At 42.5% G+C, this 121896-nt stretch overlaps 3 protein-coding genes across 4 annotated transcripts; all 3 read right to left on the bottom strand.

Annotated features, from left to right (window-relative positions):
* Nucleotides 1–6103: 6103 nt before the first annotated feature.
* On the bottom strand, nt 6104–19631 carry LOC110508677 (cullin-1). The gene is made up of 22 exons (XM_021589387.2): nt 19192–19631; nt 16858–17210; nt 16434–16611; nt 16066–16233; nt 15920–15970; nt 15703–15793; nt 15446–15609; nt 15147–15309; nt 14453–14583; nt 14201–14308; nt 14001–14107; nt 13770–13818; nt 9708–9839; nt 9368–9485; nt 9086–9162; nt 8855–8986; nt 8514–8606; nt 8171–8218; nt 7968–8050; nt 7640–7745; nt 7351–7464; nt 6104–7092 (listed from the first exon to the last, which is right to left on the bottom strand). The coding sequence occupies exons 2-22, from the start codon at nt 16995–16997 to the stop codon at nt 7012–7014; spliced, it is 2334 nt and encodes a 777-aa protein (XP_021445062.1). The 5' UTR covers nt 16998–17210; nt 19192–19631; the 3' UTR covers nt 6104–7011.
* A 21016-nt stretch (nt 19632–40647) lies between these two features.
* LOC110508678 (contactin-associated protein-like 2) lies at nt 40648–109892 on the bottom strand. Its single transcript, XM_021589388.2, has 25 exons — nt 109452–109892; nt 96578–96688; nt 94158–94351; nt 92761–92908; nt 91365–91568; nt 90738–90922; nt 87731–87874; nt 86253–86511; nt 85823–85972; nt 82888–83050; nt 75997–76103; nt 75622–75741; nt 75127–75242; nt 74702–74786; nt 71813–71969; nt 71491–71618; nt 71224–71394; nt 52052–52270; nt 51520–51756; nt 51104–51334; nt 50567–50700; nt 49385–49478; nt 45265–45495; nt 43855–43929; nt 40648–43528 (listed from the first exon to the last, which is right to left on the bottom strand). Exons 1-25 carry the CDS (start codon nt 109531–109533, stop codon nt 43329–43331), a joined length of 3945 nt encoding a protein of 1314 aa, XP_021445063.1. The 5' UTR covers nt 109534–109892; the 3' UTR covers nt 40648–43328.
* Nucleotides 109893–118373: 8481 nt separating this feature from the next.
* sc61g (transport protein SEC61 subunit gamma) lies at nt 118374–121610 on the bottom strand. 2 transcript variants are annotated; one of them, XM_021588582.2, is made up of 4 exons: nt 121461–121539; nt 121022–121133; nt 119667–119769; nt 118374–118525 (listed from the first exon to the last, which is right to left on the bottom strand). In XM_021588582.2, the coding sequence occupies exons 1-4, from the start codon at nt 121479–121481 to the stop codon at nt 118516–118518; spliced, it is 246 nt and encodes an 81-aa protein (XP_021444257.2). In that variant the 5' UTR covers nt 121482–121539; the 3' UTR covers nt 118374–118515.
* Nucleotides 121611–121896: the final 286 nt, after the last annotated feature.

Here is a 121896-nt window from a genome sequence, read left to right on the forward strand (position 1 = left end):
ACGGAATCTCAAACAAAAATCCAGAAATTCCCATTGTATGATTTTTAAGTAATTAATTTGCATTTTATTGCATGACATACTTGTAAGTATTTGATTACCTACCAACCAGTAAGAATTCCGGCTCTCACAGACCTGTTAGTTTTTTTAAAGAATAACCCCTGTTCTCCACTCATTACCTGTATTAACTGCACCTGTTTGAACTCGTTACCTGTATAAAAGACACCTGTCCACACACTCAAACAAACAGACTCCAACCTCTCCACAATGGCCAAGACCAGAGAACTGTGGGCATCAGGGTTAAATTGTAGACCTGCACAAGGCTGGGATGGGCAACAGGACAATAGGCAAGCAGCTTGGTGAGAAGGCAACAACTGTTGGCGCAATTATTAGAAAATGGAAGTAGTTCAAGATGACGTTCACCCTCAAGATGACGTTCACCCAAGATTCACCCTCGGTCTGGGGCTCCATGCAAGATCTCACCTCGTGGGGCATCAATGATCATGAGGAAGGTGAGGGATCAGCCCAGAACTACACGGCAGGACCTGGTCAATGACTTGAAGAGAGCTGGGACCACAGTCTCAAAGAAAACCATTAGTAACACACTACGCTGCCATGGATTAAAATCCTGCAGCGCAGACAATGTCCCCCTGCTCAAGCCAGCGCATGTCCAGGCCCGTCTGAAGTTTGCCAATGACCATCTGGATGATCCAGAGGAGGAATGGGAGAAGGTCATGTGGTCTGATGAGACAAAAATAGAGCTTTTTGGTCTAAACTCCACTCGCCGTGTTTGGAGGAAGAAGAAGGATGAGTACAACCCCAAGAACACCATCCCAACCATGAAGCATGGAGGTGGAAACATCATTCTTTGGGGATGCTTTTCTGCAAAGGGGACAGGACGACTGCACCGTATTGAGGGGAGGATGGATGGGGCCATGTATCGCGAGATCTTGGCCAACAACCTCCTTCCCTCAGTAAGAGCATTGAAGATGGGTCGTGGCTGGGTCTTCCAGCATGACAACGACCCGAAACACACAGCCAGGGCAACTAAGGAGTGGCTCCGTAAGAAGCATCACAAGGTCCTGGAGTGGCCTAGCCAGTCTCCAGACCTGAACCCAATAGAAAATCTTTGGAGGGAGCTGAAAGTCCGTATTGCCCAGCGACAGCCCCGAAACCTGAAGGATCTGGAGAAGGTCTGTATGGAGGAGTGGGACAAAATCCCTGCTGCAGTGTGTGCAAACCTGGTCAAGAACTACAGGAAATGTACAATCTCTGTAATTGCAAACAAAGGTTTCTGTACCAAATATTAAGTTCTGCTTTTCTGATGTGTCAAATATTTATATCATGCAATAAAATGCAAATGAATTACTTAAAAATCATACAATGTGATTTTCAGGATTTTTGTTTTAGATTCCATCTCTCACAGTTGAAGTGTACCCATGATAAAAATGACAGACCTCTACATGCTTTGTAAGTAGGAAAACCTGAAAAATTAGCAGTGTATCAAATACTTGTTCTCCCCACTGTATTTTTTACCTCCTGTTTCAGGAATGTCACTGAGTGTTGCCCCTAAACAAACAAGATTTCTGGCTCTCACAGACCTGTAACGTCTTCTATAAGAGGCTCCCCTGTCCTCCACTCGTTACCTGTATTAATGGCACCTGTTTGAACTTGTTATCAGTATAAAAGACACCTGTCCACAACCTCAAACAGTCACACTCCAAACTCCACTATGGCCAAGACCAAAGAGCTGTCAAAGGACACCAGAAACAAAATTGTAGACCTGCACCAGGCTGGGAAGACTGAATCTGCAATAGGTAAGCAGCTTGGTTTGAAGAAATCAACTGTGGGAGCAATTATTAGGAAATGGAAGACATACAAGACCACTGATAATCTCCCTCGATCTGGGGCTCCACGCAAGATTTTACCCCGTGGGGTCAAAATGATCACAAGAATGGTTAGCAAAAATCCCAGAACCACATGGGGGGACCTAGTGAATGACCTGCAGAGAGCTGGGACCAAAGTAACAAAGCCTACCATCAGTAACACACTTCGCCGCCAGGGACTCAAATCCTGCAGTGCCAGACGTGTCCCCCTGCTTAAGCCAGTACATGTCCAGGCCCGTCTGAAGTTTGCTAGAGAGCATTTGGGTGATCCAGAAGAAGATTGGGAGAATGTCATGTGGTCAGATGAAACGAAAATATAACTTTTTGGTAAAAACTCAACTCGTCGTGTTTGGAGGACAAAGAATGCTGAGTTGCATCCAAAGAACACCATACCTACTGTGAAGCATGGGGGTGGAAACATCATACTTTGGGGCTGTTTTTCTGCAAAGGGACCAGGACGACTGATCCGTGTAAAGGAAAGAATGAATGGGGCCATGTATCGTGAGATTTTGAGTGAAAACATCCTTTCATCAGCAAGGGCATTGAAGATGAAACATGGCTGGGTCTTTCAGCATGACAATGATCCCAAACACACCGCCCGGGCAACGAAGGATTGGCTTCATAAGAAGCATTTCAAGGTCCTGGAGTGGCCTAGCCAGTCTCCAGATCTCAACCCCATAGAAAATCTTTGGAGGGAGTTTAAAGTCCGTGTTGCCCAGCAACAGCCCCAAAACATCACTGCTCTAGAGGAGATCTGCATGGAGGAATGGGCCAAAATACCAGCAACAGTGTGTGAAAACCTTGTGAAGACTTACAGAAAACGTTTGACCTCTGTCATTGCCAACAAAGGGTATATAACAAAGTATTGAGATAAACTTTTGTTATTGACCAAATACTTATTTCCCACCATAATTTGCAAATAAATTCATTGAAAATCCTACAATGTGATTTTCTGGATTTTTTTTCTCATTTTGTCTATCATAGTTGAAGTGTACCTATGTTGAAAATTACAGCCCTCTCTCATCTTTTTAAGTGGGAGAACTTGCACAATTGGTGGCTGACTAAATACTTTTTTGCCCCACTGTTTAAAGGACCTTCCACCCCCAACACAGCATTGAATGAGCTGTATTCCGCCATAAGCAAACAAGAAAATGCTCACCCAGAGGCTGCGCTCCTAGTTGCCGGGGACTTTAATGCAGGGAAACTTTAATCAATTTTACTACATTTCGATCAGCATGTTAAATGTGCAACCTGAGGAAAAAGAACTCTGGACCACCTATACTCCACACACAGAGACGCATACAAAGCTCTCCCTCGCCCTCCATTTGGCAAATCTGACCATAATTGTACCCTCCTGATTCCTGCTTACAAGCAAAAACTAAAGCAGGAAGCACCAGTGACTAGATCAATAAAAAAGTGGTCAGATGAAGCAGATGCTAACACTGTTTTGCTAGCACAGACTGGAATATGTTCCGGGATTCCTCCGATGGCATTGAGGAGAACACCACATCTGTCATTGGCTTCATCAATGAGTGCATTGATGACATCATCCTCACAGTGACTGTACGTACATACCCCAACCAGAAGCCATGGATTACAGGCAGCATCCGCACTGAGCTAAAGGCTAGAGCTGCCGCTTTCAAGGAGCACGACTCTAACCCGGAAGCTTATAAGGGATCCCAATATGCCCTCCGACGAACCATAAAACAGGAAAAGTGTCAATACAGGACTAAGATCGAATCGTACTACACCGGCTCTGACGCTCGTCGGATGTGGCAGGGCTTACAAATCATTACAGACTACAAAGGGAAGCACAGCCAAGAGCTGCCCAGTGACACGAGCCTACCAGACGAGCTAAATAACTTCTATGCTCGCTTCGAGGCAAATAACACTGTAACATGCATGAGAGCACAAGCTGTTCCGGAAGACTGTGATCACGCTCTACACAGCCGATGTGAGTAATACCTTTAAACAGGTCAACATTCACAAGGCCGCAGTACCAGACGGATTAACAGGATGTGTACTCCGAGCATGCGCTGACCAACTGGCAAGTGTCTTCACTGACATTTTCAACCTCTCCCTGTCTGAGTCTGTAATACCAACATGTTCCAAGCATAGCACTCACATCTGGAGCCATGAAGTGCTTTGAAAGGCTGGTCATGGCTCACATCAACACCATTATCCCAGAAACCCTAGACCCACTCCAATTTGCATACCGCCCCAACAGATCCACAGATGATGCAATCTCCATTGCACTCCACACGGCCTTTTCCCACCTGGACAAAAGGAACACCTATGTGAGAATGCTATTCATTGACTACAGCTCAGTGTTCAACACCATAGTGCCTTCAAAGCTCATAAATAAGCTAAGGTCCCTGGGAGTAAACACCTCCCTATGCAACTGGATCCTGGACTTCCTGACGGGCCGACCCCAGGTGGTAAGGGTAGGTAACAACACATCTGCCACGCTGATCCTCAACACAGGGGTTCCTCAGGGGTGCATGCTCCTGTACTCCCTTTTGACTCATGACTGCACGGCCAGGCACGACTCCAACACCATCATTAAATTTGTCGATGACACAACAGTGGTTGGCCTGATCACTGACAACGATGAGACAGCCTATAGGGAGGGGGTCAGAGACCTGGCCATGTGGTGCCAGGTCAACAACCTCTCCCCCAACGTGATCAAGACAAAGGAGATGATTGTGGACTACAGGAAAAAGAGGACAGAGCACACCCCCATTCTCATCGACGGGGCTGCAGTAGAGCAGGTTGAGAGCTTCAAGTTCTTTGGTGTCCACATCACCAACAAACTGACATGGTCCAAGCACACCAAGACTGTCGTGAAGAGGGCACGCCAAAACCTATTTCCCCTCAGGAGACTGAAAAGATGTTGGCATGGGTCATCAGATCCTCAAAAGGTTCTACAGCTGCAACATCGAGAGCATGGTTTTTATCACTGCCTAATATGGCAACCGCTCGGCCTCCGACAGCAAGTCAGTACAGACGGTAGTGCAAACGGCCCAGTACAACACTGGGGCCAAGCTTCCTGCCATCCAGGACCTCTATACCAGGCGGTGTTAGAGGAAGGCCCTAAAAATTGTCAGACTCCAGCCACCCTAGTCATAGACTGTTCTCTCTGCTACCGCACAGCAGCGGAGCGCCAAGTCTAGGTTCAAGAGGCTTCTAAACAGCTTGTACCCCCAAGCCATAAAACTCCTGAACTGAATCTAGTCAAATGGCTACCCAGACTATTGCAGTGCCCCCCCTCTCTCCCCCACTGCTACTCTCTGTTGTCATCTATGCATAGTCACTTTAATAACTCTACCTGCAAGTGCTTAGTACCTCAAATAACCGGTACCCCCGTTTGTATTAACCTTGCTGTCTGTCTCTCCGACGTTGCAAAATTGTTAAAATATTCAAATTCGATCTCCATCTGTCTCGTAGTAATGAACGTGTCGGGACGAGATAAACAGGAAGGCAGCCTTTCTCAACCAGTCGAAATCATGAATCAGCTGGTATCATTTTTATGGATATATACAAATGACAATTGAAAAATAAGTCAAATGAAACAAAGTGCAGCTAGTTGTGGAAAAAGTACCCAATTATCATACTTGAGTAAAAGTAAAAATACGTAATGGAAAATGACTCAAGTAAAAGTGAGTCACCCAGTAAAACCCTACTTGAGTAAGTCTAAAAATATTGCTAAAATTTACTTAAGTATCAAAAGCAAAAGTATAATTAATTTCAAATTCCTTATATTAAGCTAACCAGAGGGCACCATTTTCGTGTCTTTTTTCATTTACGGATAGCCAGGGGCATGCTCCAACAACCCTCAGATATAATTTACAAACGAAGCATGTGTTTAGTAAGTCCGTCAGATCAGAGGCAGTAGGGATGACCAGGGATGTTCTCTTGATAAGTGTGTGAATTAGACCATCTTCCTGTCCTGCTAAGTATTCAAAACATAATGAGTACTTTTGGGTGTCAGAGAAAATGTATGGAGTAAAAAGTCATTTTCATTAAGAATGGTAGTAAAGTAAAAGTATAATGTTGTCAAAAATATAAATAGTAAAGTACAGATACCCCCTAAAAAAAACAATTAAGTAATATTTAAGTACTTTACATCACTGCTAGTTTGCAGTGACATTGATGTACATTCTGATGAAAGCTGATCATGTAGCAACCTTCAGTTTTAATACCCACAAAATCCCAATTTATCCTGTTGACAAACTTTATTTGAGTTTAACAGTTTACAAATGACTAGTGATGAACAGCTAAGTATGTCATTTCGGGATTGTAATGTCAAGTAACCAGCACTGACTTAAAATATCCAGGTGACATTTTTCATTCCTGCACCCCCAATTACATGATGGCCCTGGCCCCCAAAGTGACAGCCTGAGCACAGAGCATAAATTCAGGGCACAGTATATATCCATTAATGTCTAACATATCATCCAAACTTTTACATCGGTTTTGAGGGAATAAAGACCATCAGAGGGCATACAGAAACCTTTAACTTTTATTTACCACATAAAAAAAAAAAAGTGAACCACACTATACAAATGGTTTTCTGGTAGCAGGTAACAATGCAGATTACACTTCTAAGGGCCTTTTTCAAACACACAGATCGCGCTCTGGAAGTGCAGCTAAAATTGCTCATCTTTTTTAAAACACGTTCTCCTGCCACGTAACGCAGCAGTGTCTCAATAGCTTCTCCCCTATTACGTCTTTTTGCTCCTTAAATGCAGATAGGCAGTAGCATGCAACCCTCGGTGTGAAGGGTTTTGATTGTTTATTTTGTAATGTTAAGATAAAGGGGTAAAGGTCTCTGTCCATATTTACATATCAAAATGTATCTGTCGAACCTGAGCAGTTCAGATGGGATCTTCAAACAAACACTGGGCGAGCAGCTATCCCATAATCTCCGAGTTTAAAGGGAAGTCCAGCTTTAGCAACCACCTTGATGATTCAGAAGACTTTTCTTTCTTCTTTATGGTTTTTATTTTTCTCCTTCTGTGCTCGCATTCCTGACAACATTGGCCAAATGTCAAAAAGAATGATGTTTATTAATCAAGAAACAACTTAAAAAAAGAAAGGAGGAAGGGTGGAGAACAATGAAAAGGTTTTAAGCCAAGTAGCTGTACGTGTCTTTCTCTCCATCGACACGCTCCAGGTACTCCTTCTCTATCAGGATGTCGATGCATTTCTGAAAGACACATACACACATGACCATTATTACTATTACTAACATGGCAGATGTTGCATACAGAAAGTGGTTTCCATAAACCTACAGGAAACAACCGTAATGTAAAAACACAGTATAGATTTGTTACATTTCTGAAAGACAAACAAGACCGTTCCTACCATGGCAAGTGATGCATTTACAGTATGTGGTTCCATGAAATCCTCTGGAGTCAGAAGGTAAATTGCCATCTAATGTTCCCTAATTTAATGCATAATTTACCTTGATGACGGGGACTCTTGGTTTAAACCTGGATGACAGCTGGTTCAGAACCTCTGCCAGGAGCTGCTGATGTTTCAGCACTTTACGCATCTTCATGATTCTCACGATGGCTGCCTACAGTAGGGTGGAGGAATACAACAGAACAGCCTTAAACAACAATATTCTAGACTAGAGTCATTTGTGGACAATGGATGATAAACAGCGATTTTTGTGAATGTTAATGAGTGCTTGAGAGTGTGTAAATTTCAGTGAACAGAAGAGCATGATGATGGACTGATGGACAGTGTACCTGTATTAGCAGTTTCCTGTCCTCCTCTATGTTCTTGTGAGTTGTTTCCTGCTCCTGCTTCTGCTCTGTCTTCATTGGCACGTTAATGTTCACCCGAAGTTTCTTGCTGTCAAGATTAAAATCAAAACCTGCTATCAGCAACAGTTCATGGAATCGATTACAGTACAGTAACATCATAGGGATTATGAATATCTTTTTTACACCATTTGTACAGTTGTGATCTACACTGATAAACAGGGCTGCATCCCAAATGGGATTCCCTACGTAGTGCACTATATAGGGAATAAGGTGACATTTGGAATCAGCCATGGTGTGTGTCATCACTCACTTTTTGTATCCCAGGAAGAGTTTTATTAAGGTGTCTGGTTTGAACTCCACTTCATCCACATTTGCATTCTCATCCTCCAGGACCTGGACAAAAGAACATGGCTTAGGTCAAAACTTTCAAAGAGACTCTACAGTGCTGAATGGTGATTCCCTATCAACTGGAGTTGTTTCTGTCTGTCTGCTAATAAGAGGCACGAAACTTACCAGCAATTTGGACTTCAACAAGATTTGCAAGACTTGCACCAAAATGTCCTGTTGGGGAAAAAAAAAAAACTTCATAAAAATGTATGAAGCAAATTAGTTGGCTGTTGCTTTCAGCTTATATCTTCACATCACAGCATAACATCTTCTTTTGAAAAACCATCCATCAAAGAGAATGGTCTGTCTGACAGTAACTTTTGAATTACATTTATTTTGAGTAACAGACATATAAAACAAATGTACAATGTGGACCCAGAGGATATCACTTGAAAGTATTCATTAAAATGCTTGTTTCCAAAGTGGTCCTCGATGGTATACTGGATCCTTTAGAGTTGTCAGTACTCACTATCTTGATCTGCGTGCTGTCAGTGAGCTGCTGCACTGTGTAGACATCCTCAGTGTTGTATTGTAGTAAGATGGCCATCTGGAAGGTAGAAGCCTGGGAGGACAGGAGGAGCAACAGGGAATATATCAAAACCATCTTACAGTACAGGATACAACAGCAACTCAGCTCCATGCATATGGTTGATTTGTGGAATTTTTGCTTGTTGACAGTGAGCACACAGCAGTACGCTCCAGTATGTTTGTTCAACAATGTTGGTTGATTAATTAATATTCCTAACTTGTGAGAGTCTGAAAGGACATTATTGCATTTTATTTGACCAGAGAGACAACAGCTGTACTCGCCTGGAGTGTGTATCTGTTCTTAAAGCAGTTGGTGACCAGCTCTCCTTTGGACAGGTGGTAGAGCCAGGTCAGCTTGCGCCCGCTGTGTCTGCTGGCGTAGAAGGCCGTGAACCTTTGGTAACTCCTCTCCAGCTGAATGAGGGCAGGAGAAGAAAAGAGAGAACGGTGAGTAAACAGGGATCAATGTCAGTTAATTGGGTCACTGTGGAGGAGATCGTTAGTGTGTCTTACCTCAGAGGGCAAAGCGAATGTACAGGACTGCTGGAAGGGCCAGGAACCAGAACTGAGGACCTGGATGCTGAAGTCCACTGGAATATAGACACACAAACAGATTAGCAATCTTCTTACCATAGTTCTTGGTTTCAAAGTGATTCTTTGTTTTACAGTTTGGTTAGGATAACACAGGGCTGTAGATTAATCTCAGTAGCCGAGTTTCCAATAAACTCCTTTCTGTCATAATGAATCCCAGAATCGGGAAACTCTCCCTTTGCTCATTAGTCACATTATACTCACAGTCCAAAGGCTCAGAGTTTGTGAGGTGCTTTTTGAATTGTTCATTTAGGTCTTTGCTGACGCCGATGTCCTGGAACATGCGCTGGAGTTTAGAGGTGTACTCGAAGCCGCATGCTTGCTGTTGGGAAAGAGGGCAGGACAAACCATTAAAACAGGGGTGATCCCAGGTAAAACACAGTCCAAACACTGAGCAACCAGAGAATATCTTACGGTTTGTAATTCAACAAACCAATCAAAATGCAATGGCAATATCACAATAAAAACTGCAAACTGATCAAATGTGTTTCAAGGCAATTAAAGGCATTGTCATGAGGTGAACAAGATTTTAGTTGTGTACTACCTTCAGTTTGGAGATCATACTGGCTTCAGCATCGTCACTGGCGCTGTTCTGATGGACTAACCGCTTAGCCAGCATCTTGGCGTAGAACTTCTGGAACACATCTTTGTCCTCTATGTACTTAAAGACCACCATCTAGGGAAGAGAACACATAACAGTTAGATATAGGGTTGTGAATAGAGATCACGTCACATACTGTAAACCAACTAAAATATAACATCAGGCTGAAGGAGGGGGAGGAGATTGGGTCTGCAATGGCGGGCAGGCAGTTGTGGAAGTCCCAGTTTTCCTCCTGTTGACTCCAGATAACCTGATGAAGTACCAGTAGCCGTGTAGGCATACCAATCCTTGCGTCCTAAATAGTAGGCCGTTTGAGTATGCGAAAACATTTAGTTTAATAGTATGCAACGTTTAAAAAATAAAGTATACTTTAAAAGCACTGATGTCATACTAATTTCGGCTTTTGACAACAGCTGATCAATTAGATATTGGGAGGTGCTTCCGAAATCAACAAATAGTGGGAAATAACGCAATCGCACATGACGCATTCTCAGCATGCGAAAATACCATGTGTTATAGTATGTGACTTTTCAAAAATCAAGTATAAAAATGCCAGGATGTTATACTTATTTCGTCTCTTCGTCATAGTGGAATTCGATGCACACTTTTCCAGTGCTTTAGTTTATTATGTTGCTGTCCAGCGGTTCCCGACTGTCCATGTTTTGTGCAATAGCATTTTGATTTGAACATCCGAAAGGTTTGTGCGTGTAATAGGCTATTCTATTTCATTTATATATGTTACAGCACTTTGGTTTCACTAATAAATATGCTGAAATGGAACCAAATTATCGTTTTTTGTCTTCAGTCCTTTTTACACTGAACAAACATTTAAATGCAACATGTATAGTGCTGGTTCCATGTTTTCATTAGCCGAAATAAAATATCCCAGAAATGTTTTAAATACACAAAAAGCTTACTTCTCTCAAATGTTGTGCACAAATTTGTTTACTTCCCTGTTAGTGATAATTTCTCCTTTTCCAAAATAATCCATCCACCTGACAGGTGTGGCATATCAACAAGCTGATTATTGATCACTACACAGGGGCACCTTATGTTGGGGACAATAAAAATACACTCAAATGTGCATTTTTGTCACACCACAATGCCACAGATGTCTCAAGTTTTGAGAGAGCGTACAATTGGCATGCTGACTGCAGGAATGTCCACCAAAGAAAGTTGCCAGAGAATTTAATGTTAATTTCTCTACCATAAGCCGCCTACAACATCATTTTAGAGAATTTGGCAGTACGTCCAACCAGCCTCACAACCACAGACCATGTGTATGGCGTCGTGTGGGTGAGCAGTTTGCTAATGTCAACATTTTGAACAGAGTGCCCCGTGGTGGTGGGGTTATGGTATGGGCAGGCATAAGCTACGGACAATGAACACAATTGCGTTTTATCGATTGGCAATTTGAAAGCACAAAAATACCGTGACGAGATCCTAAGGCTCCTTTGTGAGGCTCAGTATTTTTTAAGTATCTGTGAACAACAGATACATAACTGTATTCCCAGTAGAGGTCGACCGATTATGATTTTTCAATGCCGATACCGATTATTGGATGACCAAAAAAAGCTGATGCCGATTAAATCGGCCAATATTTTATATATATATATTTGTAATAATAACAATTACAACAATACTGAATGAACAATGAACACTTTTATTTTATCTTAATATAATACATCAATAAAATCAATTTAGTCTCAAATAAATAATGAAACATGTTCCATTTGTTTTAAATAATGCAAAAACAAAGTGGAGAAGAATGTAAAAGTGCAATATGTGCCATGTAAAAAAGCTCATGTTTAAGTTCCATGATCAGAACATGAGAACATATGGAAGCTGGTGGTTCCTTTTAACATGAGTCTTCATTATTCTCAGGTAAGACGTTTTAGGTTGTAGTTATTATAGGACTATTTCTCTCTATACCATTTGTATTTCATATACCTTTAACTATTGGATGTTCTAATAGGTACTTTAGTATTGCCAGCCTAATCTCAGGAGTTGATAGGCTTGAAGTCATAAACAGCGCAATGCTTGAAGCATTGCGAAGAGCTGCTGGCAAACGCAGTAAAGTGCTGTTTGAAAGAATGCTTACGAGCCTGCTGCTGCCTACCACCGCTCAGTCAGACTGCTCTATCAAATCATAGACTTAATTATAATATAACAACACACAGAAATACGAGCCGTAGGTCATTAATATGGTCAAATCCGGAAACTATCATTTCGAAAACAAAACGTTTATTCTTTCAGTGAAATACGGAACCGTTCCGTATTTTATCTAACGGGTGGCATCCATAAGTCTAAATATTGTTGTTACATTGCATAACCTTCAATGTTATGTCATAATTACGTAAAATTCTGGCAAATTAGTTTGCAACGAGCCAGGCGGCTCAAACTGTTGCATAGACCCTGACTCTGCGTGCAATGAACGCAAGAGAAGTGACACAATTTCCCTAGTTTAATATGGCCTGCTAACCTGAATTTATTTTAACTAAATATGCAGGTTTAAAAATATATACTTCAGTGTATTGATTTTAAGAAAGGCATTGATGTTAATGGTTAGGTACATTCGTGCAACGATTGTGCTTTTTTCACAAATGCGCTTTTGTTAAATCATCCCCCGTTTAGCGGAGTTGGCTGTCTATGTTAGGAAGAAATAGTCTTCACACAGTTCGCAACGAGCCAGGCGGCCCAAACTGCTGCATATACCCTGACTCTGTTGCACAGAACGCAAGAGAAGTGGCACAATTTCCCTAGTTAAAAGAAATTAATGTTAGCAGGCAATATTAAGTAAATATGCAGGTTTAAAAATATATACTTGTGTATTGATTTTAAGAAAGGCGTTGGTGTATATAGTTAGGTACACATTGGTGTGACGACAGTGCTTTTTTCGCGAATAAGCTTGTTAAATCACCCATTTGGCGAGGTAGGCTATGATTCATGATAAATTAACAGGCACCGCCTCGATTATATACAACGCAGGACAACCTAGATAAACTAGTAATATCATCAACCACGTGTAGTTAACTAGTGATTATGTTAAGATTGATTGTTTTTTATAAGATACGTTTAATGCTAGCTAGCACCTGACCTTGGCTCCTTGCTGCACTCACATAACAGGTAGTCAGCCTACCATGCAGTCTCCTCGTGGAGTGCAATGTAATCGGCCATGATCGGTGTCCAAAAATGCCCATTACTGATTGTTATGAAAACTTGAAATCGGCCCTAATTAAATCGGCCATTCCAATTAATTGGTCGACCTCTAATTAGCAGTCATGCAAAATCCGTAGATTAGGTCCCAATTTATTTAAATTGACTGATATGAACTGTAACAGTAAAATCTTTGGAATTGTTGCATGTTGCATTTATATTTTTGTTCAGTATAAATAGGATAGATGGACTATATGGGCTACAGTAAAGATTGAATGTGATAGTCTGCCTTTAACCAGCCTGAGTAGGCCTCTAACTTCATTCTTACTCTACTCAGCATTTAGAGAAATTAATCCAATTGGAATTTAGCTATTGTCAGGCTCGTTAATACGATGCAGGGCCACGGTCAGTATGTTTCTATGTTCTGGAACATTCGATTGAACGGAAACAAGATTCCGACCAGTTGACAAATCGGGAGGAGTTGGGTTGTGGAACGCTGTCAGCCTGGCTACTGCCCATTAAATACGTCACTCATTACTTCAAGCCACACCTCGCCAAACGTACCTCAAAGTCCGTTCAAGAACGTTTTGGGAAACGTGTCGTTCAGTACCAACCATTCTGCAATGTGGCAAACGTTTAAGCTAACCGAACGCACCTCAGGAGTCAGGAGCCGCTACCGTATGGCGGCCGTGGCATCCTGCATACTTTTTTACTGAACAGTATGTGCTGAATAGTATGCGACAATGAGTACATAATATGCAGTTTAAGTATGTAATACGCTAGTATGTGTATTCAGACATTGCCAGTGTGACAGCTGAATACTTGAGAAAAAGCAGTCCCCCAACTTACCACTTGGTTTAGTGTGTCTTCCAGCTCTGCCTCCTCTGGGTTCTTTGAGCTGTGCGAAATAAAGAATTTCATTTAAAATCAATGTCAATGTGAACCGTTTCAGAGCAAAAGTCAATAGCAATACTGGAGTGCAGGCTACTGCCCTCAGGCGTGCGTAGACTTGAATTACAAACTGTGGGTCTGGAGTTATGTATTGGGTGAATGCATCAGAGGAGAGACTGAGTGACACACCTCTTCTTCAACAGAGAGTCACAGTATCTAGCCAGCAGCTCTGGAGATTTGCTGGACGACTGCACCATCTTGGTCACAGCATTGTTGTTTATGAAGCGTCCACAGGCCTGGAAAAAACAGTTCAAACTTAACAGCAACAGTGTGCATGACACCATATGAAAACCTCTTACACCACAAAATATAGTAACATTTGACCATACCTTGTCCAGAGCAGCAACAAAACCAGCGTCGTTGTTGAACGCTGACATTACTAAGGCATTATACTTTTTGTGGACGTCTAAGATGGTCTGGACATACATTTTGGGATCCTGTGGTGAAGTAAATGAAAACAATAAAGTCAAGGATAACTCAAGTGATCTGGAGAGAGTGTCTCAGATGAATCCAATAAAGATGTGAACCTTTGGGTAAAAAGTATGCGTAAATGTCACTATTTTAGCCACTGTAGTTCTTACATTGAGAGCCGCTTCTCCACACTTCTCTATAGCAGCAAGGCCCTGGTTGTATATGTGCGTCTCCAGGAGTTTCTTCAGCTCTCCCAACCCATCAGTGATCCGGGACACCAAATTGTACATCCGCCCAAGGTCTGCACAGAGATATATATATATGAGAATAAATGGTGATAACCACAAACATACATTTACACAGCCAAAGCTCACATGGAAAGTACATATACAGTAAATGTACATATAGAAGTACATACATAGTGTACAAAGCATTGTTGACTGGATGTCCTTTGGTTGGTGGACCATTCTTGATACACACCAGAAACTGTTTGAAAAACCCAGCAACGTTGCAGTTCTTGACACACTCAAACTGGTGGGCCTGGCACCTACTACCATACCCCGTTCATAGACACTTAAATATTTTGTCTTGCTCATTCACTAACTGAATGGCAAACATACACAATCCATGTCTCAATTGTCAAGGCTTAAAAATCCTTCTTTAATGCGTTCTTTCCCCTTCATCTACACCGATTGAAGTGGATTTAACAAGAGACATCAGTAAGGGACCATAGCTTTCATCTGGTCAGTCTTTCATGGAATGAGCAGGTGTTCCTAATGTTTTGTACACTGTGTACAAATTTATGGAAAGTACACAAAGCAAAAAGGCACGTCTGGCAATTGCCATCTGGACTCTCCTCTGTACCTTCATTTTTGTCAGCGTCCAGAAGATTCTGGAACTCTGTGTGGAAAATCTCCAGGTGCTTCTCGATGAGCACCTGCTCACACTTGCGGGCCAACTCGTCCTGCGTGCTCTCATGGAGGTACACCTGCACCCTCCGCTGCTCCTCCAAAAGACGTGCCTCCGCCTGAGAGACAGAGAAGGAGAAAAAGAGAGCAGAGGGAGACGGATAGAGAAAAAAGGATTCGGTTAACATTTTTACACTAAATAAAGGCCACAGATACAGCTACTATTTCGCTCGATGCACAGGTTTGATAACCTACCTTCTTCATGTACTCAGTAACAGGGTTTTGTTGCAGGAACTCTGTGCTCTCTCGTGTGTAGAAGCGCTCGGTGTCCGCCAAGAACTGAGTCTCAAAGTACTCTTTGTAGACCGACAATGTGGGGCCTTTGGCAAAGGCATCATCCTCATTGAGGCCCAACTCAACTAAAAGACACACAACTCCACTGTCAGAGCCATGAAATCACAATAGTTTCATATTGGTTGACCAACACACAACTAAAATATGCCAGGACCTACCGTAGGATTGGACGACTCCACTGATAAGCCTGGTGTTGATGGTCTCTCCGTTTCGTTCCTTCTCGATGAGCTTCAATACAGCATTTGTGACCTTAGTTGCGGGGGGAAAGAAATGTAGGGTAAATGCCTTCAACAAAATGTACATTATCACAATCTACTCACTAATAAACTAAGACTGGGAATAACTTTTCCACAGCTGATCTGAGGGGATACTCACTTGTTTATTCAAAGGTCTGAAAAGGCATTCCCTCCATGTCACCAAAGCGAGCTGAAAGGAGAGGAGAGGATGGGGCGATGCATACGGTTGAGAATACCATCTAAGATGAGATGTGGGTTAAGAAAAATTATTGTCTATCGTCTTACGGAGTAGATTTCATAGATCCCTTTGCGCCCCTCATCACACTCGCGGCGGACCCAGTGCCGGTTGAGGTAGGCACAGATACCATTCAGCACTTTGCTGGAGAATCTGTAGTCTTCCCACTGCTGTGTGTAGAACTTTAATACACTCTCATCCATCAGGTCTTCTCCATCCTGCAGATGAAGGGAAAAGAGAGGAAAGAGAATAAGAAACTGATATTTAGTTAAAGATAAGCAAGCAAACGTGGTAGGATATTTCATATGCTTCCTTTAACCTCTTTTGAAAGGGCTTATGGAGAATTAACCAGTATTCAATTAATTCAGTCACTTCATTAACCTCAGTCCATTTAAAAAGGTACAGGAAAGAGCATTACCTTGAGCAGGTTGGTCAGGTAGTTCTTGAGGAATTCCTTGAGTCTCTTGTAGAGCTCCAGGCCCACAAACTGGGCCCCTCCTGGGGTGGGGGCCTTTTTGGAGGGTTTGGATGGAGGGGGCCCTGTCCCACGGGCCTGATTAGACTGGTGCACACTGGTACAGTAGTTATAAACATGTCTGGGTGGTGGGTTAAGGCAACAACATAAATGTAGAAACTGAAAATACTGACAAATGGATTTTCCCCAATTATGCTTCAAACTGATGCAAGCCTGTCCCAAAAAACATAAAATGCATTTTTTCCAGCTTTGCCATTTTGTTTGACTAACCATCCGTTAGCTATGCCCCTTAATAAACACACCGGGAAGTACATTAGGAAGTACATTAGTCAGAGAAGCCTTGCAGTGCATCTATGGGGAAGGATACGTGTAGAGTTCCATGTATCGTGCTTTGGCCATGCTCTGTCTGGTGTACACCTGCTGTATTCCTGCTCGCAGGTCATCCCAGATCTGGTCTAGGCCAATCTGTTTGAGCCCATGAGGGTTCTGGCTTCTGTTGGAGGACATTGTCTCTTTGCTTGTTGTTGCTCTCTTATCAGTTGCTGTGTCACGTTTTGTTTTATCGTGTGTAATGAACCTGTCAAGAGCTACTCCTCCATAAGGTGATGAAGAGAGAGGCCACAATCCAACACAAGACAAGGTGGGGTCTTCTCTTCAGAGTGGCAGACAATATTGGAAGACCCCCTTCAAGTAGCAATCAGGAGCACCCTGCCAAGAGACCTGCAAACACACACACAACAAAAAACATTGTAAGAAAGGAGCATACATTTGTATAAGTCACATAGTGCAGACTCTGAAGTGTAAGATAAAATGTTGGAAAAATCAATTAGCTCATCAATATATGCATTATTTTGAAACTGTTTCCATTATAGACTACACTACACAGCAAAATGATTGGAATAATTCCCCTGCCACACAAAGCTGCTCTATAGACAGGTGCTAATGAATGACATATTGTAAGAGATTAGCTTAGTCTGTGTTATATTGACTCCAGCCTCCCATTGATCAGGACCTAGCAGCTGGGCTTGAGGTCTGACCTTCACTGGTTCTGAATATTGTAACTTTAATACAGTGTCAGTAAGTGTGCCTGTCCACCGCAGTGCAGCGATGCCTGGGGGGAATATGGCTGACTGGATTGGGCTTTCCTTCAGCTTGAAACCTAAACCCAGCTGCCCTCGGCTTCTGTTTACCATGTGCATGGCGGGGCTGATTTCCGGCATGGAGAAGGACATCCTTCAAGTATAATTGAATAATACATTGAAGGTAGAGAAATTACAAAAAAAAATAACCATGATTTAAAAGGAGACAAGAGCACAGAATTATGATTTCAAGATGACGTAGGCCTAACCTGATCTTGTTTCATTACTGTGTTTATGTATGCAAATATGTTAATTTAGATTCTACTAAGTCTTAGAATACAACCATAGACATGTGTATATGATAATATCCTTGGTTATTAGAGACAAATGTATCTAATAAGAATATGACTTGTCTTGAATGCAGAAACACTGCATGCACTTTGCATGAATGACAAACATGAGATGGTAACATAAGTGGTGGGCTTAATCATTTAATAACCAACTGTTCAAGATAATGTGTTACTCCTTTAGTCAAGGCTCAATTATTCATAATTTTATCAGAGACAGGGTTGGCTCTCTGTAACCATGGCAACAGATGCAGATAACTCACTAGAAAGAGGTAGCCTAACCTCTCAAAGTGGTGTGGGTGCTATGGATGGAGGGAACTAGCATATGTGCAGTAAAGGTAGGTTGCTGCATAACAACGTTCTGAAACAGTGACACTAATCCAGTTCAACAAATAAAGAAATGAAACGTCGGACAGTTGGCAGCAAAGAGGAAGCTACGTGATCATAGGGATAATAACGTTATGTTTGGGCAAAATGATTGTCACTTAGCTGATAGCTAACAACAATATTTGAATGCCTGGCTTGCAATACGTCGTCACATATCTATTCTCTGTCTATTGTTAGCTAGCTCCATAGCTCACTGTCAGTTGCACAACTGTTAACATTGATAACTTGTAGGTAGCTAGCCAAAGGCAACATCGTTGTAGCTAACGTTAGCTACAGTAACTTTATCTGGCTATATAGTTACACCTACAGTCTTCCGGCACGATCTAGCTATCCAGGGAAACTTCTGCGTTTGTAACTAACTAGCTTTATCATGCCATGGCTAAACCTGTACGTTAATATTAACCTGGTCAGTGAAGCGTAAGCAACAATAGCAGTTAATAATGGTTTGGACTAGCTAACGCTAGCATTATTTGCTAGGTGTATGTAGCTAGCTAGTAAAAACCAAATAACTACTCGATAACAAGACAAACTACACATTTTGATTGACAACTGTTATTTAGCTAACAGAGGGCACTGGCTAGTACTAACATGATATATAGCTAACTAACGTTACTGCGAAAAATGAGGCCTGTTGTTCGGGCGCAATGCTAGCTAACGAAGTTAGCTGTCCGCAGAAGGCAGACGAGATAAGACAGCCAGTCGGTGTTCGCTGTATAAACACAACACAAAATAGTCTAGTGCGCGTTCAGTTTATAACCAGTTAGCTAACCTAGCTAGCTAAATAGGTACAATAATTTCAAAGTTCACTGGTGATATGTGTAGCTAACTATGCTTAGCTACTGTACTAGCTAGCTAACAAGCGAACGTAGCTAGCTGACGTTAGTTTACCATCGTCCAGTAGCAGTAGTGCTCGTTCTTGGCTCCAAATCAAATAAAACAGTGCAAATTAGGCACAAATATTACGTTTATAATCCGAGTAGAGTATTGGAAAATCCCCTTTCTAAAACAAATCCCCCTTCCCTCTAAATGATTTACTTTCACTGCCACAACAATAGCTGCGGCAGTGTATAGAAATAACACTTTATAAATCTGCGTTCACAGAAAGATGTCCCATGGAATTTGAGTGTGGAATTTAACGTTCCGTATACGGTCGGCGGATAATAAGGCCATTTTGTTCCATGTCACAGCCTGGTTTGTGAGATTGTAAAATTTCTAAGGAAAACTGATTGATGATGATGTATACCCCTACTACAACAGAAAACAATTTGTGTCGTCATATTCTAAAACATCCTGTAATTTTAATATGGTTTTATGGGTCCGGCTCTGGCATAGTTTGATGCTACAGGTACAAGTGTAACTATCAGCCAGATGGTTCCCCTTCCACTCACCACCAAATATTATGAGAGGAAGGCTGGCAGTGGGAGAAAAGTAAAATGCAGTAGGATCTGTAACATGGAGCTGGATCTGGATGTTACATCAAGTAGGGCATCCAGCTCAGAGTTAAAACTTCCTGCATAGCATCCAGATCAGTTACGTCCGGCTCAGAGTAACATTCAGCATCCAGCTCAGTTACATACAGCATCCAGCTGAAAGGTACATCCGGCTCAGACTTCAAATCAAATTTGATTTGTCACATTCTTTTATTATTATATTTTTTATTTAACTAGGCAAGTCAGTTTAGAAATATTTCTTATTTACAATGACGGCCTACCCCGGCCAAACCTTGCCCTAACCCGGACAACGCTGGGCCAATTGTGCGCTGTCCTATGGGACTCCCAAAAACAGCCATTTGTGATACAGCCCGGGATCAAACCAGGGTCTGTAGTGACATCTCTAGCACTACGATGCAGTGCCTTAGACCACTGCGCCACTCGGGAGCCCGAATACAACAGTTGTAGACCTTACCAGGAAATGCTTACATCCAACATCCGGCACAGAGTTATATCCAGCATCCGGTTCAGAGTTACATCCAGCTCAGAGTTACATCCAGTTCAGAGTTACATTCAGCATCCGGTTCAGAGTTACATCCAGCATCCGGCTCAGAGTTACATCCAGCTCAGTGTTACATCCGGTTCAGAGTTACATCCAGCATCCGGCTCAGAGTTACATCCAGCTCAGCGTTACATCCAGCTCAGAGTTACATCCAGCATCCGGCTCAGAGTTACATCCAGCATCCAGCTCAGAGTTACATCCAGAATCCGGCTCAGAGTTACATCCAGCATCCGGTTCAGAGTTACACCCAGCATCCGGTTCAGAGTTACATCCAGCATCCGGCTCAGTTACATCCAGCATCTGGTTCAGAGTTACATCCAGCTCAGCGTTACATCCAGCTCAGAGTTACATCCAGCATCCGGGTCAGAGTTACATCCAGCATCCGGTTCAGAGTTACATCCAGCATCCGGCTCAGTTACATCCAGCATCCGGTTCAGAGTTACATCCAGCATCCAGTTTAGCGTTACATCCAGCATCCGGTTCAGAGTTACATCCAGCATCCAGTTCAGAGTTACATTCAGCCCAGAGTTACGGCCAGCATCCAGTTTAGCGTTACATCCAGCATCCGGCTCAGAGTTACAGTTGAAGTTGGAAGTTTACATACACCTTAGCCAAATATGTTTTAACTCAGTTTTTCACAATTACTGACATTTAATCCTAGTATAAATTAATTCCCTGTTTTATGTCAGTTAGGATCACCACTTTATTTTAAGAATGTGAAATGTCAGAATAATCATAGAGAGAATAATTTATTTCAGCTTTAATTTCTTTCATCATATTCCCAATGTGTCAGAAGTTTACATACACTCAATTAGTATTTGGTAGCATTGCTTTTAAATTGTTTAACTTGGGTCAAATGTTTGGGGTAGCCTTCCACAAGCTTCCCACAATAAGTTGGGTGAATTTTGGCCCATTCCTCCTGAAAGAGCTGCTGCACGCGCTTTTTTTTAGTTCTACCGACAAATGTTCTATAGGATTGAGGTCAGGACTTTGTGATGGCCACTCCAATACCTTGCCTGTGTTGTCCTTAAGCCATTTTGTCCCAACTTTAGAAGCATGCTTGGGGTCAATGTCCTTTTGGATGACCCATTTGCGACCAAGCTTTAACTGATGTCTTGAGATGTTGCTTCAATATATCCACATCATTTTCCTTCCTCATGATTTTGTGAAGTGCACCAGTCCCTCCTGCAGCAAAGCAAACCCCCACAACATAATGCTGCCACCCACATGCTTCACGGTTGGGATGGTGTTCTTCGGCTTGCAAGCCTCCCCCATTTTTCCTCCAACCATAACGATGGTCATTATGGCCAAACAGTTCTATTTTTGTTTCATCAGACCAGAGGACGTTTCTCCAAAAAAGTACGATCTTTGTCCCCATGTGCAGTTGCAAACCATAGTCTGGCTTTTTTTATGGCGGTTTTGGAGCAGTGGCTTCTTCCTTGCTGAGCGGCCTTTCAGGTTATGTCCATATAGGACTCGTTTTACTGTGGATATAGATACTTTTGTACCTGTTTCCTCCAGCATCTTCACAAGGTCCTTTGCTGTTGTTCTGGGATAAATTTGCACTTTTCACACCAAAGTACCTTCATCTCTAGGAGACAGAACACATCTCCTTCCTGAATGGTATGACGGCTGCGTGATCCCATGGTGTTTACACTTGCGTACTATTCTTTGTACAAATGAATGTGGTACCTTCAGGTGTTTGGAAATTGCTCACAAGGGTGAACTAGACATGTGGAAATCTATCTATCTGAGTTTGAAGGTAGGCCTAGAAATACATCCACAGGTACACCTCCAAATGACTTAAATTATGTCAATTAGCCAATCAGAAGCTTCTAAAGCCATGACATCATTTTCTGGAATTTTCCAAGCTGTTTAAAGGCACAGTCAACTTAATGTATGTAAACTTCTGACCCACTGGAATTGTGATACAGTGAATGATAAGTGAAATAACCTATCTGTAAACAATTGTTGGAAAAATTACTTGTGGCATGCACAAAGTAGATGTCCTAACCGACTTGCCAAAACTATAGTTTGTTAACAAGAAATTTGTGGAGTGGTTGAAAAATTTGTTTTAATGACTTCAACCTAAGTGTATGTAAATTTCCGACTTGAGCTGTACATCCAGCTCAGCGTTACATCCAGAAAGTCTTGCATTTCCAATTTGAAAATAAGTCCTGCGATTTCAGGTTTCAAAATAAGAGTTCCTCAATTGGAAATGTGAAAATAAGTCCTGCAATTTCCTATTTAAAAATAAGAGTCCCTCGATTTGTCATGCCAAAATAAAAGTCTGGTCAATTTCCAATTTCAAAACAAGAGTCCCTTGCTTTGTCATTAACATAAGTAATGCAATTTTCAATGTGAAAATAATAATACCTTGATTTATCGTATCAAAAAAAAGTTATATAATTTTTTATTTTCAAAATAACAATAAGTTTCGTTCCAAAATAAGTCCTACATTTCCAATTTCAAAATAAGAGTCATGATTTGTTGTGTATGTTTTTTTATGTACGTTTTATTTCAATAGTAATATAAAGCCCTTGTGGAGAATGTCATAAAATTAATTGTCAAGGCACAGATATACAGTGCCGTGAAAAAGTATTTGCCCCATTTCTGATTTTCTGTATTTTTGCATATTTTTGATACTGAATGTTATCAGAACTTACACCAAACCCAAATATTAGATGAAGGGAACCAGAGTTTACAAAAAAATATATGCTTATTTGATTTATTTAATTAACAGTTATGCAACACCCTATTCCCCTGTGTGAAAAAGTATTTTCCCCCTTACACTCAATTGATTGTGCCACCTTTAACTGCAATGACTGTAACCAAATGCTTCCTGTATTTGTTGATCAGTCTCTCACATCGATGTGGAGGAATTTTGGCCTATTCTTACATGCAGATCTACTTTAACTTACTTTAACATTTGTGGGTTTTCAAGCATGAACTGCTTTTTCAAGTCCTGTCACAACATCTTTGACTAGACCATTCCAAAACTTCAAATTTGTAGCTTTTAAGACATTTTCATGTAGACTTGATTGTGTGTATTGGATTATTGTCTTGATGCATGATCCAGCTGTGCTTCAGCTTCAGCTCAGAGATGGAATGCCTGACATTCTCTTGTAGAATTCTCTGATACAGAGCAGAATTCAGGGTTCCTTCTATTAAGGCAACCCACCCAAGTCTTGAGGCAGCAAAGCATCCCCAAACCATCACACTACCACCACCATTCTTGATTGTTGGTATAAGGTTCTTACTGTGGAATGCAGTGTTTGGTTTTCGCCAGTCATAATGGGACCCATGCACTCATTATTGGAATTCGCTCTGGATAAGAGCGGCTGCTAAATTACTAAAATGTCAAATGTACTTTTGACTCATCTGCCCATAGGACATTCTTCCAGAGTCTTAATAACCATCCAGATGCTTTCAGGTGCTTTTTGGCAAACTAAAGTAAACTTTTTGGAACGAGATGGGTCCCATTATGTCTGCCGAAAACCAAACACTGTCCCAATTTTTTGTTAATAGAAGAATTAAGGAAAGTGAAGAACCAGCTTCTACCATAACTGCTCACATACCTGCCATGATGTTGTCCTGTGCGGTGAAGGCCACTATGAGTCCGTCAGGGGCCTGGTTGCCAGGCCTGTCAACTTCTTCCTCAACATCTGCTCCTGGCTCACCATCAGCCTCAGCAGGTCAGGACCTGTCGGGGTAGTCTGACATACTAAAGACTGGACTGCTGGGTGGCCAAGACACGAAGCTGGCCTGCAGGGGCTTCCCCGGGTCATCCTTCAGGCCTTTATGTAGTCTTTGGTGAACTGCTCATTGAGGATCATCTTATTCTGCAGCTGGGCATTCTCTTTAGCTGAGATCCTCTGGCCCAGTTTATTCAGCTTGCCCTCAGTCACTTTCACAATGCACTTGAGGGGCTGGTACAGGTGGAAGGGGGGCAGCAGGTCTGTATGAACCGTCTGCAGCGATGGTGTTATCCTGTAGGGGGCTCAGCCACTGCTTACACAGCCACACAGGACAACAACCAGTTAGCTACAAGGTTGTACCATCCAATATCACAGTAATCATTACCTGTAACGCTTTGATGTATTGTGCAGTTAACTGATGTCTAGTTGTCTTCTTGGATGGGGAATTATCAAAGTTAGACCTATATTTACTGTTGGACTGACCTTTTGTTGAGGACGGCGGGAGGTGTTGTGATGTTGGTGGGTATTCTGTCTGGCTCTTGGGGAGGCAGGAGCGAGAGAGAGATAGAGAGAGAGCCAGAGAGAGGGACAGAGAGAGCCAGAGAGACAGAGGACATGCTTGGGGAACACTTGCTTTTGCAATGTTAACATATGTTTCCCATGCCAATAAAGCCCTTGCATTGAATTCAATTTAATTGAGAGCCAGAAAATGAGAGAGACAGAGAGAGAGCCAGAAAGAGAGAGCCAGAAAGAGAGAGTCGGAGAGGGAGAGCCAGAGAGAGAGATGGCCAAAGAGAGAGAGAGACAGAGAGAGAGCCAGAGAGAGACAAAGAGGGATAGAGAGAGAGACATACAGACAGGAGAGAGAAACAGACAGACACAGAGTGGGCTGTGCATGATGTGACTCACCAGGGCCAGGTACCAGGATGTTCCGTTCTGAAAACTAGCCACTTTAGCCAGGAGGTCATCATTTAGCCCTCTCCTATCCCTACAGTATGTGTGTGTTAATAGACCAATTTCCAATCAACACATTTAATATCTGTTTCAGCTTAGATTGTTCCTGTTAACCATTCTAAATGTAATATTTTTCCTGTTGCAAATGTAGTCAATTTCTCAGATGAAGAAATCAGTGATATTTGATCCTAGGCATCAAATAAAAAGTTGTTTTAGACACCTATGTGTCTCCCTTAATTAACATACACACTGTATTGGACTTCCATTTTTCCTGGAAGCAAGAATTCTATTCAAGACCCATCAGAGAATAGAGTGTTTCATTAAGTGGAATTGACCCCATTTTAAAATAAACAATCCCAGAGCCCCTTTCCAGTAATCCTATCAGTTTAACCTGTTGCATTAGTTTAGTAAAATGCAAAACTGTTGTTTAACAAATGTAGAACCTTCAAAAAGTTGGTGCTGTCTTATCAGCTTGGCAGTCAATACTTATTTCATTCTGCTTGTATTACCGGACACTACTCCACGTAATGGAAACAGATTATAATTTTATAATACATTAGCTTCCTGCTCAAATTCACTGGAGTTACCTAACTATAAAACCAAGCATCAATAATCAAAAACTGTCAAAGAATGTTTCTCATACCTCTATTATGATGACCGTCATCAAGGCAAAGGGTGGCTACTTTGAAGAATCTCACATATCAAATATATTTTGATTTGTTTAACACTTTTCTGGTTACCACATGATTCCATATGTGTTATTTCATAGTGTTGATGTCTTTACTATTATTCTACAATGTAGAAAATAGTAAAAATAAATTAAAACCCTTGAATGAGTAGGTGTGTCCAAACTTTTGACTGGTACTGTACTCAGAAAATCCCAAGAGTGGTCAGTGCACGTCGCCTGACCCGTATGGTAAACGGAAGGAAGGAGAAAAGCCTATCAATATTATTGTTGTTTGAGGAGACTACGTGAAGTTTGGATATGTGAGGTATGCCGTGAGAACATCTGTGTCCAAACCATTACAGTGTTGGAATTGTGAAGGATATGGTCACGTGTCAAATGTTTGCAGAAGGGAGAAGTATAGTATTGAATCTGTCAATTGAAATTGTTGCAAGTGTGGGGATCATACTACGGACTTCCTTGAGTGCCCAGTTAGGGTGAAGGTCAAGGTGTCAAGGATCAGGGCTGGGCAGCAGATCTCCTATGTCAAAGGGGCAAGAGGCAACAGTGTTGAGGATATGGCAGTGGATGCATTGTAACCAGTTGCTAGTGTTTTAAGTCAATCGAGTGATCTGGATACACTCAATCTGAAGAAAGTGGATTTTTGGGCATTTATAGCCACAGTGATTTATTGTACAGCACAAGGGTCTAAGAAGCCCAAGAAGCTGGACATCATTATATCTGCAGCCGAGAAGTTTCTGGGTCTCCAAGAATTCACGGCAGAAGCACTGCAAGGACTGTTGTCGCTAGGAAATGTTTTCGCCCTCACAGAGCCTTTTTTTTTTTTTTTTACAGAAAAGCAGGTTGGTATTGTTAAGTAATGTTTAAAAATATATATTTATTTTTTTTACCCCCGTTTTTGCTCATCTCCCAGACAATCACTGGTATGGTTGATTAGCTGTCCTAAGTCAAATATTGAGAAAGGTGCATTTAAGTGGGACCATCCTACTACTCTTCAAACCATCCCATCCTACTACTATCCTCAAATCACCATATTTTCCTACTCTCATCACCAATGGGAACCTTCAACACGGCTGGCTAACCACTTCCAAGGAGCATCTTCCAGAGTGAACAACAGTAAGCCCTCCTCTCCCTTCCTATATAAAGCCTTGACGACAATATAACCTCTGGTTCCAAGTACGTGAGGTCTGCAGCCTCTGCGTTAAAAGGACTAACATGTCAACTACAGAAATAAGCCAACCTCAGTGTGAACTTTGGTTGCGAATGGTATGAACGTTGAACTCTTATTCACTACAAAAGTGATACCTCCTAGCCGTTGAGTTAGCAACAGCAGTTGCAAACGCGGGCTAGGAAAGAACAGACAGATTATCCCGTCTACCACCACTTTCATTTACCACCAACCTACCGAAGCGCAGCTCAGAGTAAATATTTATTGCATTTTCCTTTTCCAAATGGGCGGTAATTCAGAATGCATAAGATACTGTATTTACGATAGCACAGCTTCTCCCTTTTTCCCTCAGACTTCCCGCTCTTTCACTCAAACCCAGCCCCTTTTCTTTTGTGTAACCAGCTGTCATATCAGTTCACTCCGCTAGGGACGTTTTCCTTTATGACGTAATTTGTAATCAAGGTATGATTCATTCTTTGTATATGTAATTCTGTGTGATTAGTTAGGTATTTAGTAAATAAATAATTAAACCCAATTTTGCATTGCTGATTCAACTTGTTAGCCAGGGTTCGTGAAGATAACCAAGAATTTACAACTTTCAGATGAGACTGAATTAAGGTGACGATTAATATTGACTGCTATTGATGTAAAATATTACTAGGTCTTTAAGAGTTTATTCGGAAGATAACAGCTGTATAAATATTCTCTCGTGGTGCCTCGACTCTCTAGTTAATTACATTTACATGATTAGCTCAATCAGGTAATATTAATTACGGAGAAAGGATTTTATAGAATAGCATGTCATATCACTTAATCCGGCATAGCCAAAGACACGACACTAGTAAATAAATAATTAAACCAATTTGTGTAGTGCTGAATCATAAGTGAGGCTGGGGTTTTTGCAGATGCATGAGGTTACGACTATTCAGAATGATGATATGACGAGGTTATGATTTAATACGTTGACTGTTTTATGGATGTGACAAGTAAAGACCTTTAGAGTTTAATTCAAGAGATGATAACTCTTCAAACAACCGCTCTCGTGGTGCCCCAAATTCCTAATGAGTTCATTGTTACATGATTCATTTAAATCAGGTAACAATTAAACATAGTTAGTTGATTCGATAAATAACAATCATCAAATTAATTAAAGTAAAGTCACGATAAAAGGTATCAGTGCTCAATGAGTACATTGGCCATGCTATCAATCCAGAATAACTTCTGCCGAGTTCAAAACAACTGGAAACTCGGCACTGGGTAATCTCAACTGGGAACTCTGAAAACAATAAGCTCCGACAGGTAAAATACATTTTGAACGGTCATCTAACTCGGAATTCCAAGCCGGGAACTCAGGCCTCTTTCTAGAGCTCGGACCTGAAGATCACTGACGTCATGATTCAACCTGTTTTTCTTCCCCCCAGAGTTCCAAGTTGCCTTGAAAGCAAAATTTGCTCACAGGAAGGACGGCTGAGCCACCTTCCTGTTCAAGTGAGCACAGCACAACAATGGTGAGTCCAAAAATGTATTGTATGCTGCTGTATAAATTAGCTCATGTAATTAGCTCGGTAACCATGTTTGCTAGTGGCAGTCTCTTCCCATTAAAATATTTGTTTTTAACAAAAAGTTCAGTAATAGACCCATGTAATTCCAGGTGATATTGCAAGGGTTGTTTTGTTTGCGCATGCGCTGTCTGTGCGTCGGTATATTGTCTATAAAAGTGGATCCTCGTGATTGTATTTCCTTCCTTTTTAGACCATATTGGCCTAAAAAATACTTAAAATGGTAGGCTAACCATGTCTCTCTCGATCGGAGTCTGAATGTCTGTTGTTGTCCATTTTGAAAGTGCTGAACGAATAGGCCTACCACATCACAGCTCGTTTCCTTGCACTTACTTATACTTAGAGCTATGTGTTAATGATATAAGAACAAACATTATGAATTTACTGAACATAAATGTAATAATGTTTGTGTATGGTTCAAAAGTCAAAACTCATGTTGGCTTTTGTTATTATTGAAGGACAATGAGGTTCTTATCGACTTACACAAATCCACAAGGAGTCAGTAGAAACCACATTTGTTTAAGCAAGTCAGCCATATCTGCTATGGTTTTCAGTAAATGAGGCTGAATGAAATACTTCACTGCCAGATGAGGCTCCGCTGATAGCCAGCTGTAGCAGTGGTAAGGATTCACTCCATGGTGCTGAAGAAAAGCTTCACTGTCGGGACAGCTTTATGTAGGCCCTAACAGTTTGTGGGCACCGTTTGTCACTGTTATAGTGCAATGAATGTATTGTTTTGTCGTGGCTTTGCTGGCATGCATAAAACTAAAATTGGGAGTTTGCCCCACCAATATTTACATGCTAAAATAGCCACTGTTTAGAACAGTGCCAAAGTTGTCTTTCAACTGTAAAGGTTTAGCACAACAGAACCAGTTACAACTGAAGTATCTGTTCATCAATGAACTGGAGAAAAGGGTATTTGTTTTTAACACAGCAACCACATATCATCAGGTAGGCCAAAATGCACTTCATTATCCTTTTCTAGTTTATTATATTTTATTCCATGTTATTTTTGTTACAAAATAGATTTATGTTGACTGTGATTAGGGCATTGGAATATAAAAACATCTGCTAGGATAAATTAACAAACTAGGCATGCATATGTCACCACATGATCCTCAAACCAAATAGTGGGCAAACTTGTGTTTCTAAAAGTGAATTCCAAGGCATTGTAGAATGACTGTAGAGCCCAATAAGGCATTTATCGTTTCATTCTTATTTATTTCTAAGTCATCTTTTTTTAAATTATTTCATTTTATACAGCCTAAATGTGAAATGTATATATATGCATGTTGTTGAAGTGCTGTTGTTGTTGTAGTGTTGCTGAAGTGCTGTTGTTGTTGTAGTGTTGTTGAAATGCTGAGCGCTCCTACCAGCCTGTAGCGTGTCACAAATGATTCCCAATCTATTTCTTAAATGGCAGATCATAGCCTTGAAATAATAATAATATAGCCTAAATAATTCATTTTCGTTCCTTCTTAGGCTATGTTGGGGTTCATTCCTTGTTCCTTGTCAATCATTGGCGCATTGGTGAAATTAGCATTCAGACAATATCTTTAAGTCAATCACAATCACTCATTTATTAATGCAATTGCAGACAGAAGTTGACAACCGGAACATAGCACGCATGTTTCCGAGTAAGTTCTTCAAAATAGAAAAGGGTCCGAGTTTTTTTAATTATGCCTGCAGTCATATATCTTAGTGATGTCACTGCCTACGTCATGACCTTCTACTCATGAGACCAAACCCATGCCTACACAACTATACAAACAATAGTTTCAGTGTTATCTAAAGGCTCAGCAGTAAATGTCCACTCCCCAAGTTGATTTATAGTGGAATGTCTGACTAGTCTCTTATCTCTTACACTCCCCTGCAGAGTTCTGTCTCACATTCACACAGGGGTCTTATAACCTCTCCCCTTCTATTAATACAACATAAGCATAATCAATTATTATAATATATCAAACATTTGGTACAGCCCCTATCATGACCCCAAGGTGAACCCAACAGCTACCCGGCTTGCTCCTGACTGATTTCGAGTTAGTATGTTGTTAATAGCCTGTTGAAATATTGAATGTGAATTGATAATGACAGAATCACATATTACTTCCCAAGCAAAGTACATTTTTGGTCTCCTCGGCTATAGAAGGTTGTAACGCGGCCTCTAAATGTCATAGAGACGAATCAAAGATATTCCATATGCATGAGTCACATCTTTCCCCTGAATTTTACAGCTTGTTTCTAGAATAAAGCATTGGGGACTAAAACGTCATTATAGATAGCTTTATATAATCAGGTCCATTACATATTTTTCAAAATCTTAAGCTAACAAGGGTTAGGCTGTCAAACAGGTAGGCCTACCTCTTATTTCTTGAATAGGAAGAAATAGGCTCTAACACAAAGCCATCTTGTTGTTAGTAGCCTGAAGTAAAATTAAAATGAAGACTGTTTAAATGAATTAGGCCTTCTCGAATTAGCTTTTTAGCACCTATGTGCTGTCCTTCTCCAAGGCTACTGCTTCATAGTAATGCAAGTTATGTACTCGAATATGGATTATTGTGAAGTCAATTACTCTGATATATACAGTGCCATGCGAAAGTATTCGGCCCCCTTGAACTTTGCGACCTTTTGCCACATTTCAGGCTTCAAACATAAAGATATAAAACTGTATTTTTTTGTGAAGAATCAACAACAAGTGGGACACAATCATGAAGTGGAACGACATTTATTGGATATTTCAAAATTTTTAACAAATCAAAAACTGAAAAATTGGGCGTGCAAAATTATTCAGCCCCTTTACTTTCAGTGCAGCAAACTCTCTCCAGAAGTTCAGTGAGGATCTCTGAATGATCCAATGTTGACCTAAATGACTAATGATGATAAATACAATCCACCTGTGTGTAATCAAGACTCAGTATAAATGCACCTGTACTGTGAGTGTCTCAGAGGTCCGTTAAAAGCTCAGAGAGCATCATGAAGAACAAGGAACACACCAGGCAGGTCCGAGATACTGTTGTGAAGAAGTTTAAAGTCGTATTTGGATACAAAAATATTTCCCAAGCTTTAAACATCCCAAGGAGCACTGTGCAAGCGATAATATTGAAATGGAAGGAGTATCAGACCACTGCAAATCTACCAAGACCTGGCCGTCCCTCTAAACTTTCAGCTCATACAAGGAGAAGACTGATCAGAGATGCAGCCAAGAGGCCCATGATCACTCTGGATGAACTGCAGAGATCTACAGCTGAGGTGGGAGACTCTGTCCATAGGACAACAATCAGTCGTATATTGCACAAATCTGGCCTTTATGGAAGAGTGGCAAGAAGAAAGCCATTTCTTAAAGATATCCATAAAAAGTGTCGTTTAAAGTTTGCCACAAGCCACCTGGGAGACACACCAAACATGTGGAAGAAGGTGCTCGTGTCAGATGAAACCAAAATTGAACTTTTTGGCAACAATGCAAAACGTTATGTTTGGTGTAAAAGCAACACAGCTGAACACACCATCCCCACTGTCAAACATGGTGGTGGCAGCATCATGGTTTGGGCCTGCTTTTCTTCAGCAGGGACAGGGAAGATGGTTAAAATTGATGGGAAGATGGATGGAGCCAAATACAGGACCATTCTGGAAGAAAACCTGATGGAGTCTGCAAAAGACCTGAGACTGGGACGGAGATTTGTCTTCCAACAAGACAATGATCCAAAACATAAAGCAAAATCTACAATGGAATGGTTCAAAAATAAACATATCCAGGTGTTAGAATGGCCAATTCAAAGTCCAGACCTGAATCCAATCGAGAATCTGTGGAAAGAACTGAAAACTGCTGTTCACAAATGCTCTCCATCCAACCTCACTGAGCTCGAGCTGTTTTGCAAGGAGGAATGGGAAAAAATGTCAGTCTCTCGATGTGCAAAACTGATAGAGACATACCCCAAGCGACTTACAGCTGTAATCGCAGCAAAAGGTGGCGCTACAAAGTATTAACTTAAAGGGGCTGAATAATTTTGCACGCCCAATTTTTCAGTTTTTGATTTGTTAAAAAAGTTTGAAATATCCAATAAATGTCGTTCCACTTCATGATTGTGTCCCACTTGTTGTTGATTCTTCACAAAAAAATACAGTTTTATATCTTTATGTTTGAAGCCTGAAATGTGGCAAAAGGTCGCAAAGTTCAAGGGGGCCGAATACTTTCGCAAGGCACTGTATCTTCATTGTGGGCAACGAAACAGATTGTTCTACCTCCGGTCGTCATTCTCATCTTCGCACTATCCCGCTAAAACTTAACAGGACATCAGTAGGCCTAGTCAGCTTGCACATACAGTAAATTGAATTTGTTGGACAAATATAGTATTTTTTCTGAAGAAGCCTTTGACTCCCCCCCTGAAGTGCAACTGTACACAGCACAACTATTGGTTGGGCAGCACAAAAGGCTTTAGGCCTACATCAGCAAGAGCAGGGCAGGCCAGGGCCTAGGATTGGGGCAGCCTATCCATTGCCGCGTGTAATACAGTGTAGCCTAGTTTACACCATCCCAGCAGCGCAAAAACACGGGAAGGAAGTATATTTTCTTAGAACTATAACTTTGCCCTGTGCTTCTCCGAGCATGGTCTTCATATAGGCTATGGATCATTGGATTGAGACCACACTAGGCACACTTGATATTGCTCACCCAGCAGAGAATAAGGGATGAGGGGCAGCATCAGGTTCACAGAGATATAATAAGCAACTAATTCTCGAACACTGAGCAATATGACATTAAATCTATTACAGATTACATGACCCTCCTATGGACTAAATACAAAAATATTAAATATTAAAAGCAGTGTCTGGCAGGGGTCTACATAAGGATTTGGTGATAATGACATACAGGTGTGTGAACAGCTGATTAGAATTCAGGTGATTGGGATCTGGAGAGTGAGCTGCTGCGTTCAGGGGATCTACGTGTTTTAGGGTGTGAGTTGGAAGCAGACGTTACATTACCCCTCCCTCTACTAGCGGCTCTTGACGGCCAAGGAAGCAGAGCAGGGGACCTCCCCCGGGGGCGTGGAGCTGGGCGGTCAGGACGGTTACTGTGGAAAGCCAGGATCATGTCTGGGTCGAGGATGTCCTAGGCGGGGATCCAGGACCGTTCTTCGGGTCCGTACCCTTCCCAATCCATCAGGTAGTGGATGCAACCACCCAGGCGCTTGGAGTCAAGGAGGGCTCAGACGGAATAAGCCATTGCACCGCCAATGTCAAATGGAGGGGGTGCGCCGAGGTGAGCCACAGGAGGATGGAGAGTGTTGTACCTCATAGTCTTGAGAAGGGACACATGGAAGGATGAGGAGATCCAGTAATGGTGGGGCAACTGGAGATGGTAGGTGACAGGATTGATGTGGTGTGTTATTTTGAAGGGACCAATGAACTGGGACTGAACCTTTTGCAGGGGTCATGAAGCCGGATGTCCCAACTAGAGAGCCACACACATTGCCCAGGGTGGAAGAGTGGAGTAGATCAGCGACGCCGGTCAGCGAACCGTTTCTGGGAGAGGGAAGCTTGATGGAGGTGCCGATGTGTGGTCTCCCAAACCTGCGCGCTCCGTCGAAACCACTCATCGACGGCAGGTACAGTTCCGGGCTCTGTCTCCCATGGGAACACAGGGGTTGGTATCTGAGGACACACTGAAAAGGAGCAAAGGAGCACCAGGGAGTTCTGTGCGTATTCGGCCCAGGCTAGAGAGCGACTCCACTCGTGTGGTTGGTAGGTGCAGTGTTGGCGAAGGTACTTCCCTATTTCCTGATTCAGGCGTTCCGTCTGCCTGTTGGTTTAGGGATGGTATCCGTAGGATAGGCTGATGGAGACCTCCAGTCGGTCACAGAAGGCTTGCCACACCCTGGAGACGAACTGGGGTCCCCAATCTGAAACAATGTCTTCTGGGATCCCATACAGACGAAACACCTGTTGGAACATGCACTCGGCCATTTCCATGGCATTAGGTAGATGCGGAAGGGGGATGAGTCGGAACATCTTGGAGAACCGATCCACCACAACTAAAATGGTCATGAAGCCTGAAGGGTCCAGCAGATCCTTGAGTAAATCCATGGCGTTGTGGGACCATGGTCTGTGTGGTGTAGGGTGTAGGTAAAGGCTCAAGCTTACCGGTAGGTAGTTGGAAAGGGCTCTCTGCCCAAGCAAAGACAGGACAGGAAAGAACGTAATCTCGGACATCGGCTGTTAGGGATGACCACCAGAACTTTCGTGTCAGTAGCTCCATGGTCCGGGGGATTCCGGGACGGCTAGAACTAAGCGAGGTATGGCACCACTGCATTAGTTGGTTTCTGGCGGACAGTCTTGCCTGCAGGGGTTTCGGAGGTGCTGGTTTGTGGCGTAGGGCCTCTTGGAAGGCTTCTTGGATTTCCCGCTGTATGGGTCCCACGACACAAGACGGAGGCAGGGTGGCCTCGGGAGCTGTGTTATAGGAAGGGGCATCAAATAGACATGATAAGGAATCAGCCTTCACATTTTTCTTGCCGGGAAGATAGGTGACGGTGAAGTTGAATCTGGTGAAGAAGAGTGCCCAGCGTTCCTGTCTGGGGTTGAGCCTCTTAGCACTTATTAAGTACTCCAAATTGCGGTGGTCGAAAAGGACAAGGAATGGGTGATGAGCTCCTTCTAACCAGTGGCACCACTCTTCGACAGCCAGTTTAATGGCGAGGCGCTTTCAGTTCCCGACGTCATAGTTCCTCTCAGCAGGTGACAGTTTCTTGGAAAAGAAGCCACATGAGTGTAATTTGGAAGGTGTCCCGACACACTGAGAGAGAACTGCTCCCACACCGACCTCGGATGCATCCACCGCCAGAACAAAAGGAAGGGTAGGATCTGGCTGCCTAAGGATGGGTGCGGAGGTGAAGAGGCGCTTCAAGGTCACAAATGCAGTAAGGGCGGTGTCGGTCCATTGGAGGGTATGGGTTTTTTGACTGGTGAGAGCTGAGAGAGGAGCGGTTGTGCTGCTGCAGTTTCAGATGAACGGGCGGTAGTAGTTGGAGAATCCTAGGAAATGTTGTAGTTCCTTTACGGTGGTAGGTTTGGGCCAGTTAAGCACGGCCATGACATTGCCTTCATCCATGTTTTTTAAATGTTTGTATTTTTTTTGCCCAATTTCTTGGTATACTGTCTCATTGCTACAACTCCCGTATGGACTCGGGAGAGGCGAAGGTCGATAGCCATGCATCCTCCGAAACACAACCGAACCTAGCTACACTGCTTCTTAACACAGCACGCATCCAACCCAGAAGCACCAATGTGTCGGAGGAAACACTGTACACCTAGCAACCTGATCAGCGTGCACTGCGCCCAGCCCGCCACAGGAGTCGCTAGTGCGCGATGAGACAAGGATTTCCCTGCCGGCCAAACCCTCCCTAACCCAGACGAAGCTAGGCCAATTGTGCACCGCCCCATGGGCCTCCCGGTCGCGGCCGGCTGCGACAGAGCCTGGGCTCGAACCCAGAGTCTCTGGTGGCACAGCTAGCATGCAGTGCCTTAGACCACTGCGCCACCTGGGAGGCCCCGCCTTCATCCATGTTGACCCTTCCTGGTGTCAGCACGACCCCTGGGAAGGTTACCATAGTAACGTGAAAGGCGCTCTTCTCAGCCTTGACATAGAGGGTGGTCCTGTAGCTGTTGGAGGACCTGTTGCACATGCTGTACATGTTCTGCAAGGGAGTGAGAGTAGATCAAGATATCATCAATATACACAATGAGGAACTGGTTGATCATGTCCTGGAAAACTTCATTCGTGAAGGACTAGAAGACTGCGGGAGCATTGGTGAGACCGTAGGGCATAACCAGGTATTTGTAGTGACCCCTAGCGGTGATGAATGCCGTCTTCTACTCATCCCCACTTCAAATACGGACCGGGTTGTAAGCACTACGTAGGTCCAGTTTGGAGTAGATTGTATACTGTCCAACTTGTTCTAGTGCGGCCGGAATCAGAGGAGGAGGGAAGCGATTCTTGATGGTAAGGTCATTGAGGGGTCAGTAATCGGAGACTACCATCTTTTTTTTTCTTCAAAAAATGAAACTGGATCCAGCCAAAGACGTGGATGGACGGATGAATCCCATGTCGAGAGCCTCTTCTATATAGGTGTCCGTAGCCTCATTCTCTGGGATGGACAAGGGGTAGATCCGACCCTTAGGGGGCGATAGCCCAGGAAAGAGGTCGATCGGGCAGTCCTCCAGGCGATGAGGGGGCAGAATGGATGCCTTTTTCTTGCTGAAGACACTCAGGAACTAGGCATATACAGTTGGGATGTGGGTTGGAATGGCAGACTCTGATCCTTCTATAGAGGTGGCTCAACATGGTAGACTGAAGCAGTGCTTAAACAGATGGGAGACCATGACAGCAGTTCCCCTTGCCACCAGGAGATGGCAGGGTCATGAAGGCTTAGCCAGGGGTGACCAAAGATGATGGGTTCTTTAGGTGAAGATAACACCATTAACTGAATGACCACAGAGTGAAGGAGGCCAATCAGAAGGGTGATACTTTCGGGTCATGCTAGACACAAGACCAGTTCCGAGAGGTTGTCCACCCAGCGCATTCATTCTAAAGGGAGGATTAACAGGGATTAGCTTGACCCTTAACTGTTGTGCCAATTGATCGTCAATGAAATTTCCTGCAGCCCCCGAGTCCACTAGTCCCTCCACAAACTGAGTGAACTAATTAACAGAAAGAAGTGCTGGGATCCCAAACTGCCTTTTGGTAATGTTCAAAATATAGAGGTGCTTACCCGGGCGGAAGTGGAGGGGTTGTGGTTACACTCTCCACAATATAGGCACAGGTTTTCACGTAACCTCCGGTGTCTCTCGGCAGGCGTGAGGGGAGCGCGGCCGAGATGCATGGGTTCGGGGCTATTGGACCGTGGTGGATAAGAGAAGGGCGTGGAAGACTCGCAGGCCATGGGCGACTGTATACGTTTGCGGTCCACCAGTAGTTCGCCAATGGATATGGACATCCGGATGTATTGGTTTAGGTCCATTAAATCTCCTCTGCAGGCCAGTTTGGCCTGTAAGTCCCAATGAAGACCCCTCTAGTAGACTGTAAGGAGAGCTGGTTCACTCAATCCACAGCCGGCAGCCATGGTACGGACTCAAAGACATACTCAGTGGTGGAGCGACGGCTCGTCGCAGCTCACATAACAGTTCCCAGGTGTAATGACCTGAAACTGAATGGTCGAACACCTCCTTGAAGAGGGCGTGTAAACGTGATTCAGAGGACAGATCAGAATTTTGAGTGGCCCACAGGGCTGAGACCCAATCCAGAGCTTTGCCTGTGAGTAGGGAGATGACGAAGTCCACCCTGTCTTTGTCAGAGGTGAAGTCAGCGGGGTGATGGTCTATGTACAGGTTACACTGCATGATAAATACTTGACATTTCCCTGGGGAGCCGTCATATTTATTAGTCATGGATATGGGGGGAGATGAACGAGAGGAGGCTGTGGCACCTGATATGGGTGAAGCAGGAATGGACTGGCGAAGGAGGTCGCAGAGTTCATCGATTCGTTCCTCATGTCGGGTCAGAAGTAGCTGCAGCACCGCTGAATCCATCTGTCGTTTTTGGTGAATTATTCTGTAACGAACATGAGGGGAGACAGAGAACTGGTTTCAAGCGCAGGGCGCAGCAGGTGTTTATTGCAAAGGACCGCAAGAGGAGGCAGGTAGCTGGGTCCAGGGGCAGGCAGAAGGTCATACACAGAGGGTCCAAAAGGGCAACAGTACAGGCAGGGAAAAGGCTAGTAACGTAGTCCGGGAGATGAGGCAATAGGTAGATAACAGGAAATCTGATCTGATAGGCTAAAGTACAAGCAGGGAATAGGCAAAAGGCATCGTTAGTGAGAGCACACTTATCCAGTGTGCAAGTGGCCATCGAAGGTGAGCATTTACCCACTGAAGTCTGTTACGGTTTCTGGCAGTTTGTGCAGAAATTCTTCGCTTGAGCAAACCCATAATTTCATCAGCTGTCTGGGTGGCTGGTCTCAGATGATCCGCAGGTGAAGAAGCCGGATGTGGAGGTCCTGGGCTGCAAGTGGTCTGCGGGTGTGAGGCTGGTTGGATGTACTGCCAAATTATCTAAATGTCATTGGAGGCGGCGTATGGTAGAGAAATTAACATTAAATTATCTGGCAACAGCTCTCGTGGACATTCCTGCAGTCAGCATGTCAATTGCACGCTCCCTCAGAACTTGAGACATCTGTGGCATTGTGCTGTGTAACAAAACTGCACATTTTAGAGAAATAATCATATGGAAACATTCTGGGATCTTTTATTTCAGCTCATGAAACGTGTGACATTACATGTTGCGTTTATATATTTTTTCAGTGTATTTGCCTTCCTTGCTGTAACCCAAATCCTTGCAACACCATCAAAGTCGGCGCGCTGTTGACCTGACAACGTTGGCTGACGCAGATCGTACCTTCACTCAACTGAGTTCGGCCCTATCCGTGGTGCCAGCTGGGAAGTCTACCAAATACAATGCCACCAGAGTTTATATTCTACAAGCGCAGCTAACTGCTTTCTGAGGTCAAGTGTTAAATATATGAAAAATACAATTCCACGGCTTTAGAATATAACCAGTTACACAAAAAATCCCAGCATGCAATGCTCCACTGGCTAAAGTTTGCAATTAGTAAGCCCAGCCAAAGTCTAAATATACATTCCATTCCACATTTATTTGGGGTTGTATTCGTGTTATAATGCTCATATAATGCTCAATATATGATCATACCATTGTCACCAATCAACGCATAACACTCAAAATAAATCCAATTCAGATGCTGATCTGGTTGACAACACTAGCTAACTAAATTGGCTAGCTAACCAAACCCATTATTATGGTTATCTAGCATGCTAGCTAGCACAAAATTATTATTTCCAACAATAATAGCCGAGTTTATTTGGGGAGTTTCTCCCATTCTTCACTGCATATCCTCTCAAGCTCTGTCAGGTTGGATGGGGAGCATCACTGCACAGCTATTTTCAAGTCTCTCCAGAGATTTCAGATCGGGTTCAAGTCCGGGCTCTGGCTGGACCACTCAAGGACATTCAGAGACTTGTCCCGAAGCCACTCGTTTGTTGTCCTGTTGGAAGGTGAACTTTCGCCCCCAGTCTGGGGTCTTTGTCACTCTGAAGCAGGTTGTCATTAAGGATCTCCCTGTACTTTGCTCCGTTCATCTTTCCCTCGATCCTGACTAGTCTCCCAGTCCCTGCTGCTGAAAAATATTGCCACAGCATGATGCTACCACCCCCATGCTTCACCGTAGGGATGGTATTGGCCAGATGAGTGGTCCCTGGATTTCTCCAGATGTGACGCTTGGCATTCAGGACAAGAGTTTAATCTTGGTTTCATCAGACCAAAGAATCTTGTTTCTCATGGTCTGAGAGTCCTTTAGGTGCCTTTTGGCAAACTCCAAGCAGGCTTTCGAGTGCCTTTTACTGAGGAGTGTCTTCTGTCTGACCCCTCTACCATAAAAGCCTGATTGGTGGAGTGCTGCAGAGATGGATGTCCTTCTGGATGCTTCTTCCACCTCTACAGAGGAACTCTGGAGCTCTGTCAGTGACCATCGGGGTGTTGGTCACTTCCCTGACCAAGGCACTTCTCATCCGAATGCTCAGTTTGGCCAGGCGACCAGCTCTAGGAAGAGTCTTGGTGTTCCCAAACTTCTTCAATTTAAGAATGATGGAGGCCACTGTGTTATTGGGGACCTTCAATGCTGCAGAAATGTTTTGGTACCCTTCCCCAGATTTTTCCCTCAACACAATCCTGTCTCGGAGCTCTACAGACAATTCCTTTGACCTCATGGCTTTGCTCTGATATGTACTGTCAACAGTGGGACGTTATATAGACAGGTGTGTGCATTTCCAAATCATGTCCAATCTATTGAATTTACCACAGGTGGACTCCAATCAAGTTTTAGAAACACCTCAAGGATGATCAATGGCAACAGGATGCACCTGAGCTCAATTTCAAGTCTTATAGCAAAGGGTCTGAATACTTATGTAAATAAGGTATTTCTGTTTTTTATTTTTAATAGATTTACAAACATTTCTAAAAACCTGTTTTTGCTTTGTCATTATGGTGTATTGTGTGTAGATTGATGAGGAAAACATGTATTTAATCAATTTTAGGATAAAGCTGTAACACAACAAAATGTAGAAAAAGTGAAGGGGTCTGAATAATTTCTGAAAGCACTGTAGGTGTCGGGAGAGGGCGCATGTTCTGATAGGGAGGCATCTGATGAAAAACCAACAAAACTCTGTATGGCAAGGCTTGTTTAATGTTTTATATTAAGACAAAATCACATTACATATGCAATCTCAGGCCTGACATACAATACTGAACTAAAATAACACAAAATGAAGTTGTAAAATTTTTCATTTTGGGGAACATGATCTCAAGCCACTGTAAAAGACAATTTCAACAATGTATGTTTTTCACACAGAATATCAAAAAGAAAACTGCCATTTAATTATAATTGCAATGAAATAAATGTAATATATTATAAAAAATACTTTTGCACGTCATCCCTCAGATAAGAAATGTACAAAATATTTCCAAAGAATTAATGTAAAATAAATTGCACTGCAATGTGGTACTGTTTTTAGTTTTAATTGTCATGCTGCTAATGAAAAGAAAAACAATAATGGAATTTGAAATCCGATGCCAATCATTCATTTGACAAAAGTGGTAAACCAACAAAACAAAAAAAAATCTCCATAATATCAATATGCTATATTATGCTTTATTATATCCTATGCTATTATATTATATATTACATTGTGAACTGTGACGTGTTAGATATTCTAATGAAATGTAAGATCATGCTTTCTCATAAAGTGTTGCTCTACAGTAAATGGATGTCCTCTGATCATTTTGGTTTATAGAATATTAAAGTATATTGTGTTTCAGTTGCAACTTGACTATTAGCACACACAGTGATGAACAACCAATGTTTTGCTCCTCTTAATAACAATAAACCAAAATGTACCATTGTGAGATGTAGACAGGGATTTACATGTTGATTCAAAACAATAGCCTACATGACAAAATAGCAACACAAAAAATTTGAAGAAATGACCTAATAATAACAGCTTTGCTTATGTGTTCAGTGGTGCAATTTTAAGGGATTTCATCATCCAATTCAGATTGCTGTGGGCATGTGGGACACTGACATTATATGGAAGGATACATTCTGTTTGCAGATGCTGTTACAGCCTTCAACAGTAACAGCTAATCATTTTATGTTCATTTCAGAGGTTTTCACGACAGTCTCTCATGCTGTCTACATTCCCCTTAGCTCCCCTAATCCTCCAGTTCTTCTCTTCAGCACACACTGTGTTGTCTGTGTAATGCTACTCTGAATTAATCACAGCAATTCCCAAACCACATGATGTGAATATGAGAATCTTAACATGGGGAAAGGCTGACATAATCTTGTTGGCACTTGTAACATAAAAAACGTTTAATATTGTGGGTTATTCTGACTTACTGGGTGAAAATGGTTATCTTATGAATAAGGAAATAAAATGATTAGACATAAAACATACAACCCCACTGTACTCAAATAAACAAAACAAATAACACCTATAGAACACAGGAGGTTGGTGGCACCTTAATTGGGGAGGACAGGCTCCTGGTAATGGCTCGAGCAGAATAATTGGAATTGTATCAAATACATCAAACACATGGTGCCATGTGTTTGGTGACATTCCATTCACTCCGTTTTTGGCCATTATTATGAGCCGTCCTCCCCTCAGCAGCCTCCTGTGCTACAGAACTATACACATTGATACCAACAAAGGCATAGAAGTTCAGGCATTAGTTAAGCGTGTGTATAGTGTATCACTGCCCATGGAGCTGAAGTTAAGCCACGTTCTGTCCTTTTCCTTTTAGCATATAGCCACCATCATAAATACATCCTTATTGGCCATACAGTATTTATTTTGTTCAATATTCAGGGTACAGTCAGTGTGCCCAGAAGGAAATAGTCCAAAACTGAAAGCAGAGTGGCTGAGTCTTGAAGGCACATTGGATATTGTCATTACTATAAGTAATATGATGCTTGTTTGTACAATAAACCTTTTCATGACAATATCATAGCACTTCCCTCTCACAAGTCACAATGTTGCCAAATGTGAACCTGTCATATCATGCCAGAAACCAATTTTCCAAGAAGAGCCATCATCATATGTAGCAAGACCGGGGAAACAGATAAAGCATGCTGAATAATTTGGCCCCCCAAAAAAATTATCTGCAAGATAAAAGACACATTTGTGAGGAAATACCAGTGCTACTGTGTGGAATGGTGCAATGAAGGGATGCCATAGTTGTGTAGCATGCCATTGTATTCTACACATAATAAGGACTGCAGTGCAATCAAACCAATACATTACAATGCAATACAATCAAATGTCAGTGACCTAAACCTTAATGTGTTTTTCAATCTGTGCAGGGATATTCTTTTCTAGAGCATTTTGTCTCTAAGCAACTCACTTGGTACTCATTTGGCAGCAAAGGAACTAGAAGTGTACATTATGTGCTTGACCCATTAAATGCAGGCATAAACATCTCTACAATCAAAGCTAAAAACATTAAGACATCAACAGTAATGAAAAAAATAAATATAAAAAGTGATATTGTTTTTTAAATTTTTAATTCTCAGTCCAGGTGATGTTGTAGTTGTAATAATGGCTCTATGTGAATGACTGATATCATGTTGCCAAAACTCCTCCAACTCCTCACTCAATGTAAATACATTATAGACAAGCCAGCCAATGCACACATCTAGTCCATGGGGAAATCTTCCTATGCCCCATTTACACATTATTCATTCATCATCCTCATCATCATCATCATCAAAGAAAGCCTTGTCCTCACACAGCGAAGTGTGAAGAGCCATGGGCACACCACTGACCAGTAGCAAAATGTGAATGTCTGATTAAATGAACCATTCCTTCTTGCTCTCATCAATGGTTTCTGTGAAGGCTGGGTCATTGACAATGATGGCTGCATCGGCACAGTCCGCAGACTCCGCCCCTTTGGCCTCATTGGTGTGGTAGGAGCCCTTGTGACGGAACATATGGCGAATCAGGAACACCAGGGTGCAGAGGATGGTGAAGATGACCACAGCAATGATACCTACAAGTATAAAGGACATTATGAGGTACATGACAATGTGTCCTTTTGAAAAATCGATTCCTGGATTTGACCCTTTTCTATTTATTTTCCTTTTTTATATATTGAATACTGCATTGTTGAGGAAGAGCTTCCAATAAGCATTTCACTGTACTGTTTGCACCTGCTGTATCCTGTGCACGTGAGAAAAACACTTTGATAAGGGCTTGTAAGTAAGCATTTCACGGTATTCGGCGCATGTGACAAATAAAATGTAATTTCATTTAATTTGACCTTTAAAAACCTCAACAACCCTGTATAGTAGTGAGTTGATTACTGCCCCTATTCACCTCCGATAATTGCAGCGTTCCGATCAACTCCATCCCGGCTAACTCTTTCCTCGTTGAATGGGAATACAGCACCAGCTGAAAAAGGAAACAAAAACGGATCAACCACAAAATAACCAAACAATGCTAAAAAAAAATGTAAATGCTATGACACATTTTTTACAGAGACCGGATATGTCAATTGTAAACTGGCACACTTTGGCATCCGATTATAAAAAAAAAACAGGACAGGCGATAAATATAGCATGCAGTATATGCACAGTGTGAGTCATGGAGGGAAGTAGGCGTGGGCTGAGTTAAGAGGGGCAGTCTGCTCTTTTCATCTGGCATCTCTGTGGGCACTCTAGTCCATTTGAGTGGATTCTGCAGAATATGTGCAAATCTCTCATCACATATCACCGCCCCCAAAATACACACACACACACACACACACACACACACACACACACACACACACACACACACACACACACACACACACACACACACACACACACACACACACACACACACACACACACACACACACACACACACACACACACACACACACACACACGCACGCACATAGTGGAGCAGGGATCACAGATACTTCTTACAGGGAGCTGATCTGTTTGCCTTTGGAGCACTATGGAAGGCTCAGATCAAATGATACAAAGATTCTTCCTCTTATTCTCATGTTTTTCATCCAAAGCTCTCTTAGTAAAAGTCAGAGTATCAATAGTGTAACAATCTATAACTAGTCCCATTAGGCCTAGCTGTGGGACAATTGAAATTGTTTATATTAATCCTTACTAAAGCAGTACCACTAAAAAGATTCATCTGATTTATTGAAACCTCATATGCCTCCATAGGTTAAACATACAAATAGTCACTTAGAGTCCCTGAGGGATAGCATTTCATACAGAGCAGTGCAGGCATGAGATAGATATTGTGTTCCCAGTAATGGAGAGATTAAGAGAAGAGGGTGAGTGGCTGGGCAGCAATAGATCTCATGTGTCCGGAAAGCTCATTCCTTTGTGTCCAGAGAACACACCCAGGATCAATACACTGACCCAGTGATAACCATCCTGTAGACCTATCCACAGGAGCTAAACAGCACAGCACATGGGTTTAAATGGTTCAATAGCTGAAGAAGAAAAGTACCACTATTAAATATCATGCCTTGAAGTTTTAATTAAATGTCAAATCTCTTTGGAGGACTGAGTGGACTACTGGTGCTGCTAGTTGACCACCGACAATATATCTACTGTAAAGGACTACTTTTAAAATGCAGTATTCAAGATGATGGTATCGAGATGTAAATAAACACAACAATTCAATAGAATAGAATAAAATCCCATGATATGAATAAATGGTTCCATTGGTGGGACAATTAAAGGGGATAGATAGAAACCCAGTGATTTACTGTACCTGAGTCCAGGTGCCAGGGGTCATTGGCAGCAGCCATGGGTGAGATGGTGAGAGGAGACGCCCCGCAGTTGGACTCTACTAGAATGCCCTGGGTGGTCACTGGGGCGACGATGCCAGACCTCAGTGCTGCCTTCAGAGGGGCGATGTTGTTGAACTGAACTCTGGACAGACAGCCAACGAACCCTGGGGTGTTGTACTTCTCTATGAGGACTGGGTCAATCTGGCCAGTTTCTGATTAAAACAAAGAAAAAATAAAAACCATCACAGTACTTCTAGATTAGATAGGAGTTCTTCTTGGAGCTGCTGACTGATGCTGCCTGACCACTTAATACTAGTCTACCACCACGATGCACTACTACTCAGCACAACACCGTAAGCCTCCCCAGTTTGATTTATGTTCACTTGAACCTAGTCTCTGGTTGGTGATACTGTATTCCCTGTCCCTAGCTTCCACCAGACAGGCAACTACTGTAGAGACTCCTACTGCAGATATGTTATACTCCAGGGAAAACAGAGTATCCAATTCTTTTGCAATATGTTATTCTCCAAGGCAGATAAAGAAGAGTAATTTCACGGTTACATGTAAGAAGGATGTTTCATATGCCCCCAAGTTGAAAAGACAAACACATCCTGTTTGGAACATTAGCCAATGCATTATCTCTACTTTTCAGAAAACAAATTGCAATAACTACAGAAAAAGTATTCACCATCTTAGGCTACAGTGACAATGTTTGTTAAAAACAACATACCTTGCATGAAAAGGAAATGACAAAAAATATAAATATATTTGAAACAAAGAGTTGCAACAACAACACAAGGTCAAGGTTTACCATAAGGGTCCCCAACACCTACAGATTTACAGTGTAGTTACAGGTAGGTTGTTATTGAAAACACTATGCCACCTCAAGTTTGTCAAATACAGAAGAGTATTACCTGGTTGCCCTGTTGTCCTCCCTGAATGAAGTGGCGCTAACTCTGAGTCTGCCCCCACGGCGCAGCCCCTCTATCCAGAGGAAAAGTCCTTGTCTTATACAGTGCTACCACTGCCCACTGTATGCCTGTCTATGAGACATGCTTGTCTGTCTACCTGTATGTTCGTCTGTCTGCCAGGAACATTTAATTCTGTATCTGCCCTGCTGCCTTTCTGCCTGCTAGTAGTCTGTTTATCTTCTTGCCAATATGTCTATCAATCTCTCTGTCTGTCTTCCTGTGTGTATTACCTGTCTGTATGCCAACCTGTCTGTGTATCTGCCAGGGTGTCTATGTGCCTGAAGCCTTGGTTAGCCAGCGAGCTTTGAATGTGAATGCACCCTAAATGATTCAGCCCAGCTCCTTTCCCTTCCTTCTCTTCTCTTCCTTACAGCCAGACCAGGCAGGGAAAACATGATGATGTCATGGATCAGTGAGCTAATACATTCACAAACAGAACGAGGCTCGGAGAAAACCTGGATGTGAGTAAAGGATTACAGGATGGGGATCAGGACCGGGCTTTTGCGCTCCCTCCCTCCCTGAGGATGATGTCAGAGATGGTTGTTAATTTATTAATCGAGTGCAGCAGCAAAGCACTCTGGGAAGTTGTAAGGCTTTACCAGCCAGGCACAATGGGGCATTCTACTGTTCTCAGAATAGGATCAGTGTACTGGTGTCTGACTCCTGCTAACACGGTGCTGCTCCCTCCCTTAGCGGAAATCAAACACGCCATGCTATGCGCACATCACTTTATTCTGTTTTCTATTCTACCTTCCTCTATACTGACGAGCTGTGTGCTGCAGTGGTGTGGTTCTTGATGGCCCTATGATCCACACTTTTTTACCCTGAGTTTATCTGAGTGGTGTGGGTGTACTATAGTAGGTGTACTATATCAGTCAACAGTGGCGATTTTAGCCTGTAAATCTTGGTGGGGCACACTCCATTTTTTTTAGATGCATGACAGCAAAGCCACTACACAACGCTAAACAATACATGAATTACACTATAACAATGACAAATGGTGCCCACAAACTGTTAGGGCCTACATAAAGCTGTCCCTATACCTGGCTATCAGTGGAGCCTTATTTGGCAGAGGAACAGTTAAACCAGCCTCATTTACTTCCTTTTTATATGGCTGACTTGCTTAAACATGTGGTTTCTACTGACAATTGAGATGTACAAACTATGGCATAAGGGAACGATGAGCGGATAAGAGGAAATCCGTCATTTCGATTTAGATATTAATGAGCGAGCTAAGACAGACGATATGACTATTCAGCACTTTTGAAATGTACAACGACATAATTCAGAACAATGAGACGTTCTTACAGTACTCTCCCTGTACACCAAGTCAGAAAGGTAGGATAAATAAAGGGGGCATGTAAGCAGGCAATGAAAGCTCTTACAATATTTGATGATTACATTTCTCTAAAACAGGCCATAGGCTACATGTGTACCTCCAAGTCAGAACAGTTGGCTAAGGTATTATGGGGAAAGGGACCAAACTATTAGGGTGAGGTTACTAACAGCTTACTACACAAAATACAGAGTGTTACTTTCTTAGCTACATATCTCGCATATTACATAATTTATGCAGAAGCATACAAGACATTTTTGGCCTCTCCGTTGTTGTGCTGTGCTCACTTCAACAGGAGTCCTTCTTGTGGGCAAAATGTGTTATGAAACTTCTCTGGATTTCTGGTGCTTTCAAGACAACGGGGAACTGAAAAAAAACATGGTTGAATAATGACGTCCGTGATTTTCAGGTCGGAGCTCTCAAAAGAGTCCTAATTTCCCAATTTGGAATTTTTAGTTGGATGACCGTTCAAAGTGTATTTTCCCAGTTGGAGCTCGTTTTATTCAAAGTTCCAAGATTTCACAGTTTCCAGTTGTTTTGAATGCGGCAGAAGTCATGTTGGATTGTCAGCATGGCCAATTAATTCCCATGGTGTTACGTGTGAATGTTTATCCTTTTAAGCTTGGAAAAGAGACCCTTAAACTCAGACTTGGACCACACACCCTCTCCACCGAATAGCAGGCAGGGGAAGAAAAATAGTGATTGCTTTGCAACGCTTGCAGTTAGCAACTGATTCCTTCCAAACCACTCATTGTTGAATTTGCGATCTCCAACTTGTTGTGTAATGTTTATGTCCAATGGCCGATGATCACAGATACGTTTTATCTATCATTTCTCTTCATATGACAAAGACTGAAAATTGTTTGCCAGTAGATTGTCGACATAATTCATGAAGATGACTGCTTGTCTGGCTTGCTAGCTAGGATTTTGAAAGTATGTTGTTGACATGATCAGTCCAATCAAAGCTACGGTAGATATAACGTGATTTGACATCATTTTATCTGTGGCCAATAACCTTGAGCCTTCTTGAATGGGCACTTCTAATGTAAATCTATGGCAGCACCCAAGGGGGGCTTGAACGTAGTGTCCCCATGAGTGACAGAACACTGAGCCAATCACGGCAGAACTAGAGAAGATTACCAACCCCTACGCTCTATATTTTCCGCTGGCTGCCCCTCCACCACAGAAAACACTGAGCTAGGCTGAAACACCTGCATTTTGGAGCTGCCTTACTCAAGATAGCAAAAAAGAGACAATGTTCTTATGCAGCTTTTTCTTTTTCTTTTTTTACATTGTTTTCAAACTGATATGTGACACGTATTTATGCCAAAATAACATGCAAAACAGGCACTGCCCTACTTGCCCTGAATGATGGGTCACCACTGTCAGTCAGACAAAGACAAAGGAAAGGCCTAGACAAGGCCTATTGTAACATTGCTCAATATGGGCACTCAGATGGATGTACATGTCTTTGTATCAACAAAGCAAGATTTTTCGGTCAAGGCAACATCACCATTACCAGATATATTAATGCCCTCTTTACATATATTAATACACCTGGACTAAACAAGATCAATCACTCAGTCATGGATGGGCAACAAAAAATCTGGTTTTGTGTTTTTTCAGAAACACACAGAACCAAAGTCCTGATTTAATCACTCTTGGACAAATTCAAAGAGATAAATGCAAGTAACTCTGACTTCCGTGTAAATAATAAATTGATTCCACGCATGATACACAGCATTCCTTATATTTACACTCCAGTAGGAATACATGGATTATATCTACACTTACCAAAGACTTTCCCCAGGAATATAGTTTTAACCAGGTTGAACTTGGTGTCAGAGCCAGCAGGCAGAGTGTAGCTGACTGGGGGGTAATGGTCCAACTGGAAAAGAACATCACGATATGGTCATCAATCATGTTATATTACAGTCAGTTATAAACCCAACAGACGGCTTTTTTTATTTTTGTTAATTACTACCACCTAGTGGTGTATTTTAAACAGCATATGCCTGGAAATCCTAACTGATGCCAGTGTATCATGCATTATCGAAATCCGATAAACAAACAGAAATAAACTGTGCTAAAAAGCATAATGCACTATAAACCACTTCCACAGGAAAGGTGGGTCTGGTGTGTTGCAAAAAGCCTAATGCAGTCTGAGAGGACACAGAACAAATATGTATTTGGGATTTAATGGTATCAGCAAATCCCTCTCACCGAGAAGGGTGTCCTCCCTTCCTGATAGCAGAGCACTAGTGTTCTACCTTTGAACTGCTTTATGAAAAGTGCTATATCTATAGTCTGTGTAGCTGTAACATAACAAAATGTGGAAAAAGTCAAGGGGTCTGAATACTTTCCGAATGCACTGTAGGAGAGGTGCATGCCAGCAGATGAGGAAATTTGGCCAGGATGGAATAAATTATATAGGAAAACCAAAGAAAAGAGCAAAAGTAAAGTAGGGGTGAAAAAAGCACTACACTCTTAGAAAAAAAACTTGCTATTTAGAACCTAAAGGGGTACTTTGGCTAGCCCCATAGGATAACCCTTTGAATAACCCCCTATGGTTCCAAGTACAACCTTTTTGGGATCCGTGTTGGACCCTTAGCACCCCCAGGGGTACGCGCAATGCTGTCGGGGGTACGCCAACTAAAAATGTGATTCATATTTTTAAAAGTCTAATTTAGTCTGAGAGTGGTCTCTCACTGAGAGTGGTCCCAGCCTGGGACTCAAGTGGAGCATTAGAGTCCTACCTTTCAACTGCTTGATGAAAATGAAAATGTTCTACATCATTGTTAAGATTTTTACCTGCAGCCTAAAGTAGTCTGAAGGGGGAAAATACATTTCAGGACATTGGCAAATCCCACTGTGTGATAGATCACCCTTTGTGGTAGTGGAACACTAGGGTCATCCTGGAGCTGCAGCTGAAAAGTGCTCCATAGATAGATAAAGCAACGTCCTCATTATTATCACCTGCAGCCGTATGTTCCTCTCCTGCCTGGAGATGTTGATGTGGTGGGGCTGCCCGTTGGCCATGTTGCGCTGGTCCAGGTCGATGGTGAACGGCTCCCTCAGGCCTCCCAGGCTGTAGCGGATCTGAAGTGTTCCTGACAGAGGGAGATGGAATGCCCAGTCAGTCCCAATGTGTCTTAATCATATTCATATAGTTGTCCACCCATTATCTCACAGGCTTTGAAACATGGTTAGAGTATCAAACTCAAGTGGCAATTGTATTTTAAATTACGCTCTACATTGCTAAAATACTAAATTGACCATCACTTTCTCTTTCTGCTGTTTCAGTTATTCATGCATCTGCCTCGAACAATGCCCAACCTGTGTGTTGCACCATTTAATTAGCTATTGAGCTAATTCCCTGTACATTCTGCGGTTCTTTGCTGGCTAAACCATTAACTTCACCGTCCAAGCCTTTCAAACCCTTTAAACGGATGGCCAGTATTGCTCTCACATTCTCTCAAGCATTTTAAACCCTTTGAGCAGTTGCCCTCTCACCATTGTGTCTGAGCACCACAGCCAGGTAGTCCTGGGTCCTGGAGCTGATGTAGACCAGGATGCTGGGGGTGTTGGAGGTGCTGAAGCTGAACACCAGCTCCTCCTGTGTAAGGTTGCCCTCCGTGGGCAGCAGGGGAGACAGGCTCTTCACATCCCTGATGGCTGGAAGGCCCCCCTCGGGAAGGAAGTCGTAACGAACTAGTGTTCCACTCTCGAAGTAGCCACCCACGTCTGATACACACATTAGACACAAGGCAGCAATACAAAACATCAGCAGACATTTTAGAAATTGACAAGCGAATTGATATTAGCCACCTAAAAGCAAAGGGTAAAGTTAGAGTTGTAACATTGTGAAGTTGAAATAAAACGAAAACATTTAGTTACCATTCTCTCACATGGCTGTGACTATATTTTACCTTCAGTGCAGAAGGGCCCGTCATACGCTGTCAAGGTGCAGTCACATGAGTAACCGTTGTATTTCTCCATGCACTGGCCACCGTTTCTGCAGTGCTGCCCATAGCTGGTGCAGTGGCCAGAGCAGCCAGGCTTCACCCCCGGGGTGACCTTCGCCCTCTCCTCCAGGTCAAGGGTCACACCGTTCATCTTCAGGGCACGGATACATCCTAGGAAGCCCCTCTGGCCACCCGATGCACCTGAAGGATAACGTTTATGACATAAAGTCTCATTAGACATTTTGGTTTACAACAACTTTGATACCAAGTACACTTCAGATAAAAAAATTGTAAACTCAAGTTTTTTAAAACTTGTTAGTTGTTGACTTGACATCCTAATAGCTTTTGACATTGTTTCTGTGTGTAAACTGTGTGGGCCTGTATAAGTCGGGTCCAAACACCATGAGCTGAGCACCAGTTGTCTTACAAACATAGACATATAAACCTGATCATCATTACCCTATGTGGTGGGAGGCAGGAAGGAAGGATGTCTTACCGACATAGAGTTGGCTGTAAAGCTCCAGGCGAGTGTGACCCTGTGGGGGTGCAGGGCGAACCTCCTTGAACTGCCCATCCAGCTGCAGCACAGCCTCCTTCACGTTGCGCTCAGCCACCACCCTGTGCCACTGGTCATCATTAAGAGGAGTGGATGACCTCACACTCAGCTCCACCAGACCGTTGCCCACATCAAAGGAAAAGTACACCACCGTGGCAGCTGGGCAGGAGAGGAAAGAGCGGAAGGCATCAGATACGGTTTTGGGTGAGTCTGATAAACAGGCTTTAGATATTCAGAAGTGGAAAGGTTTAGTCTCTGCCTTATGAGCCAGTGGGGACAAAGGGGATACGTACGCTTTGGGTGAGAAACAGCTGAATTATGAGGTGGAAATCTGTCAAGGAGGTCGTTTATGAAGCAAAGATTAAGCTGGAGCCTAACAGGAGATATGAGAGACCTTGGTCTGTTTGGGAGTGGTTAAAAAGTTAACAAGCATTTTTAGGGAAACTGAACTTTCACTTCAAGGTTATTATAGTTTTGTGTTTTTATATTAGTTTTTATTTCTATTAGTTTTAAGATTTTTATTTGATTTTCAGTTTAGTTTCAGTAAGTTTTCAGATCTACTTGCTAGTTTTTATTTAGTTTAAGTTTTTGAAAAATGTATATTTCATGTTTATATTACCAATATGGAAAAAAAAATATTTCAATATATTTAATATCACGTAAAATATATTACAAATACATATAGATACATTTGCATGTAATGCCTGACAATACTCCAGAAATGCATGGCTATGACATCTAGTCTACACAGGGTGACCAAAGTGGTTCCTAATTTTTATTTTTGACCCCTTTTCCGTGATATCCAAAGGTCAAGAGCCATGTGTCGCCCGAAACACGAAGCCAGCCGCCCCAATGTTTCAGAGGAAACACCATCCAGTTGGCACCCAGAGTCAGCTTGCAGGCACATGGCCCACCACCATGTATTTATGTTCTGGTTCCCAAGAAAGCTAAGGTAACTGAACTAAATTACTATCGCCCGTAGCACTCACTTCAGTCATCATGAAGTGCTTTGAGAGACTAGTCAAGGATCATATCACCTCCACCTTACCTGATACCCTAGACCACACCAATCGGTCCACATATGATGCAATCGCCATCACACTGCACACCGCCCTATCCCATCTGGACAATAGAAATACCTATATAAGAATACTGTTCATTGACTCCAGCTCAGCATTCAACACCATAGTACCCTCCGAACTCATCATTAACCTTGAGACCCTGGGTCTCGACCCCACCCTGTGCAACTGGGTCCTGGACTTCCTGACGGGCCTCCCCAGGTGGTGAAGGTAGGAAACAACATCTCCACTCCGCTGATTCTTAACACTGGGGCCCCACAAGGGTGCATGCTCAGCCCCCTCCTGCACTCCCTGTTCACCCATGACTGCGTGGCCATGCACGCCTCCAACTCAATCATCAAATTTGCAGACGACACTACAGTGGTAGGCTTGATTACCAACAATGACGAGACAGCCTACAGGGAGGAGGTGAGGGCCCTCGGAGTGTGGTGTCAGGAAAATAACCTCTCACTCAATGTCAGCAAAACAAAAGAGATGATCATGGACTTCAAGAAACAGCAAAGGGAGCACCCCCTTATCCACATTGATGGGACAGCAGTGGAGAAGCTGGAAAGATTTAAGTTCCTCTGTGTTCATATCACAGACAAACTGAAATGGTCCACGCACACAGACAGTGTGGTGAAGAAGGCGCAACAGTGCCTCATCAACCACAGGAGGCTGAAATAATGTGGCTTGTCACCAAAAACACTCACTAGCTTTTACAGGTGCACAATTGAGAGCATCCTGTCGGGCTGTATCACCGCCTGGTACGGCAACTGCACCGCCCACAACCGCAGAGCTCTCCAGAGGGTGGTGCGATTTGCACAACGCATCACCGGGGGCAAACTATCTGCCCTCCAGGACACCTACAACACCCGATGTCACAGGCAGGCAAAAAAGATCATCAAGGACAATAACCACCCGAGCCACTACCTGTTCACCCCACTTCGATCCAGAAGGGGAGGTCAGTACAGATGCATCAAAGCTGGGACAGAGAGATTGAAAAACAGCTTCTATCTCACGGCCAACAGATTGTTCAACAGCCACCACTTGCACAGAAAGGTAGCTGCCTACCTACAGACCTGATATGATTGACCACTTTAATAAATGGAACACTAGTCACTTTAATAATGCCTCTTTAAGAATGTTTACATATCTCGCATTACTTATTTCATACAGCTGAAGTCAGAAGTTTTTCACAATTCCTGACATTTAATCTTTGTAAAAATTCCCTGTCTTAGGTCAGTTAGGATCACCACTTTATTTTAAGAATGTGAAATGTCAGAATAATAGTAGAGAGAATGATTTATTTCAGCTTTTATTTATTTTATCACATTCCCAGTGGGTCAGAAATGTACAAATAGTAAATTGCTATTTGGTAACATTGCCTTTAAATGGTTTAACTTTGTTCAAACGTTTCGGGTAGCCTTCCACAAGCTTCCCATAATAAGTAAGAATTTTGTCCCATTCCTCCTGACAGAGCTGGTATAACTGAGTCAGGTTTGTAGGCCTCCTTGCTCGCACACGCTTTTTCCGTTCTACCCACAAATTTTCTATGGGATTGAGGTCAGGGCTTTGTGATGGCCACTCCAATACCTTGACTTTGTTGTCCTTAAGCCATTTTGCCACAACTTTGGAAGTATGCTTGGGTTCAATGTCCATTTGGAAGACCCATTTGCGACCAAGCTTTAACTTCCTGACTGATGTCTTGAGATTTTGCTTCAATATATCCACATAATTCTCCTTCTCATGATGCCATCTAGTTTGTGAAGTGCACCAGTCCCTCCTGCAGCAAAGCACCCCAACAACATGATGCTGCCACACACGTGCTTCACGGTTGGGATGCTGTTCTTCGGCTTGCAAGCCTCCCCTTTTCCTCCAAACACAACGATGGTCATTATGGCCAAACAGTTTCATCAGACCAGAGGACATTTCTCCAAAAGTTCGATCTTTGTCCCCATGTACAGTTCCAAACCGTAGTCTGGATTTTTTATGGTGGTTTTGGAGCGGTGGCTTCTTCCTTGCTGAGCAGCCTTTCAAGTTATGTCGATACAGGAGTAATTTTACTGTGGATATAGATACTTTTGTAACTGTGTCCTCCAGCATCTTCACAAGGTCCTTTGCTGTTGTTCTGGGATTGATTTCCACTTTTTGCACCAAAGTACGTTCATCTCTAGGAGACAGACCGCGTCTTCTTCCTGAGCGGTATGACGGCATCATGGTCCCATGGTGTTTATACTTGCGTACAATTCTTTTTTCACCTGTCCTCATTATTGTCTCCAGCCCCTCCAGGTGTCGCTTGTTTTCCCCAGTGCATTTATCCCTGTGTTTCCTGTCTCTCTGTGCCAGTTTGTCTTGTATGTTTCCAAGTCTACCAGCGGTTTTCCCGTTCTCCTTCTGTTTGCATTCTCCTTTTTCCTAGTCCTCCCAGTTTTGAACCTTGCCTGTTTCTCGACTTTGTACCCGCCTGCCTGACCATTCTGCCTGCCTTGAACACGAGCTTGTCTGCCATTCAGTATCTCCTGGACTCTGATCTGGTTTTGACCTTTTTGCCTGTCCACAACCATTCTCTTGCCTACCCCTTTGGATTAATAAACATTGTAAGACTCCAACGATCTGCCTCCTGTGTCTGCATCTGGGTCTCGCCTTGTGCCTTGATAGTACGAACTGGCCATGACAGACCTAGCAGACTTGGACCAGCTCTGTCACGCTGTCTCCCTGCAGGGAGTCACCATTAGGAGACATGAGGAGTTGGTACAGGTCCTTTTGGAAGGGCTCATTTCCTTGACGGAATGCCATGACCATGGGTTAAAGGCTATTATGAAGCAAAGCAGGTAGTTAGCTCAGAGGTTGCCTGCCACCCCTGAAAAACCCCAGTCACACAGTAATTTTCCCCTATCTGTGGTGAGATTGTACAGCCTATCCCGGCTCCCCAAGAACCCCGCTTACCACCTCCGGAGCGAAATTCGGGGAATCCTGGTACCTGCTGGGGTTTTCTTTCTCAGTGCTTGCTTATTTTTGAGCTACAGCCATCTCTGTTTCCTTCAGACAGATCCAAGATGGTGTATATCATTACGCTTATGTCGGGAAGGGGGCTCTCCTGGGCTACGGCAGTTTGGGAGCAACAATCTGCCATTTGTGGTTATCTTGAGAAATTCATGGCAGAAGTGAGAAAGGTATTTGAATCTCCGGTTTCTGGGAGAAAGGCGGCCAGTAAACTGCTCGTCTTACATCAAAACTCCCGTAGTGTGGCAGACTATGCAGTGGACTTTTGCACGTTGGCCGCTGAGAGTGCCTGGAATCCGGAGTCTCTTTTCGATACTCTTCTGCACGGATTAACTGAGGAGGTTAAGGATGAGCTAGCTTCTAGGGAACTGCCTGTGGACCTCGACTCCCTTATCGCCTTTACCTAAGGGAACACAAGAGTGAGAGGAGGTCTGGTCTCGGGCACACTCTTGCACCCGATATGGCGCGTTCTATGGAATCCGGAAGTTTCCGAAGGCAGCTCTTTCGGGAGGAGTCGAAGCCACCCGAGCTCTCTCGTGAATCTACGACGGGTGAGTTGGATACCCCTGAGCCTATGCAGTTGGGAAGAACTAGGCTATCAGTTTGGGAGCGCTCACGGAGGATGAATAATAACTGTTGTCTGTATTGTGGAGGGGCAAGACATTTTATAGCTTACCTGCCCTATTAGGAAACCCCTGTCTCTAGTGGGTACCAGTACTATGGTGAGTCAGACTGGGAGTTCCCTAATTCACCCATACTTCCCTTTTTGCTCTTGTGCTGTGGGGAGACCAATCTAAGTCTCTCCGAGTGCTCATTGACTCTGGGGCTGATGGAAATCTTATGGATGCCACGATAGCTTCGGAGCTTGGTATTCTCACTCAGCCTCTCTCTGTGCCCATGGATGCTAGGGCAATGGACGGCCGCTCTATAGGGGAAGTCACCCAAGTACTGTGCCCGTTCAATTACGGGTTTCTGGTAACCACAGTGAGAAAATGCAGTTCTTCCTTATTACATCTCCCCATGTTCCGGTTGTTTTGGGATTTTCCTGGCTTCAAAAACACAATCGATGATTGACTGGATCACAAGCGCCATCCTAGGTTGGAGCCCATTTTGCCATTCCCACTACCTTTAAGCAGCATTGCCTTCCCCTAGTTGTCTTCCTCAGGATGTTATCAAGACTGTGGATGTCTCTGCTATCCCCACAGAATGCCATGACCTCCTGGAAGTGTTCAGTAAGGCACGTGCTACTTCCCTTTCCCTGCACTGTCCTTATGATTGTGCTATTGATCTTCTCCCAGGCACTCCACCACCTCGGGGTCGATTTTGTATTCTCGGTCTGGACCAGAGTCTCCTCCTATGGAGGAGTACATAGAGGAGTCTCTGGCCACTGGGGCTGTCCGTCTGTATCTCCTGCCGGCGCAGGGTTTTCTTTGTGGAGAAGAAGGACAAGACCCTGAGCGAGCATTGACTATTGGGGACTTAATGACATTACTGTCAAGAATCGTGAGCCCCTACCTTTCCTCGGCGTTTGAACCTCTCCAGGGGGCTACCATATTTTCCAAGTTGGACCTTCGAAATGCCTACCACCTGGTTTGGATACGCAAGGGGGATGAGTAAAAGACAGCTTTCAACACAGCCAGTGGACATTATGAGTACCAGGACAAGGCATTTGGACTCACCAACACCCCTGCTGTTTTCCAGGCTTTGGTCAATGATGTGCTTCGGGACATGCTAAACCGGTTTGTGTTCGTGTACCTTTACAACATCCAGTTTTTTTCCCGATCTGCACAAGAACATGTTCTTCATGTCAGACAGGTCCTTCAGCGCCTCCTGGAGAACCAACTGTTCGTGAAAGCCGAGAAGTGTGAGTTCCACCACTCTACCATCACCTTTCTGGGATATGTCATTGTTGAGGGCAATGTTCAGATGGATCCTGGAAAGGTGAAAGCAGTGGTGGATTGGCCTCAACCAACATCCAGGGTGCAGTTGCAACGGTTTCTTGGTTTTGCAAACTTCTACTGACGTTTCATTCAGAACTACAGCACCCTGGTGGCCCCCCTCTCGGCACCTCTCCCAAGGTACCGTTCAAATGGTCTCCAGCTGTCGACAAAGCCTTTGTGGACCTGAAGCATTGGTTCACAACTGCACCCATCCGGACCCCTCGCATCAATTTGTGGTGGAAGTGGATGCTTCAGATGTTGGAGTGGGGGCCATCCTGTCCCAGCGATCTGCCCAGGACCAGAAGCTTCATCCATGTGCCTTCCTGTCCCATCGTCTCAATCCTGCTGAAAGGAACTACAATGTTGGCAACCGAGAACTCCTGGCTGTGAAGATGGCATTAGAAGAGTGGAGGCACTGGCTGAAAGGAGCAGAACAGCCATTCCTGGTCTGGACCGACCATACAAACCTGGAAAATCTCCGTACAACCAAGCGCCTCACCTCCAGGCAGGCCCGGTGGGCCTTCCTGTTTAACACATTTAACTTCACCATCTCCTACCACCCAGGGTCAGAGAATGTGAAGCCTAACGCCCTCTCCCGCCTATACAGTTCCTCTGCCACACCCTCGACCTCTGAAACCATTCTCCCTACCTCATGCCTTGTGGCCACTGTGGATTGGGGTATTGAGAACCTGGTCTGTGAGGCACAACACTCCCAGCCTGGATGTGAAGGAGGCCCGGCTAACCGGCTGTTTGTCCCTAATCCAGTCCGGTCCCGGATCCTGGAATGAGCTCATTCCTCCAGGCTGTCCGGTCATCCAGGGTCCGGTTGTACACTAGCCTTCCTTTGACAACGTTTCTGGTGGCCCACAATGGTCCCTGACGTCTCTTCCTTCGTCACCGCATGCACTGTGTGTGCTCAAAACAAGACTCCACGGCAAGCTCATTCTGACCTCCTGCAGCCACTACCGGTTTCTCATCGTCCCTGGTCTTATATCTCTGGACTTTGTCACTGGGCCCCCTCCGTCTGATGGCAACACTGTCATTCTGACGGTAGTCGACCGGTTCTCCAAGGCTGCCCATTTCATTCCTCTCCCCAAACTACCTTCTGCCAAGGAGACAGCCCCGCTTATTGTGCAGCATGTCTTCCAGATCCATGGACTCCCGGTAGACATGGTCTCCAATTGGGGTTCTCGTCTCAGTTCTGGAAGGCATTCTGCACCCTTATAGGGTCGTTGGCCAGCCTGCCAAACTAACAGTCAGTCGGAGCGAGCAAACCAAGACCTGGAGACCACCTTAAGGTGCCTGGTCTCAACCAACCCCACTACCTGGAGCTGTCAACTAGTCTGGGTGGAGTAGGCCCAGAAAACTCTTCCTAGTTCTGCCATGGGACTCCCCCCCTTCGAGTGCTCCATGGGGTATCAGCCTCCACTCTTCCGTGAACAAGAGCAGGAGGTCAGCGTACCCTCGGCCCAGATGTTTGTCCGCCGCTGTTGACATACCTGGAAGAGCCAGGGCGGCTATTCTCAAGACCAACTCCAGGTGTCGTCAATGAGCGGACCGTCGTCGGACCCCAGCTCCCCGCTACCGCATTGGGCAGAGGGTATGGCTGTCCACACAGCCCCCTGCCCCTTCGGATAGAGTCCCACAAACTGTCCCCTTGTTTCATTGGTCCTTTTCCCATCTCCAGAGTCATAAGTTCCACTGCTGTCCATCTTGTGTTACCCCGTACCCTCCATATTCACCCTACCTTCCATGTGTCTAAGATTAAGCCTGTGTCTCACTGTTCTTTGTCTTCTGTCCCCAGGCCCACCCCCCCTCCCCGTGTCATTGATGGACCTCCGGCCTACACGGTAAAACGTCTCCTGGGTGTTCGACCACGGGACAGAGATTTCCAGTACCTGGTTGACTGGAAGGGTTAAGGCCCGGAGGAGAGGTGCTGGTTTCCCGCTAGAGACAGCCCTCATCACCGACTTCCACAGCCGACGCCCTAGTCAACCAGGTATGCGCCCAGGTAGGATGCGTCCCTGTCTCTCTGTGCCAGTTCGTCTTGTATGTTTGCAAATCAACCAGCGGTTTTCCCGTTCTCCTGCTTTTAGCATTCTTCTTTTTCTAGTCCTCCCAGTCTTGGCCCTTGTCTGTTTCTGGACTTTGTACCCACCTGCCTGACCATTCTGCCTTCCTTGACCATGAGCCTGTCTGCCACTCAGTACCTCCTGGACTCTGATCTGGTTTTGACCTTTTTGCCTGTCCACGACCATTTTCTTGCCTACCCCTTTGGGTTAATACACATTGTAAGACTCCAACCACCTGCATCTGGGTCTCGGCTTGTGCCTTGATATTAGCGGCGTTATGGTGCATTCGTAACCAAGTGGGAATTTACCACGTGTAACCGATGTGAAATGGCGAGCTAGTTAGCGGTTTTGCGCGCTAATAGCGTTTCAATCGGTGACATCACTCGCTCTGAGGTTTTGAAGTAGTTGTTCCCCTTGCTCTGCAAGGGCCGCGGCTTTTGTGGCCCGATGGGTAACGATGCTTCGTGGGTGTCAGTTGTCTGTGTGTGCAGAGGGTCCCTGGTTCGAGCCCGTGTCGGGTGAGGGGACGGATGAAAGTTATACTGTTACACACGGATGGGAAAAATTCACTTGAACTGCCCTCCAACTCGTAATTACTAGTTAAATCAACCATGAATCCCCTTGTGACAGGGGGAATGGAAGCTTGTGTGCAACAGGGAGGGGCAATTGAATGCAAGATTAACTAAATGTTTTTTGTTACAACATTTCTAGCATGTCTATCTAAACACCAGAAAATTGCCAAAAAGAATAGAACCAGCTCACTTTTGCACTATGAATTGACATTAGATATTCATTTATCTTTTGAAATAAATATTTTAAAAGGAATACTGTAGTTTCACCATATTACAATGAGAATTCAGTTCACAATGAGGAACAGGAAATAAATGACTTCACATTAAATAATCTTCAGAAATAACTTTGTAAATGCAATAACTAGGGCTTTACAATGTTGGTGAATTTTTTTTTGTAAGGTTAGTGGGTTAAAATCTTCATAGAAGTCAGAAGGTGCACGGAGGGATGTCAAAAAGCCAAATTTTGGCACTTTAGCAAGTCTTTATTCATATTGAAAATCAGATTTATTGAATTATCTGTAACGGTTGTCGTAGGAGGAAGAAGGTGAAGAGGACCAAGGTGCAGCATGGTACGTGTTCATGATCAATTTAATAAAGAAACTGAACAAAAAAACAACAAAGCGGAACAAACGAAACAGTTCTGTCTGGTGCAGACACACAAAGACCACAAATCATAGTGGGAACACAGGCTACCTTAGTATGGTTCTCAATCAGAGACAACGATTGACAGCTGCCTCTGATTGGGAACCATACCAGGCCAAAAGCAGAAATACAAAACAGAACAAAAACATCAAATGCCCACCCCAACTCACACCCTGACCACACTAAAACAGAGACATAAAAAAGGAACTACGGTCAGGACGTGACATTATCCATGTGGTCTATATTAAAGGGCAATTCATTTAATATAAACAGGCTTTTAAAATTCAATATTGGTGCACAATTTCTACTTAACATATTGAAGAAATGCAAAAGGACTGCTTTTGTGGAACGACCCAGTACACGTTAAGTTTTGGATGTTGGTTGCAATGCTCTCGTCAGGTCCGTTTGTTTCTACATGACCAATAATGTATCATGTTTGTGGTCATTTATTTTTGTAGTCATTTAGTTAAGTGCCTATACAAAGTCTACACCCCTCTTGAATTTCTTCACATTTTATTATGTTACATAGTGGGATTAAAATGTATTTAATTGTCATTTTTTGTCAATGATCTACACAAAATACTCTGATGTCAAAGTGGAAGACCTTGATTAAATTCATGCTAGAAAGACTTTTGGCAGCAATTACAGCTGTGAGTCTTGGGTAAGTTGGGTAAGTTTCTAAGCTTTAGATACCTGTATTGTCCATTATTATTTTCAAAAAACTTCAAGCTGTCAAGGTGTTGAGGGTCATGGCTAGACAGCAATTTTCAAGTCCTGCCATAGATTTTAAAGCAGATTTAAGTCAAAACTGTAACTTGGCCACTCAGGAGCATTCTCTGTCTTCTTGGTAAGCAACTCCAGTGTAGATTTGGCGTTGTTTCCAAATCAAATCAAATCTATTTGTCACATACACATGGTTAGCAGGTGTTAATGCAAGTGTAGCGAAATGCTTGTGCTTCTAGTTCCAACCATGCAGTAATATCTAACAAGTAATATAACCTAACAATTTCACAAAACTACCTTATACACACAAGAGTAAAGGAATGAATACGAATATGTACATAAAAATATATAAATGATTGATGGTCGAACGGCATAGGCAAGATGCAGTAGATGGTATAGAGTACAGTATATACATATGAGATAAGTAATGTAGGTATGAAAACATTATATGAAGTGGCATTGTTTAAAGTGGCTAGCGATACATTTAATTACATCAAGATGGTAAGATGCAGTAGATGGTATAGCGTACAGTATATACATATGAGATGAGTAATGTAGGGTAAATAAACATTATATAATATAAAGTGGCTAGTGATAAATTGATTACATCAATTTTTCCATTATTAAAGTGGCTGGAGTTGAGTCAGTATGTTGGCAGCAGCCACTCAATGTTAGTGATGGCTGTTTATCAGTCTGATGGCCTTGAGATAGAAGCTGTTTTTCAGTCTCTCGGTCCACGCTTTGATGCACCTGTACTGGCCTCGCCTTCTGGATGATAGCGGGGTGAACAGGCAGTGGCTGGGGTGGTTGTTGTCCTTGATTATATGTTTTGGCCTTCCTGTGACATCGGGTGGTGTAGGTGTCCTGGAGGGCAGGTAGTTTGCACCCGGTGATGTGTTGTGCAGACCTCACTACCCTCTGGAGAGCCTTCCGGTTATGGGCGGAGCAGCTGCCGTACCAGGCGGTGATACAGCCCGACAGGATGCTCTCGATTGTGCATCTGTAAAAGTTTGTGAGTGTTTTTGGTGACAAGCTGAATTTCTTCAGCCTCCTGAGGTTGAAGAGGCGCTGCTGCGCCTTCTTCACCACGCTGTCTGTGTGGGTGAACCATTTCAGTTTGTCCGTGACGTGTACGCCAAGGAACTTAAAACTCTCCACCCTCTCCACTACTGTCCCGTCAATGTAGATTGGGGGCTGCTCCCTCTGCTGTTTCCGGAAGTCCACGATCATCTCCTTTGTTTTGTCGACATTGAGTGTGAGGTTATTTTCCTGACACCACACTCCGAGGGCCCTCACCTCCTCCCTGTAGGCCTTCTCGTTGTTGCTGGTAATCAAGCCTACCACTGTAGTGTCATCTGCAAACTTGATGATTGAGTTGGAGGCGTGCATGGCCACGCAGTCGTGGGTGAACAGGGAGTACAGGAGAGGGCTGAGAACGCACCCTTGTTGGGGACCCAGTGTTGAGGATCAGCGGGGTGGAGATGTTGTTACCTACCTTCACCACCTGGGGGCGGCCCGTCAGGAAGTCCAGGACCCAGTTGCACAAGGCGGGGTCGAGACCCAGGGTCTCGAGTTTAATGACGAGTTTGGAGGGTACTATGGTGTTAAATGCTGAGCTGTAATCGATGAACAGCATTCTTACATAGGTATTCCTCTTGTCCAGATGGGTTAGGGCAATGTGAAGTGTGATGGCGATTGCGTTGTCTGTGGACCTATTGGGGCGGTAAGCAAATTGGAGTGGGTTTAGGGTGTCAGGTAGGGTGGAGGTGATATGGTCCTTCACTAGTCTCTCAAAGCACTTCATGATGATGGAAGTGAGTGCTACAGGGCGGTAGTCATTTAGCTCAGTTACCTTAGCTTTCTTGGGAACTGGAACAATGGTGGCCCTCTTGAAGCATGTAGGGACAGCAGACTGGGATAAGGATTGATTGAATATGTCTGTAAACACACCAGCCAGCTGGTCTGCGCATGCTCTGTGGACGTGGCCAGGGATGCCGTCTGGGCCTGCAGCCTTGCGAGGGTTAACACGTTTAAATGTTTTACTCACGTTGGCTACAGTGAAGGAGAGCCAGTAGGTTTTGGTAGTGGGCTGTGTCAGTGGCACTGTACTGTCCTCAAAGTGAGCAAAAAAGTTGTTTAGTCTGTCTGGGAGCAAGGCATCGTGATCCGCGATGGGGCTGGTTTTTCTTTTGTAGTCCGTGATTGACTGTAGACCCTGCCACATACCTCTCGTGTCTGAGCCATTGCGACTCCACTTTGTCTCTGTACTGACGCTTAGCTTGTTTGATTGCCTTGCGGAGGGAATAGCTACACTGTTTGTATTCGGTCATGTTTCCAGTCACTTTGCCCTGATTTAAAGCAGTGGTTCGCGCTTTCAGTTTTGCGCGAATTCTGCCATCAATCCACGGTTTCTGGATGGGGAATGTTTTAATAGACGCTGTGGGTACAACATCACCGATGCACTTGTTAATAAACTCGCACACCGAATCAGCGTATTCGTCAATTTTGTTGTTTGCCGCAATGCGGAACATATCCAAGTCCACGTGATCGAAGTAATCTTGAAGCGTGGAATCCGATTGATCAGACCAGCGTTGAACAGACCTGAGCACGGGAGCTTCCTGTTTTAGTTTCTGTCTATAGGCAGGGAGCAACAAAATGGAGTCGTGGTCAGCTTTTCCGAAGGGAGGGCGGGGGAGGTCCTTATATGCGTCGCGGAAGTTAGAATAACAGTGGTCTAGGGTTTTGCCAGCCCTGGTAGCACAATCGATATAATGATAGAATTTGGGGAGCCTTGTTTTCAGATTAGCCATGTTAAAATCGCCGGCTACAATAAATGCAGCCTCAGGATTCCAGTTTACATAGATTGGACATTGGCGAGTATTATGCTTGGGAGCGGTAAGCAATGTGCCTGTCTAAGGAGCCTGACCAGAACACCGCTCCGTCTGCAACCTTCTTTTACGGCGTCGTTGTTTTGGGTCACCGGCTGGGATCCGATCCATAGTCCTGGGTGGTAGGCCAAACAGAGGATCCGCTTTGGGAAAGTCGTATTCCTGGTCGTAATGTTGGTGAGTTGATGTTGCTCTTATATCCAATAGTTCCTCCCTACTGTATGTAATAAAACCTAAGATTACCTGGGGTAACAATGTAAAAAATCCTGCATAGTTTCCTAGGAACGCGAAGCGAGGCGGCCATCTCTGTTATTGTCCTGAACTTTTCTCTTACACGGAAGCCAAACCGACTGTGTGCGTGCGCCATCGTGCGCCATCGTGCATACATTTATTTTGTCCCCCTACACCAAACGCGATCACGACACGCAGGTTAAAATATCAAAACAAACTCTGAACCAATGACATTAATTTGGGGACAGGTCGAAAAGCATTAAACATTTATGACAATTTAGCTAGTTAGCTTGCACTTGCTAGCTAATTTGTCCTATTTAGCTAGCTTGCTGTTGCTGGGATATAAACATTAGGTTGTTCTTTTTTTTTACCTGGAATGCACAAGGTCCTCAACTCCGACAATTAATCCACACTTAAAACGGTCAACCGAATTGTTTCTAGTCATCTCTCCTCCTTCCAGGCTTTTTCATCTTTGAAATTATATTGTGATTGGCATTTAAACATTCATAGTATTACCACGACAACTGGCAACACAGTTCGTCTTTCAATCACCCACGTGGGTATAACCAATTAGGAGATGGCATGTGGGTACCTGCTTCTATAAACCAATGGGGAGATGGGAGAGAAAGGACTTGCAGCGCGATCTGCATCAGAAATAGAAAGGACTTCTATTTTAGCCCTTGGCAACGCAGACGCTCGTTGACACATGCAAGCAATGTGTGTGCAATAATTGAATAACATAGATTTCTAAATGTTTTTTGCAAAGCGAGTGATGTAGTCAGGGTATTAGTGTCTGGTGTAAAGCAGACTGAAGCAGGTTTTCCTCTAGGATTTTGCCTGTGCTTAGCTCCATCCCATTTATTTTCACTGTCATTTAGGTCATTATTGAGTCACTACAATGTGGTGGATCCATCCTCAGTTTTCTTCCATCACAGCCATTGAACTCTGTAGCTGTTTTAAAATCCCCAATGGCCTCATGGTGACATTACTAAGCAGTTTCCCTCCTGTCCTGCAGCTCAGTTCAGAAGGATGACTGCATCTTTGATGAGTCTGGGTGTTTTAATACATCATCCACAGCACAATTATTAACTTGACCATGGTTAAAGATATATTCAATGTCTCATTTGTTATTGTTACCCATCTACCAATCACTGCTCTTCTTTGAGGCTTTCAAAAAGCTCCCTGGTCTTTATTGAATCTGTGCTTGAAATGCAATACTTGAATCAGGGACCTTACAGATGTATGTATGGGAGACAGAGGAAAGGTGGTCAATCAAAAATCATGTCAACCCCTATTATTTGACACAGAGTGAGTAACTTATGTGATTTCTTAAGCCAAATTTGACTTCTGAACTAATTTAGGCTTGCCTAAACAAAGGGGGTGAATAGTTATGCGATGACTATATTTTATACTGAACAAAAATATAAACGCAACATGTAAAGTGTTGGTCCCATGTTTCATGAGCTGAAATAAAATATACATTTTCCATAATAATAAAAAGCTTTTTCTCTTACATTTTGTGCACAAATTTGTTTAAAACCCTGTTAGTGAGCATTTATCCTTTGCCAAGATAATCCATCCACCTGACAGGTGTGGCATATCAAGAAGCTGATTATACAGCATGATCATTACACAGGTGCACCTTGTACTGGGGACAGTTTTGTCACACAACACAATGCCACACTGCATGGAACAGCATGGAACTGAGAAAAATTGCTTTTATTTACCTTGGTTTCACAGTTACATTATGCAGTTACTGCTAACATGACCCCAATTTTCTCTAAAACACAATGCAATAGAGGTAGGATACTTGTCCACATGATTAAACAAGCATTTAAGGTTACTAACCACCGGTCCTGGGATTCATCATTACGCACACCTGGCTCTCATCATTACGCGTACCTGTGAATCATTATCAGGGAGTGTTTTTTTATTTTGTGTGTCAGTGTAAATGTCCGGGAGCCGCACAGGCTCTCATGCCTCTGCCAGATCGCCAGGCTAGCCGGCTCGTCGGGCTTTCATGCCTCCGCCGGCTCGCCAGGCTCTCATGCATCAGCCGGTCTGTCAGGTTCCCGCGCCCCAGCCGGATCGACAGGTTCCCGCGCCCCAGGCGGCTCGACAGGTTCCCGTGCCCCAGCCGGCTTGACAGGTTCCCGCACCCCGGCCGGCTCGACAGGTTCCCGCGCTTCAGCAGGGGTGACTGGTCCGCTCTTGATCCCCGGGTTCGTCCCCTTTGTCGGCATCCTGCGGCTGGAGCTGCTGATTATCCCGCACACCTGTCACCATCATCAAGAGCACCAGCGCCTCATGACACTCACCTGGAATCCATCACCTCCTTGATTATCTTCCCTATATCTGTCACTCCCCTTGGTTCTTTCCTCAGGTGTTATTGACTCTGTTTCATGTTGGTGCGTTGTGTTTCGTGTTTATTGTTTTGTTTATTTATTAAAACACTCACTCCCTGTACTTGCTTCCCGACTCTCAGTGCACTTGTTACACATTAACTCATTTTTGACCAAATGAGCAGTTACTGCCTTTTTGCTTGGTACGGCAGCACAGATGTCTCAAGTTTCGAGGGAGTGTGCAATTTGCATGCTGACTGCAGAAATGTCCACCAGAGCTTTTTCCAGAGAATTGAATGCAGCGTGACACATATCCTTCACATAGAGGCAGTTGATTGTGGCCTGTGGAATGTTGTCCCACTTCTCTTAAATGGCTGTGCCAAGTTGCTAGATATTGTCGGGAACTGGAACACGCTGTCGCACACATAGATCCAGAGCATCCCAAACATGCTCAATGGGTGACATGTTTGAGTATGCAGGCAATGGAAGAACTGGGACATTTTCAGCTTCCAGGAATTGTGTACATATTATTGCGATATGGGGCCATGCACTATCATGCTGAAACACGACGTGATAGCAGCGGATGAATGGCACGACAATGGACCTTATGATCTCGTCACGGTATTTCTGTGCATTCAAATTGCCATCGATAAAATGAAATTGTGTTCGTTGTCCATAGCTTATGCCTGCCCACACCAAAAAAAAACTTGCCACCATGGGGCACTCTGTTTACAATGTTGACATCAGCAAACCGCTCGCCCACACGATGCCATACACGCTGTCTGCCATCTGCCTGGTACAGTTAAAACCAGGATTCATCTGTGAAGAGAACAGCGTACCTGTGGCCAACGAAGTTGAGCATTTGCCCACCGAAGTCAGTTACGACGCCTAACTGCAGTCAGGTCAAGACCTTGGTGAGGACGATGAGCATGCAGATGAGCTTCCCTGAGACGGTTTCTGACAGATTCTGCAAAAATTCTTCAGTTGTGCAAGCACACATGGTCTGAGACGATCCCGCAGGTGAAGAAGCCAGATTTGGAGGTCTGGCGTGGGCTGGCGTGGTTACATGTGGTCTGTAGTTGTGAGGTTGGTTGGGACGTACTGCCAAATTGTCTAAAACGATGTTGGAGGTGGCATATGGTAAAGAAATTAATATTTAAATTATCTGGCAACGGCTCTGGTGGACATTCCTGCAGTCAGCATGCCAATTGCACGAACCCTAAAAACTTGAGACAAACTTGAGACATCTGTTGCATTGTTGTATTTTGTTGTGTGACAAAACTGCAAATTCTGGAGTGGCCTTTTATTGTCCACAGCACAAGGTGCACCTGTCTAATGACCATGCTGTTTAATCAGATTCTTGATATGCCACACCTATTAGGTGGATAGATTATCTTGGTAAATGAGAATGCGCACTAACAGGGATATAAACACATTTCTGCACAGAATCTGAGAGAAATAAGCTTTTTGTGCATATGGAACATTTCTGGGATCTTTTATTTCATCTCATGAAACACGGGACCAACACTTTACATGTTGTGTTCATATTTTTGGTCAGTATAAAACGAAACATAATTCATGATGGTTTTTATTTTATTTGAGTTTGTTTTGGAGTCAGTTTCAGCATAGTTTTAGTTTTTCAAACAGGTTTGTTCATTACAGTATTTGATTTCGGTTTACTATATTGGTTATTATTATTGGTTTTCATTTTTTGTTTCAGTTTTTGTTTACTATAATAACCTTGGTCTGCTTACATAACAGTATTGACTTTTCAATGAATGTGAAATAAGCTGTCATTCAATTTACACTTTGAAATGTCGGAGGCCTTGAAATATTGTTGCTGGTATCATGATGATTTGAAACATGAAAGACTAACAATATTGCATTTATAGCTCTGAAAAATGTAAAATTTTCTAGATGTGTTTTTGACAAGTACCTATCAGACCATGACACCTAGAAATGCGTAAGGCAGACAAATACTCCAGTAGTGAGATAGATCTCCTCTTCACAGCGGCACAGTTTGCTCATTTTCCCCTCTGTCAATCGTCATTTACTTCATTGAAACACTGCTGACAAGTGTCATCATACCCCCTGTTGGGTCCAATTCCACCGAGACAAACGTCACATACCGACAACCTGTCTGTAATCACTCAACATCCTTTCTGATTGTTTAATCCACATCAATCACAGAGATCCAGGTTACCATCGAGTAATGAGATTTCACAAGGATAGTAATTGAGCGCTTTCCACTAACCAGGGGTCTCACCCTGGAACACCTTTCATTGGGAGAATCATTCTTTGATTTGATTTCCCAACCGACTCAATAGATCTATATTGAAGGGAGCTGTCTGATTACATTTGTTCTCCATTCAGAGCATGTACTGAAGCTGTGGAGATGACATAGGGGAGCCCTGTCAATCATAGATCCACCTGTTCAGAGCAGATGCTCGGCCTGCAGGACTGGCAGAGAACCTCCTGAAGCTCAGAGAAGAATTTTGGAGGGGGGCCAAGTCTCATTAAAACAACTGCCATTGCCAAGCTCTAAAGATAAATTCTAATGCATAACGGTACTCTAGAGTTTTGAGTGAAAAAGTATTTAAAATACAACAGCTTACAAGGGGCTTAGTAAATCCATTTCTCTTGGCAGACTAATACTGTACCTTGTGAATATTAAAATGGGGGGAAACTATTAAATATGAAATGTTTTTTACAGAATATTTTCTGTCTGTGTCTCTAACGAAAGACACTGTTTCTTCAGAGCAACTGAATCACTGTAATAATACTGCTCAAATACTGTCAACTCATTGCACCAAAAAATGGCGTCAGTAAAGCTTGAAATCTGCCAGAGAAAAAGGGTCAGAAACAATAACAAATGGGGCCTGAGGCGATGGAAGCAGCTCAAAGATATTTCTGACCATTGATCTTTCCCAGCGGAAGGAAACTGCTCCCCACCAGCTCAAAAATCATGCTTAAATGTCACTGGAAACCAATTTGATCTAACAATACCATTTCCAAACAGGGATCCCACTGTGCTGGTGAACTTTAAGTTAATACTGACTTCCAGCCATTTCTAAAGTGCTAAAGTTTAATATCTGATGACAAAATGAAAGAAGTACGGCCTGCAATCGATGAGATCAATGGCAGCCTTTATGGAGAGCCCTAGAGTTGGTCTTCTAACATGTTCTCCGACTCTACAGTACACACACACTGGTGCCCCAAAATTCAATCTACCATCTTGTTACAGTCCCCAAGAGCTGACCCTGGAGGTTTATTAAGAACTGAATGTTGTTTTACAGTAGCTCTCATGGAACATGACACGTGACACTTGCTTAGTGGCTGGTGGTTTGTTTTTTAGTAGGAACAAGAGATTCTTGTTTTGTGGCTGCAAGATAGACATGATCCTTTTTGACTTAGAGGAAAGTCTTAGTGGAATGTCTAGGTCGATATCTACTGTGAATAAGCCTCACTAACACTGTCCAAACCACTGAATTTATACTGCATCTATACATTATATATTGTAATGGTAGTTTTTTTTGCAGATGTGGAGGTAGAGCTTTGATACTGAACTGCACACACATCCATAATACAGGTCTACAGGTAGTGTATATCGACCTGTTACTGAGTAGTAGTACACTCACCTTTTAGCTCCAGGCGGATGAAGTCAGCATTGCCAAGGTTCTCCAGAAAGACACCATAAGAGGAGGAAGTCTTGAAATAGAAAGAGATGTCAGCACTGGTCTCCCCTTGGAAGGTAGGGAAGTGCAGGTATGATGCAGGTGTGTTGAAGGATGCTGCGTTCCAGTAGTTACCTGGGAAACAGACAGGAAACAAGAATAACTCACATTGTGTTGCCTGTGTACATTACTGATTAGCATTCTAAGTTGTGGAAATGATAACAAACTCACCATCTCCTTGACAACGCAGTGGACCCACAGTCAGCTTAGCCTCAGAGCCAGCACGGTTAGTGTCACCAACTACCACCTGACTCACAGGCAGATGGTCTTTATACACCAGGAGACCAGCGTCCTCTCTCCTAAAAAAAATAGATCACAAAACTATATGAAATACAGAGTAGAATTTTCACTACAAAAGGCACAACAGTAAGATTGTAGCACAAAGAAAATGTTACAATGTATTACTTGATACATTTCAGGATAACTAGATCTAGCTTACGTTTCCATACGGTAGCATTTCATCTCTAGTGTTGTTCAGAGTGGAGTCACTCACCACCGCGTTTGGTCAGCGTCACAGTTGCAGTAGTACTTGGGGTCGGTGCAGTTCCTTTCGATTCCACAGGCACACTTCTGGATCCCTGGTCCTGAACCACCCCAGTAATAATGCCTCTCATTGGCCCTGCCAACCCACCATGTGAATGGGGACCCAGCTGCAAAATAACAGCATGAATCAGCACAGAATATACCAAAACAACAAAATACTCAATACATAAGCATGATGCTACATTATTTGTGTATATCTAAACAAATGACCATAGTCTAAGCTGTTTCATTTACTCTTCTACTGGCATACAAATAACACAATGCTACCTTTGTTGATGTCAATCTTTCATGGCAAATAGCATTGAAGTTGAGATGGGTCTATTGATGCATATTGTATGAATAGGTCAGACGCCATAAAACGTCTACGTCCAAGCCTACAGTATGTATAGATCCTTATGTACAGTACAAGCGTTACCAGATGATCCGTTTCCCTCACTCCGTTTGACACTTTACTTTTTATTGATTGAGAGAAGCTATGTGGTCTATTAATCAGCTATTCACCCTGTTTCACCCCCGCACCAACAGCAGCACAGACAGATAGTCTTATTCAGCACTCCAGGTAATAAAAAATGACTCGCTCTAGGGAACGGGAAAATAACTGGTGTGAGGAATCACATCAAGTGGAAATGTCTGTTCTATAGATGGACAAACAAGATCATTTATCAAGGCAAACACTCCCCAGGGCGTTTGTTCTTCTTCAACATCTCCAACATCCTTGTGTTGTGTCCTGACTCCTGCATCATCTCTAGAAACTTTTAAAAGCACTCTTGTGTTTTGCTGTTTACAATGTGAATTATGCATTTGGAAAATGTTCATATTTTTCAGAATAATCAGACAATGGTCATGTCTGCCATAACAATAAGCAGTGGAAAAACATTAAAAATAAAAATAAACAATGTTTACAGTAATTTTCAAAAGACAAGAAAGTGTTATTTAATTACAGCCAAACCGTTAGGCACTTTCCATCTTGTCATTGTTACTTATCAGCAGCACCTGGCAAAAATTGCCCTCCAGTGAATGACAAATAATAATTGAATGAAAAATAATAATAGGTTTGTAGTACATTATCAAAGGGGACGGTGAAACATTTATGCAGTGTTTACATCAATGGGGAAATAATATTGGAAGGATAATGCGTCTGCGGTTTATAGCAGCTGGGGTGGTCTGTTCATCACACACGCCTTCCTAGATATCTCCCAAAATTGTTTCAGTAATAGCCAGGGGGACACATAGTGAGGTGGTGAGGCTCCAGGGAAAGAACAAAGGCTGTTACACTGGTTGTTTCCTGCGAGGTACCTATGTTCCACACGGGTCCCCACATGCATGGGAAAGAGTGGGATATGGAGAGAGCGAGAGGAGAGAGAGAGACACACACACACACAAAGGGGGTTGGATGGAGAGAGGAGGCTGGATAGAGAGAGAGTGGAGCGAGATTGGGGGGAGCAGTGTGGACTCCCTGGATATTTATTTTTATTTTACCTTTATTTAACTAGGCAAGTCAGTTAAGAACAAATTCTTATTTTCAATGAGGGCCTAGGAACAGTGGGCAGAACGACAGATTTGTACCTTGTCAGCTTGGGGGTTTGAACTTGCAACCTTCCGGTTACTAGTCCAACCACTAGGCTACCCTGCTGCCCCAAAATAATAAATAATTCAGGTTATTTATGGTGATGAGAGGGAGACAGGCTGAGGGCCTGGAGGCCAAGCGTCCCCCCGTTGAGTGAGAGGGGAGAGGCACACCAGCAAGGGGATAATGTCAGGTAGAGTAGGCTTCTATTCCTCAATACTGGTTGAATGGGCACCACTGGGGCCAACACAATAAGACTACTAAATGAGGGAGAAATAGTACGGCCAAGCAGTCTTCTGACCAGGAATGTGTGACTCCTCATCTCTTTCAGCTCACTGATGCTGCCAACCAACACACTCCCTTTCACCATGCTAAACAGCTGTCGAGCGGCGAGGTGTACAGAGCTCACCAGAACACGAATGATGTGTGGATTTTATCTGTCAACATCTCCAGTCAGTCCGACCATTGTCTCAGATCCTAACACATCCAAAGGATTTGATGAAAACTTGTTATGCTGGTCATACAGTTCACGGTATCACAATTCCAGTGGGTCAGAAGTTTACATACACTAAGTTGATTGTGCCTTTAAACAGCTTGATGATGATGATGTCATGCTTCTGATAACCTCAGGCTCAGAACTCTATAGACCCTCAGGGGGAACGGCTGTCACTTGATAGCACCAGATGAGATGAAACCAAGGTAAAAAAAACAGCAAACAAAACAACACTAGATTGTTGGAAGACACTGAAGAGCCTTTGGGTTTCTGTGGCTGTCATGGAATTTCAGTTGTAATATTTCCTGTAGTTGGCTTGAGGGAATGAAACAGTTCCAGTTGCCACAGATAGTATTCCTCTTTTCCATGAGATGGGAAGAGAGCCACTGCAATAAGCGCTTGGCTCTCTTCTGTGAGTAATGACAAGGGATGACAACTACTGTGACGCTATCTAATGTACGCCTGCTTGCCTTCTCATCTTGTGAAACACTTGCCAAATAAAATAGATAAGAATATTCTAGATTTGTCGCCCAAATGCTAATAACCATCTGCTATACAATCTGACAACACTTAAATGAACATTCATCAAAAACAAACACTGGGAAGGGAAAAGAGAAGACGGCATATTCTTGGCATATTATTTCTGCAAATGCATAAATTAGTGTGTCTTTGTTGGAAATAATAGTATTTCCCTTTAGAAACAGATCCTTTTCTCAGATATACATATGAGCACACAAAAACACATACAAACACCAAAAAACACACAAAGTCCTCTTTACCTGGGTTATTGAGCAGTCGAGACATTCGACAGGCGTAGGCTACATGCTGTTCACAGTACTCTGCACTGCTCGTGATGGCTGTCACCTGTCACAGGGAGAGAAAACAGGGCTTGAGCAAAGCAGAATGCATAACATTTAGTAATTGAGGATCGTAGCAGAGCTGAGTGAAAATACACTGAGAGAACATCTTTAATAAACAATGTAGCTAGCTAGTGCCTTCGACATTAACATTTAAAATACACATAGGGCTGGTTTCTCGACACAAAAAAATAACCATGGAGTTTCTCCATTGAGCATGGTTCTCAGTCCAAAACTAGACTTCGTGTCTGTTAAACCTGCCCATAAAATCCATGTTTCTTTTCCATTGAGCTGGTTCCATCCTGAATGGGTGATGATGTTATAGGGTCATAAGGTAGTAAGGTCACCTGCTCTGTGGACATGTTGTAGTTGAGCTGCAGCAAAGCCTTCCTCTCCAAGTCTGAGCCACTCACAGAGGTCTGGGGAGACAGGTTGTTTCTCACTGTAGTCCACACCTTGTCCTCTGCAACATAGTCAACAACACCATCAAAAACCAGTCAGCGTGACCAATATTTACAGGAGAGGAACAAAATGTAGGTCAGCTATCCCAGTGGTCAAAACTGGTTGCCATGACGTTACTACAACCAGAAGAAGAACAATACTTTATTGATCCATTTTCCTTGCAGTCCACAGAAAATTGAAGTCCTCTGGTTGCTGGCCCGCCTCTCTAAGGTCTAGGCTGCCACCCCAAATTACAACCAAACACCAGATTTCGTTGTATTCTGGTTATAATGATATAATTTCAACCAGATTTGCCTGCTCGGATGGGACAAAATCATCTGATGCCATAATGGTTAAGTGGATTTTCTGTTTGGTAGGCTTGGGAGGTACTGTACTCTTACCAGTCATGTTGCAGTTGACTTTGAAGGGGCCTACGGGACCACTCCCATCAGGGTCGATCCAGTACGTGCCAGATGTTTTACCAAGATGTTTGTATTCCTCACAGGACTGTTCATACACGGCTGGAGAAGAGGAATACACACGCGAGAGAGGAAACCACATGTATTATGGAGTTTACATTCCAGCAGAATTACTTATTCATCATTATAAATCCAGGAGTTTCCCCATGTGGTTTTAATGTCAGTGAGGTGAATGTGCAAAAATGTAACTGATGTTTCAGATGGGTCCCTGAGGGTATGAATAATGAGAGATCATAGATGAAAATGTCCATATACTGTATGAAGATGTCTTGATAGGCTGAGGAGGAGGATACTTACAGGTATGGCATGTAGCCCCAGTGTAGCCTGTCCCATTGCAGGAGCACCTGAAACTGTCCCAGGTCTGAGTGCAGCGGCCTCCATGTTCACAGTGGTTAGGTACACATCTGAGGGGGGGGTAGATCACATGATGAAGTAGCAGAAGTGACCGATAATTGAACTACTTTGACATTTGTGAAACTACAGATGTAGGATCATAATTTGATCAGCAACAGGAAATGTGAATTCTTATGTGCATTATAATTAATGAACAATTTTGTAGGGGTTGATACATTTTTCGTAAGGGAAAATTAAGTATGAAATATCAAAAAATAAATGACAAACATCAGAAGCCTTTTTAAACCTCAAATACATTACACGTTCTCCTGCAACAGAGTGATCAAATTAAGATCCTACATCTGTACAGATGGGACATAAAGGATTGTAGGGATAATAACTTTCATAGTGTGCATCCTGCAAATATCATCTACCCTCAAAAACCAATTAATTTGAGGCTGCATACATTTGGTACTTCTTCAAATCATATTCACATGGCGAAGAAGTGCCGTCTAATTGAAATACGCTGACCTTAGTGAGACAACTGGGGTTAAATATCACTGTGGTGTCTCTGTGTCGTGACAGTAATCAGCCAACCCACAGAGCTGTGAGGAGGTTTGTGACCTTTTTTCCATGCACAGTACCAGTCAAAAGTTTGGACACACCTACTCATTCAAGGGTTTTTCTTTATTTTTTAAAACTTTTTTCCACATTGTAGAATAATAGTGAAGACATCCAAACTAGGAAATGACACATATGGAATCACGTAGTAACCAAAAAAGTGTTAAACAAATCAAAATATTTTTTATATTCTTGATTCTTCATTCTGCAGTCCAACTCATCCCAAACAATCTCAACTGGGTTGAGGTCGGGTGATTGTGGAGGCCAGGTGTCAGGTATGCGTAAATAGTTGTAAAGGAGTCAGGTGCTGTAGAGCAGATATGGTGTAGCCAACGGAGCCTTTTATTTTGGCGAACCAAAAGCACACGGTAAAGTGAACACGAAATAACAATACGGGTTAACATAACCCAGTGCAACAGACTAACGTACGCAATACATGAAACATAATAAACAATACCACACAAAGACATGAGGGAAACAGAGGGTTAAATACACAACACATAATGAGGGAAATGAGAACCAGGTGTGTGGGAAAACAAGACAAGACAAATGGAAAATGGATCGGCGATGGCTAGAAGACCGGCAACGTCGACCGCCGAGCACTGCCCGAACAAGGAGAGGCATCGACTTTGGCAGAAGTCGTGACACCAGGTGTAATGAGTATGATGGGGGACAGAGTGCTGGTTTCAAGCGCAGGGTGCAACAGGTGTTTATTAGTAAAGGACCACAGGAGGAAGCAGGTAGCTGGGTCCAGGGGCAGGCAGAAGGTCATACAAAGGGACTCCAAAAAAGTAACAGTACAGACAGGGAAAAGGCTAATATCGTAGTCCGAGAGATCAGGCAAGAGGTTGATGACAGGAAATCTGATAGGCAAAAATACAGGTAGGGAATAGGCAAAAAGGCATCGTTAGTGAGGATTGCCAAAAACTACGATACACGTGAGGACTAACACAGAAATAAACAGAGCTTCGAATAGTATATGTACAAAACAAACATACCTCACAATGATGGGGTGCAAAGAACTGAACTAAATACTGTATGTAAATTGAATACAGGTGTGTGAACAGGTGATCAGAATTCAGGTGATTGGGATCTGGAGAGTGAGCTGCATTCAGGGGATCTATGTGTTGGAGAGTGTGAGTTGGAAGCAGACGTTACACCAGGTCATCTGATGCAGCACTCCATCACTCTCATTCCTGGTCAAATAGCCGTTCCACAGCCTGGAGGTCTGTTGGGTCTGTTGCACCCCCACACCATCACACCTCCTCCTCCATGCTTCATGGTGGGAACCACACATGCAGAGATCCTCCGTTCACCTACTCTGCATTTCAAAAAAGCACTGCGGATGGAACAAAATAATCTCAAATTGGACAGATTTCCACCGGTCTAATGTCCATTGCTCATGTTTCTTGGCCCAAGCAAGTCTCTAATTCTTATTGGTGTCCTTTACTAGTGTTTTCTTTCGCAAAAATTCGACCCTGAAGGCCTGATTCACAAAGTCTTATCTGAACAGTTCATGTTGAGATCTGTTACTGTCTGTTACTTGAACTCTGTGAAGCATTTATTTGGGCTGAAATCTGAGGTGCTGTTAACTCTAATGAACTCTGGGTCTTCCTTTCCTGTGGCGGTCTTCATGAGAGCTAGTTTCATCATAGCGCTTGATGGTTCTTGCGACGGTACTTGAAGATACTTATAAAGTTCTTGAAATGTTCCATATTGACTGACTTTCATGTCTTAAAAAAATGATGGACTGCCATTTCTCTTTGCTTATTTGAGCTGTTCTTGACATAATATGGACTTGGTCTTTTACCAAATAGAGCTATCTTCTGTATACCACCCCTACCTTGTCACAACACAACTGATAGGCCCAAATGCATTAAGGAAAGCAACTCCACAAATTAACTTCTAACAAGGCACACCTGTTCATTTAAATGCATTCCAGGTGACTAACTCATGAAGCTGGCTGAATACCAAGAATGTGCAAAGCTGTCACCAAGGCAAAGGTTGGCTACTTTGAAAAATCTCAAATATTGTCACGCCCTGACCTTAGAGAGCCGTCATATTTCTCAATTTGTTTAGGTCAGGGTGTGATGTAGGGTGGGCATTCTATGTTCTATTTTTGTATTTCTTTGTTTTGGCCGGGTATGGTTCTCAATCAGGGACAGCTGTCTATCGTTGTCTCTGATTGGGAACCATACTTAGGCAGCTCTTTTTCCCAGTTAACTTTGTTTGTGGCACTAATGCCCTATAAGCTTCACGGTTGTTTTTTCGTTTGTTGTTTTGTTGGCGACATTTTGAAATAAAAAGGAAAATGTACGCTCACCACGCTGCACCTTGGTCCACTTCTTTTGACGGCCGTGACAGATATAAAGTGTATTTTTATTTGTTTAACACTTTTTTGGTTACTATCAAATCAAATCAAATTGTATTTGTCACATACACATGGTTAGCAGATGTTAATGCGAGTGTAGCGAAATGCTTCGCGTTCCTAGGTTACTACATGATTCCATGTGTGATTTCATAGTTTTGATGTCTTCACTATTATTCTACAATGTAGAAAATAGTACAAAAACCCTGGAATGAGTAGGTGTGTCCAAACCTTTGACTGCTACTTTATGTTTGATACCACAGTGTGGTGAATTGTGGGGTCTATCACTTTATCACTGTACTAGTTCATTTCCAGGACCCCCTACACCTATGTGTCGGTCACAGTGTCTCCCCAGACACCCAACGTTAAAAGCATTAAACCTGCTGGTGTGATCAAAGGGCTGTAGTAACATGAAGTTCCAATTGAAGGTAGGTGAATTCCCCCTGGTAGCATTGTTTAGACTGAGGATATCATCACCACAATTCTGTAAATATGCATTTATTTATATTTAATGCAAGAGAAAATCTGGTGTATCGGATTAGCGTTACCATAATACTGTATGGTTCGTCGTTGGGAGAAAGAGAGGAGGACCAAGGTGCAGCGTGGTAAATATTCCATTATGACTTTTAATGAAAACGAATACTCTAACAAAACAACAAAACAAGATAAACGAAACAGTCCTGAACGGTGAAATAAAACACAGAACAGAAAATAATCACCCACGATACACAATAGAAAACAGGGTCCCTAAATATGGTTCTCAATCAGGGTCAACGATTGACAGCTACCTCTGATTGAGAACTATACCAGGCAAAACACAGAAATAGCAAATCATAGAAAAACGAACATAGACAACACACCCAACTCACGCCCTGATCATCCTAAAACAAAGACATAACAAAAGGTCAGAACCTATAGGGGAGGGTCTGGGTGGGTGTCTGTCCACGGTGGCGGCTCTGGCGCGGGACGTGGACCCACTCCACCATAGTCCTTGTCCGCCTCTTAGCCCGCCTACGTGGCCTCTTTAGAGCGGCGACCCTCGCCGCCGACCTAGGACTGGGGACCCTAGCCACGGGTCCCGAATGGACGGGAGACTCCGGCAGCACCGGACGGACGGGAGACTCCGGCAGCACCGGACAGGCGGGAGACTCCGGCAGCTCCGGAGAGAAGGGTGATTCCGGCAGCTCCTGGCTGACGGACGGCTCCGGCAGCTCAGGACAGACGGGAGACTCCGGCAGCTCAGGACAGACGGGAGACTCCGGCAGCTCAGGACAGACGGGAGACTCCGGCAGCTCAGGACAGACGGGAGACTCCGGCAGCTCAGGACAGACGGGAGACTCCGGCAGCTCAGGACAGACGGGAGACTCCGGCAGCTCAGGACAGACGGGAGACTCCGGCAGCTCAGGACAGATGGGAGACTCCGGCAGCTCAGGACAGACGGGAGACTCCGGCAGATCCGGACTGGAGGGAGACTCCGGCAGATTCGGACTGGAGGGAGACTCCGGCAGATCCGGACTGGAGGGAGACTCTGGCAGATCCGGACTGGAGGGAGACTCTGGCAGATCCGGACTGGAGGGAGACTCTGGCAGATCCGGACTGGAGGGAGACTCTGGCAGATTCGGACTGGAGGGAGACTCTGGCAGATCCGGACTGGAGGGAGACTCTGGCAGATCCGGACTGGAGGGAGACTCTGGCAGCGCTGGACAGGCACCTGTAGGGAGGAGACGGAGAGACAGCCCGGTGCGGGGGTCTGGAGCTCTCAAGCACCGAGCCTGCCCAACCCTACCTGGCTGAATGCTCCCCGTAGCCAGGCCAGTGCGGTGAGGTGGAATAGCCCGCACTGGGCTGTGCTGGCGAACCGGGGACACCATGCGTAGGGCTGGTGCCATGTACCCCGGCCCAAGGAGACCAGATGCGCTGAGCCGGCTTCATGGCACCTGGCTCGATGCCCACTCTAGCCCAGCCGATACGAGGCGCTGCTATGTACCGCACTGGGCTATGCCTCTCACGGCATAACACGGTGCCTGCCCGGTCCACCTCTCTCCACAGTAAGAGTGGGCTCAGGTCTCCTACCTGACTTAGCCACAATCCCTGTGTGCCTCCCCCAAGACATTTTTGGGGCTGCCTCTCGGGCTTCCTTGACCGCCTTGCCAACTCCATTCTCCGGTATCCCTCCTCACATTGTTCCAGAGAATCCCAGGCAGGCTTGGACCACCTCTCTATTTCGTCCCATGTTGTAACCTCCTCCAGATAGCGCTGCTCCTTACCACACTGCTCTGTCCTTTGGTGGTGGGTGATTCTGTAACGTTCATCGTTGGGAGAAAGAGAGGAGGACCAAGGTGCAGCGTGGTAAGTATTCATTATGCCTTTTAATGAAAACGAATACTCTAACAAAACAACAAAACAAGATAAACGAAACAGTCCTGAACGGTGAAATAAAACACAGAACAGAAAATAATCACCCACGAAACACAATAGAAAACTATATATGGTTCTCAATCAGGGACAACGATTGACAGCTGCCTCTGATTGAGAACCATACCAGGCCAAACACAGAAATAGCAAATCATAGAAAAACTAACATAGACCACCCACGCAACTCACCATACTAAAACAACGACATAACAAAATAATTAAGGTCAGAACGTAACAAATACATAAGCCAAATGAACCACACATCAAGAGTATTCAACCATAAATGGATCTATCATACATACATACTACACAAATCTCCCTAGAATAATAATCAAGTTTGATTTGACGTCTGATGGTAAAGCTGAGATCCGCATTAGGCGAAACAGCGTCACAGGCTCTATTATTGTTTTGTTTTTGTTTTTGAAAAGGAGGATATGAGCATTGAGCAACGTAATATATATATATATATATATATATATATATATTCACACTCTGCTGTTCTATTGCATGTGCAGTGATGTGCAATGATTGTCTCAAACAGTGTTTGTTGTTTGAAGTAATGTCTTTGTAATATCGCAAACAGACGTGGCAGTTTCACCGCAACGGATTCCAACTTCAAGATGAAAACAAATCCGCATGACTTTCTTTAACTTTTCTGAAAATGTCTTACTCTGACATTTCAAATGGTGTCGTTAACAATTCCGGAACATAAGGTTGGATTAATGGGATCTACAGTTTGACTCCTAATCACTAGCGGAGAATAAGAAACAGAGATAAGATTCCATTTATGAACCAGAACCATGTGTTGGAGTGAACCCACATACTGTGAGAATGAATTTAATTAGTTTATCCGGATAAGAATGTTAGCGCATATCCATATTTTGAGTAACCTTTCGGTGAAATTGCATTTCCATATCTCAGGAGGAGCAGTGCTTTTCCACTTCATGGTTTTAATGAGCTTAGCTTTGGGGATGTGCGCCTGTGTGGCTGTGTGCTTGTGTACGCGTGCATTTACCAGCAGGAACACAGAGATTGCACACTAAGACATCCTATACCAAAGCCTTGTGTGATCCGCTGATCCCCGCCTCTCGCTGTGTCCCTGTGTGAGACCTAAGGGGTCGAAACGTATCAATAAAATCACCTGGGAGCATGAACAGCAGTGTGTGGCATTTTCCTTTTCATTTTCTCTGTGTGAGACGCCTGCTTGGTCTTCATACTCACCTCTCACTGAGAGACAAAGCCTCTCGGTCCACACGATGATGTAGTTGGTGGGACCCGTGCTGCCTTTTTGAATAGACAGTGCGACGCATGCCCAAGAAGCAGGTAGCCCCTCAGGTAAGGTTATAGCACGCATTTATACTTTTACTTTCATGATCAACAGCAAAGAAAAAAAGTCTGGTTTGAATAAGTCAGCTAAGCAAGGGAATGGTATAAATGGTATAAAATATTACCTGTCTATGATGGCACACATATCCAGGCTGACATTCTCAAAGGTTCCCATGTTGCCTTGCTCTACAGCCACCAGGTCAGCGAGCTGGTCGTCCACGTGGATCAGCTGCATACAGCCCTGGAAGGAGCGCTGGGCAGGGGGCGTGTTGGTACGCAGGAAGTAGCCTACAGGAGGACAACAGGAAAAAGGTACAAAAGTTTTTCATATGGTCAAGACTGCGCTTTCTGTTTGAAAAGTAAAGTTTCGAGACACAGTTCAGGTATTAAGCAACATTAATTATATGAGCATTGTGTTTTAGTTTAAAACATTATGGAGCTTTCATTCAATATTTAATACACCCTCTTAAAGGCAACTACAGTACTTCAAAGGCAATCAAAACACAAAGACAACAAAAAGGCAACCAATCAAAAGTAACAAAGAGGATTTAATGACAAAGCCTGCCATCAAACACAAAAAAAACATGTGCAATCAACAAATCACAATAGTGTTTGTCAGACTGAATTAAGGAAAATGTAATAATGAATAAGTATGTGCCAAAGCCCATAACAAGGGCTTATACATTATAGAACAGAGTCATATACCGGTACAGAGACATACAGTGCCTTGCGAAAGTATTCGGCCCCCTTGAACTTTGCGACCTTTTGCCACATTTCTGGCTTCAAACATAAAGATATAAAACTGTATTTTTTTGTGAAGAATCAACAACAAGTGGGACACAATCATGAAGTGGAACGACATTTATTGGATATTTAAAACTTTTTTAACAAATCAAAAACTGAAAAATTGGGCGTGCAAAATTATTCAGCCCCCTTAAGTTAATACTTTGTAGCGCCACCTTTTGCTGCGATTACAGCTGTAAGTCGCTTGGGGTATGTCTCTATCAGTTTTGCACATCGAGAGACTGACATTTTTTCCCATTCCTCCTTGCAAAACAGCTCGAGCTCAGTGAGGTTGGATGGAGAGCATTTGTGAACAGCAGTTTTCAGTTCTTTCCACAGATTCTCGATTGGATTCAGGTCTGGACTTTGACTTGGCCATTCTAACACCTGGATATGTTTATTTTTGAACCATTCCATTGTAGATTTTGCTTTATGTTTTGGATCATTGTCTTGTTGGAAGACAAATCTCCGTCCCAGTCTCAGGTCTTTTGCAGACTCCATCAGGTTTTCTTCCAGAATGGTCCTGTATTTGGCTCCATCCATCTTCCCATCAATTTTAACAATCTTCCCTGTCCCTGCTGAAGAAAAGCAGGCCCAAACCATGATGCTGCCACCACCATGTTTGACAGCGGGGATGGTGTGTTCAGCTGTGTTGCTTTTACGCCAAACATAACATTTTGCATTGTTGCCAAAAAGTTCAATTTTGGTTTCATCTGACCAGAGCACCTTCTTCCACATGTTTGGTGTGTCTCCCAGGTTTCTTGTGGCAAACTTTAAACAACACTTTTTATGGATATCTTTAAGAAATGGCTTTCTTCTTGCCACTCTTCCATAAAGGCCAGATTTGTGCAATATACAGTGCCTTGCGAAAGTATTCGGCCCCCTTGAACTTTGCGACCTTTTGCCACATTTCAGGCTTCAAACATAAAGATATAAAACTGTATTTTTTTTGTGAAGAATCAACTTAACAAATCAAAAACTGAAAAATTGGGCGTGCACAATTATTCAGCCCCTTTACTTTCAGTGCAGCAAACTCTCTCCAGAAGTTCAGTGAGGATCTCTGAATGATCCAATGTTGACCTAAATGACTAATGATGATAAATACAATCCACCTGTGTGTAATCAAGTCTCCGTATAAATGCACCTGCACTGTGATAGTCTCAGAGGTCCGTTAAAAGCGCAGAGAGCATCATGAAGAACAAGGAACACACCAGGCAGGTCCGAGATACTGTTGTGAAGAAGTTTAAAGCTGGATTTGGATACAAAAAGATTTCCCAAGCTTTAAACATCCCAAGGAGCACTGTGCAAGCGATAATATTGAAATGGAAGGAGTATCAGACCACTGCAAATCTACCAAGACCTGGCCGTCCCTCTAAACTTTCAGCTCATACAAGGAGAAGACTGATCAGAGATGCAGCCAAGAGGCCCATGATCACTCTGGATGAACTGCAGAGATCTACAGCTGAGGTGGGAGACTCTGTCCATAGGACAACAATCAGTCGTATATTGCACAAATCTGGCCTTTATGGAAGAGTGGCAAGAAGAAAGCCATTTCTTAAAGATATCCATAAAAAGTGTTGTTTAAAGTTTGCCACAAGCCACCTGGGAGACACACCACCAAACATGTGGAAGAAGGTGCTCTGGTCAGATGAAACCAAAATTGAAAACGATGGAGTCTGCAAAAGACCTGAGACTGGGACGGAGATTTGTCTTCCAACAAGACAATGATCCAAAACATAAAGCAAAATCTACAATGGAATGGTTCAAAAATAAACATATCCAGGTGTTAGAATGGCCAAGTCAAAGTCCAGACCTGAATCCAATCGAGAATCTGTGGAAAGAACTGAAAACTGCTGTTCACAAATGCTCTCCATCCAACCTCACTGAGCTCGAGCTGTTTTGCAAGGAGGAATGGGAAAAAATGTCAGTCTCTCGATGTGCAAAACTGATAGAGACATACCCCAAGCGACTTCCAGCTGTAATCGCAGCAAAAGGTGGCGCTACAAAGTATTAACTTAAGGGGGCTGAATAATTTTGCACGCCCAATTTTTCAGTTTTTGATTTGTTAAAAAAGTTTTAAATATCCAATAAATGTCGTTCCACTTCATGATTGTGTCCCACTTGTTGTTGATTCTTCACAAAAAAATACAGTTTTATATCTTTATGTTTGAAGCCTGAAATGTGGCAAAAGGTCGCAAAGTTCAAGGGGGCCGAATACTTTCGCAAGGCACTGTATGTACTGTATATGGCTCTGTTATAAGCCATCTCTGTAAGTACCTCCAAAGTAGTATTGTCCCCCTGTTCTGATCTGAATGGGAATGACCGTTCTGACAGTGGATGCCTCGTCACCATCAATGGTCAGCATGGCGTAGTTCTCCAGAGCATGGAGGTAGACGTTGTGCCACTGGCCGTCGTTGAGCCCCGAACCTGAACAGAGACCACAGACAGAACAATATGGCTTTATGAATCAGTCAAGGTGGGTGATGAGCAGACAACTGCAATTACTGAAACATCAGAAAAACAACTAGAAATTCTGAGAACACAGGGCCTAACAGACAGAGCTTCAGCTACGGAAGACCCTCATGGGGAGGGCCTCCCCAAATTGATAGAGAGAATGAATTAATGAAGGGAGGGGAGGGTCTTTGGTCTAAATGAACACGTCTACTTTAGTGCATTAGCCAGCATGGCCGTACTAACTAGACCATACCTGAGGAGATGTCTATACGTGTGTTTTTCTTCTGGGCGACGTTGATGTAGACGGTGACTTTTCCCTCTGTGAGGCCCACCTCCACCACGCCATCAGCCAGGGCCGTGTAGAAGAGCAGGCCGCTGGGGTTCCACGTCCGGAAGGACAGGCTGACCGACAGGGTGTCGCTGTCCTGCAGCCCCGGGAGACGCAGGAAGCTGGTGGCGTTGAAGAACACAGGGAAGGAGTGTGTCTCGCTGCAGGAGAACGTCAGATTCCTCTGTAAGGGGGATAGAAAGTATGACAGCAAACAGTTATACAAGTTAAGGCAGCTTTCCCTCTTGATTTAAACTCAAGACATTAGCACAACCATATAAATATAGTTAGCATCAGTGGAGGCTGGTGGGGGGGATCTATAGGAGGACAGGCTCATTGTAATGAGCCATTTATTCCATTCCAGCCATTACAATGAGCCCACCCTCCTATAACTCTTTCCAGCAGCCTCCTCTGGTTAGCATATATTTTGCATAAGAGATACATCAGAAAACCTAAAGTGCTTTTTTTGTTGGGGTTTAATGCATTGGAAAATGCAAGCGCCTGCATTATTTCCAACACAGAAAAACACTCATCCTACAGCACTTGACTAAAACCGTTTTCGTCTGCTCTCCTCATCAAAGCTGATCTTTCTCCCTCTACTTGTGCTGAAAGCAAAGCATGCAATCCAACACCAAGAAACTTTGTGGATATCCCACAGTTTGGTAAACCCATTTGCTCACAGAAAAAAAACAGGGCTAAGAGGCACATAAGAAGTGAAATCAATAACAATGGTTAGATCCATACTTTAGTGCAGTAATGGCTCACACACCATCACACACCATTGACAACAGAGCAGTAATTGCTTTAAACCCTATGCTGAGGGCTTCTGAAGCTTGACACATTTATTGGGTTCAATCCCATTGCATGGAATACTCTTTTATTCAGCATATTACTTCTAAGAAATGTATTTGTTTTCCGACATCATCACCACAAGGTAAGAGTTTCTTCACTTCTGCACTCATAGAAAAAAGGGTTCGGCTGTCCCTATAGGATAACCCTTTTTGGTTTCAAGTAGAACCCCTTTGGGTTGCATGTAGAACCCTCTGTGGAAAGGGTTCTTCACGGAACCCAAAAGAGTTCTACCTGGAACCAAAAATGGTTATTCAAAGGGGTCTCCTATGGGGACAGCCAAAGAACCATTTTAGGTTCTAGATATCACCTTTTTTTTCTATGAGTGTGATTTATAGATGCACTAAAGCCTGTTTTATTAGCGCCTCAGTGAAAAAGGCAAATTATTTTGAATTGTATTGCAGTGAGGTGTTGTGTCACTGGCCTTTCCAAATAGGTAATCACAAATACATGGCTGTTCCTAACGTTTATGTTTTCAAGGTATACTAGTGAATCACAAACCAAGTAGTAAAGATGACACTCAGGTATACAAAAAATGACAGAAATTTTCTTACAAAACTTGAAGTATCAATTTTCTTTCTCTTGACCAGGTTGGTAATGTTATCTCCGTTGTAGGTGATGCCCTCCATGCAACCAACAAAGTTCTCCCTGCCTCCCGAGCTGGGCTTGGCAGAGACAGGCATGCCTCCAAAGCTGATCTGGAGGACACAGAAGGAGAAGAGGAAATGGGGTCAAGTTTTAGTTGAAGAGGCTCGGCAGCAGGAGCCACATCTCAGAGTCATTTGTCGCTTTGAATCAAATCAATACAGCAGCATATATCCCTTCAGGGAATATATTGGTTTTCACTTGTGCCTGATTGCATTAATCTCCACTTTATAATGAGTGTATGGTGTTGTGTTTTTTCCCTCTCCTTCCTTGCGGAGGCAAAGTAATTTCCTTCAGTATCGCACACTGATAATTACACAGACAAACCTAAAAGTTAAGTTCTGTAATCACAGGGGAGCCACAGTACAGAGGGCTTGCTCTGACTTAGCATCTGTGAACTAACACATCTTCACACAGACTTCCGAGTAACATGACTCACAGGAACTCTCATAGAGATAACCAGGACAATATACAATACATATGTAGGGATGAAGAGAATAAGCAATATACAGTGTGGTCCGAAATTATTGATACCCTTTATGAAGTTTAGCAAAAACGACTGTTAAAAAAAAACGAATTCAAACACTGAACTATAGTTTATGCCAAAGAAATTGCAAAAGTATATTATTTTATACAAATACAATTTCTCAAGAGAAAAACATTTTGTTTAACAAGTAATACTTTTTTCCCTCCAAAAGGTAGGGATCAAAATGACTGACAACCCTGTTTTAATAACTTTCAAAACCGCACCTTACGAGGATAATGGCACTGAGCCGTTTTCTAAAATGTTTAACGAGTTAGAAAACACATTGGGAGGGATCTTAGATCATTACGGAGACTGAGATGGCCATTGCAAAATGTTGATTTTGTGGCCAATTAACCACTTCTTTGTGGTTTTTGATGTGTGCTTGGGGCTCTTGTTTGCTGGAAGATCTACTTGTGGCCAAGTTTCAGCCTGGCAGAGGCAACCAGGTTTTTGGCCAAAGAGCTCTATTTTCATGACATCAGACCAAAGCACCAGTTCCAATCCATGTCAATGCCATTTAGCAAACTCCAGCCGTTTACATTCGTTGGATGACAAAAAAGTAGATTTCTTTAGCCATGCACACCAGTGGTGGGTTTGGTGTCGAAATTAGAATATATGAGCAGAAAAGAACCCCATATCTACTGTAAACTATGGTGGTGGATCTTTGATGTTACGGGTCTATTTTGCTTCCATCCACGACCCCCCTCTTTGGAGGACAAAAATAACTTGGTTTTTACAGCTTTTTCTTTTTTGTTACATTTACACTACCGTTCAAAAGTTTGGGGTCACTTAGAAATGTCCTTGTTTTTGAAAGAAAATCACATTTTTGTCCATTAAAATAACATAAAATTGATCAGAAATACAGCGTAGACATTGTTAATTTTTAAATGGAATATCTACATAGGCTTACAGAGGCCCATTATCAGCAACCATCACTCCTGTGTTCCAATGGCATGTTGTGTTAGCTAATCCAAATCAGCACAACAGTTTTCAGCTGTGCTAACATAATTGCAAAAGGGTTTTCTAATGATCAATTAGCCTTATAAAATTATAAACTTGGATTAGCTAACACAACGTGCCATTGGAACACAGGAGTGATGGTTGCTGATAACGGGCCTCTGTGCACCTATGTAGATATTCCATTTAAAAAACCTGCCGTTTCCAGCTATAATAGCCATTTACAACATTAACAATGTCTACACTGTATTTCTGATCTATTTTATGTTATTTTAATGGACAAAAACAAGGACATTTCTAAGTGGACCCAAACCTTTGAGTGGTAGTGTACATTCTACACACATTTGACATACATTGTACTTTTTTTTACACAGTAGTTACATAGCAAAAATATATGTATTTGATATATATTACATCTGGATAGATAGTACTTAATCACATCCGGTATTTATTATGTAAAGTGTCTTCAGTTGTAACTATTATCCTGGGGCCCTTGTTAAGGTCAACAACATCGTGATCTTTACCCAGTACCAGGACATTTAAGCCAAAACGCTGGTTGCCTCTGATAGGAGGCTGAAACTTGGCCTCAAATGGATCTTAAAGCAATGTAATAGCCCCAAGCAGACATCAAAATCCACAAAGAAATTGTTAATTGGCCATAAAATCAACATTTTGCAATGGCTAATTCAGTCTCCAGACTTGAAACCCTTTGAAAACCTGTGGTTTGAATTGAACGGGGCAGTCCGTAAGCACAAACGAAAGATATCAAGGATCTGTAAGGATTCTGTAAGGAGGAATGGTCTAATATCCCTCCCAATGTGTTCTCCAACTCATAAAACATTTTAGAAAAAGGCTCAATGCCATTATCCTCGCAATGTGAAGTATTGAAAGGTATTGAAAACAGGGATGTCAATAATTACTTGTTAAACAAAATACCTTCTCTGAGCAGCTGTATTATTATAAAATAATATACATTTTCAGAGTATACAATATAGCTCAGTATTTGAAGTATTTATTTTATAGTCATTTTTGCATCTTTATCAATGGTGTCAATAATTTCGACCCCACTGTATACAATACAACTACATAATGTAGGGAGGGATGCAAAGAGGGGAACATAGACAACACATACAACTCTATAGGAAGGGATTAAGAAATGAACTAAGACGATATATACATTGCAAAATGTATATATTGCAAAATGTATATATAAACCAGGGTTGGGGTCAATTCCATTCCAATTCCAGTCAATTCAGAAAGTAAACCAAATTCCAATTCCACATTTTTCCTCATTGAAAAACATTGAAGAGAATTGGAATTTCAGTGTACTTCCTGATTTGACTGGAATTGAAATTGAAATGACCACAACCCTGATAGGGAGGGATGCGATGGGAGGAATCACTAAGACAATATCCAACATAACTGTAGCGTACCTCATAGTCCAGGTCAAGATGATCAAATTCCCCGTTGGTGCGGAAGTGCTGTGTGTGGCGATCCAGGGTAAAGTTGACATTCCGTCGGTAACGCTCGATAATTACGGAGTGCCAGTGGTCATCATCCAATAAACTTCCGCTTGTCACAGAGGTGTGTCCGAGGATGGAGCCGTACTGATTGCTGCCTGAAGTTTACAAGACATAAACAGATCGACTTTATTAAGAAAATGCTTAAGGGGAAAATGTTCCTATAAACAACAGGCTGACATAGTGAGATAAAAATAGTACAAATTCTAATTTGTGAAGGCTACTGTGATAAATAAGTATCTTGTTGACAACAACCAATATTCAAATCCATCAAAAAGAAATAGAAGTATAATGCATAATGCATAAGGGCCAGTCATATTAGGAAATACGCAGGAATTTTATCAAGTTTCATCAACTGACCTAAGTAGCCACCATAAGAAGCTAAATTATTAGCGATTATAGAACACTAGGTGTGCGTCCCAAAAAGCACCCTGTTCCTTATATAGTGCACTGCATTTGGTCAAAAGTAGACGACTAAATATCGAATAGGGTGCCATTTTGGATGCACACAGGTAGACAGGATTGGAAATGGTCCATTACCCAGGTTGATCATGAGCAGTAGTTTGGATCTCTTCAGCTCCAGGCTGATATAGTCTCCTTGCTGTCCTTCCCCGTGCAGGAGCACACCGTTACTGGCTGTGGTCTTAAACTTCAGGGAGATGACATCCTTCAAAATCTTCATCTTCTTCATCTTGAAGCGGTAGGAGATCACACCCTGGCCTTCGAAGTTGATCACATCCGCCCCTGAGGTCACCGAATGGTGATAAAGGATACAGAGCTTAATATTCCCTCAATTACTGTACCTCTACTGTCATATGTCAAGACTATTCACAGGATGTGTTAGAGGGGTGTTAAGAAGAAAAAACAAGTCCTTTAGAGATCACCTACTGCAATCACAAGCGATGTAAAAAAGTGAGGCAGCATATACGTATTTTCTCTTTTTATAATTGGAGGAACAGAACAACTGAGGGAGAAATGACTCAAATGCTCTAAGACATATAACCCTGGCTGCAAAGACTATTCTGTCTGTTGAGATGTGCCAGCTTACGTGCCTAGACAGCAGCATGGCGGCATTGTGATATCACCCTGCGGCAACTCTCTCCTTTCAAAGGTGCTTTCATCTTTTTACCCTGATTTAACCGGTCAGGGGGCTCAGAACACTGACAGTCCTGTAAGCCAGCCCTATCGGTGAGGTGGCAGGAGAGGGCCCTGTTCGGTTACATCTATTTGCTGTTCAATCTTAGGGTTGTGGATGGAGTATATGCAGTAAGGACAAGTGCCACGGGGAACTGGACTGGTCAAGGACTAGGGCAAACAAGTTTCTCACGGTCAGCTTTTCCTGTCTATCAGATTCAACAGCGTGTAATACAGAATAGGATGGATACAGCAAAGGGCTGTGTGGCTGGGGACTTTTTAAAGCGTGGCATGCGCACGCTTTGAAGGAGGGAATTGATCAGTCAAGCTTGTTTTTCTGTGGTACATGGTAACAACAGAAACCAGCCAAGGTAAACTAGCTGTTCTCTATCTCCTACTCTATCAAAAACCTGTAGCTGTGAATTTGGCTGTTGGCATGGAGAGCAGTAATCTAATTAGTTCAACTCAATTAATGTATTTTACTGAGCATGTTAATATGCTCCCCTGACAAATATGACATATGATACCAAGATAATTAAACCTTCAGTCTTACATATTAATTAAGCCCATTTTGGCCAACACCTGATTATTCTAATATTTTCGTCATACAGAAATGATCCGAACTGCACGCAATAAAGTCACTTTTCAAAGAGATTCCTTGTTCCATGCTCCTTGTTCAGAGATTCCTTGTTCCATGCTCCTTGTTCAGAGATTCCATGTTCCATTTCTCTGGTTAATAAAGGATTGCAATAAACTAATACAGTAGCATGAGATTGTGCATGGATGTTTGCTATTCACTCACAGTAAGAACAGCCATAGACCTCCACTCGCAGGCCAATCCTCCCCTCTTCGCTCCACTCCAGTGGGATGATGCGCACGTAGCGTGTTATGACTGCATGCTGCAGATCATGGCGGACCACACTCTCACTGTTGGAGTTGCCAGAAAATGCCTGGGCAAGCAAACAAAAACAGGATATTTAGGTTCCATATCCTGAAGCCTAGCTTTTCATTTTTTATTGAGTAGGTACACTACATGGCCAACAGTATGTGGACTTGCTTCAATTCAGCCACAAGAGCATTAGTGAGGTTGCGGACTGATGTTGGGCGATTAGGCCTGGCTAGCACTCTGTGTTCCAATTCATCCCAAAGGTGTTTGATGGAGTTGAGATCAGGGCTCTGTGCAGGCCAGTCAAGTTCTTCCACACCGATCTCGAAAAACCATTTCTATATGGACTTTGCTTTGTGCACGGGGGCATTGTCATGCTGAAACAGAAAAGGGCCTTACCCAAACTGTTGCCACAAAGTTGGACGCACAGAATCGTCTAGAATGTCATTGTACGCTATAGATTTAGGGAGGGGGGCCTAGCCCGAACCATGTAAAACAGACCCAGACTATTATTCCTCTGCCACCAAACCTTACGGTTGGCACTATGCATTGAGGCAGTTGGCTTTCTCCTAGGATCTACCAAACCCAGATTTGTCCTTCGGACTGCCAGATGGTGAAGCGTGATTCATCACTCCAGAGGACGAGATTCCACTTCTCCAGAGTTCAATGGCAGTGAGCTTTACACCACTCCAGCCGGAGCTTGGCATTGCGCAGTGATCTTAGGCTGCTCGGCCATGGAAACCCATTTCATGAAGCTCCCGATGAACATTTCTTGTGCTGATGTTACTTCCAGAGGCAGTTTGGAACTCGGTAGTGAGTGTTGCAACCAAGGACAGACGATTTTTACACGCTACGCGCTTCAGCACTTGGAGGTTCCGTTCTGTGATATTGTGCGGCTTACCGTGGCTGAGCCGTTGTTGCTCCAAGACATTTTCACTTCACAAGAATAGCACTTACAGTTGACCAGGGCAGCTCTAGCAGAGCAGAAACTTGACGAACTGATCTGTTGGAAAGGTGGCATTCTATGACGGTGCCACGTTGAAAGTCACTGAGCTCTTCAGTAAGGCCATTCTACTCCCAATGTTTGACTATGGGAATTGCATGGATGTGTGCTCGGTTTTATTCACCTGTCAGCAGTGGGTGTGGCTGAAATAGCCAAATCCACTAATTTGAAGGGGTGTCCACACACTTTTGGCCATGTACCTCTTTGATACATCATCAATGTCTAATGGACTCATTTGAAAGGACAGATGCGACTCTCTCTTTAAACTAAAAACTTTGTTATTTCACTTTGGTTCAAATCATTGACTCACCCATATGTTGCCATCTTGTAGATATGGTCTCCAGTTCCTTCCTGTGTCACTGTACAGGAGTCTGTATTGCATTGTCCAATCAGAGCTGCTGTACCTGCCCTGTGTGGCGATGGAGGTGACCTGCTTCCTGGTTCCCAGGTCCACCTGCAGCCACTGGTAATGATCAGTGTCCACAGGAGACCAGCCTCCAGCACCTAGGGTTGAGAGAGACAATTAAACCAGCTCCATAACCTTGTATAGCCAACTCTAACCTACTTGCAAATCATTTTATTTGCATGTGTCTTCCACACACAAATCTTAAACTATTTAACATAAACTCAGCAAAAAAATAAATGTCCCTTTTTCAGGACCCTATCTTTCAAAGATAATTCGTAAAAATCCAAATCATTTCACATATCTTCATTGTAAAGGGTCCCATGCTTGGTCAATGAACCATAAACAACTAATGAACATGCACCTGTGGAACGGTCATTAAGACACTAACAGCTTACAGACAGTAGGCAATTAAGGTCACAGTTATGAAAACTTAGGACACTAAATCAAATCTCATTTTATTTGTCACATACACATGGTTAGCAGATGTTAATGCGAGTGTAGCAGAATGCTTGTGCTTCTAGTTCCGACCATGCAGTAATATCTAACAAGTAATCTAACAATTTCACAACAACTACCTTATACACACAAGTGTAAAGTGATGAAGAATATGTACATAAAAATATATGGATGAGCGATGGCCGAACGGCATAGGGAAGATGCAGTAGATGGTATAGAGTACAGTATATACATATGAGATGAGTCATGTAGGGTATGTAAACATTATATAAAGTGGCATTGTTTAAAGTAGCTAGTGATACATTTATTACATCTAATTTTAATTATTAAAGTTGCTAGAGATTTGAGTCAGTATGTTGGCAGCAGCCACTCAATGTAAGTGACGGCTGTTTAACAGTCTGACGGCCTTGAGATAGAAGCTGTTCTTCAGTCTTTAGGTCCCAGCTTTGATGCACCTGTACTGACCTCGCCCTCTGGATGACAGCGGGGTGAACGGCCTCATATATGATACCAAGATAAGGCCTTTCTACTGACTCTGAAAAACACCAAAAGAAAGATGCCCAGGGTCCCTGCTCATCTGCGTGAACGTGCCTTAGGCATGCTGTAAGGAGGCATGAGGACTGCAAATGTGGCCAGGTCTATAAATTGCAATGTCGGTACTGTGAGACGCCTAAGCCAGCCCTACAGGGAGACAAGACGGACAGCTGATTGTCCTTGCAGTGGCAGACCACGTGTAACAACACCTGCACAGGATCGGTACATCTGAACATCACACCTGCGGGACAGGTACAGGATGGCAATAACAACTGCCCGAGTTACACCAGGAATGCACAGTCCCTCCATCACTGCTCAGACTGTCCGCAATCGGCTTGTAGGCCTGTTGTAAGGCAGGTCCTCACCAGACATCACCGGCAACAACGTTGCCTGTAGGCACAAACCCACCGTCACTGGACCAGACAGGACTGGCAAAAAGTGCTCTTCACTGACGAGTTGCGGATTTGTCTCACCAGGGGTGATGGTCTGATTTAGGTTTAGCATCGAAGGAATGAGCGTTACACAGAGGCCTCTGAAGTGGGATTGATTTGGAGGTGGAGGGCCCGTCATGGTCTGGGGCGGTGTGTCACAGCATCGTCGGACTGAGTTTGTTGTCATTGCAGGCAATCTCAATGCTGTGCGTTACAGGGAAGACATCCTCCTCCCTCATGTGGTACTCTTCCTGCAGGCTCATCCTGACATGACCCTCCAGCATCACAATGCCACCAGCCATACTGCTCGTTCTGTGCGTGATTTCCTGCAAGACAGGAATGTCTGTGTTCTGCCATGACCAACGAAGAGCCCGGATCTCAATCCCATTGAGCACGTCTGGGATCTGTTGGATCGGAGGGTGAGGGCTAGGGCCATTCCCCCCAGAAATGTCCGGGAACTTACAGGTGCCTCGGTGGAAGAGTAGGGTAACATCTCACAGCAAGAACTGGCAAATATGGTGCAGTCCATGAGGAGGAGATGCACTGGAGTACTTAATGCAGCTGGTGGCCACACCAGATACTGACTGTTACTTTTGATTTTGACCCCCCTTTATTCAGGGACACATTATTCAATTTCTGTTAGTCACATGTCTGTGGAACTTGTTCAGTTTACGTCTCAGTTGTCGAATCTTATTATGTTCATACAAATATTTACACGTAAGTTTGCTGAAAATAAATGCAGTTGACAATGAGAGGACGTTTCTTTTTTTGCTGAGTTTAGAAACATCAGTATCCTCTGCTCCTACGTGGCAAGCAATATGTGAGTGAAGTGAATGAGACTGCGGCTTAAAATAATCACCAGAGATGATCAGAATAAAAGCTTAGGGTTTCAGTTGTTAATACCTCCTCTCCTGTTGAGCTTTGCGTATCCAGCCCCATATCCACTGGAGTACACAGAAGAGCTGGTAAAAGCTGTGTGAGAGAGTGGTGTGGCCAACGCTTCATCACATTTCCCTGGAGGGCAACACAAAACACAAGATACAGACAAGGGGAGAATGAGTCATCGTCTCATAAAATGACACTTCAGCATGTTGTAACAACTTATTTGAGTCAGTGTTATTTTCTTCCTTATAATTGTATTTTACATTACTTCATATACTGCTCAAACATAGACAGAGAGCATTATATGTATTGGAGAGACATTATGAGAAACGTCCATGAGACGTCTTCCCATTCACACCCTTTTCAATAACAGTTCCATGGTGGTAATGATTGGAAGCCAAATGCCATTCAATATAAGTACAATATGTCTGTCCAATGAATATGGCAAGGCCAATTTCTGTCTGGTTTCCTGACCATTTTGGTTATTATTGAACACATCAATAGCAATACATGAATAGCTTAGCATCTAACCTTCAGCCTGTTATGTTCCTGGTAGACACTTTTGATCTTGATTGATAGACACACTCAATCTTAATGAATAACTTTCCATAGACTCCAACAGACTCTTATCGCAATTTGTGCTGATGACTCAGTCTTGCTTGGCTACAGAGGTCAAGGGTTAGAATTCGGGGCTGCATTTCAGAACTCTCTTCACACTCTCTACAATCTAATTAACTAGAGGCCTCCAAATCAACACGCACCACTCATGTTAAAATGGAGCTGAGGAGGTCAACATCATTTCCAAAAGTCAATTAGCACTCTTGAATCTGTAGCCATAAGCCAGATACATTTTATAGACTTCAAAAACAACTGTGTGGACTTCAGGAAAGGTTACACAGCGCCCTCACTACCTTTAATGATGTAGCTACCTCCTACCTGCTAACTTGATCTAGAAGAACTAGCTGTATAACTCCTCTGTATAACAATTCCTGAGGTTTCCCTATATATCCAACCCTGCTTGGTAAATAACATGCAGGAATTGTGTCAATATTTCCCTGTGCAATCACAGACTATGAAATGACCAGTAAACATTGGACCAAAGTTATTGTGGGGAACTGAATCACCTGCATTAATAATGTTGCTGGACAGCTGGGTACCTACTGAGTTACATAGATTGTTTGTTACTATCCCTTCATTTGCCTCGAATAACATTTAACAGAAAATTGCTTCTATCAACGTGTCTGCCCTGACTGACAAAGAAGGAACGCTTGCTATTTGAAGGAAACATGAAAGAAAAAACAAACAAGTAATTTGCTCTTTGTATTTTGACAGGTGAAGAGGGAATGTAGCGCCTCACAACAGAAAATAAGGTATCAACGCAACAAACACTTTCTAAGACCCAAGAAATCAGGCAATTCTTGGCATATGAAAACTTTGGTCTCCAAGGGAGTTGAAAAACATTGCCAGAAAATAACCCCCTACTTTCCAAGACACATTTTGTCAACAACTTTTTGAGAGAAGCACTTGAAAGTGCAAGGAGAACGCTAATCACAATACTGTAGCTGTGGCATTAGGATGTTTTCTTCACGCCAGATTTGTCATCTGCTGAGTATTGATGGAGTTTTACTCATCATCTGTGTGCAAATATTGTGCTGTGTGCTCACACTCACACTCTCGCTCACACACAGTGCGGTAGGCCTGATCACCAGTGATGATGAGACAGCCTACAGGGAGGAGGTCAGTGACCTGGCAGTGTGGGGCCGGAACAACAACCTCTCCCTCAACGTCAGTAAGACCAAGAAAGGGGGTGGGGGGCGAGCACACCCAAAACCACATCGACATGGCTGTAGTGGAGCGGGTCGAGAGCTTCAAGTTCCTTTGATTCCAAATCACTAAACATATGAAATGGTCCATGCACGTACAGTCGTGAAGAAGGCATAGCAGCGCCTCTTCCCCCTCAGGAGCTTGAAATTGTTTGGCATGGGCCCTCAGATCCTCAAAAAGATCTACAACTGCACAATTTAGAACATCTTCACTGTGCATCACTGCTTGCTATGGCAATAGCACCGACCTCGATCGCATGGTGCTACAGAGGATGGGTGAGGACATCCCAGTACACGACTGGGGTCGAGCTCCCTGCCATCCAGGACCTCTATATCAGGCGGTGTGAAAGGAAGTTCCAGAAAATCATTAAAACTCCAACCACCCAAGCCATAGACTGTTCTCTCTGCTTCCGCACGGCAAGTGGTACCGGTGCATCAAGTCTGACACCAACAGGCTCTTGAACAGCTTCTATCCCCATGCAATAACATTCCTAAATAGCTATAAAAAAAATGGCTACAGGGACTATATGAGTTGAGCTTTGTATTTTACTCTTAATTTTGACTGTCTCTATGCACACTCACAGGGCCCTACACACTACGCACACTGATACTCCAACACACATACAAACACTCTATCATTAACTCACACACATAATATGCACATACATTTATACTGACTCTACACACACCCATTCACATACAATCATCATATACACTGCTGCTACTCTGTTTATCATGTATCCTGTGGCCTAGTTACCTTAACCCTATACATATCTACCTCTATCGATACAGTATCCTTACACATTGTAAATATGGATCTGGTACTGACCTTGTATATGTACATATGGAATCATATAGTAAACAAAAAAGTGTTTAAAAAATCAAAATATATTTTATATTTGAGATTCTCAAAGTAGCCACCCTTTGCCTTGATGACAGCTTTGCACAATTTTGGCATTCTCTCAACCAGCTTCATGAGGTATGGAATGCATTTAAATGAACAGGTGTGTCGTGTTAAACGTTAATGCAGTCATGTTGTGGCAAGTCATGTTGTGACATGGTAGGGGTAGTATACAGAAGATAGCCCTATTTGGTAAAAGACCAAGTCCATATTACGGCAAGAACAGCTCAAATGAGCAAATAGAAATGACAGTCCATCATTACTTTAAGACATGAAGGTCAGTCAATACGGAACATTTCCAGAACTTTTAAAGTTTCTTCAAGTGCCGTCGCAAAAACCATCAAGCGCTGTGATGAAACTGGCTCTCATGAGGACCGCCACAAGAAAGGAAGACCCAGAGTTACCTCTCCTGCAGAGGATAAGTTCATTAGAGTTACCAGCCTCAGAAATTGCAGCCCAAATAAATGCTTCACAGAGTTCAAGTAACAGACACATCTCAACATCAACTCTTCTGAGGAGACTGCGTGAATCAGGTCTTCATAGTTGAATTGCTGCAAAGAAACCACTACTAAAGGACACCAATAATAAGAAGATACTTGCTTGGGCCAAGAAACACGAGCAATGGACATTAGACTGGTGGAAATCTGTCCTTTGGTCTGATGATTCCAAATTTGAGATTTTTGGTTCCAACCCCCGTGTCTTTGTGAGACGCAGAGTAGGTGAACGGATGATCTCTGCATGTATGGTTCCCACCGTGAAGCATGGAGGAGGAGGTGTGATGGTGTGGGGATGCTTTGCTGGTGACACTGTCAGTAATTTATTTAGAATTCAAGGCATACTTAACCAGCATGGCTACCACAGCATTCTGCAGCATTCTGCATCCCATGTGGTTTGCGCTTAGTGAGACTATCATTTTTCAACAGGACAATGACCCAAAACACACCTCCATGCTGTGTAAGGGCTATTTGACCAAAAAAGGAGAGTGATGGAGTGCTGCATCAGATGACCTGGCCTCCACAATTACCAAATCTCAAACCAATTGAGATGGTTTGGGATGAGTTGGACCGCAGAGTGAAGGAAAAGCAGCCAACAGGTGCTCGGCATATGTGCTCGGCAACTCCTTCAAGACTGTTGGAAAAGCATTCCAGGTGAAGCTGGTTGAGAGAATGTCAAAAGTATGCGAAGCTGTTATAAAGGCAAAAGGTGGCTACTTTGAAGAATATCAAATATAAAATATATTTTGATTTGTTTAACACTTTTTTGGTTACTACGTGATTACATATGTGTTATTTCATAGTGTTGATGTCTTCACTATTATTCTACAATAAAGAAAATAGTAAAAATAAAGAAAAACCCTGGAATGATTAGATGTGTCCAAACTTTTGACTGGTACTGTATATGCTTACTTACTTTATGGTGTTCTTAATTTCTTAGTTCTTATTTTTATATCTTGTGTGTTTTTGTTCTATCTTGTTATTTTTTGTATTCCATTGTTATTGATTGCTGTATTGTTGGGGTTCGAGTTTGCAAAGAAAGGCATTTCACTGTACTTGTGCATGTGACATTAAAACTTGAAACTCGAAACAAACACACACACACACACACACACACACCTTTGCCGAGTCGAGCTTTGCATCATGATCGTTTATTGTAGTGAGATTGTCCCTGATGGTTAAAAACATACATTAAGTGAACCAGATAAATTCCTCAGTGCATAAAGGCATGGCTTAGAAAAGCTGACAACTCATTTCTCACTGCTGTGTATCTACTGTAGCTGTGGGATGAGCCTAGAACTCCTGACGTTATTGATTTGGCAATAGCGCCTGAGTGCTGTCTCCTGTGATAGCCTCATTTCCGCTAAGAGCACGAAAACTTTCGATATCATCAGCTACAGCAAGGTCCACTCATCTCATGTCTGGGACTGGCCCTACTCATTTTCCTTAAATGCAGTGACAATCATTCCAGGAGCCTTGAGGCTACTGCAGCACAACATCAACAAACATTGGAGTTACACCAAAACAAATTAATTGAGCGCAATGACTAGAGGGGAGCTAATGTTGGAAAATGGTAGCTGGTTATTCTGTACATCGGCACCTTTTCCTAATTGCTAATTTCTTGTCTAACAGTACATGAGCTGCTGAGTTGTGTTTTAGCAGAGAATACCGGTAGGCAGTTTGTTATAGTTACATGACTTGGAACTAGGCCTATAATACCATATCTATTTACACAGAACGTTAGTGGGTGGCAAAGCGCTACCTCATTGAGCAGTGGTAATGTGGTTACTGGTGACTACCGCCACACGCCTACTAGCTGTCATCGAGTTAGGCCTGAGGCCTACAGCCAGACATGTCATTTTTTCATTTCATAAAGCAATTTAGAAATGGAAGCCTCCTAAATAGGCAACACAATGTTGATGGGGATAGGCTAATAAATTTGGTCCACCATGCTCCTTTAATTTGCTGCGCTAAGGTCAGTGACACAATGGCAGAGTCGCTACTACACTGAGAAGTGTGGCATGTTAATCAGCCTGCTCGCTGGCCTCACACCGGAACACACAAGTAATGGGTTAGATTCAATCTGCCACTGTGGAGACTCTGGCTTTCTGGGACTTATTAGCACAGCCTGAGCCTTGGCTGAAGCCGAGCTGTTATTGGAGCATGACCGGAGCTTAAACTAATGGAATGGCATGTTTTGTCACCTTCAATGTTAGAGACAGGAGTGAGAGAGAGAGAGTGAGAGAGATAGAGAGAGAGAGAGAGATAGGGAGGGAGAGAGAGAGAGAGAGGGACAGAGAGAGAGCGAGAGAGAGAGAGAGAGAGGCAGAGGGAGAGAGGGAGAGCGAGAGAGAGAGAGAGAGAGAGGCAGAGGGAGAGAGAGAGAGAGAGAGAGGGAGAGAGAGAGAGAGAGAAATAGGGAGAGAGAGAGAGAGAGAGGGAGAGAGAGAGAGAGAGAGGGAGAGAGGGAGAGAGAGAGAGGGAGAGAGAGAGAGAGAGAGAGAGGGAGAGAGAGAGAGCGAGAGAGAGGGAGAGAGAGAGAGGGAGAGAGTGGGAGAGGGAGAGAGAGAGAGGGAGAGGGAGAGAGAGATGGAGATGGAGATGGAGAGAGGGAGAGAGAGAGAGAGAGAGGGGGAGAGGGAGATGGAGAGGGAGAGAGAGGGGGAGAGAGAGAGAGGGAGAGATAGGGAGAGAGAGAGAGAGAGAGAGAGAGAGAGAGAGAGAGAGGGAGAGAGTGGGAGAGAGGGAGAGAGAGAGAGAGGGAGAGGGAGATGGAGAGGGAGAGAGAGGGAGAGAGAGGGAGGGAGATAGGGAGGGAGAGAGAGGGAGAGAGAGGGAGAGAGAGAGAGAGAGAGAGAAAATTGGAAGAACTTTGAAATTTGATGTCTTTTGGCTTCCGTCCTTCTCTTCTCCTGTTATTCTTAGACACTAATAAGTGAATGGCTCTATGACACCACACGTGCCGAAAATACTAAACAGTAGGTCCCTGAAAAGCCAAGGACACTTGCTCACAGGATTAATAGTAGAAAAATAAAGTGTTAGTCAGAACAGTTTTACTTCACTCTATCAGCAAATGAAGCTCTAAGAATAATTATTCTCATTCCGACCATTACTGTACTTTCATTCTGCTGTGACAATGAATTGCCCACTTCTCATTGAGCACCAAGTCTGATCCCTCTGAGTGGAAAATTAAAGAAGCCAAATCATTTACTCCGCTAGGAAGTTTGATAGAGTGATGTTTGAATGTTGAACTGTATTGTAGAACACATTAAAACATCAGAGAACAGAATTTTACTAATTCTTATCCACGGAGAAGCAATTCTGCTTCAAATTACATGTTTTACGCGCCAGTCAAATTGACTTATATATAGTTTTTTACATTTCCTTGCCTTTAGATTAGTATTAACAAAAGCAACAAGCTCTTAGAAGCCTTCCCTGTGAGATTTGCGGAGAGAGTAGCCAAGCATAAAATTAAACACGCTCGCTCCACCTCCTTCTGTCCTTCATAGCAAATGGATATTTGAGGCTTTTTGAGTGTTTAAATAACTCTCATGAAGCTGCCTCTTACTACCACACTGCTAGAAGCACATACAGCACTTGATCAATGCCAATTCAGACACAGGACATCGTTTTTTTGTTTTTAAGTGGTAATGCATTTGTTAAATCTGTAACTGCTATATAGTTTTTTATCCCTGCCTACAGTCTTTGGTGTGGCATCCTTACGATAATTTGATGAGGCAAACTCTTCATCCAAATCACATATGATATTCTGCCAGAGAAAGGTGTGACACTGATCAATAATAAATGCCATCTAAGAACTGGAATAACCAGGGAAATAATGATATTATAATTGCAGACATAAATTGCGTGGGTCTAAACCTAATATGAACTCCTCGTTGCACGTAATGCCGGGGGAGATATGATATCAGTGAACATGAGTCTGAATGAATACGGGGAGAGGTTCATCAAAAAGCTCATTCGAATAGAGGAACATGACATGGTTCACACCAAGTAGTCATCTTTTTATGTAGTAAGAATCTTAAATCCCGGGAATGCTTGTTATTGCCTCTGAGAGCTGCAGTACAGTCTGAAGTCTCCTCAGGGATATGTCTTACAAGCTCAATTAAAAATGTTTTGTTTAAAAATTTAAAACATTGCCCCCCCCCATCCCATACTAAATCTGAACTCTGAAATAAATTCAAACTCTTAACGCCTTCTTCTCATACAATTATCTGTATGCATCATTTAACAATCACACATTATACCACCACACTGCTGCTACATCTATGAAAAACATTCAGTTTAAATGTGGAATAAAAAGGGGACAAGGATTCATTAATAAGACAGGTTCTTTAACAGTAAACCAGAGCAGATGCTTTAAACAGAGTTCTGTGCCTAAAGATCTGTGTCAGAGACAGGGTTAGTCCCATACGGACCTCCTTAATTTAGAGGCAATGGGGCCAAACTCAAACACACTCAACTATCCCCACATAGCATAAACACCATGTTTCAAACAGGATCCGGTTTAATACAGAACGAAGCTCAAAATACAATATGGGACTACATCATTGTGCATGTATTGTGCATGCTTTATTTAATAATAGATTTCATACAAAGCCATGTTTTTGGATCACTCCATTCACAAGAGCAGCAGGCTTTAAGTTAAGCCCCTGAAGCTTTTGTGATAAACAAAGCTATTCGATTTCCAATATTTAGCTAACTCAACTTCAGCTAATAACAATGAACAGGAAAAAATGTAACCTCCTAAAATGATGACGTTGTTAGAATGTTATATGATTTTAATCTCTGATTCCAGGGTTGGGAGTAATCTTGAGAGTCGGACTGACTGACACTCCAAATGTTGTGATTACTTTTGTTGTGAACGCTGTCAATTATGCCTCTCAAACCCATCCCCATTCAAGTGGTAATGACTGAGCTAGGCTTTGAATGGCTCCCTCCTCAGCTCCGTCTCTTTGTTCGACCCAATCAGACTGAACACAGCATCTGCCCGCGGCGCTCACAAATGAATACTGATTTTGAATGAGAACATGTTCTGTCAAAAGCTAGTGATCCACGGGGGAGGTCTGCTGCCTGAAAGCGAGTGCACGAGTGCTTCCTTTATAATCTGCTCTTTCTGGGACTCAGAAACCCCAGTGATTCCCCTCACAATCACACGCAGAGAGTTATGACCGGCAATCAGCCATGGCAAGACATTGGGACTGGGAGTGTTTCCTACTATTTTCACCTCACATCCCAATTCAACTGCAAACAACATGGGATAAATGCGCAATCACTTCAGATACGCATGTATAGGAGCCAAGCTGTCACCATATATGCAACACCAGTGATTGTGGCAAAAAAACTGCCCAACATTTTATCGGAGATATGGTGTGGTTGTGTTTTTGATATTCTGGGGTCTGATTTTGGGCAGGTCTTTGTTCTGGAGGTGTCCATCAGGAGTGGACAAAAGGAGGAGCCTGTAGAATAGGGGGAGGGTCACGGTAAGTGCGTCACATGGTTTGACAAATCAGGATGGCAGGTGTCCAGAATCTTAATGAGCTTTCTCATTTGCCTAACAAAAAAACACCAATCTAGAGGTTCATTCTCAAACAGGGGGATATGCAGCAAGATTACTATCTGGAGACGCAATCATTATTTCCCTACTTACATGACCCTGGCAGCAGCTTCAGTTCAATATTATTGGAAACATTTTGTTGTTTAGAGTCACCAGAGCAGAGTTGAAAATCCGTACAGCATTTGTAAGGAGTAGTCTCTCTTTCACACATAGTAATAGTCCTCTTTCTATTGTGCCAAATGTTTATATTACAGTGCATTATGCTCCAAATGTGCATGATGAGTCTGTTTTTAAAGTTAGTTTGGTGAACTACAGAGAGACCTGATTTGTTTTTGGTCTATTCCCTATGGCTTCTCCATGCAGGTCTCTGAGCTACTTTAGTGAGGATTGACTGGGTTCATTTTTCAAATGTATTTCCTTTTAGTGGGCCAAATTGCATTACTCAAGAGTTTGATTTATCTAAATCCTTTAGCCAGGGAAAGTCAATTGAGTCTCATGAATTAAGTGATTCATTCTAAGCTTTAATTTCACATGTGATCTTTAAAATGTTTATACTATATATTGCCTGTTATCTTTAAGCAACAAGGCCCGAGGGGGTGTGGTACATGGCCTATATACTGTACCACAGCTAAGGGCTGTTCTTATGCGTGACACAAAGCAGAGTGCCTGGATACAACCCTTAGCCGTGGTATATTGGCCTTACACTACAAACCCTCGAGGTGCCTTATTGCTATTATAAACGGTTCACCAACATAATTAGAGCAGTAAAAATTAATATTTTGTCTTACCCGTGGTATACAGTCTGATATACCACGGCTGTCAGCCAATCAGCATTCAGTGCTCTAACCACCCAGTTTATAATGATCAATAACTTTGACACTTTTTTTTACACTGTATAAAATCATTGAGGCACAAATGTGGCACAAAGCCACTTGACCACAATGAGTCTGTCTTTATGTCCCAGAGGTAACTACAGATCACAAAGGTCAACACAGAGATATCAACAGAAGTCAAGGCTGATGGGTCCCTGGCTTCCCTTGTCATTGACACAAGGCAGTATCAAAGGCACTAATCTGGTTTTAATGTATAATCCTTTCTTTAACCATGTAAGTCACATACATAACTTGATAAATCGGTCAGGGAAACCGCGACAATAATAATAACATTTCCATAGTAGTTCACCATTTGGCTTTCATTGTTGAGCAAGTCTAACACACAGTATAAATATGTAGATACGGTAACCAAGAGGTTTACAGCTTAATCTGATCGGAGACATTCAGAAAGCTGAAATAAAACCCCATTAAACCTGAATCTAAATCTCTGCCTCTCCACACATACAAGTAGTGAAAGGTCAGTGCAGGCTAGAGGAAAACAATTCAATAATGTGTTCCTTAGACATGTTAAATACAAACCTCTGACACAAAAGCACAAACTCTCCTTCTGCCTCTCTCTCCCCATGTATCTCTCACTCATAGTTTCCCCACAGTGTTAGCGTGAGTGGGTTAGTATGTCACTCATCCTCAGTGAGCACAGCGTGTAGTCAAGTCTGCCTGTGAAGGCCAGTCAAAATGGTCATTGGTCAGGCTGTGCTCACTGAGTCTTGGCGTAGTCCATGTTTTTCTCAATTTTCCACTTCCACTTCCAATTATCAGATAGTTTGCCACTATTGTCTGTTGTCTGTTAAAAATAGCTGAATAGACAAATATAATGACAAATAGTCCCGATTCTGTGTGAATTATCTCCTTTTTTTGTTTTATTTCAGTTTGTTGTTTATTTACTTCTGTCCTGGGACTCATCTCAAGGCATTTCAGGGTATCGCAATGTCTCTCTTGCACACATACATGTACAGGTGAATGACATGTATACACACAATATACAGTACTAGTCAAAAGTTTGGACACACCTGGAATGCTTTTCCAACAGTCTTGAAGGAGTTCCCACATATGCTGAGCACCTGTTGGCTGCTTTTCCTTCACGCTGCGGTCCAACTCATCCCAAAAAATCTCAATTGGGTTGAGGTCGGGCGATTGTGGTGGCCAGGTCATCTGATGCAGCACTCCATCACTCTCCTTCTTGGTCAAATAGCCCATATACAACCTGGAGGTGTGTTTTGGGTCATTGTCCTGTTGAAAAACAAATGATAGTCCCACTAAGCGCAAACCAGATGGGATGGCGTATCGCTGCAGAATTATGTGGTAGCCATGCTGGTTAAGTGTGCCTTGAATTCTAAATAAATCACTGACAGTGTCATCAGCAAAGCACCCCCACACCATCACACCTCCTCCATTCTTCACTGTGGGAACCACACATGCAGAGATCATCCGTTCACCTACTCTGCGTCTCACAAAGACACAGCCGTTGGAACCAAAAATCCCAAATTTGGTCTCATCAGACCAAAGGACAGATTTCCACCAGTCTAATGTATATTGCTCGTGTTTCTTGGCCCAAGCAAGTCTCTTCTTCTTATTGGTGTCCTTTAGCAGTGTTCTTTATTTATTGTTGCAGCAATTCAACCATGAAGGCCTGATTCACAAAGTCTCCTGTGAACAGTTGATGTTGAGATGTATCTGTTACTTGAACTCTGTGAAACATTTATTTGGGCTGCAATCTGAGGTGCAGTTAACTTTAATGAACTTATCCTCTGCAGTAGAGGTAACTCTGGGTCTTCCTTTCCTGTGGCAGTCCTCATGAGAGCCAGTTTCACCACAGCACTTGATGGTTTTGAGACTGAACTTGAAGAAACGTTGAAAGTTCTTGACATTTTCCACATTGACTGACCTTCATGTCTTAAAGTAATGATGGACTGTCATTTATTTTTGCTTATTTGAGCTGTACTTGCCATAATATGGACTTGGTCTTTTACCAAATAGGACTATCTTCTGTATACCGCCTCTACATTGTCACAACACAACTGATTGTCTCAAACGCATTAAGGAAAGAAATTCCACAAATTAACTTTTAACAAGGCACACCTGTTCATTTAAATGTATTCCAGGTGATTACCTCATGAAGCTCGTTGAGAGAATGCCAAGAGTGTGCAAAGCTGTCATCAAGGCAAAGGGTGGCTACTTTGAAGAATCTCAAATCTAAAATATATTTAGATTTGTTTAACACTTCTTTGGTTACTACATGATTCCATATGTGTTATTTCATAGTTGTGATGTCTTCACTATTATTCTACAATGTAGAAAATAGTAAAAATAAAGAAAAACCCTAGAATGGCTAGGTGTGTCCAAACTTTTGAGTGGTACTGTATATATATATATATATATATATATATATATATATATATATATATATATATATATATATATATATATATATATATATTCAATAATGACTTTGCTTGCAGGTCAACAGGTCTTAATGTTTAACAGGGACATCTAAAGTGCCTGTCACATGAGACCAGTACTCTCTTCCAGCCATCACTACATCTGTTTCAGTCCTGTGTTTAACAGGGTAGCATAAAGAGCAAAGCATGAACACCTACTTCCTAAAACATGTATGATGATAATATCAATCATAGCCTATTGATGTGTTTGTGCATTCAAGCTTATTCATGTACACTCATCAATTATATAAGAACACAGTAGGCGTCCTAATCTAGCCTGTTATAATTACATTTTTAATTAAACTTTTCGGAGACTCGAATTTGTCTTAATTTTTTTTTTTTAAGAAACAATCATGCAGTGCGTTGTAATAAGAACCGCACTCTACAGAAACAAAGTGGCAGAAACATCTATCAATGATAAATAATTTTGACACCAAACGTAGCCTATAGCCTACCGTAGCCTGCCATTCAGCATCATCTAGGATCTCTAGGCTATGAGCGAAACAAGGAGGCATAGGTAGCTTATAAACAGCATAGCCCCCCCCCCCCCCCCTTAATAAATACAATAACATACGATTCTATATTACTGAAAATAAACACCGGTAATTATTATACTGCCATGTCTTCGAAGCGGGTCTGATGCCGAAGTGGTAAACACTTTGACGCATAACACTTAGTCTCCAATGCCCTGGTCCTGAACAAGAAGAGCACAAAGCAACGTAGCAAAGCGCATACGATATAGGCTACAGTGTGTGTTAATAGCCTACTTACGGGATGCTGAAGATGCCGCGCTGAGGCTGCTGAAGCGACTGAAGATCCAGAGCAGTAACGTTAGCTCCTTTCCCGGAAGCATATTTAAATAAAGCTTGAAACAAAGCAAATTTTGGCAAGTTGTGTTTTCCGTTGCCTATGGATGTTTCATTACCCGCCTCTACAGGCGGAAGCAAGCTGAAGACAGCTATCCAGATAATGGTTTATTAGCTATATAGAAAGTGGCTGCTACCAAGCGGCTAGCTCACATGCCTGTGCGCAATATTCGCTACCTCTCGAGTCACCGAGCAAAACAGTTTTTTGTTCGCACTGCCCCATTACATCTAACGGTATTGTCGGATACTATCTTTATAATTATGATAGGACATACAGAAGAATCGCTGCCAGGTGCTGAATTGGAAATTGCCTAGCCGTTCCCCTATATTTCTGTGATGATGGTATGGTCCACCAAACATTTATTTATATACTGTATAAAAAAATAAAAAAAAATTATTGCAGCAATAATAACAATAACACACATCAATACAGCGACACTCCTGTGAATAAAATGTAATAATAGAACACCAGGCGAGCCCCTCCCCCCAAACAAAAGATTAATTCAGGACATCAATAATATGTAACAAGGCAATCAGACATTAACAGACATTCAGAGACATGACTTCTCATAATTTTTCCAACTTTTTAAGTTTCACAAGTTTGAGAGATTTATAAAATTGTAACAGTTCAATTAAAAAAATACAAAATAAGACATTATTCCACCTCATTTACATTTGTGAATATAATATTTGGCCAGGAGAATAATAATGTTAATAAAATAGTTATGATCGGAATTACAAGGATAAGCATAATGCCATTTAACATCATCAAAGATAAACATACAGTTTGGGGTCACTTATAAATGTCTCAACGTCAACATTGATCTCAACGTCAACAGTGAAGAGGCGACTCCAGGATGCTGGCCTTCGAGGCAGAGTTCCTCTGTCCAGTGTCTGTGTTCTTTTGTTCGTCTTAATATTTTATTTTTATTGGCCAGTCTGAGATATGGCTTTTTCTTTGCAACTCTGCCAAGAAGACCAGCATCCTCGGAGTCGCCTCTTCACTGTTAATGTTGTGACTGGTGTTTTGCGGGTACTATTTAATGAAGCTGCCAGTTGAGGACTTGTGAGTCGTCTGTTTCTCAAACTAGACACTCTAATGTATTTGGTCCTCTAGCTCAGTTGTCCTATTTTTATTCTGGTTAGAGCCAGTTTGCGCTGTTCTGTAAAGGGAGTAGTACACAGTGTTGTATGAGATCTTCAGTTTCTTGGCAATTTCTTGCATGGAATTGTCTTAATTTCTCAGAACAAGAATAGACTGACAAGTTTCAGAAGAAAGGTCTTTGTTTCTGGCTATTTTGAGGCTGTAATCGAACCCACAAATGCTGATGCTCCAGATACTCAACTAATCTAAAGAAGTCCAGTTTTATTGCTTCTTTAATCAGAACAACAGTTTTCAGCTGTGCTAACATAATTGCAAAAGCTTTTCTAATGATCACTTAGCCTTTTAAAATGATTAACTTGGATTTGCTAACACAAAGTGCCATTGGAACACAGGAGTGAGGGTTGCTGATATGTAGACATTCCATTTAAAAAAAAAAAATCAGTTTCCAGCTATAATAGTCATTTACAACATTAACAATGTACTTCTGATCAATTTGATGTTATTTTAATGGATATTTTTTTTTGCTTTTCCTTCAGAAACAAGGACATTTCTAAGTCACCCCAAACTTTTGAACGGTAGTGTAGGTAATTCTGGAGATTTTATACACAATCATTCATGAATTTAAATCCATTTAACTAGAATGGCAGCATGAAAAATAAATGCTCTATAGATTCGGAATCAGAGGAACAAAAAACACAAGGCATTTTGTAAAAATGTAATCTTTTGTGAAAGAAATCATTAACAGGGTAGATGGAAGAATATATTTTAAAATTAGTTTCTTTAACTTTTGGGATAACTGGACAAGTAAGGTAAAAGGTAGTCGCTTTTGACCATAGCATGGGTTGGTCACTTCCATAGCAATATATTGAATTATAATCACCAAAAATTACTTAATTAACTGACAATCGTATCCACCTATTGTTGCATTTTTTATCCAAAAGTTTCAAGTCATTAATTTGTAAACTTGGAAAAGAGAGAACAACCTCATAATATAACAAAGTGTTCTTAATATGTCCAAGTAAAGGAAGTGGAATTGCTTTGCAAACCTTCATATATTCTCTCTCAGTAATATTAAAACCTGACATTTTCCAATGAACTCATCAAACGGCAAAAACTCCCCAGTGTTGTCTACCAAATCACATACAACATGACTACCCTTGTCAAACCAAAGGCCTTTGAAAATGGATTTCCTATTAATTTTAATAACAATATTTTGTGGGGGGACAAATGTGCTTGAATATCATTTTCTAGAAAAAATATATTTGCTGGTGAAACTTAGACAATTTCACAGGTAATTTTGGAGGGTCAAAATCACATTTCATTAGGAAATCAAGTCCACCAAGTTGATTAGCCAGACTGTTAGGGATATGATACCACATTGAGGTAGGATTAGACAGACATAATTTCAACTATTTAATTTTAAAAGCACCCACTAACGACTCAAAATAAATAGCCTGCAAACCTCCACGATCATAGTCTTTCACTAATTGTGATTTCCAAATACAATGCATTTTATTTTTCCAAACAAATCTAAATATAACAGAATTTACTTTAAAAAAAAATGCTATTAGAAGAAAGAAAAAGGGATTGACTTTGGTAAATGATTATAGATAAACCATCTGTCTTGGACAAAAGAATACGACCCAAAATTGAGATATCACATTGCAGCCACTGACTTAATGTCAACGGTGGGTGTAGCTGGTGCATGGAAGTCAGGCGCAGGAGAGCAGAGATGAGTGAACACGAAGCACTTTACTGAGGCAAATAGTAAGACCAGAACACAACAGCATCACCAAAACCAAATGCCCAAAACAAGTAAGGCAGCACAAAGTACCACAAACAAAATACAAAGTACAGGCTGCCACAAAACACAGGTATACATAAAACCTACAGCTAACCAGCCGGAAACGTGCCAACCTCGACAAATAAACAATACCCCACACAGACATGGAGGGAACAGAGGGCTAAATACACATAGTAATTATGAGGAGACATAAACCAGGTGTGCAGGAAAACAAGACAAAATAAATGGAAAATTAAAGGTGGAGCGGCGATGGCTAGAAGACCGGTGACGTCGCCCGCCGCACGCCCCCCGAACAAGGAGAGGGACCGGCTTCGACGGAAGTCGTGACACTTAATGAAACTCTCATGGAATTAATCCTATTATCAATGTTCAAAGATTCTCTATCTGAATTTATTTTGTGATAAGAATTCCTAAATATTTAACTTCCTTTTTAACAGGTATGGAGGCACTGTTGACGGAGTCACAGCAATGAATTGGCATGCGATCACATTTGTTAAGGTTGAGAGTCAACCCAGAGGCCATAGAACATTTCTTGATTCTGTCAATAGCCAAGGGAATAGCCGCTCTATCCTTTAGGAAAAGGGCAGTATCATCTCAAATTGACTGATATTTTTTATCTTTACCAAAAATATGGATCCCTTTTAAATTCTCAGATTTGTTAGTAAATCTGTGGCTAAAATAAATAAAAGAGGGGAGATTGGACATCCCTGTCTAATTTCTCTAGCAATAGAGAAACTAGCGGATGTGCCATTACTCATAGCCACCGAACTTAAATATCATCCTTATCACTTTACAGACATTCTCCCCAAACCCAAAAGTAGAGAGAGTTCTAAATAAAAAGTTGAGCTCTAAAGTGTCAAAAGCATTAAAAAAAATTCTAAAAACAATATAAAGCCATCATCTTCTATGAACTCACTATAGTCTAAAATATCTAAAACCAATTGTATATGGTTATGGATACTCCTTCCTTTAATGAAGGCTGATTGAGTTTCACTGATTATATCATCAAGGCCTTTTTTCAGCCTATTGGCATAGACATGAGCTAGTAACTTATAGTCAGTTGCCAACAATGTGATTGGTCTCCAATTGTACAGGTAAAGAGCGTCCGTCTTTGGTTTGGGTATTTTTTTTAAACCTTTATTTAACTAGGCAAGTCAGTTAAGAACAAATCCTCAATTTCAATCACGGCCTAGGAACACTCCGTTATCTGCCTTATTCAGGGGCAGAACGACAGATTTTTACCTTGTCAGCTCAGAGATTCGATCTTGCAACCTTCTGGTTACTAGTCCAACACTAACCCCTAGGCTAGCTGCTAAGAACTATTCGTCCCTGTCTCAAAGAAGGAGGTAAGATAGCATTAGCAATACCCTCTTTGTGGACCAAAAGCAATAACTCTCTAATATCAGGCCAAAAATGTCGATAGAATTCAGGAGTCAGGCCATCCAGTCCAGGAGATATATCTATAGGCATTTGTTTAATGGCTCGGTCCAACTCAGTATTATCTATATCAGAATCACAAAGTTTAATAAACCTTTCTCCTAAAACAGAGTTATTAACTGAATCAAAAATGGAATCCAAGCCGCCTTCTGAAAGATGAGATTGATATAGTGAACTGTAGAGTCGTCCACTAAACATACACAAGGGGACACACTTCAGTGACGTGAAATTACAGAGGGGTTTTTTCTATAACCCTTTACTGTCACGCACATTTCCTTTCCATAACAACACAGCCATATCTGAATCATATGGCTCTACCTGTACAGAGCACATGCCCCTTTGCCATTCCAGTCTCCAAAGTGCCCTTATGGGTGGTGGTGTCAGGTTGAACATCTGCCTCCTGAAAGGTCTGTGCACAGCCCTGCCCGGAATGATTATGTTAAGTTGTTGGCGCTCAATATATATATATATATATATATATATATATATATATATATATATATATATTTATATCTGTGTTATTTCACTGAATAATTCTGAACATAGTATTGTATTGTAGTACAAGTATTTGATACATAAAATGCAAATGAATTACTTAAAAATCATACAATGTGATTTTCTGGATTTTTGTTTGAGATTCCGTCTCTCACAGTTGAAGTGTACCTATGATAAAAATTACATTATTATCGTCAGTGTATCAAATACTTGTTCTCCCCACTGTAACTAAACATGTGTAGGTTAGTAACATCTACTGCACTGATAACATTGCAGTCTGAGGGAAGGCCATCATGCACCCCACAAAAATCTGAAAGTGCTTAAAGTATGTGAACATGGCTGGGGGGTTGAGAATTAGCATTTTTCAAACACCTGAAACAGCCTTTTCCTGCTATCTAAAGCGATATCATTATGCTTCATTCTATGTCAAAAGTATGTCTATTTTCTAAAGTCTACAAACCTTGCCAGCAGGCATGCCAGCTAAAATAGTTAGACAAGCTAGCTACTCTAACTTGATAGCCTAAAGTTCTCAAAGAAGAATAGCAAGAATCGTGTAAACTAACAGGCAGACCTCAAATAGGCAAATAACGGCGCAGTTTAACAGGGTTGTGCAGAACGGCATTTTCGTAAGGCACAACTCGTTAGTCCTTGTCACGAATGGGCTATTGCAGCAGAGAGTGGTGTAGTCTGCACAAAGCATCACCAGGGGCAAACTACCTGCTCTCCAGGACACCTACAGCCCCGATGTCACAGGAAGGCCAAAAAGATCATCGAGGACAACCACCCGAGCCACTGCATGTTCACCCCACTACCATCCAGAAGGTGAGGTCAGTACAGGTGCATCAAAGCTGGGATGAGAGACTGAAAAACAAGGTTCTATCTCAAGGCCATGAGACTTTTAATTTAAACAGCCATCAGAAACCCAGAGGCTGCTGCCTACTTAGACTTGAAATCATTGGCCACTTTAATAAATGGATCACTAGTCACTATAATAATGTCACTTTAATAATATTTACATACCTTGCAATACTCATCTTATATACCGGATTTTATACCATCTATTGCATCTTGCCTATGCCACTCTGTCATTGCTCATCCATATATTTATATGTATATATTCTTATTCCGATCCTTTACTTAGATGTGTGTTTATTAGGTAATTGTTGTGGAATTGTTAGATTACTTGTTAGATACTGCTGCACTGTCAGAACTAGAAGCACAAGCATTTCGCAACACTCACAATAACATCTGCTAACCATGTGTATGTGACCAATAAAATGTGAAAAAAAAGCAAAAGCAGACAACCAGATAGGGTTCCACTCCTATCAGTTAAAAACAAGAAGGGGCTCCAGTGGGTACGCGATCACCAACACTGGACAATTGAGGAGTGGAAAAACATTGCCTGGTCCGATGAATCTTGGTTCCTGTTGCGTCATGCTGATGGCAGAGTTAGGATTAGGAGCAAGCAGCATTAATACATGTCCCCATCCTGCCTGGTGTCAACGGTAGAGGCTGGTGGCGGTGGTGTAATGGTGTGGGGAATGCTTTCCTGGCATACGTTAGGTCCCTTGATTCCAAGTGAGCAACATTTCCATGCCAAGAAGAATTCAGGCTGTTCTGGAGGCAAAGGGACTAGATTGGTATACCTAATAAACTGGCCACAGTGTATATACATATATTTTAAAGACATATCTAAGGGGGCACAGGGACATGACGCCTCTGGTCTGAGGGCTACAGCAGTCTGCCTACAAAAAGGGGGAATGTTGAAAAGTGTTAGGAATAACAGTCTCGCCTCATACAACATAAAATATTCATCCAGAGCCACAGACTAATCACTAACTTGAAGGAGAATTCTAATTTGAATGTTTAATTTGTTTTTGCCTCAGGAGGTTTTCATCCATTATCCATATGAGTAATATGTGTAATTTAGTCAAACAGTGGATGGACACACTTGAAAGAAAACTACAGTAGCCCTACTCAATCTTCTGACTTGAAGGTTGCTGGATCAAATCCCAGAGCTGACAAGCTGTCGTTCTGCCCCTGAGCAAGGCAGTTAACCCACTGTTCACCAGGTGCCGAACACATGGATGTCGATTAAGGCAGCCCCCCGCACCTCTCTGATTCAGAGGGGTTGGGTTAAATGTGGAAGACACACTTCAGTTGAATATATTCAGTTGGACAACTGACTAGGTATCCCCCTTTCCCTTAATCTTTTTTTTTACCTCAGATCATTAAACTTGACCAGGCCTAATTATATTACGCAAACATAAACAAGCCCTTTTGTGTTCAAAGGTAAGACCTACAACCGGCACTTCTATTTTCTTATCTGTCTCACTGGAGAAGACTTACACCATATGTGAAGTACACCTACTGTGAATGTTGTGAATGCTCATCTTTGAATTGTGTGATCAACTTCTCCCTGTGCCTCTCAGCTTGTATGACCTATTCTCAATAGAATAGGTCAATGGTATTTTATTTTCTGGGGATATTATATCTTATTGATTGGTCTTTTCCACACCATTGCTCTGAAACAAACACCGCAGTCGGCAATGTTGCAGCAACCTCAGCATCAATGATTCATACAGTACTTGGATATGATTTTTATTACATGAAGCTTACGATTTTACTCACCTCTTCAAAATGTCATCCATACAGATATCCCCCTTCTGGCCCTAAAATCCATAAGCCTGAATAGAACATTCACTCACTCTGGGCTTTGAACCTTTCACAGTGTTTCAAATTCAGTTCCTTCAGCTCTACTTGTTTTCCTTGTGTGTGTTGCAATATTTACAGCAGTAAAAGGTTAGTAGGAGGGGAGGAAAATCCAAGTCATATAATATGGAACACACAAGCTCACATAATTAGAATTCCCTAGAGATCCTCTCTGATTCTCAAGATTTTGCAGTGTACAAAGAGGTCATGTTTGCTACTAGCCTTATAAGGGAACAAGGACTACACAAGAGAACATAGTAAATAGAAAAAGTTTGTGTAGCAGCAGCTCTGCAAGCTTATCTTATCTGACAATGATGTGAAGTTGTGCAAAACAAACTGAGCCGGAAATAACTCTTAGAATTAAAATGAAAAACAGAAGATAATGAACTTGATTTAATCAATCCATTCAGGGTGTACTGTCATCATATCAGTAATGGAAGACAGCATTAGTCCTTCCTTAGAGGAAACATAACATCGTCCCCAAGCTGTATCACAACCGGCCGTGATTGGTCCCATAGGGGGGCGCACAATTGGCCCAGCGTTGTCCGGGTTTGGCCGGTGTAGGCCGTCATTGTAAATAAGAATTTCTTCTTAACTGACTTGCCTAGTTAAATATTGGCAAAAAAAAGAAAAAAAAAAGAGCACAGCGCATATAAGCCTGGAACACCAAGGATTCAGTTAGTCTTAGTGGGAGTGAACATTGAATTCTATGGGTGTGACCTTACTGAGTAAATTATTTTTAATTTCATTTTAGCCAATCACATTTTTTATTTTACCTTTATTTAACTAGGCAAGTCAGTTAAGAACAAATTCTTATTTTCAATGACGGCCTAGGAACAGTGGGTTAACTGCCTGTTCAGGGGCAGAACGACAGATTCGTACCTTGTCAGCTCGGGGGTTTTAAACTTGCAACCTTCCGGTTACTAGTCCAACCACTAGGCTACGCTGCCACCCTCTGCTGCAAGGCATAAATCTAAAACACATATTGGGGGGGGGGGGGGGGGGGGGGTGATGTGGGAGATAATTGGTTGATAGATTAAGCCAAATAAAACAACGCGTCGCGAGTTTCTCCTGATCTTTCTGTATTGGCTAACTAAGGCCAAGTTTGATGCGTTGGCCCACCAGACTCTTTGCGCATTTGGGGCGGAAGTGTCTGGGAACGAGATTAGAGGAAATATAACCAATAACGTGTTCATCAAAACAATACGGTGAATTCCAAAACTCTCGATCAGTGTTCATATTTTCAGTTATTTAGAGGAAATTAACACCAGAGATTTGAATTCTTACTAAGCCAGATTTATTTACAGAGCAAACAAATATGAACTGAAGATAATAATATACAAAGAAGAAAAAAAACACTTCTCGGCATTTGAACCCATGTCTTGTTGCAGCTAGTCAGTCAGTCCGGAGAGATATTCAACCACCACTGCAAGACAAAATTGCAATTAATTAATATAAAAGAGATAAGAATGTTTTAAAATATGAACAAGCAATTGCCATGAAGGAACAGTGCCATCTATCATCATTGTGCAGAAATTGATTCACAGAAGGGCTATTCAACTGCCGGCCCACAGTCCAGATCGGGCCCTTTCTCAATTCACACTGGATCCCTGATCAGTTCTGGAACATTATTTCCAAAATCTGGGGAGGAAATTCCAGGCAAAAATCTTATGTTTATTGCCCAAATGACAAATGCTACTAGGCCCTTTAGTGTAGTTTCTAGCGTTAGATGGGATTATTATTATTTTTTTCTTCCTATGAAATTTGCTTTAGCGTTAGAGTGGTTTGGACTATAGCATCCACTATGACCCCATTCCTGAAAGCTAAGACTCTCAGGAACGTGCACCTTCCGTTTCCCCTCGATGATGCTCACAAGGTGTGCAGGACTCGTTAGAAGGACATTTGAGAAAAAAAAGATGGACAATGGGCTGTGATGATACCATTGTCGCAATATTTTTTTCAAAGGCAAAAATTAAAACAGACCAAACTATTTGGTCCTTTAAAAACCTGCTGTATGTAAAATATTGACTTGTATAGCATGAAAAATAATTAGGGCCGGGACGATACCAGTATCATGATACTCGTTAGTATTGTGGCAAGGAAAGAAAACACAACACTTTTTTTTAAGGAAAAACAGCCCTATTTTTGGAAACAAACAATGTTGTCATCCAGAGTAACATTTATTTATTTCACAAGCTATAGCACACACAATTTTACATACAGCATGTTTTTAAAGGACCAAATAGTTTGGTCTGCTATATGTTTTAATTTTTGCCCTACTAATGTCAGGAGAAAATGAATTCAAAGCACACTTCCTTTAGACTGAAATGTTGAACAAGGCTACCGGATTGCTATATCTTCATGTGTGATTTATAACCTTTATTGAGATAATGGCAATAGGGCCAGAGTCAAAGTTTTTCTTAAATACATTGGTACAAAGTATATATATATAGCTCTTCTGGAGAATAATCGCATGTTGAAAAATGTTCAGCCCCCTGCAACCATAAAAGTGTAGTTGAATAGCCCTGATTTACAGTAATACTAAGCTACTGTTGATTAATACTTACACAATGATGTTGTTGATGGGGATGTGGATGAGTTTGACAAAGAAACCAATGAAACCCATTATAGCAAAACCTATTGCTGTGGCCATTGCAATCTTTGAGAATTCTGAAATTAAAAATAAAAAAGTTTAATCAGATTTTGCATGGCCAAATTCTGTTGGCTGCTACCTTACAGTCTGGTTTACCTGAGGCTAACAAATCATTAAATCATGTACAGTACTGTAAAACAATGTAGTTTGCTACCCTCTGTTAGTGTTTCGCGATTAACCAAAATGTTGGATAAAAATGTGAATTCCATTTTGTTTGTTTTATTTCGATGTGCTTAACACTCACATTGAGCAGTTTCTCTAGAGATGACACATTCCCGGGCTAAATGTGATTTATGTAGTAGTTTCCAACAGGCCAATATTCTACATAGTTTAGTGAAGAAAATATGGTAATTAACTACAATAACCATAATGCATTGCGTGCCTTGTCCGGTCTGTGTGTTTCTTTGCCTGTTAAATTAGGTTAGTGTGGGGAAGACATGGAGAGTGAGAGACGAGAGAAGAATGCGCGAACGAGAGGGAGAGTGTCGTTGCTTCACGAGGTATCTCTACCAGAAAATACATGAACTAAGTGATGGATAGTTGGTATTCAGCAGTCATAAAAGTGCGCCTTATTTACTAATACAATTGTTATTTTGAGAGACAGCATAGGCAGCAGCTTTATACAGATGCGATAATGACTTGGAATAATAAAGTCATCAAATGTTATATACACACACACAACTGAAATATTTTATTAAAGTAATGTGAATAAATGTTGGTTAATAAGTGAAACAGTATTGGGCAGTCACTACCACCATGGGACTTAACTTTTTATTTTGTGTCGTTACAGCATTCAACCCACAATGCATTATTTTTTTATTTTATACATCAAAACTAACATTATATTTTTTCTAAATAATCGAACCGAAATGACCTCAAAAAGCACGAATCGCTCAGCACTACCTTTTGTATGCTACCTAAGGAAGTTAGATCAACCAGAAACTAACAAATCATTAAATCAATTCAATAGAAGAAATGTGCGGTATTGTTATTGTAAAAAATAATGTATGGATTTGGATAGTCAACTGATAAAAACAGAAAATAAAAGACAGTGACAGAAAGGAATGATCTATAATACAAATAAATATGCCCAATCAGTTCTACGCATCTATGATGACATCATGCTAGGAAGGGAGGCTTGCGAGAATTCCTCAAACATTTCGTTTTACTTACAGTATAAGGGTACCGTGTTGTCTAAGAAACGTCGACCATTCACAACAGCCAGCCATTCATGATAAGGATAGATAACTATGATACAAAATAGATTACCTTTTCTGTCTGGCTTGGTACACCTCTTCACAAGCCTTATTGAGTCCTTCACAAACTGCCGGCTGGGCTCCACAAATTGCATTACTTGGTCCATGTTGGAAAGGTTTTGATCCTAATGGGGAAACAATACATACAATTTATAAGTTCATGTATAGGCCTACTCAGCAGCATATATACATCTAATACAGTGTAAGCTTTTAGGTTAGTGTCATTTTGCTGTAGCTTAGTAGCCTATACACCAGTGTAAGCCTCTAGTACCATAAACTTCAGGCTTGGGTAGCCTTAATATTTCAACAAACTGGTTTGTGACAATGTTTAACACCGTGAAAACATTGAAATAGTTAGTTACACTGTAGCCGATACTGCAGCTCAGCCAATGTAAGATAGCTACATTGTAACGACTGTTCTTCTGAAAACAATATATTGTTAAAGCTCTTACACTGCGTGTCTTGATGAACATTCTAAACTATTAACAACACAAAAATAGATATGTAAATTAATGTGATAGGGTAATTCTAGTAGACTTACCGGAGTTCTCTTCTGAAGACCTATTTATGTGACTGCTCTATGTAAAGGCCACGTATGTTCTAAAAGTCGACGTCGACATCGGGTAAATACGCATGCGCTCAAGGGTAACTCGGATGTGAAGGATGACGCCAACTCTGACGCACGCGAAATAGGAAAAGTATCGACATTCTTCGGGGGTGTAAACCGAGCTTTCGTGTCCTGAGTAAATCTAGTAAATGCACTTACTTATGAATCAAATAATGCCTAATGGAATAGCTAAGCTACATGCTCTCCAGAGAACCTTTATATGGATGTTGTAAACCACCGTGCCCGTGATAATTCCGAAACCAATGTACTTCTGTGAACAT

This window comes from Oncorhynchus mykiss, chromosome 28 (assembly GCF_013265735.2).
Source record: "Oncorhynchus mykiss isolate Arlee chromosome 28, USDA_OmykA_1.1, whole genome shotgun sequence".
Taxonomy (NCBI): domain Eukaryota; kingdom Metazoa; phylum Chordata; class Actinopteri; order Salmoniformes; family Salmonidae; genus Oncorhynchus; species Oncorhynchus mykiss.

Coding starts and splice junctions, on each gene's coding strand:
- LOC110508678 (XM_021589388.2), bottom strand. CDS start 109,533: ATGCTTCCGGGAAAGGAGCTAACGTTACTGCTCTGGATCTTCAGTCGC. Junction 86,512..87,730: donor AAATTGATACTTCAAGTTTT/GTAAGAAAATTT, acceptor TCCCCCTTACAG/AGGAATCTGACGTTCTCCTG. Junction 52,271..71,223: donor CATCCGCCTGGAGCTAAAAG/GTGAGTGTACTA, acceptor TCTCCTGCCCAG/CTGCCACGGTGGTGTACTTT.
- sc61g (XM_021588582.2), bottom strand. CDS start 121,481: ATGTTCATCAAGACACGCAGT. Junction 121,134..121,460: donor TGTTCATCAAGACACGCAGT/GTAAGAGCTTTA, acceptor TTTCCCCATTAG/GATCAAAACCTTTCCAACAT. Junction 119,770..121,021: donor TACCAAGCCAGACAGAAAAG/GTAATCTATTTT, acceptor TTTTAATTTCAG/AATTCTCAAAGATTGCAATG.
- LOC110508677 (XM_021589387.2), bottom strand. CDS start 16,997: ATGTCCTCCAACAGAAGCCAGAACCCTCATGGGCTCAAACAGATTGGC. Junction 16,612..16,857: donor CGATACATGGAACTCTACAC/GTATCCTTCCCC, acceptor CCCACCACCCAG/ACATGTTTATAACTACTGTA. Junction 9,840..13,769: donor AAGACACACTAAACCAAGTG/GTAAGTTGGGGG, acceptor TCTCTTCCCTAG/ATGGTGGTCTTTAAGTACAT.